Raw genomic sequence first — 101,610 nt, forward strand, 5'->3', positions numbered from 1 at the left:
GCTGAAGTCGGGCCTTACTTCTGACGTGAAAGAACACAGTAGAAAACTTGCGCCAAAGAGTTCAATAGTCAACCCAGCTCTCTCAGGAACTAGTTTGGTATATACCCATAATGGTACAAAGGAGGCATAATAAGTTCCTGATTGACGCCGAAGGCATAAAACTTGTCAGAAAAAATAAAATATTCTGAATATTTTTTTTTTTGGTAAAGTAAGAAAGTACAACGCTTTTTACTGTAAATTTGAGGGATGGGGTGGCAAATCATATATTGGCCTCTCTAGTATGAAAACTAAAATTACGTATGTGGCTACCAAGACATCTGAGTCACCGGTTGGGAAATGTGCAAACAATTTAAACCCAATGCAGTAAAAACTAATCAGTTGGTTGAATAAGCTGATGCCCATCTGGGATCAGATGGCTCATTGGGTTGGATAAAAGTAACTTGCCACAACGTAAGAACAGGCAATGCACATAAAAAAACCGAAAACAACTGAGAAATTAGCCTCGATATGTGACAAAGTGAGTAGTCCACAGTGTATTTGGTTTTACGTCATAACATTTAAGATTTCTAGTAAAGTTTTCCAGGCTAGCAGAATCACACCATTATCCACTCTCACGAAGGTCAAGATGCACTTTGTGTAGAATAAGAAATGAGGCCAAGCAATCTAGTCCTTTAATTCTTGCAACATGGATTTTCTAGTGCTAGCCTATTTATAATAGAAAGAAAGATTATGTTAAATGACAATGCCAGCAGCAAGAAAATCCAATGTGCAGATGCTGTCCAACACAAAAAATTGCTTCAAGTTGTGGTCTTGATGAATTACTAGTTATTAAATAGGAAGTTCACACTTCAGGTAGATAATGGATAGCTGAAATAGCTAACAAAATTTAAAAAATCCAGAAAGAATGATAACATGCTGGATAACAATGTTACAAGAATAGGACTTTGTCACTGTGCATTGCCTAGGCCTGTAATATAGAAATGTAGATGGCTTATCTCATCATAGAGTAAGATCCTGTCCATTCATGGAATGTCCTGATTCTGGACATCATAGTCCAGACCATAGTTATTTCCCACATAGCAAAATCTAACCGTGAAGTAGGTAATTCTGCTTGTGGATGGATGTCACAATTAATAGTTTGGAAACTCCAGGAAGAACAAACTAATCATGGGAATACTTTGCTGTACTGCAAAGTAAAGCCTAACCTGTACTCACAGATCAGCTTAGCATGTATTCACATAACCTAGGACATTTGTATGATCAAACAGAAGTATAGGTAAAGGTGCTGAACTATTGCTATAAACCATTGAGCCATGGTACTATATAGTACTACAGTTAGCGGTTCCTTGAGCTCTGTAGTAAGAAATTCTCCAGATTTTGCACGAAACAAAGCCTGGAAGTAACCAAGGTATTAACTTTGGATAATGGTTCTTATAGGTTAATTTGAGTCGAGATGTTTGACACTGGTGTGAATACTGGACAGTTAATGTAAATAAGAGAAAAACTCAGTTGAGACAGGGTGAACTTCAAAAGGAAATTGGTTGGTTTTTCCCTGCAAAGTATAGCCCTAGTTATCCCTCTTCCACTCCCATGAACAAGTAGAGATCATCAATATACATCCATTGTCATCAAATAATTAATAAAGCGGACCAAGACTCATCCATTGGTAGATATGATGGCACAGCCAGACAATGATTCGTTAGCAGGATACTAGCTAGTGTGATTCAGAGCACCGGAAGAAATTAACATTTATTAAGGATCCAATTTCAACACCATTTATTCTCCAATGTTTGTAAAGTGATAGTTGTGGCAAAGACATGTGTTTCACCTCATCATCCGCAGTCTGATACTTTAAAAGAATGGGTATAAACACTATTAAGCAGACGATTGTGAAGTTTACTGATACTGATCAAACCCTACTGTGATGATGAGATAAAGTACAACTAAGCCATGATCCACAGGTTGTTTGCTGAGCATGGTCATGTGCAGGAATAAAACACTACATTATTATGGAATGTACTGTATTCCTCAATAAGAAATAGTTCTACAATATTTACAGGAATATATGAAGTGTTTAGGAGTACAACGGATGATGCAAGTGGGTGTGTCCAACAAAAGTTAAGGTAATAAAGGCCTTACAAAGATAGATAAAATGCACGAAGATGGTAAAAGAATAGATGTTCTAGCGTGGAGTTTGGTCTAGTTGTGGTATGTGCTGGCATCATGTAAGCAACATGGATTCAGCAGGATTAGTCCATACTTCATATTCTGGGAGATTTGTTAATTGATGTATGAATTATAGAAGATGTAAGGTACATAAAACACATGGAATACATCAATAAGCTACATCTGTACTTCACAGAAGAAACTTTTGTAGATTGACTTGATCGAAAGTCTGAGGTTGAGATTAGCGACTCAGAGGAGTATAAGGATGCTATCGCAAGTCATATCAGTTCACCCAAAGAGGAAGAAAGCTCAAATCATTTATTTGGCTGTCCTTGATAAAGAATTGTTGGGTTAGAAATAAAGATAGCTTCTTTAGTTGGTCTGGCTGCGGATGTTGGTCGACTATTCCACTTCTATTAATAAGCTAGAATGGTCAGGTGATCAAAAGATTGCTGAGTGAAAAGTTGTTGCGACCATTACTTTCCGAGCTACGAATGGTAGCATGAATTACAGTGTATGCACTAAACTCTATTGTTTCTAGTAAAATATCTTCAGCTATGACAGTCATCATATCAGTGAACCAGTGATTGAAAAGAAGAGACAATAATTGCTTTCTAAGCGATTAAGCGATATTTTCAGCAGCATGTACATACTAAATTGTTAAAATCCTACTTGATATTCAAGAATCAAGAATAGCAACTGATGACTGAGAGGGTGTTATGACCCTTGTTTTCTGTGTTTTTGGTGGAATTGTAAGATAGAATATGTGTACTACATTATAGGGTTACCACTTAATACACACGAGTTAGGACAGTTGTTTGGTTAACAAAACAATGATAAAAAAGCCTTTTGAATTTCATTTTCTAACTTATTGTGTAGTTCTTGGTGACAGAATATGTGAATTACATTTTGTGACTACTACTCGATTGTCACCAGTTAAAACAGTTAATTGGTTGAGAAAGCAAAGGCAGAAAGAGCTTTGTCACTCTTACTTTCTGAGCTATCATATACTTTTGTGAGATAGAATGTATTATATACATTGTAGGTTTACTACTAGATTATCAAAGTTAAGACAGTTTGTTCATCGTAAAATTAACAGGACAAAAAGTGTTCAGCTGCTATTGTTTTCTGAGATATTTGACCAGAGTTTCACTAAATGAGATATTTGTATTGGATGATATCGAAAAAAATAAAAGTAACAAAAAGGATTATATTACATCTGAGTGAAAGTACAGCTTGGACCATTGGTTCCTTATAACACAGTTTTAGGTGGATTCCTCATAAAGAGTGGTGCAAAAGATATTTCGATTAGACCGATTTGAAATATTCATGAATAGGTGAAATTATCAATAGTAAGGCAAATTCACTGACAGGAGTTTAAATATCATAAGAGATACAAACTTAGTGTATCTTGTGTTTGTTTTATATTGTAATACAATATTTTCAGTCACGCCGATTGAAATATTTTTAATAAGTGTATACATTTCTTTATATATTTTTAACATTTTTTCAATTGAAGGTGCAGTATTAAAACATAAAAATACAGTCAGAAAGTAACATTTACTTACAGAAAATTTCACAGATCATGCCAAAAACTAGTACTAAACTTATAACTGAAGGAAAAATAATGGAAGTGTTGATGAAAACAATAGACTTAAGGTAATAATTGACATTGACTGATCTGAATCAACTTGAATGTGTAAGAGTCCATTGTAAACTTGAATATTATTTCTTTCTACTTGAACAGGTTGCTGTCTAGATGACAATAAAATGATAAGAAGAATGAAGCCAGGATGAAGAGTAAATTGTACATTGTGTCCAAATGGACAATACAGGGTGGCACAACTACTGGTAGTTGGTCAGCCTGCTGAAGCTTGGTAATTGATAGGTTCTTTAGATATATGTTGTACAGGAAATAGAGGGCATAAGAATATGCAAAGTCCATAATAATTTCACTTGACCAATGCCTGGCATCAAAGTTCATGGTTGTAGCCCCATGTTAAGGTCTTTTTTAATTTATGCACTTAGCTGAATTTGTGACCAATTAAATTTCATCCAACCTTGCATTAGAATTTAGATATCTAGCATTAAAGTTCCAATTAGAAGTCTCCATTGTTATTATGGCATCACCATTATTTAAGTCTCCAGAACTCCTCCATAATGAACAGGACATTTTAAATTGTATATACCTTTTGTTTCTTTTTAGTTTAGCTCAGGTAAGATTTTGCACTTTTTTGTATCATTCTATTTTCCCATATATATATATGTCTATATGTTTCTTCTATTAAAAAAATAAGTTAAACTTAATTTTGTTATTTTGTCACTTAAAAGGCATTTTCTTTACATGTTAAATTACAGTTAAATAGTTTTACTTTTCCTATGTCATTAGTTTTTAAGTGAAATATTTTGTTTTTCATAGATATAAAATTGCTGAGTTTCATTTAATTTTCAAGAAGTTTCTTAGCTTCTCGCATTACGAATTTTGCTATGTTTAAAGGTTTTATTTTTGTCTTTGTACACACAGGTGTTTTTAAAAGTTGTATTTTAAACACTTTCGAAACTTTACGAAGTAAACAAAACAATCATATAACACTATGCACGCCACACTCATTTTAAATAATATTGATGCTAGACATATGTATATAAATATTATTCGTGACAGATGCATGTATATGAGACAAGCAGCAATTTATCGCAGAGCACCTTTTTGCCATCTTGTTTTTGCTCGTGGTTGCTCAGGGTACGTTTTTACAGTAGTTATAACTAAAAAGAACAGTGGCTAAACTTTGTTTTATATGTGTTTTATATATCAGTTTTGACCGTTAATAACATACATCATGTTTCGTTAAATGGTTTTATTTTCACATGATAATTTTCCGTATTATGTTAGGCTATCCTCCTTCTAAACGAAGCAAGTGATCTTTGTTTAATGATATAAGAAATTCAAATGACTACCTACATCTTATTAACGAGAAAATGACTAAAGGCAATATATCTGCACGAAGTAGCTTTAAAAGTTTACCTAGATAAAATAATATTATTAATCCAGTTTTAAAAAGAGTGAAAAATTGTGTACTAGCGTATGCATAAATACTTTCATAGCTCATGACTTTTGTAAGAGTTCAAGGTTGTAATCCAACGCATACATTATACGTAGGGAACTTTATATTACTTTTATTAACAGAAAGCCTACATTAGTTTTTATGGTACCTTGAGTGTTGAAACTGGGGCGAATGACGTCATCCGTAGGAGTAACGAATTTCGGTATTCATTGTTTTCTTCAAGTTAATAAGTTGCTCTTTGATAACTTATGGAATTTGTTGTTCGTTTTCATGTCATCAATGGTGTGTGTGTTTTCTCACAGTAAAGCCGCATAGGGCTATCTGTTGTGTCCACAGTGGGGAATCAAACCTCAAATTTTAGCGTTGTAAATCTGAGGATTTACCGCTGTCTCAGCAGAGGACAGGAATACTATATCTTCCATTCATTACATTTACATTAATGTTTGAACCTTTTATTTATTACACGATTTTATTGTTTATTCATTTATTAACTTCACAACTATTAGTTTTTTGCTATGCTATTTGTATCATAGCACTACCGGACTCTACAAGTAACTTCGTGTGGTGTAAATTTATCTAAGATCTTAAAGCTACTCTAAAATTACCTGTTAGAGTAATTTAATTAATACATTTTAGGCCACTAGACGTTGTTAGGCAGGAATATAATAAGTTTTATATATATTAGTGTTACATTTTTTAAATTTCGAAATCAGTGACAATTCATTAAACAAGGGCCCGGCATGGCCAGGTGAATTAAGGCGTTCGACTCGTAATCTGAGAGTCGCGGGTTCGAATCCCAGTCGCACCAAACATGCTAACCCTTTCAGCCGTGGAGGCATTATAATGTGACGGTCAATCCCACTATTCGTTAGTAAAACAGTAGCCCAAGAGTTGGCGGTGGGTGGGGATGACTAGCTGCCTTCCCTCTAGTCTTACGCAGCAAAATTTAGGACGGCTAGCGCAGATAGCCCTCGAGTAGCTTTGCGCGAAATTCCAAAAAACAAACAAACAAAAAACAATCACTAAAGAAACTCTAGTTTTTGTGTAATTTTTAAGAGACATATTCTGATTTTTGTTTCGTTCACGTTACTTTAAATAAGAGTATTAGTTATTTTTTACACACTCCATTTTAAGGGCTTAGGATTAACCTAAATTTCCAAAGCTGGTTGAACCTAATGTGATATTATTAGGACCGACAATGTCACTAACAGCAAGATATCCAACTAATAAATCCATTTGTTTTGTGACATGGAATATTTTTTCAGACTTGCATATTAAATTACTTATATTAATATTTTTGGTTTTGATCTGTAAAGATAACTTGCTTATATCAGAAGCTTAATGATTACGTGAGTTTGTTTCAGCTTGCTCCAGTGTTATGAGTTACAGGAACTATGAATGGTTCATGTTGTAATAACATTTGACTACATTGGTAATTTTCTATTGGATAGAGCTGTAGTAATCAGTCATACTATTTGTTTGTTTTTTACTCCTGTTCCCTTATTAAATATTCATATTTTCACAATTACTTACATATGTGAGTGTACAGAATATTACAACAAGATATACCCCACTGATTTCTTACAGGAAGTATATAATACACAAACAAAATAACTTACATCACTGAAATAGAGGACTTTTTACCTGCGCAATGACAATTTTAAGATTTCACGTGTCTTCCAATAAATATGAAGTATGGTTAAACAAAAACTTTAGTATATTAAATTATTTCCATAAGAAATCAGTGGGGTTTCTCTTGCTGAATCATCCTGTATGTAAAACAATACGTTGGTAAAAGGAGTATCTAACTTTCTTACACTCCACCTACCAATATTCTGGATCATTTACCTGTGGTATCATGAGAGCCTTCTCAAGAAAAATGTTTTCTGTACAAATTTTCTGGGAAAATTAGTAGTGATATGATATGGCTGAAAAATAACGGGGGTCGATCCCGCAAACCAAGAGTTGAGCGCCATAACCACCATGTCTTGTGAAGGTAGAGAAACATGTCAATAGGACATTATCTTGCTAGTTAGGTAGAGTGGTTATTGCTTCGTTTAACTTGAGGAGTTCGATTCATTCTTACCACAAACAAATACGTAAATACTAAAAAGTCAATTTTTTTGAAATTAAAACACCCCGAAGATAAAACTTCGAAATATAAAATGTAATAAAGAAAATCAAATAAATAAATAACTGGTTATTTGAAACTGTTCTCATTCTGATCAAAAGAAAATATATTTGGTTAAAATAATTATTTATGCATGTTAATATTTAAAATGCAAGAATTATGTTCTATTTTTTATGCCTCCAAATAGAGACATTGTTGGCCCGGCATGGCCAAGCGTGTTAAGGCGTGCGACTCGTAATCTAAGGGTCGCGGGTTTGCATCCCCATCGCGCCAAACATGCTCGCCCTTTCAGTCGTGGGGGCGTTATAATGGTACGGTTAATCCCACTATTCGTTGGTAAAAGAGTAGTCCAAGAGTTGGCGGTGGGTGGTAATCACTAGCTGCCTTCCTTCTCGTCTTACACTGCTAAATTAGGGACGGCTAGCACAGATAGCCCTCGAGTAGCTTTGTGCGAAATTAAAAAACAAACAAACAGAGACATTGTTTATTTTTTTCTTCTTCCAAAGATTTTTCAATCAACAGCCATTTCTTCATTTATCAACAGATTGATTGAAAACTTGGTAGGGCCACACCTTGGCTTAATACACCCAAACACCCTTATTTATTAATTTAGGGTTTTTAAACTATTTTATGGGGTCAAAGGTGAAACAAGCCCAAACTATCATATTTAAAGAAATTAAAATGAAAATTCGCACACTAGGATTTATTTACGGTTATTCCGCTGTATTTCGGTTAATTTACATTGGATTTGGTAAAATAATGTTTATAGGTCCTATACGTACATACCTACAAAAATATGGAATATGTCCATTTATGAACATCATACGGATGCTTTAAAAATTAGATAAGCCTATCATCTTTGGTGTTGTGGTCAGTTTCTTAGCCTTGTTTGGACCAATTTGCATGGAATTTTGTACAAATATACTTTTCTGCACATTGACAAGTAAGGTTGCTGGACCTGCACATTTATTTGTGTTTTTCATGATTTCTCTGGTATCGAAAATTCGCAATATTGGGATTGTGCGGCGTAGACATGTTGCATTCGCCCTCAATGTGACGTCTTAAATTTTATATTTTTCCCACAAAATTTTACAAAAAAGTAATTTTACTAACAGCAGTAACTTTTCTATTTACATATTTGTATACTTAATGTTGTATATGCTATTTTTATCACTGCAATTAGGAATATATGTACTATTATTATTCATTGATGTAATTAAAAGTGTAAAATAACAAATACTGCAAAAAAGATAATAAATACAACTAGTTACTAGGAATATTTTAAATGTCAACATTTAATTGCATCGGCTGAAACACGTGGTGGTTATTTCATATAAACACAAGGTAAAATACCCGTCCCCAGTGACGACAAAAGTTTAAGTTAATCTATCAGTTTAAATTAGTTAGTGGACTTTAGAAAGCATATTTGTTGATGACAAGAAAACCACTTTCGTCCGTTAAGGCATGTGTCCGGCAACGGTCAGTTGCAAACTCTATCTTTGTCAACCTGAAGATGACCTAGGAAAGTCGAAACGTTGTTCTCTGCTTATCAGTAAGTGTTAATACCCATACCAGCCGTTCTGAGATACAAAGGTTAATTGTGTTACACTCTTGGATTCAATCAGAGCCAAAGTTCTGAGCTACTTATACCGCCTACTTCTAGAAGCCATTGGCCCGGCATGGCCAGGTGGGTTAAGGCGTTCGACTCGTAATCGGAGGGTCGCGGGTTCGAATCCCTGTCGCAACAAACATGCTCGCCCTTTCAGCCGTGGGGGCGTTATAATGTTACGGTCAATCTCACTGTTCGTTGGTAAAAGAGTAACCCAAGAGTTGGCAGTGGGTGGTGATGACTAGCTGCCTTCCCTCTAGTCTCACACTGCTAAATTAGGGATGGCTAGCTCATATATCCCTCGTGTAACTTTGTGCGAAATTCAAAACAAACAAATAAACACTCATAAATAAATGAAACACTTCAATATAATTTATTAACTACAATTTGAGTAATACACTCACACAAGTGATGGGTAGGTAATACACAAAATTTGTATTCTACCATCTATATTAATGATGACAAAATTGGCTTGTTTGTTCAAATCTGCACAAAGCTTTTCAAGGGTTATTTGCTCTAGTACTTCCTAACTTAGAAGTGATAGACTAGAGGGGTACAGTTAAACACCAACATTACAAACTTTTGGACTAACCTTTGCGAACAAAAAGTAGGGCTGTTTGTCATGTTATATGTTTAAATTCTATGGAAAAAAATTATGTTTTCTACCTGTATCTGAAATAAAAGTCAATACTAACTTAATTTCTTATAGAATGTTTAAAGAGAGTGGTTATTTAATTATATATTTGGAAAATTCTGCATTGCTAATCAGAATGTTTATGTAAAAAAGTTAATTTCATGCTTACAAGTACAATTAGAACAGTCTCTTATATCCTACATTATCCTATGTACTACCCTACTAAATACAAAAAATAAAACAATAACTCCACTAACAATATTCCTGTACTTACATTCTAAAATGTCAACAACCCCTATCAACTGTTGTCATTAGATGTATTTAAAATGTTTATTTTAAAAAAAGCTATACGATAGGTTATTTGTCAAGCACAGATAATCACCCTCCCCAAAGACACAGTTTTAGTGTTGGATGTTTATAAACTTACAGTTCACTCACTGGGGGAGCAACAGTCATTTTAAAAACATTTTATTTGAAAGCCAGAACTTTTGTCATTCCTTCCTTGGAATTCAACTATATTGACTTTCTTTTGTGTAGTTAAAAATAAAGTGACAAAATAATAAATTCCCCTTTTCTGCTGATATTTTTCTTGAAAATTATATGATGCAATATTTAACCTTTTATTAAATTAATTTCAAACAAAAATTAAAAAGAGAATGAAACTTGACACAGTATTCATTTTAGTAATTTATATGAAAATGCAACTCTTGAAATAGTATATGATACAGCTTGAACTTTATGAAATTTGCAAGATGATAGTTTTCCAACCATAAACCTCATCTTCTGATATATATAAAGGAAATTAATAGCAGGTTAAAAGCCTAAAACATTTATTTTTTTAAAAGACTTAAAAATTTTCAAATATGTTACATTTAAAATTTAATAAACAAAAGCAAATGTATTTGTTATTATTCAAGAAAATAACTTTCTTTAAAATTATATCATTAAGTTATTACAAGTTGTTGGTAGCATTTTGTTTTTCTTCAAGTGTTTCAGTGTCACTGTTGTATTGGGTACAGGATATGGCTAATATAGTGTGATTGGCATACTAAGAGAAAGTAAAGTGTATAATAAAAGTTCTTAATAATTAGAAACCTTATAGTTCTTAACTTAAAAATAACATATCACTTAGGGAAATTAATATTTTTATTTTATATTACAGCATGAATTATTAAAGGTTATTTAGTGATAAAGAATACTGTTTAATACATTTATCAAATTACACAGGTTATTAAAACTTTTTTTTTTAATGTTAAACAAGAATACCAAATGAAGAGACAGATTTATTGCAGTGTTCTTAATTAAAACTGCATATATGTGATTTTTGAATAATTTTCTCTTGTTCCATGGTTTGGGTTTTATTATGCTTTAACCTGGCTGAATAATGTATATTTTCAACACCAAGTAGTTAATTTGTACATTTTGAAACATTTACAGCAGAAAGTTATGAAAGTAATTACCATGTCTCCTATTTTTATTTTTTGGAATAGTCAGACAAATCTTGAGTTGCATATACATTTTTCAGATTACACCCTCTGCCTTAGATTACACTGCATGTTCAATTTTTTTATACTTTAAATTATTTTTACTGTGTCTTTGAATCTCTTATATGTTGTTTTTTTACTAAAAACTGCATATTGCATATAATTTTAATCTTCAACAATAATACTCTCTTAGGAAACTGTGTAAACAAAACTCTAGAAAAAAACAATAGTTTGAGGTTTGGTTTGTTTTGAATTTTGCACAAAGCTACACGAGGGCTATTTGTGCTAACTATCTCTGATTTAGCAGTGTAAGACTAGAGGGAAGGCAGCTAGTCATCACCACCCACCACCAACTCTTGGGCTACTCTTTTAACAATGAACAGTGGGATTGGTCGTCACATAATAACACCCCCATGGCTGAAATGGCGAGCATGTTTGATGTGACGGCAACTGGTTGTGAAAAAAATATTTTTCAATGCTATTTAGCCTCAACATTTCATCTATTTTCTATATGGTAATTTTATTAAAGCAGTAAAATTGTACATTTGAAAGCAAGTAGTAACAGCTTCTAAAGATCTAACATGATGAAATTTATTAAGAGTAATATAAAAAAATGGAAAACAAATAGGTATTTATTCAATGACTAGACAATTAAAAGTTGCCATACATTGAGTAAAATAGAGAGAACTATATAAAATTAGTACTTTCTTTTTGAAAAATTGAATTATTAGGAGGCATTATTAAATCAGGTGCTATGTATGCACCAACATACATATAAAATGCATTTGAATATATACTTTGTTCATATAATATCTTTATGCAACTTATACATTGGACTTACAGTTCAGTCTTAAAACACATCAAGTCTTATTGCAGATTTTTATTGAGTTTAATTTCTTGAACCTTTTGAACCTTTCAAAAGCATGAAGAATTACTAAAACTGAGAATATGTAAAACATTTTGTAAAGAAATATTTAAAATGTTTTGTCCTTTCTTGATAACTTTTAATATCAATATTAAAACTGTCTTATGCTTTCTATTCAGAAGAGCATTTCAGTTATGTTAAAATTAAACACATTATACAAATTATTTTAAAATAACTTAAAATTAAACTTTTGCAAAACAATGTACAGTTATACCTAGTATTTCTCTAAAGATAAAAAACAACAACAATAAGTTTGAAATATCAAATTAAAAGTTTTTCTACCTGCATTTGATACATGTCATCTTAAGATAATGTTTATTGAAGGCAACTTTTAAGACAACTTAAAAAAAATGAAAAAAATGTTTTGTAACTTTCAAGCAAAGCTACATGAAAGCTATCTGTGCTAGCCGTCCCTAATTTAGTACTGCAAGACTAGAGGGAAGGCAGCTAGTCATCACCATCCACCAGCAACTCTTGAGCCACTCTTTTACCAATAAATATGGTATTGACTGTCACTTTATAATACCCCCATGGTTGAAAGGGTGGGCATGTTTGGTGAGATGGGGATTCTAACCTGCAATCCTCATATTATGAGTTGAGCACCCTAACCACTTGGCCATGCTAGGCCCAAGAATATAAGTACGGAATAAGTTTATTAATATGACTGTCTGTCTTATTTTTATTATTTTCTATGAAATATTAAGATAAAGCTTAGTTAAGATATACAATAGCATAAATATTATAGAAGCACATGATGGAAAACTCAAAGGAGTTTTTCCAAATTCCAACTACTAGTAATGTAATTGAGCCTAAGAAAAAACTTAAGCTAATAAAAGTTTTGGAATTACTTATAAATTAACATCAAGGTTACAAGCCAAGTTGGACTTAAGCATGTGGTACAGTTTAAAAGAGAAATAATTTCTTTACAGCTGACATAATAAAGTATTAACCTATAAATATTGTGTTTCTACTTCAATAAAAGTCCTAATTAGTATTACATTGTTCATTCATAAAGGTTAGTGGATAAATATGGCAACTTGTTCTGGTTTAAAAGTCCTTTCTCAAAGAAAATCTGAAACTTAGTTTACTTAAATGAAAAATAAAAGTATCTCTTCCACGAACAACAACACATGATAATTGTTACTGTGAAAACGTTACAAATAAAACAAACATCTAAATGTTTCATGAGAAAAAAATGTGCTTTATTTTTCTCATTAACTGTTCATTTTCAATGTCAAAAAATTAATCAGTTTTAATTAAATGTTTTAAAAATTAACATTCAGCTTGTCAATGTCTACACTGCTTTCACTTCCTAATCTGGAAAATAAGGGGAAATCACCGATTTTTTTTTTTTTTGTTTGTCAATATTTTGAAAAATCTGCAACATTTCCTTTCTATGCAATAGTCTTGTATACTAACTTTTTTGTTGTCTAAAGTCTATAAATATGATTTAACTATGACTATGGCAACAGTACTCATATATTTAATATTTTTAAGCTGTCTATTCATTGGTTAAATGCTTGTAAGTAAGCCAACAATAATTTCTATAAAGTAGTAGCATTTAGTTTTTTTCTTCATTTTAGACACATTTTTCACTGTGACTGGCAGCTATTCCACTAGCACCATCTATTGTTAGTTTACGAAAGTATTTAATCAAATAGCAATATGCAATCACATGCATGAAATTACAGAAAAAAAAGCAAACATAAATTTCAAATTCCATATCTTACTAGAAGTTTTGTTCATGTCTGAACAAAATAACTACTGTGCACAGACACATATATGTAACTTGGTAATGTTATTATTATTATTATTATTATTATTATACGAGCTTAACATTGACAGCATATCCCTAAGCTCTTCAAAACAAATATATTCTTTCTAGAACGAAGCAAATTTAAGTGTAAAAATAATATACTACATGAACACTTTTTTTCCCTCCGAGGAGAGGTGTGCAACACTGACTGTGTATATTTTCTTATAGCAAAGCCACATCGGGCTAACACTGATTAACGAAATTACAATTTTAAGTTTAATATCAAAATGCACAACTTTAAAGTTTCATAAAGTTTTAGTTACATATTAGAAAAAGAATATGTTTATAAGAGGCTGTGGAAAGCCAAGTGTTTCCTGTCAAACTTAAAGCTTATCTTTTCATTGGTATTAATTATTTCTAAATCAGTAAAAAATAAATAAATAACAAAAAGAAAATATCTTGAAAATGTTAGTTATTTAACGTCATTGTTACTATCAAAACTTTGGCCTCTTGTTAATGCCAGACTTCTTCCTAAAAAAAAAAAAGACTCAATGCAACAACGTTAGCTTTGACACTTATATTGATAAAAACAACAAAACACACAATATTAAAAATAACGAAGTTACTCTGCCGTATTTACTACAAAAAGATACTTGGATATTAAAATAACAAAAGTAACCTTTTCCAATAGTAACAATAGCTAATACAAAGGTATACACTACAGTCTAACATATAACTATTAGATTGAACTTCGAAATCATAGGTCTAGTAGTTGTAGTTATGAAAGAAAAAAAATCAGTGCCAGACACTTGAGCTTTTCAAAACATTTAAATATTCGATAAAAGCTTTGCAATGATGAAACTTCTACAGTTATTGCTAAATATAAAACTAATTTAACACTAAGAAATTTAGTGGCAATTTATATGGTCAATATACACTTTTTATTAAAATTAAAACTTAAATTTTACTTTTCATAAAGAACGAGTCTGTACTATAGTTTGTAGAATTATTACCGTGAAACACAGCTGACTCACAACACTCGGAGCACAAGTTGGTAACAGAATCTAAACAGGTCTTATTATCGTAAAATCATATAACTTATTCCAATCTCTTACATTAACTTAGGAATGATTCCCACACTATTAGTTTTTGAAAGTTATATATCAACCATCCAATCACTCTCACAACTTCCGTCCATCTTGACAGTCGCAACGCATGATGGGATAACTGGAGATCAACAACAGCATTGCATTGGCTCGCATCGTGCATGATATTGTTAGCTCTTTTATTTATTCGTTCTAACTTTGCCTTGCGTGCAGTATTTATTCTGTGCAGATATTTTATGTAAGATAAACTTACATAATCAAATAGTGTTTATTACAAATAGCTATAAATTTGCTACAATAATCTTAACAGAATAAATTATGATAAAATTTAGGTTTATCAGTTGTTAGTTTAATATCTGTCATCCAGCTGTTTATTTATATTGAAACACTGAGAAATGACAGAATCGTCAGAGAAAAATAAAATTCTTCAGGTAAGTGTTTCAGTCTATGCACATTATATTCTGGCATTAGCATTTTTTCATAAATACATATATTTTTATTTAACATAGATTTAATATTAGAGAAATGGAACGATGTTAGGGGAAGGTGAGAGGGGGAAATATAGGGTAGGGGTCGGAAGCAATTTTCCTGCTGGTGTACTGTCGCAGCGGTTAGAATAGCATGTGCTTGCTTCTTAGCGAGCACGCGATATTCTCGGTGTGTGAAGAGTGATTTTAAAAATGTCATTTTCTCAGTTTGTAGGACCTCCTTGCGGCCAACATGGATTATACACTTTTTACAAAGCCTTTAAATGCGGGAGCCCAGAAAAACAAAAAATTTTGACACTCGGTGAATTTTTCTTTGTGCGAATTTCCCCGAAAGAAGATCCCTGTATCGGTGAATTGCAGTTACTATGGGAGGACAAGAACAGCGATCAAGCATTGTCAAGTATGAGGTTATATTTTCTTCCAGAACAAACACCTGAAGGACGGCAACATTATCATGGAGAGGTAAGCTAAATTTTTTACTTCATTTATTTTCCTCTTTTTTTTTTTTTTGCTAATTTTTTGTACGAATTAATTTTAAGTGTTTTATACCAGTTGTAATTTACATAAGTGACAACACTGATAGAAAGTGTTTCCTGAACAAGTATTGATTTTAACCTGGTTGCTCTTGGGGTTTAATTCTCTCGCTCGCTCATCACTACAACTATTCATTTCGCTCGTGTGGGCTGATTAATCCACGTATAGAGGAATGTTGACCTGATTTTTCGAATTAAACTATGAAATTTGAAGGCAATTTACCTCGAATGGTTGTATATGCGATTTTATTAGATTGCTATTCGAACTTTTATTTTTATAGCATAATGTTTCTTGTAGCAAATATTTCTTTTCAGTTAATACCCATTGCTTATTTCTGTAAGAGTTCTATAATACATGTTCCCTTGAAGTGATACGCTATCCAAGTTTACATTCATTATGTTTTGTACGGTTTATATTGTAGTCATTTTCATCAAAACTTGCAGCATTTAGATATTTATTGCCAAAAATACGAAAAATTATTACTTCTTTATTGAAAATGTCTCTATTATAATAGTTAATAGTTGTGATAAAACTTTACTTTTAAGTCATACTTTGATGTTTCTAAAGTTTTTGTAAGATTATCACTGTAGTGATTTGTAAATTACTATTTGTTTGTGTTTCCATTAATATATACATTCGTATTTCAATATTTATTTTTAAATAAGTAAAATGTAATATAATTAAAAGCTAAGACAATTTTTATGAGTTTTTTTTTCCTTTTTAGATATTTGATAGATTTATCGATCTCATTCGAGTTAAATTAATACAATTTACTAGCTTTATTTTCATATATATAAATGTGTTAATATTCATAATTAAAAGAGATAAGTATTGAAACGTTACCATATATTCTATATTTTAATTGGAATATACAAGAATATTTTGTCGCTTGGTGAAAAACGGTTTGGTAGAATTATAAATTATAGTGAAACGCAGCCTGGATACATATAGAGCAGGCTGGTCTTTTGTGTGTGACGTGTACGCTATATCAGGCTAGCCCCGCCTTCTTATATGTCTTCGTGCACGTGGGATACGTGGCTGTAGATCCGTGAGTGGAGCCTGGTTCCCGCTTTTGGATTGCTCAGTGTGCATTACCCATTGAAATAATAGTATGTGTTTTGCTAACGTTGCTTGCTTGAGCACGCACACACGCACAAACAGAAGACAAAAAGGGGAGGATAATAATAGATAGTTAAATATTGGTAATACTGGTAACCATGCTTAATATATTAAAATGATGTGAAAACATGAATAAGGTAGATTTTCCGTTTTTACGAATCCTCAGTTGCTGCACTAATATTTTGCTTACATGATTAATTCTAAATTTATTGCTTCCTGTAAGCAGAATCTTAAATTTTTCCAGCTGCAAGAAAGGTGAGGTAACTAAACAGTAGGTGAGAGGAAATAAATATATACATATTTCAAGCATGTTCTTTACACTGTATTCATAACTTGTGATAAAACTAAACCAAAGATTGTGTTTAAATCGTACATTAGAGCTTTATCCCAATTGTGTTGAAGGCTCGGCGTTGATTATTATCAATATATGAGACAAAGGGCTAGGATGTTTCTTTACTTTAATTTCTGCAAAACTCTAATAGCTTTTGTGTAATTAATGTAATTGTTTTCCAAGTAGTTAACTATTGCCAAGGTTTTTTCAATATGTAAACTGAATTATGTTTTCAATTTGTTCGTGTTTGTTTTTCAATAAAATGAACATATGTTTCAATATATTCGCAAGCAAATGACCTCAATATAGTAATAGTAATGTAGAAAACGCATATAAGGAGCTTATTATAATTTATTAAAAAATCAATAATTATAAATATGAAATTAAGCCTCAAATACATTAAACATTATATCATAAAATTTACATATTATATATAATAAAGAAAGACATTTCATTTTTTAATATAATTACTTCTCTAGTTTATAATTTTGACTATATATATATATATATATGTCAGCATTATCGTTTGTTTAGTCATCACTTAGTTTAATATATATATTACTCGTTATAGCCGTACATCACAGTTGATGTAAAAATCAATATCAGAGATGACGTGCGTCAGCAGTATGTTTTCATCATTATATCTTTAAAACTGCAATTGTCCTAAAAATAAATGATTTACGATCACATGCATACTGAAGTTGAGTACTTAACACAGCTTGTTAAACGTGTTTGTTCACACTTTTTGTGTGCGCTGTCTTTACGTATAATACATATTATCGATCAAGCTTGAAATAGATTAATAGTGAACGCGCTTCGAAGTTTGATTTCCGTAAACACTGCGATTGTACGTTTAAGTACAGAAATATTTTACTTTACTTTCCCGTTTATTTATATGATTAAATTGAGCGGGTAATCTCATCGGATCTAGTTAAATGTCTGTTGAAAGAAGGATTAGTTCTATGTTCCTTTGTAAAAATATCTACATTTTCACTGACTTGCTGGAGTTAAGAGAAAAAAAGAAATCAGTAGCAGAGTTATACTCGGGAGTCTGGAAGCATAAATAAACACTTGAAAAAAAAATTGTAATTTTCACTTAAAATTATTAATTTTATTTTTACACTTTATATGTTTTCTACAGATATAGTTTAGGGGGTACAGTAACAACTTCTGTAGAGCTTTTCCATACGCGCATGCGATTCAGGATACTTTGTAGATTAAAGTTTCACGCTTTGTTACCTCCGACGTCAGACGGATTATACGTGTGGTCGTTTATTTGTATTTAAAGTTTTAGAAATAGTTACCAGCATTTGTTTTAAATTATAGCACATTTCTGAGGACAATATTCTCCCAAAATATTTTGATTGTATCACAGTCACAAAGAACATTTATTAGAATTTATTACTTAATCTGTATCATGTTGAACGTGTGATTGAGGTCTCTGTTCGATAGATAAAATGTACATATATGTGTACAAATATATAACTTGCCATTTCTGTAAGTCTTAAGTTAGTGTTATAATACGTTTTTAAATATAACGTAGGTTAACGGTAAGGTTGCACTTTGCTGACTTCATCGGAAAGATTTTGAGTTTATTCTATTACCTTCAAGACTTTAAACTAATTTCCGATTCTAAATCTTCTTCCCACACGTACTATAATTACAATTACTAATTAACATTTGAAACATTCTCTGAAACTCAATAGTATGTTATACTTCTATTAATCTATTGTCGCTTATAACTGTCCCAGGTGAAGACTTACAAAAACAAAACAAACTTTAACAGCATGTTTGAAGAAGAAACTCCGGTTTATTTCTTCAGATTATTATGAATTTGTGACTAGTTCTTAATACTTTTCTCTTTAATGTTTTCATTTTTTTTTTCATAATACTTACCAACAACGGGCGTTAAACTTTACTGTCAGCCTTGAATGGATCAAAATCCTCTCTAAGGCCCTTTTAGAAGATAAGAACTATATTAGCAACGTTACAATCATCAAGAGCCATCAGGAGTTCCTACTTATGTTGCTTACAAGTCTTCTGACAGACTTTTAATGGCTATGGGGTTTATTTTCTTGAAGTTTTACAGGTTTCTAAATGACACTATTAAAAGTTAATAGGGTTAAAAAATATCCCCCCAACCAAAAAAAAAAAAAACAGCATCAAATTGCCCAAATAATGGAATATCCTATACTAATAAAACAACGTCGTAATCATAAAACATAATTTTACCATGCTTAGTATGGTAATAGGTTAATGTACCTGGTATTGAGAATGCTGTGTGTATAGACGAGAAGTATTGTGAAACATGTTTATGTACGAACATGACGAATCAACGCATTCTGATCTCTGTAAGTAAGAACGTGAGAAAAGTATATTTAGTTTTACTCAATATCACGTTGATTTTTTAGCTTTGTTCTAATCAGAGGTTAATGTTAATTAATGTTCTGATTTGACCACCCACTTGTAGTTGATAATTTTTATTTACAAGAATCTAATAAAGGCACATTTTGAGATATTGTTTTTGTACTGACAATCTTGCCTATTCATATAAAACAAAATACAAAACCTATTTTAAACCAGATCGTTTTGTTCCACTACACACAAACATTTATTTTTATACAAGTCTACAGTATTTTTTTACACTTCAGTAAATTAAAAACAAATCCGTATGAAGCTTCATAATGTCACACACACACACGCATATATATATATTCGTAACCATTCTGTATTAATTTTATTTTTATCAGTTAAAGCGAATTTGTATGCAAACATAATTGAGATTAATAATGCTATTGGTATATACTTGCTTTCTGCACATATTAAACAGAAGCTATTTAATTTTGACGGTGTTAATTTTTGTAATGCTTCAAGAAGCATCCTCTCTCTCTCTCTCTGTTATGTATTTATTGTGTGCCTTCCCTGTCGCCTACCCATTGGTGTTCCTTCAGTGGTATCTATTCACATGAAAAGGGTGTGTATGTAGTATTGCATATAAATCCCCTTTTCCTCTCCCTCGGTGCTAACCCTCATTTGTAGTTTGTATCAGAAGGTTGGTCTGGTACTATAGTTTCTACTTACTTCTCCAAAGTCTGTTGAAACCAGCGCCGTTACTAAGCAGGTCCTCCTGCATGGCTAGCTGTTTTTTGGTCGTTCTCTTGTATTTGCTTCTTTATTCACTAACGTTATTATAGTTTTATACGTCACTGACAGACAAAACGAAAAAAAGGTGAAGAAAAACGTGCCTGAAACTATATAGGTGAAAATTTGCGTTTAGAAATTTTGTGACATATATGTTCATATTAAGACAGGACTTTTTTTTTTTTTTTTTTTCAGTGTTAAGCTATACAACAAGCTATTTGTGCTGTGCCCACTACGGGTATCAAAACCTAGTATTTAGCATTATAAGCTTTTAGACTTACCATGGAGTCACTGAGGGACATAAGACGTGAAAAACACTATCATTTCGACAATAAATTTTGTAAATAATCATCTGCGTTTCTTGGCCAAGGAGTTACATAAGAGAAATTTAAACACATAAACTTGGGATGCATTGTGCCAACTTTGGTAGTATAATTTTATTTTTCAAGTAATTGCAAGAACTTCAAACAAATATTTGAATGTTTATATTTAAGATACAGTCCACATGTTACTGTAGAACACCAAAACTCACCAATTTTAACCGGACTTCAATTATGTTGTATTTTTCATGTCATAAAATTTTCAAATTCAGGTGTTTTACGTGTTTAGGTGTTATACAAAGTGTATAAAGGTCTCGATTGAGCGTGCATGTATATATGTATGTAAATCCATTCTTTTTAAGGGCGTGTAACGTTTCTCTAAACAGCCGCGGGTCATATATTTATACAGCAGATACGGTGTAGGACTACTTTCATTAGTTGCTGGCGCGTGACGTTCGAAGCAAAGGTTTTTGCCTTCATTTATGTATGTTGTGATTATATACGAACACTAGGTTGACGAATATAAAATCCATATCAAACAAATTTAAACCCAGCGTTATCGAGAACTTTTACTTCACAGTTTTATGAAACAGAATGAGTACCTTTATATATTCTACAAGATTTGTATATAGAGTGCAAACAGTTTTGTTTTTATTTTAACGCAGAACGACCCAAATGGGTTCGGTTCTCTGTGATGTGTTAAACTCGGGAAACATCTCCAACATGACATGCAAATGATCGCAAAAATCGTAAAATTTTCTACTTCGGGGAAGAATGTAAACACATTTTCAGATGTCGGAAGTAATGGAAAGTTAGGTGGTAATGATTCCGGGTTAAATCCATTACAAGTTCTCTTATGTTTTAATCAATTTAGGTTTACGGCCGAAAATATCGTTTATTCATTTAATAGTTTTATGATCAAATGTATTAAGGATTTTGATGTAATAAGATATTTGTATTTAATATAGCAATGCATATAATTACTTCATGAAAATTATATAAATGTAATTATTACTTTTTATCTAATATATTTTATGTTAGTCCAAAGACGACTTTCTAAGCTCCTTCCTTTGTATGTGTGTGTGGCGTGAACTGCATTAGAACGCAGAAAGAACGTTCTAAATACACGCTTGTTGAAGCTGGGAAGTAAGGTAGGTGGTTTGATATTCCACATCGATTTTTCCTTCTGTTGTGCTGAAATATTTTGGCGTATTTCTTGGTTCGCATCTCGTTTATTGGATGGTTGTTGGACTGAAATAAAACAGCAACAAATAAATGGCTACTCGGAACTAATATTACATACCATTGAAACAAATTTCTATCTTTATGTTGAAATTTCTGTACGTTTTAGCATCACTGTAAAAATACTGTATACGTTTTTAAGATATAGCACAAAGCCGCGCGTATTTGTATACATACATATATTATGCACGGTTGTGTACTAATTTTTGAAGAAAAAATATTTGTACAATGATATATGTGTGACAATAGATTCATGTGCGATTATGATTTAAAAATCTGTTTGTTATTGATTTTTTGCATTTTAAATATAACTTACAAGATGAAACCACAAGGAATATGTATGTAACAAATTACTATGTAAGTTATTACTATGTAATTTAAAATACATGGTTAAAAATTTAATTTTACCCAGGTCTATTGTTCTTTATAAGATCATATCACTACTGATTAAGTTTCAGATTTATTAATTTGAATGTGTTTCAAAACACGTTTTTCACGTAAAAAAATAAAATGTGACTTTATCATGGCAATTTAAGTCCTCGCCTTTAGTGAGAATTTGAACATCTTAAATAAGCCAACTACAAAATTGCTATTTAAACACGTAAATTTATATTATTGAGTCAGGAAATAATGAGATTTGCTCATGAAATTGTTCGTTGTTACTACACACGTGTAAATGCATGTGTGTACGTGTGTGCGCGCGCACATCTATACTTAACTGTATTATTAAAAATGTTCGCTCAAACAATATAAAAATCATTTGTTGCTTTTTTAGTGTTCATTACAAGACATAAACATTTGATAGCTGTTACAATACATTCGAGAATTTATATGCTTTAGGTAATTTTATAAAGGTAAGATAACTAATATTCATCGATAAATTGAAAAGATTGTTTTAATACACGTTATTAGATTCAGATATGAACAACTTTATTGATTTTTTAACGAGTAGAAAAGAAGAATTTCTACTTTGTGTAGCCTTTATTAGTATAAGTGTTCAGAAAAACTACCATCTATTTTAAACATTACATCACTTTGATTTTTGACATAATATTTATATATAATTAAAAAGTTGTGTAGACCTATTGTTAACTTCAGTGATGATTATACAGTTTAATTACATTTTTCCTTTTTGAAGAGCTTTTCACATTACCCGTATGGCAACATATTTCCTCTACTTAGTGTGTGTTCAAAACCATGACATACAGAGCCAGGAAAAAATGAACGTTTATTTAGTGGAACTACGAAGCGTATTACGATGAATAAAACCGGATTTGGTTGTGTGTTATACATGTGTTATATATCATACACAACAAAACTGAAATTGCTACTTAGCGCAATGAAAATATTTTAAGATAAAAAACTGGGAGCACGTTTTTTCTGTAGGATTTTTTTGGTTTACTTATTGTTTGTAAAGGAAATTATTTTCATGTGTATATAGAACAAGTTTTTATCGTTATGATGTTATCGTGATTTAAATTCGTGAGATTTTAACATAAAAACATCGTTCATTTCCATGGCACATGGGAAACACGCAGCTCTCTAATGAGTTTGTAATTTTTTGTGCAGTTTGAGTTTTTACAGAATACGTAATTTTCGCAAGAAATAATTTGATTATAACTTTTAGAAAAGACAGGTAATGTTTAAGTTTGTGTTCAATAAGCATGATGTATAGCAGTACGCTTTCTTTAAAATAACTAATAATGTGATATTACATTTCTAATTATCCGAGAATATGTTGGATGCATGTAGCATACCAGCGTGATTCAAAGTAGGCTCCGAAAATATTATAATGATAAATCAATTCAATGAAACTTATAAATATTTCAGCAATAAGAGTGAATACAAAAGAGAGAAAAAATAAACAGTTTTGACGTTTAATGGATAGATATTAAACTATAACTGATATAATGTAAATTGTATATTCTCTTTCTTTACGGATAGATGACTCTACGAACGTGCTGCGAGTTTTAATTTGACGTTCTACAAGAGTTTTTTCCTGCATTTTACTGACGTATATGGTACCAGCATTCATTCCATGACGTATATTACAAATTCAGAGTTTCTCTCTGGTCCTTCTAGTCTGTAGAAAGTGTACATATCCATTGTTATATTGATTTATCGACCGTTTCATTGGCTCTCGCTGCTGACGAAAAAGAAAACGGCACATTCAACCAATCTTTTCCTGCAACGTTTTCTGTAGGATTTCCGCCAAATAACTCATAGAGCAAGCTTCTTGAGTAGCTTGTAAGTCTATGTTATTTGCTCGTGAGTGTATTAAACGTTAACGATACTGTTAGTTTCATTCTAATTGGTAGTTCGAGGGCGTTTGGTTTACTTGCTAAACATGTCTGTGAGAAGATTAAAAATTCATTGAAATTTATTTCATTAAAAAAAATAAGATTGAGAATTGGATTGATATAAATAATTTTCACTTCACGGTAACGAAAAGAGTACATTTTCAGCGTATGTCTTAAAATTAATTCATATATACAGTTAATTTCAGTAAATCATATATTTTACACTGAAAGGTATGCATGTATTTTAGGTATATAAACACTACTCTTTGCAAAGTTTGTTAAGTTAAAATTAGTTATTCTCTTACTTGTTCGCGCGAAATGATCGTAATTCCTATGCAGAAAAGTTGTATTTCTTTATATGACATTTTAATGTTGACTCTTCTATGAAGGAATGTTATCAAAAGTCAGTACGTTTCAATGAGAACAAACTATGTAATAAATTATTTCTGACATTAAATATTTTGATTTGCTCTTCATAACATGAGAACATGTTTAGAATTTACAAATTTTAACAATAACAATAACAGCAGAATAGTAATAGATTACTTACAAATGCCTTTTATCGAAAGAAAGAAAATCAAATGGAAAATTATTTACTAAGCATCATATTCATTACTTTAATGAATGAATGAAAGCAAGTAGGTGACGAGATCTGTTTTAGTTTTCCCATGAGGAAAGTTTTTAGGCAACGAGTTTCATTACAAAAACAGAACGATATATTTGCTTTCTTTTTTATAGTTCGGTATCGTTTTTTTTATTCATTCGCTACAGTTAGATATGGTTTGTAGGCTTATCTTTTTCTTTGACTTTCACAGTCAGATTGCAGAGACGTTTTGAAGTAAAAATATAAAAGTGCATTCCATTTCCACTAAGATAAATAAATGCTAATGGAGAAATATTCGACTTTTTAAATTTTAGTTTGTACTGGTGTTATTTTAACATTGTAATACAGATGTCTATACTGTCATATACATTAAGAATGTGCTATCATGAATCATGACTGATTGCAGTCATTGTAACTACTATGGGTATTGCTGTTAGATCTCATAATATTCTATCCAGTTTCCAAACAAAACATCAGGAACAGATGAGCTGATTAAATTATGAAAATTCGAATTCGTTACGTTATTAAATAATAACGTTGTTTGTTTTCTTTAATTGTTTGATGTTAAATACGCTGATTTATAAGGCTTAGGCGGATAAAAATGCTTTTGCCATTGAACGTGTTTTTTCTTTGTCAAATCCTCCCCAGTGGCATAGCGACATATCTGCGAACTTACAATGCTAGAAACCGGATTTCGATAACTATGGTGGGCAAAACACAGATAGCCCATTGAGTAACTTTGTGCTTAACTTTAAACAAGTTACCAACGTATTTATTGGCTTGTATTGTGTGATTGACGGAGAATAGAGCTCTCACTGGGTGGATTGCTCCATATTTTTTATCCGATTTTTTTATTTATTTTACAGACAGAAGTATACTGTCTGTATAACGATACTCCCTATGAAAAGTCTTAGCAGACAAAGAGGACAGTTCTCATTGGTGTATTATTTAGATTTCTTTTTCCGCAGACAGAAAATCATAATTATTATGACACTCACTGTTTATTTATTGGTTGTTAAGTATATAGTATAGTTCTATTTGAGGTAATTATTTCAAAATTGTTTGTCCAAAAATAGTTAATAAAGTTACAATCAGTACATGTTTTGTTTTAAATTGTCAGAAAAATACGTAATCCTAATTACATGCTGGCCATGCATGATTTAACGTTTAACGTGTCGGGCTGCGGACAGAACGACACAAAGTTCTAAATGTGATACCGTTTAATACTCCCCGTACTTTTAGCTGTAAACGTGTTATAAAAGTGATAGTCAATTCCATTGTATGACCCAAAGATCCACACAAAGCCAATGTGTAGCGGTGCGTGCTGCTGGCTGTTTGCCCCTCTCAACTATGTGATTCAAAATTAGGGACTACGATACCTAATACCTAGCCTGATCCGTTTCGCTTAATTGTACATAAAATATAGTTCAAGTTTAAAATTCCAAATATTTATTGAATGTTTTGCCTTCATACAACTTAGAAACTTTCAGATTTACTTTATAAAATTGCTTTAATGAAGGGGGGAAAGTTTAATGTAAAAACGATATTTGAAGTTTTAAAGCCATTGAACGTAAAATGTAGAAGATAAAAACCTATATAATTTGATGTATGAGTTAATGTGGCGTAAATGACACGTGTTTCAAATATTTAATTTCAATAAAATAGATATTTATATATAGAGAAAAAAATGTGGATGGATAGATAGGTAGATAGTGTAAATTAAAGAATCTGGTGTGAACAGGAAGCTCGCACATTTTATACGTGAATGAATACGCGTTACGTGTAATCAAGGCTGTCTTTCTTAACTGTTAACAGTTTGTACCTAAAGTGAAACTACGTGTTCCAGCATTGCCACTCAGTTAATGAATTCTAACTTAAAAACCTACTCACCTTCAAAAGTAGTGAGCCAATAAATTTTCATCTCATAAACTTGTAAGTTAACGCTTAACATCATGAACCATTCCGATTTTTTGTAATCTCTTTCAAAAACACTCCTTCTGTTTTACTTTGTTACTAAGTAGACCGATTTTATAGATTGTGAAAGGAAAATAACAACAGAAAAAAATATACTATTAAGTTTGTCTTCAATTCAACAAGTAGGCTCGGAAGCATCGGAAACAGAAAACAAACAATACATAGTTGTGAATGTTGTAAAGCAAACTCGTTATTCCCTGATCAATGGTAAAACACTGCAATTACTTACATAATTTTCTTATAAAAATTTTATAAATCATGTCTTTCTGAAGTCAGACCGAGAAGAGAGGTATTTCAATATATGATTTGCTTGAAAAAATTGGAAATCAGAAAGAAAGAGAAAACATTTAATTTATTTGGAGATCAGAAGAAGAACAAGAACAATCCAAGAACTTTTGTGATTAACTGTTTGTTTGGTATTAGAATGTCCTTGATTAACTCCTTTAACAAGATCAAATACGTTTGTTTGTTTTTTTGAACTTCGCACAAAGCTACTCGAGGGCTATCTGCGCTAGCCGTCCCTAATTTAGCAGTGTAAGACTAGAGGGAAGGCAGCTAGTCATCATCACCCACCGACAACTCTTGGGATACTCTTTTACCAACGAATAGTGGGATTGACTGTAACATTATAACGCCTCCACGACTGAAAGGTCGAGCATGTTGGGCGCGAAGGGGATGCGAACCCGCGACCCTCAGATTAGGAGTCGCATGCCTTAACACCCTTGGCCATGCTGGGCCCGATCAAATACGTACACAGAAGAGAGAGATTTACGTACAATCTTCAGATGTTTTTAAGATTTCAAAGTTAAAACTTTTTTATAAATTTGTGCTTATATAATATCTGCCGTTCTGAATATAGTACCTTGAAATCATTGGAACGTAATACGTTTTTCAACGTTTACGTAACAATCTGTATAGTAAATCGATTTTCGGGATTGTCTACAAATTTCGATAAGTGAATAACAGATGTTTACTTTTCTTATCGATAAATTGTTCTTCTTCGAGTTAATTTTTCTTACTTTACAGAGAAAAATTCAAAGGATATAACATGCTTTGCTAGGAATATCAAACTTGTTTACGTCAAGAGTGTGTTCCTAGAATGCACTACAGTTTTTATCATTATACACACATTTTAGATTGTGTAAGCATTATTCATTTAATACATAGAATTTTTTGTGTGAAAAATCAATAATTCTTGAATTAATTGGTTTTCTCTCTAAAATTGAAAGTAAAGGAGAGAGAGCACCATTACTGTCATAAAGTAGGTGGAATTTTTAACCACGTTTTTCTGTCTAAACGAGAAAACTATCAGATAATGTATTCAGAAAGTAGACTCGAACCATTGGTGTATTAAGTTCATTGTTAATTAGGTAATAATAATTTGAAAATAACCATTTATATGATAAATGAAGAAACAAGTGAAATGCAAGTACCGTTTACTTTGGCGATAGATCCCTCGAAGTTCAAGGACATCAAGTTTACTCCATTGTTATTACTTAGTCGAATTGAGCGAACTTCGTATGAAAACTGTTCTTCCCAGAAAATTTCAAGGCATAGAATTTTTTGTTTTGTTTTGTTTAATGCTGCTTTAGCAACGAAAAGCCCTTGGTCGCCTGTTATAAACTTTTTCTTATGGTAAAATTTAGTTCATAGTACAAAAATATAAAGATATGCAATCGTTAGTGAAATGCTTACAAGCTTGTATGAATATTCGTGTACAGAAGATTATTATAATACGATAATAAATTGATAAACAATGGTTAACAAATATAATGAAAATTATTCTATGCAGGTAACGTATTACATATTGTGTTGAAACATCAGTATGTACTGTAGATAAACTAATTTTCCTTGTGTTTATAAGGCTCGGAATGGTCAGGTGGTTTAGGCACTCACCCGACTCGTAATCCGACGGTCGCGAGTTCGAATCTCGGTCGCACCAAACATGCTCGCCCTTTCAGCTGTGGTGGCATTATAATGTTACGGTCAATCCCACTATTCGTTGGTATAAGAGTAGCCCAGGAGTTGGCGGTGGGTGGTGATGACTAGCTGCCTTCCCTCTAGTCTTACACTGCTAAATTAGGAACGGCTAGCGCAGATAGCCCTTGTGTAGCTGTGCGCAAAATTCAAAACAAACTAAACCATCTGAGCCTCCAAACAAAAAAAAAATCGTTCCTGTTTTTTTTTCAAGCTTCTCTTTCTTCTGTTTAATTTTTCTTTCTTTACCATAACATTCTGTTGTATTTTTGTCAGTTTTATTAGATTTATAATTTTAGTTTCTTAAAACTATTTATGTACTATTATTTCCAGCTTGTTTACTTTCCTCTACACTATCTACTATGTTAGCGATAAATCTGAGGGCTTATAACGTTAAAAATCTGGCTTCAATATCTGCAGAGGGCAGACAGCTCTGGTGCAGCTTTGCGCGAAATTCAAAAGCAAATGTTATACTTATAAATTGTTCGTCAATTTACTAAACCTCGTATGGTTTGGTTTGGTTTGAATTTCGTGCAAAACTACACGAGGGCTATTTACACTAGCCGCCCTAATTTTGCAGTGTAAGACTGCTAACTCTTGGGTTACACTTTTACCAACTAATGGTGGGATTGACCGTCACATCATAACGCCCTCACGGCTGAAAGGGCGAATATGTTTGGTACGACGGAGATTCGAACCCACGACATTCAGATTACGAGTCGAGTGCCTTAACCACTTGGCCATGTCGGGCACCTGTACTTCGTATGGAATGACAAATACTGTAGCCGTTATTGATTATGAAACATTACCTATTCTGTATTTTGATAACCTACTGTGGTATACGTCCCTAAACATTGAATGATGCATTTACATTCATATGCAATGTTATAAAACGAGTGCTTTCCTTATTTAATTTCATTTTCGTTTGAATATTATAATAATGAATAATTCATAATTTTCATTACTTCGAGGAATATACACTGTATATTCTATTTATTTATTTTACACACGCCAAACAGACACATTCAAGGCACCAATTATTCACATAAAGGAACTCTTATTTAACCACCATCTAAACAAATGTATTGTAATATACAAGTAATTTAAAAACGGGCCGCCTACATTTTTTGTGTAATAGTGCTTTGGAATAGATAAGTTATGTATTACAATTTATTTAATTACGTATGTGAGTGGTTATAAAAATACAGCAGAATCGAAGGCTTTTTTTTTCCCTCACCTCTGTCAGTATTAACTCACAGATATATAGTGCAATTAACATAAATAAAACCTTTTCAATAATAATAACACGATTTCAGAATTTATCTTATTTCGAAAAGCATACCGCATTTAATTAAATGTTTTTTGTGTTCAGTTTTAGTTTTGTTGAAAAAGGCTTTTTTCTAATCATCTTATAATTTCATTATTACAAAATACAAATATTTTCACTTTGGTAACGCCTTTTGCGTACGTGTATGTTTATCGGTTTTGTCCAGCCAATTTATTCTTTCATAAAAGTATTTTTTTTCCTTTTTAGTTTTTATGACCACAAGTAGATTCGGTATTTATTTATCATGCTAATTGAACGTTAAACATTGTCTTCACTTTTTATAAGATAAAAACATCGACAATATAAATGTACAAATGTACACATGAATTCATTTCAAATCAGATTTTGAGAACAACGCATTATTTTTTCTAGTACTAGTTTCCTTTGATGATTGATTAGATTGTCAGTAATTATATTTTCTATTCGTTTGATAAGAAGTTACTAGTAGAATAAAATAGTATTTATATTATATCATTACTACTACGATAGCAAACAGAAAGAAGTGATCTTTCTTTTTGAACTGTGTGGTAATTTCCTTCAAATGCGGAAGTGTATTTTCGTCCTTATTTGGTTTTACCGCAGACTTTATTACTTAAAGTATAATTTTTTGATATCATAATTATAGCTACTTTACAGATTTTGTGGAAGTTGACATGCCCTTGTAAAACGCTTTTGTATGAAAATCAATACATGAGACTATACTTTACAAAAAATATATTTTGTGAAATGTGGAAGTAATGTGCTTATTAAAACTATGAAATATAAAATGATCATATTATAAAAACAAAAAAATTAAAAAAAAACCTTCGTTTTTTACTTCTCGGATTCGAATCACCGTCACACCAATCATGCTCGCTCTTTCAGCCGTAGGGACATTATAATGTAACGGTCAATCCCATTATTCGTTGGTAAAAGAGTAGCCCAAGAGTTGGCGGTGGGTGGTGATGACTAGTTGTCTTCCATTTGATGTTACATTGCTAAATTAGGGACGGCTAGCGCAAATAACCCTCGTATAGCTTTGCTCGAAATTCAAAACAAATCAAACAAACAAATCGTTTTGTACTCTGAAATAAAATATTCAGAGTTTAACACGAAATTACTGTCTTTTTATTTTTCTAATGAGAAATACTCTTTGAAATGAAATTTTAGTGGATTTCTATTTCGAGTTAAAAAGCTTAGTCGTAACCATGCAGCAGTGGACATCATAATGAACTAATGTTTGTGTGTAATTTTCTTTACATATTGGGGTTTTTTACTTATATTGAATATACATGTTCTTATTTTTCTGCATTTTTTTCGTTCACTTAGCCATTGAAACAACGTATTGTTTGCAAAGGTGCTAAGATATATTTCATGTTACTAAGTAATTGTGATTTCTCTCTATAAAAATAGGATGAATGGTTGGTGATACGTTTGACGTTAATCTAAAGAACGAATTTTATTTCTCGTTCTGTTAAATCTGCCGCATTAAAATCTCCGTGGTCTGTGGTCCTTCAACCCCTCATTTCCCTCCCTGCCATCACTGGGACAGGCGGAAACAGGGGTAGGCAGCCTTCCTAATTAGGGTGTTGTAAAACGTTTCTAGCGTGGGTTGCTGAGACTTGAAGTGGTTTAGTACAATATAGCACTCACCCAACTCGTTTTAAAATGTAGATTTGAATTCTTGTAACTATAAGAGGCCACGTTAACTTATCTTAATGAGAATAAACCTGTAAATTGGCCTTATATTCCTCTTAGTTGTGTTGAGTGCTTTCAAAAAACAGAAACAATAACAAACGAGGATACATGACATTATGAAGACATAATTATCACCAGGTGGAACTGTTTTAACAAGTTTTTAGTAAGTTATCTAATTATCGGTGGAAAATAGTTTGATGAATATTGCAAAATAAATGTATTTTTATAAGAATTTATATAAGCAAACTTATAAGTTATAATTTATTTTAGTGATGGAAAAGAAAACATAGCATCATGATTTTTTTTTGTTTTAAAAAAAAATTTAATCTTATTTGTGTTCTCATTCTTTCAGATAATATCATAAACGTACCCAGAAAGATACAGCACAATCTGAAAACAAAACGTTTTTATAAGTCTAGCTAACAACAAAAGCGAATATCTCTGTTGGGGTTTTTTATAAAAGTTTCAAAACTTCATTACAAGTCCTCAGTGCATTTGTTTGTCTCACTTGATCAAATCCGATAGATTTTGACGTCACTAAATAGCTTAAACTTCTGTAATTTGTGTTCTGTTATTCCCAGGACGCTCATCTACAGAACGTATTTGAAATTACAATTCCTCTAAGCTTTATAAAATGTTTTATTGTTTGTATGTTTTAATGCAACGCTACGCAATTGGGGCTTTATCTATAACGGGGAACTGAATCTAAAATTTTACCGTTGCAAGTCTGTAAACTGTTCCACTTGGAACGGGGAAGGTAAAAATATTAAGAAAAGAATAAATAAAAAAGTTTGCCAGCGTCTGTAGATATTTTCATAAATCCTGCATGGGGTTTTATACTCTTTAAATATTTGTATTTACATGTGTGTATGTGTCTATAGTAATGACCACGTAGTTTCGGCTAATACTTTGTCTGAGCTGTATTTTTCTTGTTTCGTTCCAAATTGATTTGCCTGGGTTACATAAAAATAAACAGCGGGTTCTTTTGAATCATGAATCGCTTTCCAATACACTAGTATTTGCAAAGTTTAAAATCTTCTTAAATCCACTCATCAATGGAAAGACTTGGAAAGGGCTAAGCGATTTGAATTTATCGTGGTATACTGGTATTATATGATTTATACCAATCAATCAGCTGAAAGAAGTTTTCAGGGGATGATGTCACGGGTGACGGAAGAAGCTTGAACAGACCTGATCCATTCGGGCTTATCTGGCAAAATACGCGTACAAGTCACGTTTTCTGTGACAGTAAGCGGTTTGCGCAGTGTTGAACACCGTATTCAGATGTAGTGCTACTAATCACGGTTCTCATACCGTTTCCCCTTACTTGTTAACATCAAATAGAATATGCACATATCTTCCGAAACGTGAAGGATTGCGTTGCTACGCTGCCATTGATACAACTATCTCGTTGTCGTTTTACTTTCAAGTTTGGTATTTCTTGTTTCTAAATATATGTGAAATTGAGACCTTAGTAATGTATGACTGTATCATGCGTTTGATATATTTTGAATATATTTCATTATCATACCCAGTATACTTACTTTGGACTATTTTTATTTTCTTAAAGTGATTTCAGTTTTATTATTTTACCATACTTTAACTTTTTTTGTGTTGGAACGTTGTCGTTTTTGTTAAACGTTTCTAACTTGTGTCTAGAAACGTGTAGAAAGATAATTAATATATAATAACTTTAAAATACCAAGTTTCTAACTCGACTTGTATTTGTAGTGTATATTATATTGTGTGGATGCATTCTTGCTTCGTGTTCGAATATGCTGATGGTTCTTTCTCCACCACATTCGAGTCAAAGTGGCTCGGCATGGCTTGGTGGTTAACGCACTCGACTCGTAATCCGAGGGTCGCGGGTTCGAATCCCGGTCACACCAAACACGCTCGCTCTTTCAGCCGTGGGGGCGTTATAATGTGGCTGTCAATCCCACTATTCGTTGGTAAAAGAGTACCCCAAGAGTTGACAGTGGGTGGTGATGACTAGTTGCCTTCTCTCTAGTCTTACGCTGCTAAATTAGAGACAGCTAGCGCAGATAGTCCTCAAGTAGCTTTCCGCGAAATTCAAACCAAACCAATCGAGTCATAGTCTAGTTTAAATTACCATTTACTGCTCTTATAGATTCTATGCAGGGCTGAGGTGTAGCCGTTGTGAGGCTAATATACCACTATCCAGAAATGTATCAATGACGTATTGGTTTAATAAACGCTGTAACCTGAAAGAATTTTCATATTTTTTTCGTTGTTCCTTTTTTTATATTCAGTTTAAAAAGTTCTTTGCGGTGGATCTTTCCCGTCTTTTATTTACACATCTTACGATTCGGTATTTAAATACTACAAAAACATTAATAAACGAAAATAAAAGCTTGAAATTCGAAATATTCAATTTTTTAAACATTGGAGATGTGTAATATGAACTTGTTTGCATCAATTATGATTGCTTGTATCTAAATAAGTAATATAGAAAATATAATATGTAACAGATATTCTAATGAGGTTACACGGTTAATCGATGTAATGAAGACATGATTTGTTTTCGTTTTACCATAACAGAATTTTCAAATATGTGTGTGGCCCTCCGGTGGCATCGTTGATAACCCTGAAAATACATATGGTAAAACCGGGTTCCGATAACCGTGGTGGGCAAAGCACAGGTATCCCTCTGTGTAGCCTTGCGCTTAACAACAAAGAAACAAGCAAACTAAACTGTGCGTCGCATGCGAAGACATATAATATTAATAATTTTCCTTTCTTGATAATAAATAAATATCCTCCTAAATCCCATCGATAGTTAACTAATGTTGGGTGTTTTAATATATACACGTTCAAATATCTGATGTTATAAATATAATGCAGGTTAGTGAACGAAGTATGAATACTAATAAAGAGAAGGGTCGTGTTAAGCAAAAGTTTGGAAAACCCTGCTCTTTGTCGTGGTTTATACCGTGTGTTTATAGGTTGTATTTTTTCAAGGTCGTTCCTTTAAAACGACTACTGCTACAGGGCTTAGCGTACAAGGCTAAATTGAGTTCACCAGTACAGAGACCGTCCTCCTCACGTTCATAATAATACACAATTGATTTCAATGTCAATACAAGGCATTAAAATTTTTAACGCTTTGTTTTAATCAAGATTAAGATGAAAAATATCAAATTTGACGATGAAGAAACGTACGAAAATATTGTTGTTGTTTGCATTACTGAAAATAAACAGATGTATTACATATTTATAAATATATTCTTAATATTACAAATTTATTAATAAGGAATGTTTGTAAGTAAAAAGGACAACTTTTCATTTTTTAAAAAATAATTTTAATTACATATTACCCGAATATTCTGCACCATATTTTTTAAAGCTTCTTTCTATAATAACGAAAACGTATGGACATCTGGAAACGATATATGTTTACACATGTATTCATATTGGTGCGTGTACGCAGTCACATGCAGGGGGCAAGAGAACACCTGTGCCTCGGCTTAGTCGCGTTCTTTGCGTGCATTTCATACACGTGAGCTTGAGAATAGAGCAAAATACAATAGCCTGAGGACACTTACCTTGGAAGTTAACGTAGGTTGTGAATTTATTTTGAAATAAACAGGTAATTGTTTAGTTTGGAAGGAGAATATAAGACAGTGGATTAGAAATAATTAAAACAATTTCATAGAATTCTTTATCCATTATTATATTAAAATTCATTTTGGAATTGCATATATTATATCGACATGAAATGTGAATTATCTTTATTTTTCCGAGAGAAAGATATAGAATTTTCAAAGACAGTTACACCGGTGCAAAGTTGTGTTGCGCGTGTTGTTTTTTAAATTTAGCTTAAAGCTACCCGAGAGCTATTTTCGCTAACCGTCCATAATTTAGCAGTGTAAGACTAGAGGAAAGTTAACTAGTCCCCACCGCCTACTCTTGGACTACTCCTTCACCAACGAATAGTGGGTTTGGCTGTACATTATAACGTCCCCATGGCTGAAAATACAAGCATGTTTGGTGTTGCGTGTGTTTACTATTTAAAAACAAATTTCATCGTTGTTGAAAAGCTTATAAGTTTTATAATATGAAACAATATAAAAACAAAACAAAAAATTAATGTAGAGATATATGTTAGTGATAGAGATGCTTGACATAATTAATTTAGAATCGAAAACCTCTCGCATTTCTATTTGATGTTTTTATTAGCTCAGTTTGTAAATTCTTCAGAACATGCTCAGAGGCTGTCTAGTAAAAATATATTCAGACTGGTGTAACAAAGCATTTATGATTTTAATTGTCTATATTCATTAGGAATTGTAGTTAGAAATAAGCAATACAAAAAGTTGCGTTATTATATCAAAAATTCAAGCTTAGATTTCTAGTCAAAATCATTTTATATTTAACAGAAGTAGATTTTTGGAAATCTATTCTGTAAAGAGCACTGTATAAATGCATTTATAAACGTACATTTGCTCATGTATAAAAATTAAATTTTCTGAGTTTCTTCTAAATATGTTTTGAAGATGGCGGAAACTTTTCCACCGAAACACATAAATGTTAATTGTATATTTTGCTTTTAATTTTGTAGACTAAATTATTGTGCGTTTTTAAACATTGAAGTTCTTACTTATTTTATAAAATATGTGAACGAAAATGATCGTAGAATATATATATATATATATATTTATGTGCCAAGATGTAAGAAATTCATGAGAGTAGAGATGCATTATATATTTACAGGTGTCAGGAATCGAAGCAAAACGTTTGCTCAAAGCAGTGTTGTATTTTTATTTCTTGAAAAATGAAGTAAGACGGGATTTAGCAAAAATATAGAATATATAATTTAAGAATTTTGAAATGAAACAGAAAATACAATGGACGTTCTATAATTCTAAAATGTTTGTATTTCAAGTGAAACGGAAGATACAGAAAAGTTTCGTACAATGCTATAATGTTAGGAATTGAAGTGAAACGGAAGATTCCTGTTATGTTATCCAGTTTACAGATTGACGAGTAACTAAAGCAAAAGTGTTGCTTGAAATATCTTTCAATATACAAACTGTATTAAAAATAATATTTTCATTTTCAATATTAGGAATATTTTAAAATATTTTGCGCGCACGCACACACAAACGCATATATATGTTTTATGTACAGGTTTTATTTCCTACTAGCTTTATTGTAATCGATTTCCTCTAAGCCCAAATCGTTTTTCCCTCTCTTTTTTTATAACTTCTCTCACTGTGCTCTATTTCTCCAGGTTTTTTTTTCTCTCTGCATCATAAAATACAGCTTTTATTTGTAGAGGTTTTTGCGTGAATACGTGAAACAACTAAAATAAGTCTAAATTTTATCGTATGGGCGTATTACTATCTATATAATATTAGGTTAGTCATTTAACTATTTTATACAGTTAACTGAATTTGTATATTTTTTGAAGTCAGAAATCTTTAGAACGAACACCATGCAGTTATTTGTGAGAAGAAACTGTGTAGATGCAGTCATTTGTACATAATAGTTTAAAAGGATTTTTTTTATTTTATTTTGAGTGATCACAGACATTTTTAAGTGGAGACTTTTCGACATATCCCTTGAAATTATAAACAAACAGTTCTGTTACTCTTTGATGAAGTAAGATTGTAATTGGTATAGTATAAACCGTATTTATCTTTACATACTTAAACAAGCCAATGCAATCTTAATTTTGTCATCCTGTTAGAAGTTTATACGTTAGACTCTAATACAAGCTTATAATTTTACAGTGGTATATAAGCTCTGTCATGACTGAGAAAGAACGTAAGCAATACTTAAAGTTGTTAACACTTCAAATTCGAAAACTCATTAAACACAGTTATCTGTCATTGATAGTAGCGAAGAAGAGAGTAAAATGTATCAAACAGTTTACTAAATTGAAACTGGGCCCGTTTCAAAACAATCGGTGTTTAAATGGGACCCGCAGTTATAAAATCATTACAAGCATTAAGGAGTACATTCCATACATACACGTGTTCACAGATTTTTCGCATACTTGGTAATACGTGTTTATATATATTTCTCTTTGCGTGTAATACGACTCTATAACCAGATATAATTAATATAATATAGGTGTGTATTAACACAGTAACTTAATTTAGAATGTTAACATTCTATTCTAATTAGCTAGAAAGGAGTAAGTGTTTTCGCAAAGGCTCAAGTGTTTTAATGTGTACACAGCGAGCAAACCATTTTTTCTTTATACTTTCATTATATTCTTGTCCTTAAAATTTTCCAGAGCACTTGCATGCACATTGCCTCATGTAGAAGATTAGAAAGTGCTCGGGTTTTCTGTTTACATAAGATTATCACACATAAACACAGGAACACAAATGTATGTTATTTGTACTTTGATCATGGTACCCTATTTGTAAGAACGAAAGTCCAGTTTGTTGGATGAATATATACATTATGACAGTGACAATTTTTCTAAGATACATACTGCAGATTAATAAAAAACAACATAATTTATATATCTTTTTATTGCTATTGTAATTATTTTAACTATGTAAACTAAACGTAACATTGGTATGCATTAGAATTCGCTACAGAAACATATATATATATTGGTCTTCATGAACAATTACAAGGACAGTTGTTGCTTTTAATTGAAATAATCTCAGTAACTTACAACGTGTAATCTCACACTAAGGTCCTCTGGTAATTATCGAAACTATATATGAAGGTTTTTTGTTAGAATCCTACACTTCTAGAACTGGTATATCACAAAGTGAACTACGTTGCGTAAATATAAAATAAAATATATGATTAACGGTCTAGAAATTCGTGTAAGAGTATCACAACAGTGAAGTGACAGCCTGAGTGGCGCAAAAGTAGAAGTAAGACTTCTTTATACGTTTAATACTGCCATTAAGCGTAATATTGGTGAACTTACTTTAAAATAAAATAAAGTTATATTTGTAGTGTTGAACAACTCGATCGAAAGAAAATATCTGTTTGTGGTCATTTAATAATTAGGCTGAACGTTCGTATCTTCCACGTGCAGCATTTAAAATGTTAATTACGTGACCCACGCTGTGCCTTATGGTGCCATACCTGTCAACCCTTGATTTATTGATTTCAACTGTCGATGTTTTTGTTTTAAACATATATTCAGAAATAAGGTTTCTTTAGTGCTTAATAAGAAAATATACATTTATTAGAAGATACATTACGTATGTTTACCGTGCTCATGTTCGTTCAAATAAGATGTCGAATGGATTATACTTTTATTGTTTCCCATTATATTCCATTTGTCTGTTTATAGAAAGTTAAGACAGAACTACATATGAAAGAATCAAATCAAACTATATTGTTTTGAGGCAGTATCTTAAAATTGTTGGCTTTCAGTTCAACGATTACAGTGGTACTCTGGAAGTTACAATCTTACCATTAAAACGGGGCTTCGCTTTCGTTTAGAAATCTGTTCCATTTGTTTTATTTATCTATATTATTGGAACATGAAATACTTATAAAGAAAACAATGAGCTTGGAAAGTTCTATATGTTTTAGATCACGATAAGCTTAGTTTTGTAAGTTTGTTCTTATTTTGCTATACTTATTTGGGATATAATATATATGATTGTATTTGTGCTGCACAAGCTGCCCCAATAGGCAAGAAACAGCCTTTCTGGATTTTTATTCATTCCCATTTTGAAAGCTTGCCAGAAACTTTTATTCAAAAATGCCTAAGAATTTATAAGCAGGAAAGAGAACATAAAAAAACAAAGCAGGGATTATAACCAATACAGACAGCAAAGTGAAGTATTTGTTTCACTAGTGTGTTAATAATATGGGAGTTTTCATAGCTGAGTCATCATCATTCTTGTAGGTGGCGCTTCAATGCAATGAATATAAACAGGAACAACGACATTAACGGAAATGTCTCCAATAATTCACTCAGGTTTCAAGGAAATTAAATGTATAAATCCATGTAATTCTTGAATCGTTTAGGTATTTTGAAATGATAATATAAAAAAAAAGCAGTGTAATACTTTCAAAAATATAATGATAATAGTTGAGCAATAAATAAATGAATACTTTAAAAAGCTGACTCATTGAAATAAGTTAATACTTAAACATCAAATTAAAATGTTAAACAACCTAAACAAATGTTTAAGTAATCCAAAGAGATTTTATCGAATTTGGAAGACAATAACGTTTTCATTTCTGTTTACTTTTTAAAAGTATACAGAGAAATTTAACAAAAAAAAGTATGTGTCAATAAGAGAAACAATGGCAGAACAAAAGTGTGATGTAGAACATTTTCTAACTTTGGAAAGAAACAAACAAAACATTTCAGAATAGCGTTTCCCTCGCATTTCACTGATTCACTTGAAATGTTATATTAACCAATACCGAAAGCAGATGACGGAAGAATGAGGAACGAAAAGTCATAAAAGAAGACTCTAGTAATTTGGTTTGTTTTGAATTTCGCGCAAAGCTACAGGAGGACTATTTGTGTTAACCATCCCTAATTTAGTAGTGTAAGGCGAGACTAGGGAAGGCAGCTGGCCATCACCACTCACCTCCAACTCTTAAGCTACTCTTTAACCAACGATTAGTGGGATTGACCGTCACATTATAACGCCCCCACGACTGAAAGGGCGAGTATGTTTGATATGACGGGAATTCGAATCCGCGACACTCGAATTACGAGTCGAGCGCCTCAACCACCTGGCCAGGCCTGGCCGCATGAATGAGTCGAGTAACATATTGTGTTACAAAAATGTTTTCTTTTATTACTTTATAATTGTTACAAAAAGTGATACGTTACGAGGGGGCGCAAGTAAGTTTACACGTGTTTCTCTGCGTGAGTGTTAAAAGAGTAAATTGAAACGTGTTATATACTAACGTATTACTTCTGCTCATACTGTCACGGGTTTTCATTTTGAATCTCATAGACACTAGACTCTGTAATGAGAAAGAAACGAAACGCCCAATCTGTTCTTGTATTTACTACGTGTTACTGAATCAGAATGGTTTAAAGAATTTATTTTATCACCAGTCACTGGACAAAAGGAAGGTAAAGAACGAGATACGTCACCTTGCAGGGAGCTAGCTGCGATCACGTGTGGTAGTTTTGGTTGTTCTTGACTCATCATGAATGACCTATATTTATATAGGTTGACATCAAATGACATCAACTGTATCACTTTACTCTTCCTATTTAGTGTTTAAACTGTTTGAAAGCGTGTTTTTTTTTCCTCCACATCACCAAAATTACGAACTATAACTAGATGGCAATAACCTTTTGTTGACCTGCCCTATCACTTATTTATACTTTTTGAAACAATGGGGCAATGGTAAGTTTATGAATACACTTCATTGCATTCGGTGGACACGATGTGACTGTTGTAAAACAAACTATGAAACTAACGATGACAGAATCATTTTGCCTTGAACAGAGGTCATTCTTTTCACACTTAAACACGTTGACTTTTTTTAGCAGAACTTTTATGTCTACTTATTTTTTCCTGATCAACGTATTTTATAGACAGAAAAAAACACTGAAAATTATCTTATAATTATTATATATATAATATTATATATAAAAGTACCCATCAGTTGCAAGCCACTTAATTAAATGTTTATCCTGGATAAGACGGATTAATTACACCAATTTAATGATAAAATATTAATGAAATAGTGTAATAAGAACAAAGATATAATGATTATGATGAACGATATCAGATTCACCTTTGAATCGAACATTATTGTCGCAAGAGGAAGCATCGTCTTCTGTGGAAACAGATATCTATCTGGGATTTCTAACTTATGCTATTATGAATATAATACTCTTTATGATTGGCGTTGCTTTTGTAATGTAATCACGTGCGTGTTTTGTGTACTTAATTTACCATCCATCTGTCACCAGGAAAATACATAAATATGAAATAAAACACACAGAAAAGCTAAAAACTTCATTTTTGTATCTTACTGGGTCTTGAGCTGCTGCTCTTTAAAGCAAATACCATGAACCAGTGGCTCTTACGTTTTTGGCGAGCTGCTTCAGTATCATTCTTATAATTAATCCTGATGTTTTGTGGGTAGGACTGGTACATTGTTCGCGGGATGTTTTGTCCGCCGTAGTAGTTCTATACGAAAACGTTTGAGAACTCCTTCCGTTTGTTTGTTTGAATTTAAGCACAAGGCCACACAATAGGCTATCTGCTCTGCCCACCACGAGTATCAAAATCTGTTTTCTAGCGTCATAAGTCCGCAGAGATACCTTTATGCCGCTGGGGGCACCACTGCCGTAAACAGTAAGAGACATGCATCAGGTTGCAATTAAATAAAAAATATTTCAAATGAAGGGCATTAACTCAAGGCTATAGCCAAATAAATAACAGTTCATTAAAATAGTTGAACAAAGAATGAGATGTTTATTACAGGTTACAGCTTATACAGTAATATTAGTTTTTAGAACGGATACAATGTTTCGATCACTGGTTTGTTGTTTACTGTAAAAACTTGTATAGTTGATAACGATCGCAACTGTTCTACAAAATATATCTTATTTACTATAAAAGTTGTAAATTGTAACATATTTCATAAGTTGGTAAATTCAAAACGAAACTATAAAGTAGAAGAATGAATAGCTGATAATGCTCTAAAGATGTAAAGAAAGTGCCCTTTGGTGTTCTTTACCTGCGTGAATCACGCATATAATTTTAAATAACTTGCACATGTTTTAATGATAGGCCGTAGCAGCTTCCGATAAAGTCGTCCTTCGACTGGACGACCTTGTTCAATGGACAACGGAAGACGTAGAATGGACACATGGGCTGTTAGCACCTATCAGTAAGAAGGTAAAACCTGAACAAGGCATGACGTCACTACCGATTGGGAAATGTTCATAGTTGTCTCTCTCATATAGGTTCACGTACACACATACTACATTAGCAGGTTCGAAAGAGTATGTATGTCACTAGTGGTTAGCGTGTTGGGCTACATATCCGAGAATAAAAATTTCGAGACGTTACGCCGTTGAATACGTCGCGTACTTTTTATAAAAAAAATACTTTCAATACTTCTATTCGATTCAAAGCGTCGGACAAAGGTCTTGAAGCATTGGATGCTGTTATCTGGCTCTCTCAGGTCAATAGTTCAAAAGTAAGAACAACCATACCCGAACCCTAGGGAGTCATTGATCTAGTTGAGCTCACGTACGTGATAAGATATTGTTCAAGTTGAAAATTTCAGTTCCGTTTCCTGTCTTCTTAAAACTTGTATGTGATTGTACATTAGGAGCTAAGATATTCACTGACGAGTTGTGCCTTTTTAAGTCTTATCATTTATTTTTCATTGGAGTACTAATCTGTTTCAGATTAATTAGAACAGTCTACACAGTGCTTTATAGCTACACAGAGTCGATTGAGAAGTCAGTGTGACAATGACAAAACATTTGAAACTATACAGATTACAGAGCTATTTGAGAAGACTTAACAATAAACAGGATAAATGCATGAATAAATAAACGCCTGTGTAATTTATATAGGCTTGTAGGTTATCACAATATTCGTATCATACATAGTACATTTTAGGTTGGAGGGAACTGTATCTATTAATATAAATATGCTAATTAACTTTTCATGATCTACGATGGAAAGCGAGCGGACGTGTACGTATAATGACTGATTTCTAGTTATGTATATAGAAATATCAGATAGATCGTATTTCTCCAAATGCCAAAAGAGGAATTACCGAAGACAACTTATAATATATTAACTCATACGTAATCTGTATGCACATAAATTATCAGAGAGAAAATGTTGTTGATGTGATGTATAACTTCACTTGAATTGGCAGTTAAAAGTAACGTATTTATGATATTTCTCTCTCTCTCTCTCTCTCTATATATATATATATATATATATATATATGTATGTGTACGTGAATATAATAAATATATATTAATATGTTGAAATATTATCAATGTATAATAATATTCTTTCAGAGTTGACTTCAAATATTTCATGAATATTTACTAAATATATTTTACTTTGTTTTATTTTTACATCGTTAATTGGCATTTTAATGTGCTTTGTAAATAATAACCGATTGCAGTTTTCTATGGTCAAGTTTCGTTAAATGTTATTGGTTTTAATAATGTTTAAGCATTTTTGTAATTATAATTATATTTATTTTGCATTGTTGGCTTAGTTTCTACGTTTAGGACTAATCTAAATTTTCTAAGCTTGTGATAAATTAATCGGTATTGTGACCAAAAGTGTCATTAACAGTGACAAACCCAAAGAATAATTTAATGATAATTATAAGATTTATTTTCTGACACATTGACTTATAACGTTAAATAATAAAAATTAGTTTATTTTATCGGATAACCTTCATTCATTTGTATTTTATTTTGAATTGTGTTAATTATGATTTATATTGTATTTTAATTATTTCTTAGTTATGGTCTATAGGATATTTTAATGAATTTAGTCATGGCTTATTTTTGGTTACAATTTATTAATAATGATTTTGTCGTTTAATTTCTTACGATAACTTTATATTTCTTAATGAAATTAATATGGGAAAAATTGTAATTAGCGCAAATCACGCAGATAATCCTTAATAAATTCCATAAATTCTTTATGACAGCACGAGGTCGTTGCAGCTTCCGACAAAGTAATCCTTCGACTGGACGACCTCGTCCAGTGGATAACGGAAGAAGTAGAATGGACACACGGTCTGTTAGCACCTATCAATAAGAAAGTAAAACCTGCAAAAGCCATGACATCACTTCCGATTGGGGGAACGGCGTCAAATGAATCAGATCTGGCTAAAGCTTTTATGGAATCCGTTCCTGCAGTCGATATGAAGGATATTATACACATTAAAGAACAAGCAGGTAAGATATGGGTATAACAGTTAATATCGGTATTGGTTAAACGCCTATGAATGATATTTGTTTTGTTTCCTAATACTTTAGTTGAGTACTCATAATCACAAATTATGTTTTGGCGTGTTTAAGAGAGACGACTCTACAAGCGACTAAAGCATAAATGGTCACACTTCGTACTTGTGCAAATTTTAGCCACACTTGAAAAACCCATGTGTTGTTACTTGAAAAACAACAAAACAATACTGTTAAAATATTCAGTCAAAATGATCTGATCGACATTTTTATTTTAATTTTACTAATAATTAAAAAATAAAAGAACTGAACGAGTTCTGTATGAATCATTCAAAGCACTAAACAGCGTTTCTGTGTGGATCATTAAAGGTGCTAAACAGTGTTTGCGTGTGAATCGTTAAAAATACTCAGCACTTGCGTGTTATCTCTTTAAAGTGCTTAAAGGTAGTTCTGCATGAATCATTCAAAGTGGTAAATAATGATTTCTTGTGAATTATTAAAAATACTAAACAGTATTTCTGTGTGAATGATTTAAAGTACTAATCGGTAGTTCTGTGTGAATTATTAAATGTACTAATAGGTAGTTTTGTGTGAATTATTAAATGTACTAACAGGTAGTTCTGTGTGAATTATTAAATGTACTAATAGGTAGTTCGGTGTGAATTATTTAAAGTACTAAACAGTAGTTCTGTGTGAATCATTAAATGTACTAATCGGTAGTTCTGTGTGAATTATTTAAAGTACTAAACGGTAGTTCTGTGTGAACCATTAAAAGTACCTGACAGCATTTCCTTGTGAATTAATAAAAGTACTAAATGGTTGTTTTGTGTGAATCATTCAAAGTACTAAACGGTAGTTTTGTTTGAATTATTAAACGTATTAAATCGATTTTATGTGTGAATCATTGTTTGTATTTGTATAATGATTTATGCCTCACTCATTTTAATTGTTATGCATTCAGTTTAAACATTCTCCCTTTCTGATATATATTGTTTTTAAACTCTGTTACCGCTTCACAAATGGTGTTGCAAGAACCTAGAAGCTGTTTATAAATTAACGTTTTTTCATGTCTTGATGTTGCAGTTCTCCTTTTAAAAGCAACTTAGAATTGGATAAAAAAATTAAACCCAGTATTATAATTACTTATTCTCTTTAATATTACATTATTTGTAACCTAACAAGATTGTGTGTCATTTTGTTTGCATTTTGTACTGTTTCCATACTTTATATATTATAATTTTTATTTTACATTTGAAATAAAATTGAAGAATAATTAAGAAATAAGGATTTCACGAGATAGTTAGATTTAATACCGTGAATGTCTTTAGTGCAACTTATATTTTAAGCAATTAAAACTACGAATCTTCTTCAACGAACACAAGTAAAAAACGTAACGATAATTTTATTTGTATAATTCAGACTGAATTTGACATGTGTATCCCAACGATTAAAACAGTGAATTAAAAAGAATGTTTGAAATTCCAATGAATAAAAATGGTTACCTGAAGGAAAAGTTACAAAAAGGCAACAACAAAACAACAGTTAATGAAACTGAAACAAAGCAACCACCAGACATTCAACGCAAACTATATCGTAACTGTTTTACTCGAAATGTCAGCGACAGTCTTCTTAGAATATAAAAACATCTCATCAAATAGCGCAATATTGATATTAACTCGTTAATCACATAAAAACCGGGTATTAAAATAAGATACGTTATTATACTTGTCATAAGGCATTAGTATCAGACCTGTTATATTTTTAACACTTTATCCTTTATTCAATCATCCAATCATCCATTGTTGAAAGAAATGATCCCAAACAAACGAAAGTAAAAAAAAAAAAAAATATATGAAATAAAATGTAACGTATTTGAACAATTTTATTTTGGTGAAACTGATAGAGAGTTGAACATAACAATCAAAGAACACTTTTAAAGGCCTATCCTATTTTTTGAACATTTAAGAAAATTGAACACAACATATCTAAAAATCATCATTAAAATTCTACGAAGTGAAACTGATATAAATAGAATAAAAACTACGAAAGGCCACACTGATAAAAACAGAAGAAAATTTCTTCGAAGAAATATTCCGGAACGCTTTTCTATCTTCACTTATCACAAACCACATGATTCCACACTATATCTTTTCCTTCTGTTTTTTTTTTTTTTATATAAATAATTATTTCCACGTATAGTTCAACATGTACCCTGTTTTGAATAACTGTTACACTTTACAAGATTTTCATTTATGGCTGTTCATGAGATTAAAATTAAGTTATCTTCTCCCTCTGGTGGATTAACGGTAAGTGTACCTACTTACAATGCCGAAATTTGCAAGGTTTGATTTCGCCTGATGGACACTTTAGGTTACCTTGTGCTAAAAAATAAGAAGAAAAAGAAATAACCTTTCTTTATTGATTGATAGTAAAAAGAAGGGTTATATCCAGATGGTTATTTCAAAAATTATGAAAATACTCTAAAGCCCAGTTTGTAAAATTATTAATAAAGTATTTTTAATCAATAGTTAGAGAAAATACAAGGAGTATTATTGTTATAATTAAAGTGTAATATTTAAACTAAATTAACAGTGGAAGTAACTAGTCGAGTCATCAAGTCTGAATTGGCATTGGGTAGACAATAGTAAATATAAGAATAAATTTAGCCTTGGTAACTATTATCTAAACACTTTTAGCGTACTAAGAATACAGTATATGGTTGTGATTATAGTAGGCTTAATGTTATCGAATAAAGATCCATGTTTTGTCAATTTTAGCTAAGTAAGCGAAAATATCCGTTCAACGTTGTCTCAGTAATAGTAGCTACTGCGCAAATAAAGCTATTTAGATGATGTTATAATGTATAACATCTTGTGCCTTTGAAGCGTGTTCACTAAACTAGTGTTACGTGTGACTGGCAGTCTGATGATAGTTTTTAACAAATGTTTCTTTACTAGATATATGCGAGTTTCCAGCAAGAATAACATAATGATATCTTGATCGTATAATTTATACTTGTATGAAATCCAAATTATTCATTATGGTTGCTGCAGGTTTATGAAGCCAGGTTTTTATTTATTTATTTTTCACCCGGAGATATATAGGTCGAGTCTTTTTTAAATACAAGTTAAATACTATACAACTTTTACATAGTAAAAAATGCTTACCCTAATTGGCGTTGTTTCACGTGATTTGCTAGATGAGGAATGTAGTCATAGTAAACATTATCATAGAAATATCACTTCTACGACAAAAAACAAAACACAAACATACCTTGGTTAGCGTAATTTCAACATTGTTAGCGATAAAAACAACCTAGTTTTATGAGTTGTTGTAACAAAGCATTGGCACATCATTCATAGCTAAGTATCTAGTCTTGGTAGTAATTGGCATTCCAATGTTATCATACGGTCAGTAGACTATATACGTATATATGACCAAGGTACTTTATAGGCATAATAAAAATATGCAGCCAAAAAAAAATAGAAACAACAATCGCAGAGAGTTTTACTTTAAAAGATGATTTGCCACTCACTTTAATTTGTTTCTTTACACAAGAAGCCCCAAATTAATACAAGAAACTAACGCTAATATACCAAATTAGAAAGTGACGAATCCACCAAATGTTTCATTTTTCGTCTCCTTGTTTCATTCAAGATAACTCTACTATTTTTAACTAACGTCAGTTTAAGCCTAAATTTGTGTTTCTGGGCAGTGAACGAATACTTTAGTCGTAATAACTATTACTAATAAAATAACAACAATATACTTTATAGTGTAAACGATGTTCTTATTACTTCTTGAAGTTAGTTTTTTACAGAAATCTGGTGTTCCTTCTAAAAGCTTAAGTACATCGTGAAACAGGATTACTAGCCAATAATAAATGAACGTTAGATGACTGTAACATTTTTGTACGCTATACAGTCGATGTTTTTAGAAAGCCACCCACTATACTGTGTATGAAGTGAAGGAGTAAAAAAAAGGCAATTCACTTACTATTAAATATTATTACACATACTGACAGAATACACTAATTTTTAATCAAGGGAAACAAGTAATAAAAACATTTTTGTAAATGTAAAATGATGAAGGGATGACAGTGTCAGACACAAGAACAATGGAATGATACAGTTATATGTATAGGCAATCCCTACATTACTTTTAATATTAAAATTTAATACTACATTGTAAAATGAACGAGTATAAAACGCTTACGAGGTCGGTAAAATTGATCGACCTGGTAGCGAGTTTCCGGTAAGACATGCTTAACTCAACTTAGTTTTCTTTGTAAGCAAATCCTAGGGGAATTAGCTACACTATATTGATGCTTACCCTGATATGATTATGATAAACTGCATATCAACAGTCAGGAATATATAACTTCCAACTGCAGTAATATTAAATTACAAGAGTGCATTTTTCAGTGTAATATTAAATTTTTATGTTGAAAGTCATCCAGTGATGATCTGTGTAGAGTTGTATCATCCCTATATTCTTGTTTGCATTCTTTTTGGTACTGACATCTCTACATCATTTCACATTTACATCATGTTTTCACAACCTGTATGGTTAGAAATGCTCAGTGCCATCTGTTTTTCTAACAGTGTTAATTAAGTAATCTACCTAAATTTGTCATAACAAACCTTAGTCAAAACTCTTGCACTGCGTAATGTTGTCTCAACATTTAGTTCTAGAAAATAACTTTCATAACAATGCTTATTACTTAAACAAAAATCTTGTTTGGTTTTCGTTGTCTGAAACATTGTTTGTTCACCGAGTAATGTGATTCTTTTGAGCTTTTTCAGCCCCAAATTAGTTAATTATATAAAACGTTCTAAAGAGATACACGTCTTCTTTGATTTAGTTATGTGAAGACCTATGAATCATAAGTTAACAGCTAGGGAAAAATTGAATTAACATTCAGCTATTTACAAACCACGTCTATCAAATATAAGACCAGCGTAAACACTCCACTTTTAAAATTCTAATTCGAGTTTTATGTACTGACAATAAAGTTAATGACGCTTCTTACTGCAAACTCTTTAGAGAATTTAAGACATATCCCAATATTTTAATGCGGATACTCACAAATTAATGGTGACACACACACACACACACGTAACCTATTCTTGTGGTTTTCCTGTCAAGTAGACGTTTCACCAAACTGTGTTTTTAGCAATGGTATATAATGTGACAGAGTTCTCCGCAGAAATACCGCTTTCCGAAAAGGAATGTGTTAGTGTGGTGTACGTGGAAAGCAGTCAGATTTTTGTGTTTTCTTAGCGCAAGGCTACACAATAGATTATTTTGCACTCTTTTCACTTCACGAAAGCGAACCGCAGAATTTAGTAATATATGTTCTTAAACATACGCTGAGTCCCCCAGCCAGTAGGACTCGTGTTTATGCAGTGAGAAAGTCCTCCATATAGTGGTCTCACCAAAAATTCTACATATTAACACTGAAACAACGTCTGTAGTCTGAGCTGCTGAAAACTATTTAATAAAACTACAATTCCTGCATATGACAAACAACGTATGTGCAGTGCTGCGGTTCGTCAAACCATAGGATTCTCCTAAACCCTCAGTATCCGTACTTCTCGTACCCTTGGATCTACATATCTAGCGATCTCACATGTCGATTGAAAAGTGCGTCAAGGGAAATCTTCCAAAATTCCTCTTATAAAAACAGTTATTATATGTCTATAGCATAGTAAAACTCTTGACTAAAATAGGTAAAAATTCCATAACCTTCACTGGAACCATTAAAGATTATAGTACTGAATGAACCTTTTTGTTGTGGAAACTCTATTAAACTGTGTGTGTGTGTGTGTGTGTGTGTGTTCAGAATTGAAAATTCTAAAGCCCAGCTTTTAAACATTTGTGTTGCTGTAGGCAGAATAAAGGAATAACTTCTACTACAGGGCAACGTTTTCATTTCCCTTGATAACTGTAGGAGAGCTAATGGGCTTTCTTATATATAAAAGTTACAGATAGTATTTTTGCACATGTCAAGAGCTAAAAAATTAAGTAGGACGGAATTCCTAACCTATCAAGATTACAGAATTTTCTTTAAAACTATACGGATCTTTTTCGTTTTGTTTAGAAATTGCTACAGAATGTTTAATAATGTGTTTATAAAAAGCTTTTTCAGTCTTCGCTTACATTACAAATCAGTTTCTTTGTATTATTACAGAATATTTAATAATACGTTTATGAAGGATTTTCATTTATTAATTTACGGTATAAATCAGTTTCTCTGTAATATTACAGAATGTTTAATAATGTGTTTATCAAAGATTTTTTAGCCTTCGTATAAATCAATTTCTCTGTATTGCATTTTCTGCAGAGATTTGACCACATTTCTATTATGGTTATCATTTTTTTTCTCATTAGCGGGTTCTAACAAATGAAATCAGTATTTTGTGGAACTTGACTTTCACTGATACATTTTTATTTCTAGTAACCTCTATTACCCCAAGCTTTCCGTGACGATTTCTTTATCGTAATTAGAAACATGATAGGAAAAAAAAAAGAAACATAAAGCGAAAAAATAAAATTAATCGTTGAACCCAAGATAATTTAATTATGTTATTAAATGTAACGTGAAAGAAACAATGTGTAAGATAAATATACGTACATATATATTACATATACATCAGAGTTTGAGTGATTACTGTTAAAAATAAAACATTTGCAATAATTACTGAAAATTTCCTATCAATTCATTTGTTTAGTTTTCAGTCGAAGGAGCCGAAACGTTACTACAGATTCAATTAAAAACTATATACGTCCAGATTAAACCTAGAAGTTGCTATACATTCCATCAAATTATTTTGTACACATTAAGATAAAAGCGTGATAAAAAACGTATTCTATATTGGTTTAAGTAGAACAGTTTTTATTTTAAAGCTTTATCCAAGTACTTTAAAACTTAAAGTTTGGAACAGTTTGCGTGAGAACTCCGGAAGAAAGCCCGGCATGGCCGGGTGGTTAAGGCGCTTGACTCGTAATCTGAGGGTCACGGGTTCGAAACCCCGTCCCACCAAACATGCTCGCCCTTTCAGTTGTCGGGGTGTTATAATGTTACTTTCAACTCACTATTCGTTCGTAAATAAATCATTAGTAATCACTCGCATTTCAAGGAATGTTTTGTGGCAGATACAAAATGGGGAAAGGTTTTGCTGATTTTTTCTTCCATTGTAGATTTAAATCGATATTGCATCTGTTTACTGTGTAGGAGTGGGATGTTTAAATATAGTTCCCTTTTTATACTTCAACACAGATTGAAACAGCTAAAATTAGCGTGAACCTACTTCAGTACGTCAACGACACACTAAAGTTCCGACACTGACGTTGTTAATTTCTTGTTGTAATTTTGATTTATTGTTCGATAATATCATTGCATATCTTTCCAGATCCCTTCATGCATCTTACAGAATTCAACTAAAATTTTGTTATTAGTTTATCCAAAACCTGGCTTGTTGTAACTAATTATAATCAGTGGTTTTATTAGTGTGCGCATAAGTTATTGTTGAATATTGGTAGCAATATGTTACATAATATATTTTACTGAAGTTTGTAGAGGACCTCAACTCGTAGTTATAGTATGTTTTCATTAAAGTGTTACAAGATTAACATGATCATACCGGTGTGAATTTAAGCGTTGACTAGTAAAGCAATTCTTGTATTGAAGAGTGGCAACCCAGAAAAAATATTCCGCACAATAATGACTTGATTGGAGACTAATGCTCTTTTAATGTATATTGTAACGTTGGACAGTAAAATACATAAATAAATAGACAGGTAAAAGTTTTCAGTTAATGAATTTACGAATTAATAGTCGTGAGAAAAATGCAGTGTCAAAAATGTTTACATTTCATAGAAAAAGAGAAATGATTTTCTAAATTTAATGTTATTTTACTACGTATATCAGTTAATTGTCTGTCTCATTTTTTAAGAGCAGTGCCACATTAGACTATCCACTCTGTCCACAGTCGGGAATGAAATCACAAATTTCAGAGTTACAAGCTCGTAGACTTGCCGCTGTTCCCTCGAGGGACAATTAGCTCATCCAATTGTTTCTCATAAAACTTGGGTGCTTGAGAGTGACCGTACCAGTGTTCGAAACGCTGTACCTGTTCTTAAAACAAGTCTTACCGTAAAAGCTGTGCATTGTAATAAAATTATTTCACTTTTGTACTTCTCGGTCTTAACTTTAACGAGTAATTTCTGAGAAATATGATTATTCGTGATTGTGAAGGTCATCCTACACCAGTCGTTATTCGGTGATTTTATCTTAAGGCAATTCTGTGTCTATAGATGGATGCGACCTCATTTGAGCGTTAATCATTTAGGCCACACTTAAGAGAGAGAGAGAGGGGGGGTGCTTTTGTGGTATCGAAAAACCTGTTTAATCTTAGATGATTATTTAGTAGATAACTAATTATAAAAAACTTGGACTTTGATCAAAAACTAGATATATGCATCTACATAATTTGTAAAAGAAAACTTTATGCAATCCCCGAGAAGGAAAATTATAATTTGTTTGCATTGTAACTATTTTAAATAGAACATTGTTTGTAGTGTTTTATTCTCGTAATTTTAATATTTTGAATCAAAATTACAAAAACATTTAGCCTTTATCACAAGCATACAAGCCAGTTATTATTTCAGTTTATCATTATCATAAAATTGGTTGAATATATGTATGTATGCATATTCACGTATTATGGTATTTATGGCCATCAAATATATTAACCCCTCCAAAAAACAAAAAACAAAACAAAACTAAGCCCATATAATTTAAAAATATATTAAAAAATAAAAAGATTAGTTTCATTATAATCGTGGGAATTTTGCGTAAGTTTAAGCACACAATAGACCTTTTCTTAAAAATTAATTTATTTGCCTTAGAAGTGATTTTATGCATACATGAGTGTGTGGTTTTGTGTGTATATGGGAAATATTTCACTTTAGAATCCTAAAATTTATATGTGAACCATTTTTCTATTACAGATTTAATGTGCTTTTTTCTTTTTTTCATTAAATCTATTTCTGAAGCAGTCGGTTAGTTGCATTATTACCTTTTATAGTTTAAACTACCATTATGAAAGCTGTGTCAATTTATCGAATGTCAATTTTGTAAAGAATAATTAATATTATGGACATTGTTTTGTTGTTTTTTACGTTCGCTGTGCAGTTCAAGAAAATGAACGACACTTTATATAGTCTTAAGCAGCAAAAAATAAAAGCATTTTCTCTGGTATTATTCCAATTAAAATAAAAAGTAAAATTGTTTGTTTGTTTGTTTTGAATTTAAGTACAAAGTAACACAGTGGGCTACTTGTACTCTGCTCACCACTGTTATCGAAATCCGGATTATAGTGTTGTAAGTCCGCAGACTTGTGCCACTGGGAGGCATACAATACTGACAATGAAATGTCTGTATTTGCATTTGCACCATATGTTGATATTCCTTTCATATTTTTTTCAAATGCATTACATTCATAAATAATGTAGATATGAAATTGTTGGTGTCTCGTTTTTAACTCTTGTTTTCGGCCCGGCATCGCCAGGTGATTCGAGTGCTCAATTCGTGATTTGAGGGTCACGAGTTCGAATTCCCGTCACACCAAACATGCTCGCCCTTTCAGCCGTGGGGGCGTTATAACGTTACAGCTAATCCCAATATTCGTTGGTAAATGAGTAGTCCAAGAATTGGCTGTAAGCGGTGATGGCTTGCTGCCTTCCCTCTATGAACGGCTAGTGCAAATAGCCCTCGTGTAGCTTTGTACGAAATTCAAAACCAAGCACTTTTGTTTTGAATGGCACACTTGTAGTACACCATGTTAACGCTTTGTTATATTATTTGTTACACTGAGTCTTTGTGTCTTTCTCTCTCAACGTTTCAGGTGTTGTTTTTGAACTGATTAGTTAATAATAATATTAATTGTTACTAGTGAACTATAGTTGTTGTGTTTTTATTGTTATATATATATCTTTGTATGTTAGAATATGTTCATTTTTGCTCTTATTTTAATCCACCCATCCAGCTGTCTATCCATTCGTATTTTATTTATTCATTCGCTAGGCCATCCGTTCGTCCACCAATCTTATTTATCGATTCATTAGTCTTATCCACCCGTCTTTCCAAACAGTAGAATTGTAAAAATACGTTATTCACTTTAAGATCGTTATTAGTTGTTACGGAAATGTATTGCGTTATGTTATATTCTACCCTTTAAATGCATTGGTAGTTACGCTCTAATTGTTCTTTATATGATAAATATGAGGAATTTAATTATTTGATTTGTGGATTCAGAGACACCTGGCGGCATGATGGAGTCGTCCAAACAGCTGTTGATCAAGCCGTGCAAGCGCCACACCCATTCTACTCTGTGTGTATAGGTGTACCTTATCCGGATGAACTGCCAAGCTTGTATTGTTATTATTATAAGTAAAATCGCATACTGTATACAATGACCAGTAATTAAAAGAACGTCGAATAACTGCCTTAACAAAAAAACTGTGTACTTCTTTTCTGGACTTTTTCTGAAATGTCGACAAAGCAATAAATCAAGTGTATGAAAAAAATCCAGGATTTTAATTGGTTGTTTAAAAATAGAATTGTGAAATCGATGTTATATTCCCGTTTTTTAGCAGTTATGTTTAACAGCAGACAGCGGTGAATATTGTAGAATGCACACAAGTTTATTTGCAGATAGAGAGTTAATTTTTTTTTATATTTAAGTTTAGTCAGTAAATATACAAAAACCAGTTCACTTTCTATTATTAACTTTATTTATTTCTTGTTTCTTTTAGAGGAAAGCCACATTCAGCTATCAGCTAATATCCACCTCGGGGAATCGGCCCTTAGATTTATTGTTGTAAATTATTAGACTTACACTGGTAGATATTAATTTGGAAATGATGGTGTGAAATGTACTTTGAATTGTAAAATTATGTCTGCGTGAAAAATTTTGTGTTACATAAGCTGATCGAAAAAGTTGAAAAATTTAATAATGGAATGTTTGTTTATTATGAATATACATGTAAATATATCTTTCTTTGAGGACAACTCTGGGAAACATTCAACAAAGAAAACATGTTTAGTATACGAAATATTGTTTTATTCGAAATGCTTCCAGATCTTTCACTGTATAGTTACATTTATTTTCTAGTTATAACAGACTTCGAAAAATTCAGTAAGAAAAGCGGTAACTTTTCATGACATTACCAGCGGTATTAAAATATACGTCATATGTTAACCCTTGTCCGTTTGCATAAAATATTTTTGCATATACAAAATATTCAAGGATAAGTTATGTAGGACTCAATCTAAACTCTCTAGTTTAAACTTAAGAAAAACTAAATAAAAAAGTAGTGTCCTGTACATGATTTGGAAGAAAGTTTGAGTACAAAATCGATTAACTTCACGCCATTCATTTTAGTGCAAGTATAAAGGTAAAAAATAAACCAATAACTTCAAGAATATGCATTACCACAATTTAAAAGAAGCGATGCAAAAGTTGGGTCAAAGTAAAATATCTAGAACGTTTCATTCGGTCTACAGAGAAAGTAATCAGTAGGGAAACTTCAACATGAGAAATACACCGAAGTAAAATCAATACACAGACTCATTTGTTATTGACTTACGAAGAAACATCTCGACACTCTGTACTTACGTAAATACAAACGGATATACTGCCATTTTCCCCATATCTAAAGACTACATGGAAAACATTTAAGTGCAGTGCAAACTGAAAATTGAAAAGAAAACGAATCTCTATAAAGAACTTTTAAAGATAATAAATCACAAAAATATCATATGAAACCAGTGATTATCGAGTGAAGCTGATATCTTTAACATACCATATTTCTACTGTTCATGTGGTTATTTCAAAATATTAAACCTGTTTTTAAATAAGTTTGGTAATGTATTATTCTAAGGTATTAAATTAGTTTCTAAATAACTTGTAATTTATTATTTTAAGATATTAAATGAGTTTCTTGGATAATTTATTATTTTAGGATATTAAAGCAGTTTTTAAATAACTCTACTAATTTACTGTTTTAAGATATTAAATGAATTTCTAAAGAAGTTGATTAATTCGTTATTTCAATAAAATAAATCTATTTTTAAATAAAATCACTAATATATTGTTTATGATCCTGTGATTAGGGTGCTCCTCTCGTAATTTGAAGGTTGGAGGTTCAAACCCCTATCACACCGAACATAATTGATAAAAGAACCCCAGAGTTAGTGGTGGGTGTTCTTGATTAGCTAGCCGCCTTATATCTAATTTATGACTGCTAAATTAGGCACAACTAGGGCAGCTAACCGTCGCACTGCTTTGCACAAAATTCAAACCAATATATTGTTTTAATATAATGAAACCTTTGTAAATGTGATGGGTCATTTATTATTTAGAATGACTTTCTAAATACATTGAGTAGTGTATTGTTTTAAGATATTATTTTCTCACGTTTACATATTCGATTGATACAGACTAATAAAGGGTTTGGTTAATAATCCAAAATGTCTGTCTGTTGGCCTTCATTTTTATGACAGGATTGTGTGTCTCCTTGTGCGATTTGATATCCTCCTTAGCATGTAAGGCCACACCTTACCGAAATTTCCAAATTTTTGTTTTAAAGCACCAGTTGTTTCATATCGTTATTTTGCCACAATCTGTTTGATCAAGTCCCACAGTGAATTATCTCACGAGCTTTATAAGTAAGGAAAGGTATCCAAACTCTTTTGCTTACCCTGTATTATTCTAGGACATTAAATAGTTACTAAATAAGTTGAGTACTTTATCGTTTTAAAACATTAACTTATTTCTAAATAAGTTTCAAACGTGTTTTAAACGTTTTCTTCTTATATATTATTTTGATCTTATTTTGGATAGAAGTCGTTTCTCAAATGTTCTTCTGTAGATGACACCTCGTTCACTATTGAGAAATTTTAACATTTGAGTTCTGAATCACTTATCCGCCCCTAGTGGTTCAGCTGTAGTTTAGTACGCTTATAAGGTTAAAAAACCGGGTTTTGATACTCGTGGTTCGCAAAGCACAGACAGCACATTGTATAGCTTTGCACTTAATAATAAACAAAATCGTTTATCCTGTTGACGCTCTCTGCATAAAGTGTTCACTAAACATTTTTTCCCCGAAAAATGTACTTCCAATGTTTAGAAAGGAGTTTTGGAAATTAAATGTGAAATCATAAAGTAAGCGGGATGTATGTGTAATATAGAGTACAGTTTCTATCTCACGTTTCTAAAGTAAGCGGGATGTATGTGTAATATAGAGTACAGTTTCTATCTCACGTTTCTAAAGTAAACGGGATGTATGTGTAATATAGAGTACAGTTTCTATCTCACGTTTCTAAAGTAAGCGGGATGTATGTGTAATATAGAGTACAGTTTCTATCTCACGTTTCTAAAGTAAGCGGGATGTGTGTGTAGTATAGAGTACAGTTTCTATCTCACGTTTCTAAAGTAAGCGGGATGTATGTGTAATATAGAGTACAGTTTCTATCTCACGTTTCCAAAGTAAGCGGGATGTATGTGTAATATAGAGTGCAGTTTCTATCTCACGTTTCTAAAGTAAGCGGGATGTATGTGTAGTATAGAGTACAGTTTCTATCTCACGTTTCCAAAGTAAGCGGGATGTATGTGTAATATAGAGTACAGTTTCTATCTCACGTTTCCAAAGTAAGCGGGATGTATGTGTAATATAGAGTACAGTTTCTATCTCACTTTTATAATCAAAATAAAACATTTACAAAGAACTTTATTTCATTAGGTGACGCACTATGAAACAAGACGATTTGATTGAACCATTAAAGTACAGATTTGCTAATGAGAAAATTCGCGTGTGGCTCGTAACTTATTCGAATATAATAGTAATCAAATATATAAATGAAGCAAACTTTTAACAGGAAAGTCACTTGACTTTGAGCTGCTTGAGTGAAGATCAACAATCGCCGTAGTTTATGTCAAACTTTAACTTCTATCTGACTGCTAGGAACAGGTGTGTCCATTTCTTCATGCCATGTGTATATTCCAATATAAGCATTTCTTCTTTGCTAAAATAGGTTTAGCCATGGCCTATAAATTAGTTTAACCGGACTTTGAACTCAAGGGATCTAATTCACAGGCCTTGCCATTAAATTATTTTTTTTTTGAATTTTAGGTTGTAGGTGCGCTGAGAGAGTGACCATCAAATTCTAATTTTCGATTCGAAAAGGTAACCTATAAGTTGGCGTTGGATGCTATTGACTAGTTGCTTAAAAGGATGGCTATGTGCAGGTGACTGTTGTGGTATTGTTTGCAAAAATTATAAAAGAAAGAATATAAACTGTCAAAGCGATATTGTCTTTTTCTGACGTGAAAGTAAAACTAATAGTGTGTGAATCAGAGCCGTATAGTTTTCCAATAAATTACAGACCTGATTCACAATCGCATTTCGTTTATTAAAATATCAGCATAATTAAATAGTCAAAATGTGCTATTATTTTGAAAGAATAAACTAGATTTTTACGTTCTTTAATGACTTTGAACACTTACCACGTACTTTAAGAAGAGATATGGAATTAGGAAATATGCCCGTATACTGTTATAATAAGATTTTCTGCGTGTGTATAAATGTTTACGAGACTGTTTTATTTTTCTGTGTAAAATTTTATATCCACCTATGTACATTTTAAAAAGGAATCTTTAAAAACATTTACAAAGGAAGAAATCCAATATCATTTAGTAAAATCTGTAGTAAACCATTAATTAGAAGCTTATACAATGACGAAACCCTTCGTTTTTATTTTGATATGGTATTTCAACGTGCTACACAGCGCTTTATTACCAACCTGTTTATCTTGGCATTTCTATTTTACTAAAGCAATTGCAACCGGTTGCGGGTAGTGAATAGTAGTTTTCGATGTGTAACGTGGTCTTGAACACATTTATCTATTCCTCATTCAAAATTCTAATTTCATTTCGCTTGCAAGTTCTGCAAAATCTCATGGACAGCGAGTCCCTACCGCTCCGGGAGAATTACTAGGTTATATATTACCGATCTTACTGTTTAGTTTGAACTCGTATATGTCACGCGTGAGATGTGTCATTAGAGACAAAATCCCACAGCCAAGTGTGTTCCTATCAGGGGCGTAGCCAGCACTGCAGTATTTGTGTGTGTGGATCTTTGTTCAAACAAACTTGGACCTCTTCTTCAAAAATAGTTCAAGTGATGTGCATGTAAGTCAAGTGTTTATTAAAAATAAACTAAATATTTTTGAACATTGGATTAATTGTTTGGTTCTACCCCCGCTACGACCCTGATTAATACTGCTCTGTGGGTTTTACTGCTCTGTGGGTTTTACTGCTCTGTGGGTTTTACAGCTCGTTTACCAGGAATTTCTTTTTCCTTTTCCCATAATGTAGTTTGTATTTGAAGTTTGTTTGTTCACACTCTATGTACAGAAAAATGTACGACATAATTTATAAAAATGCAAGCACACAGTTCATATTTGTCATATCCGTCGGGAACAAGGCCGTTAACTTCGTTTCTAGCATTAGCGTGTATTAAATAGGGATGGTTATTAAAGTATCTTAACATATTCTTTTATAATTACGCTACAGCACCATTTGTATGTATACACATTTGTTGTAATGTGTTGCGTCCTGTAACAAGTCGGCCCGGTATGGCCAAGTGATTAAATCACTCGACTCGTAATGTGAGGGTCGCGGGTTCGAATCCTCGTCACACCAAACATGCTCGCCCTTTCAGCCGTGGGGCGTTATAATGTGACGGTGAATGCACTATTCATTGGTAAAAGAGTAACCCAAGAGTTGGCGGTGGGTGGTGATCACTAGCTGCCTTCCCTCTAGTCTTACACTGCTAAATTAGGGACAGCTAGCGCAGAAAACCCTCGTGTAGCTTTGCGCGAAATTCAAAACAAACCAATTCTGTAAGAAGTGGGGAAATAGGCCGTTCACACTTCTGGCCTGGGATAACGTGTCTTGTAAGATAATGTATATTTCATTTTATGCTCTAATTAATCTATTTCACGTGATCTTGCAAAAAGATAAACTGCGAGCAGGGTTAGCGTTATTAGTTTTATTTAATAAACTGATTGTTGTACAGAAGTTGAGTGTATTGATGGCACTTTTGTAAGATGTTCATTTGTGTGTGTGTGAATGTATAATATTTGAAATAGAAAGTTCATATAAGTATTACTGGTTTTTGTTTTAACTTCTCATCTCAGAAAGAGCAATGAAACCGAATATTTTATGTACCAAATAATTTTTGTATTACTAATTATTACTTCAAATAAGGTAGAAATTTAATAAGTTATAACGATTTTCGCGATTCTGTCGGTGTAGACTCATCTAGAAAATATTAACATTTTTTTGTAATTTTTTTTTCGACTTGTGAAACTTTCGTTATGTATCGATATGATATTTGGTAATTATATTTCAAATATTATTCCAGATTAACTACAAGTAAACTTTTATCAAACACAACTCACCAACTTACCGTGTATGTATATTCCTGTAATCCAGGCATTTTCGTTTGCCACTTTTATCTGGAAACTTATTCATGAATGTATGTTTTTGTTTTGTTTTTTTTTCGTTTTGCGCCTGTGTACAGTCTCCTCCAGAAAGCTTTCACTTCCCTACGTTACCTAGACAACGATGGTGAGTGCAGCCTGAGCCGACAAATCCCTACTGGGAAGCTGATGTTCGTTATTACTTGATTACTACTTATATAGTTAAGTTGTTTACACTGATTATTGTATAAAGAAATTATTGGATCGTCATTGAATATACATGTATAACACAAAGACTGGAAATCAAAATATTCACTTGTATTTCAATATGAATGTATGAAAGACAAACAAAGGTAACGCAAAACAGAAAAAAAGTGCTTGTTAATATATTTATGTCTTACTCTCTGATAATACTCAAAATACATCTCACTGAAGTGCTAAAAGTTAGTTTCATAAGTATGTCTTACTCTCTGATAATACTCAAAATACATCTCACTGAAGTGCTAAAAGTTAGTTTCATAAGTATGTTTTACTCTCTGATAATGATCAAAATTCGTCTTCTAACGGAAGTGTTGAAAGTTAGTTTTATAAGTCATGTTTTACTCTCTGATAATGCTCAAAATACATTTAACTGAAGTACTAAAAGTTAGTTTCATAAGTATAAAATAGAATAAAAGAAATATATATATAATTTTGTTTCAAGAAACTAAATATAAACTCGACGTATTTTAGTAAATACAAACCTGACTTTTAAATTTACAGGGCTTAAGAACTTCATGCATTGCTGTAGGAAGCACTTTTTAGGTGGTTAGGCAAGTTTCACAGTTAAACAATGTAAGAAATGATGTGTGAAAAGCACACTAATGGCATATAAAGCACGCTATTTCTCGGGGCATTTATGAAAACTTATAGCTTTGGGATTGAATCTTGGGATATTTTATTACAAATACTGCACACGCACAATGTTATGTGTTGAATTGAAAGAAACAAATTTTAATACGTAACTCGTAGCTATAAATGCCAGAAAAAGTGGCCAGGGCTTGGCTTGACTGGCCTTACCGCTTCTTACGGCTTTCTTAGGTATATGAATATTATTATTTTGTTGTTGTTGTTGTTGTTGTTGTTTTTTCGCAGAACAATTGACAAACACTTTAGTCATGGGCAGCTTAGTTTTTTTTTTGTTCTCTCCATCCACAGATTTTTCTTAGTATTTAAAACAATGACTGATAAATTAGTCATTCCTGGTAATCTAAAGGGGATGTGTTCTTTTCACTCCCCTCTTTTTCTTACTTCGCTTACATGTGTGTGTATATATATAGTCGTTGATAGAAATCGATAATCAAATTTCGTTATATTTAAAGTGGAAGGAATGTCCGAAATGAAAGCACGTAACAAAATATTTTACGTGAATCATCAGGGCCTACGTGATATGTTGTTAATATGAAAACATTAACATACAGTGGCCCAGTGTATGAAAAGATGTCTTTACGAACATTACATTAAAACAAACAAGAAATTTTTTTGAAAAGAAAATGTTCGGATTAATATGAAAATGACTATGTTAAGGTATAACCGTATTATAACATTTCTTTTGAAGATGTAGACACATTGATGTTATTGTTTAGAAGATGAAACACTTCTATATCTTGTACTTAGATGATGTAATGGTGTTGTCTACAAAAAACAAAACTGTAACAGAGATAGGCATTTTGTTTGGAATGTTTGAAAAGGTTATTTTTCTGTTTGGAAAATATAGTATGGTTATGTTTATGTGTTCTGTCAAGAAGATATGACAGTTATGTCTTCTTAACAGAAAACATAAGTACCATGTTATCTGTTTGGAATATGTAAAAATACCATACAGTCGTTAAGAAGGTGTAATAGTGTTATTAGTTTTATTTGGAAGTTATATGTTCTTTTTTCTCTTAAAGTGATATATTTTTGCATCTTTTGTGGTTTAAATGTTGGGATGGTTCTCTTAGTTAAGAAACACTGGTGCATAAAGATTTGAATACAACTAAGTGCCTATTGTATTATAATGGAAAATTAAGTGGGTACTTCCTTTAATATGTTTTCCTTATTGGTTAAAACATATTTAAATAGTATTTGAATTACTTTGAAAATATTCAATAATATACACAACATAAAAGATAATACATTATTTTTCCCTGACTTCAATCAACAAGAAAAAACTTGAAAATGGTTAATATGTTGTATTATTAACTTTCATATATAATAACTTCCAAACTAATTTACCTTGGATATCTATTTATTTAAAATCTTATTCAATATTCAAACTTAAGCACAAAGAGTGCCTGCCTATATTTTTTCTCTCCCTGAAATACACTTTTGTTAAATACAGTATTTCTTTTATTTTAATAAATTAGATTTCAACCAGTTTGAAACATAATGTTGTTTTTATTGAACTAGAATTTTGTAACTAATGTGTATAAGATTACATTATAAAAAAATATATCACTAAAGTAAAAAGAAGCCAAAAGCCGCTTGGCGAGTTTTCTTGGCATCAAGCCAATTTTTAGATTGCTTGCTTTACCTAGTTTTATAAGCTAAAGACCGAATACAGCAAGAAAGTACATTAGAGTATTTTCAGTAATAAAAGATTATGTATGAAACATATAGTGCGCATTGAAATTTTTGATCATATCTCACAAAATCTTAACTTTTATAGAGTTAATAATGAGTGTAAGAGTTAAGTGTTGTTAATCTACAAACCCAATATTTGGAGGTAATAGCACAAACCAATGAAGTAGAAGAAACGATTTGTATATATAATACTTCATCAAATATAGAATATATATTTATGTATAATATCTGTATGATTGTGTGCCAGACGTTAGCCGATATGAACGTATAGAGGATTTGTAAGCTGTATCGATTAGATGCATGTATAGGGCTTGGAATTATTGCAACTTCTGAAGAAATATCGATTGAACAAGAAAACCAGCTATAATAATTATAGCTCATATATTGTACCGTTTCTTACAGATGGTTTATTCGTTGGGAGAACATTCAAATATATACAAGAGAATTTAATATAAACGGAACGCCAGAGTTTTAACAAACTACTTAAATGAGTAGAAACATTATACAAAACGTTTCACAAGAAGCCATTGAAATGCACTTCACAATAGATGAATAAGCTAGTGATTGAAGCCTGGTATAAGCATTATTTTAATTTTATTAAAAGGAATGGATGCTGTGCAGCTTTTATACATGCATACATACATACTAAACATATGTTTAGTGAAAGTACTGAATATGCTTTATTACATGCATCTCGCAATTTTTGTAGTCATGTGCTCGTGATTCACGTGCATCTGGATGTACGCTCATTGGCTACAAATATCAACGCTGAGTATGAGGGCGCATAGAGTAATAAAATTAGATGCCGAATTGTGTACACTGCATGGTGCAGTGCACAAACACAGCTGCAACCGGTTTTTTTCCCGTCTGTACGTTTCTATCGCATATTACATACGTTTTTTTTTGTTTTGCACTTATTCGATAGAGCAATATTATATTTAGGCCCTTTAATGATTTTATACAAGTCTTTAATATATTATAAAAATGGAAATATAAATTTTAATTTTTTAAGCTAAGAATTTTTATTTACACAGATTTAGTTTAGTATTTTGTTTACTGCTTTTTTCTCTGCATTAAGATTTTATATAAACATAGAAATATTATATGCATATATATGTATACATTTATAAACTCTTATAAACTGCGCTGTAAAAATGTGCGCCACTTCATGTTTAAACAACGTATTTCACCCTTTTCTTTAAAATGATTTTCCTAAGGTTTATTAACATTATAGATAATGTATATAATTTCCCTTACCTTACGTTCTGAAACAATAACGCCCATTTACTTATTTGTTTTAACATTTTATAAAGTACAAATTAAGATAATGAGATATTATATTTTGTACATTTTAATTTTTTTTCTTGATAATCAAAACATTAAAATGATGAAAAATCTGGACTAACATTGATGGAAATATATTTACTGTTTTATGTTATTTAATAAAGAAATGATTCATCGGATATTTGAAACAGCTGCTCTATTGATGCAGGGTTTATTAGAACATTGATCCTGTTTTATTACTTTGTATAAGTTTGATGATCATGCCGCCATCTAGGGAAAAATCATGAACTTTAATTTTTTAAAACTTTTTTTGTTGACGTAAATCAATGGAAAAGTCCTTATGTTTTAATTCTATAACTTTATAATTATACATTCTGTAGTTATATCAGAAAAATATCTTAAATCAAATATGTCGTAGAAACATTCTATTAATAAAAATTGTAAACCTTTATTAACAAAACTATTATGCGAATGTTAATACATAGCTATTTATACCGTTTGGAGGGTTATTAAACATTATTTTATTAATATTTTTTTGTTCGAAACAAATTTGCGTACATAAAAAACTTAATATAAAGTTTTGATATACAATTCTGTAGCGTATGTATTTACTCTAATTTAATATAGAATTAACCTCTTTTGAATATAGTCAAAATATTTTGTTTTTACACCTTATGTCACAGCTGAATTATTAATTGGTTTTCGTGTTTATAAAACTTTCTACTTTACTAAGAATCAAGCGTTCAAACATAGCTTAAAATGGATTGCTTATAAACCTTATATTTAATGCAGTTATGTTCTTACTTACCTCAGCTTTCTGTTATTAAAGTACAAGTTCCAAATGCCACTATGTTGGAAATTAATTATTCGCATTGTTTTAATGATCGTAGATTAAACACCTAGCTTATTTAAGCACAGAGAGCAGTTAATGTAATTTTAGTTTTATAAGAGTTAAGTGTATAATAAAAAAATATTGTTACGAAATGTAATTTTAAACAAGGACAAAGTTTCATTCAAAAACAACGGTAATTTTTTTCAGCTTAGTGACTTTAATTTGCTCAAAGTAAAGAAAGTCTATTTTTATGGCTCATACGAACACATCTTAACGATTGTATTTAATTTTATGAAACTATTGCAACATAGGGTTCCATCACTCCAGTTCGATTGCCGCTATTTCAGTCATGGCGGGTTTGTTTTTTTTTTTTTTTCCTCTCTTTCTCTAGTAACTGGATTATTAGACGGAGAAATCTACTGTAACAATATGAAAAGGCTATATTATATAGACAATATCAATTCATCCGGAAGTTGTACAGAATTAACGAGATGTTACAGCAGGTTTGGGGAAAACATTTTAATCTGTCTAATAAAATTTTCTTATTTAATATCGTACCTTCTTTTAACCGAGCCTGATTTGTGTATTTCATGGATCTTTTTCTCGGGTTCTTATTTTGTACGTAGTTAGTTTTCTCTTGCAATGTCTTTGACAATTTCAAACAATGTTATTATTTTTTTTAGTGTATTTTATATTTTGAATTTTCTCAATTTGCGGATTAGTATTTTCATTCCCCATGTTTTCTCGTAATTGAGTTATAATTACAAAAACCGCGCAGACAGCCAATCGTGTAGCTTCGCGCAAAGATTTTTATTAAAACAAAATTGGTTCGCCATGACCAGGTGGTCAGGGCGCTTGACTCGTAATCTGAGTGTCGCGGGTTTGAATCCCCTCCCACCAAACATGCTCGCCCTTTCAGCTGTGGGGGCGTTATAATGGTACGGTCAATCCCACTATTCGTTGGTAAGAAAAGTAGCCCAAGAGTTGGCGGTGGGTGGTGATGACTAGCTGCCTTCCCTCTAGTCTTACACTGCTAAATTAGGGACGGCTAGCGCAGACAGCCCTCGAGTAGCTTTGCGCGAAATTTAAAAAACAAACAAACATAAGATCTATACCTCCCCTGGTGTCTATAAATTCAAAATTAGGGACGACTAGCGCAAATAGGTATTAGTAGCTTTGGGTGTATTATATGCATTATCACAAAAGTAAGTACGGTATTTTATTTATCTTTTCGGATGTAACCAAATACACTGATAGTTGACCGGTAATCTCAGCAATATTTCTGATGTTTTAAGGCAAAAAAAATCTTTAAATATATGCACAAGATGGATAAAAAGAAACTGCGAGTGTTAATATCATCGGCTACAAATGTATAAATATCCTTAGGCATCATTCAACAATAATGTACAAATAAATATCCTTAGGGATCATTCAACAATAAAGTCGTTGCTTTTACTAGAACAAAAATATGCCGTTTTGTAACCGGTGGAAACTCACGTGGAATTTTTTCTTTTAATTTCAATTGAAATTCAAAATTACCAAAACGACTGCTCCTTGCATATTAACGTTTCTAAACAACCACATACACACAAATCAACAGTTTTGATACAGCCATCTAAAGAATAGATGCTCACTACCAAGAAAGGGTATATATTATAACTTCTTTTCTTATAAGATTTGTGCCTACCAGGGGGAGCGTCACCTCTCACTCTTTCTTTTACCTTCTTTCTGTGTTTATTCTTGCTTATTTAATTCGTGTTTATTTAATTTTGAGAAATGTTAAAGTTGTTTTACTGTGTATTTTTAACACAATTACTTTTTCTTTCTCTTTTTTGATAAATAAAAGTTTCAGATTTGAAATCTGGCAAATTATCCCTTTGCAGTTTCTGACACTACGTATATACATACTTATTGAGAGAGAGAGAATGTTTCCTGTATTATCGCATTTGTTCATAATTGTTAAGGTATTTTATCAACCGTTATTCTTGTTTTAGACAGTGTAATTAACCAGACCACAATATGTGCCTTCGACATTGTGTTATTGAAATTTACGCTTGTTTTACGGAATTCTGTTTTTTTCTTTAGAATACCTGTTAAGTTTCCAAATACAGATTGTGATAAATTACCTACTTTTGCCTTAAGTTTTTCCAGTACTGAACCGGTTTGATTATTGTTTTTGACCTCGATTATAAGAGCTGTTAGAAAGAGGGGCGTATAAAACTACACGAGTAGATGGTTTAACTGTATTGTCAAACTGAGTGAAAAATGTGATCATCTTTTAAAAATACTCTGCTATTACTTCAACCAACTTAAATACGACACCCATATTTCTATGGATAAGAATGTCTTATCCGCAATTTACTTTGGGTTTTGTTTTATTCTTAAGAAAACTTTTTAAGTACTATAAATAAAAATACACGTATCAAATCTGTTCGTGAAACGTTAATCGGTTTTATACGTCTTCGGCAGGTTTCCTAATAAACATGGTTTGATTTCGGCTTTACAACTGGCTTATACAGAAGCAATTAGCATTTACCGCAATAAAAATCGCTAATAAGGTTTCTGTATGAAAGATAATATTGTACGCCTTGAAGCCTCAAGCAACACCACTGTCCTGTGACCAACCGGTAAATCAAATGGCCTAAAAGTTGTCAAAGTATTAATGAAAAAAACAAACAAACTTGATGTTTTGTTCTTTACGTTGTACGCCTTTTACTTAATATTCAGCCATACTGTATGCATAGTTATAGGGACTAACACAATCAGGAGCGGTGCCAGTACGGTGCCTTCACGGTGAGATGTACTCGATAAGTATTTGAGGGTTGCTGCTCTCTATATATTGTGGGCACACGTATTCTTGTAATTTGGAAGTGAACTAGCTTTAACAGTAAGAACTTTTCTTTGGCTGAGAGGGTTACGGAGGAAGAACCACATCTTTTAATAGCCTCACCCCCTGCAAGCCGCTCCCTGAGTGCGTTTTATCGTCCTTTTTGGAGTTGATAGTTCTAATAATAAGCTTAATAGTAGTGAAAATCGGCGTTTTGGTAACTTTTTGTGACATTGCGTTTCTTCCTAAAGAACTTGTATCTTACACGTATTAGATGTTACGATATTTTAAAATTAGCAAAACTGTTTATTGGGTGAAATTGTATGCGTTCAAATAATCCAGAATGTTAGCACTCAGTTGAAAACCTGTTTATATTCGATACTTTAAAATCGAAGTCGTACTCAATGGTTAAAGTATAAATTAGAAACAAAATTATACATTTGGGCTTTGATTAATTAACAGTAATAATTATATTCTTATTTCCAGTTAATTTCATTCGGTTGATATTTTCGACAAGTGATTACTACAGCAATTTTTGCCATATCGTTATCCATTAACAGTATGTTTTAGTTTCCATCTTCACGTGAAAGATGGACTAGGGTCACATGACTGCAATACAGTTAAGATCGATTAGGTTGGTTGCCAAGCAATGGCTTTATACCAGTTTTGATAATTTTTTATCGATTCAGTGTATAACCATGGTCGCTCGGTATTGGCTGCTAGATGCTAGTTATAATTCAATAGAGTGACATATTTACATATTCATATTTATATATGTAAATATGTCACTCTCTCGCTATATATTGATATGTATGTGTGTGCGTTTATAAAATACATAACCGCTGTTCACTCAAGTGATGATGATCATAGAAGATTTAAAAATAAAATCGCCAGGATTAAGAAACAAACGTATTTAAATCATGTGTTTGTATACCTGCATTTTATTGTGAACTTATTTTTTTCGTTTCCCCTGTTTGAACGACCTGTATTAAATTAAAAAATAGTCATATTGTGAACTCTTATGAAGTATCTATCTACCTATCTATGCATCCAGATTTTGACTAAAATGTTCACTTAGTTTGTTACTATTTCCTTGAAGGAAAGGCATATTCCACAATAACATTAATGGTGTCATTTTCTATGTAACTTTAATGAGAATTTGATTGCGTGGGTTTCAACAGTCAAGTTTAAAAAAAAAACGCATCAGTGATAAAAGTTGTTCTGCATTATTCTAATTAATGAGATAAATAGCAAGAAAACTAGAAGGTAAAAATATATGTTTATTTATAGCTATACAACGTAATGTTTTTCTACACGAAGTCTAACTATAAATTAAAACAACCCATGACAAGAAACTTCACATTTACAAATATCTACTTACGTATATACTCTAGGTGACAAAGTCATTCGTACAGCGCCCTCTGTGATGATACTCTCGTACGCTCGCTACTGTCGCTACCGTGCTATTTTGAAACGTATAGACGGAGGGAATGACCAGTGGACAGAAAATCTGCTGGTTGCAGCTTTGGGTGGCTTTTCTCTTCCTGCAAAGAATACGTACGTAGTTTTCTGCAGAGACACCTTTGACCATGATGCTCTTGCGCAGAATGAAGTAATCTGTGATCACTTAGGTAGGCTTGTATTGAAAAGTATTTGAATGAATGTAAAGAGTGTATAATAATATTTTAACCATACATCTCGACTGCATGCAGTGCCGAAGAGGCCTTTTGTTCAATTCCAAGCCTTCCCATACTAGTTGAGATACGACACACGAAGTAGTGGTTAAGACGTTATTTATATTAGTGTGACAACAACAGTTTGTTTTGTGAATTGGATTAATTTGGCGAAGTGTTAATTCTTTTATTAAATTTATTTATTTATAAGTCATTACTTATCAGAAACAGGGAAAACATTTTTAACGCTGTATTATTAATCATTATTTCATGAAATTAAAGCCGCTGAAAATGAGAAGAACCAGAAAACCGACAGATTAGTTTTTTTTATCCCAGAGTGGGTCGAATGACCACTGCGTAACTGTTTTGGTTCTTTTTTTTTTTCCAAAAAAGTAACGTTATTTCAAGGAGTAGCAGTAGAATTGGTGATTTTACAGTAAATATCAGAATACAAATTTAAATACGTGTTATTCTTGTCGAATTTCATGCTTTTCATGTAATTGTTTTAATGTATTAAAGATCCTTTTAAGTATAATTCTATCTACCAAGTGCTTTGCTAACGTATAAAAATATCCACATTAGTCCCCTAATGCGAAAAATTTCTTTTTTTATTACGTTACCTGGTTGGATTGATTCACACTAAAATGTCTTTAGATGTTGTTTTTTTTCTGCTGTTTGTAGAAATATATTAATTACAAACTAAACTGGTACTTTTCAGTGCTTAGAACGTGTCTTTATTTTATATATAGAACTGGCTAATATGCACATTAAAAATTTACATAAAGCACAAAACAAGTAACAAAGTTTTGACCTGCTTAGGTCATCATTAGGTTAAAAACGACTCTGAAAAATTACAGCTGTTGATCACGTGTCGTGGGGACAGCAATATACAGCACTCTTGTGCCTGCCATTATTATCGTCTCCTCTCAACGTGATTAACAGCAGTCACTTTTTCAAAGTCATTCATAAACTTACGATGACTTAAGCAGGTCGAAACCTCGTCACTTGTCTTGTATGTCAAATGAAACTTGTTAATGCCCATTTCAACCAGATCCATTATGTAAAATAATATCACATTCCAAACGTTGGAAAGTATTTATTCTTGTTGAAATGTGACTAATATCCCTTTCATTCTGTAGTTTCTTATACGTATTAATATTTAAAACGCAGTATTAAAAGTTACCACCACTACTACAATAACACTGCACAACAAAGTTTTTGCTTCTTAAACACTGTTGAGTGTTCCTTATAGAATTTTGGCTGCTGATCACGAAAATCACATCTAAATTAGTCCAGCACGTATTGTTTCATCAAAATCTTCAGTTTCACCAGGACATTGCTACAATGGAAAAACGATATCAGGGCAACTGGAATCCGTTAATGCTTGGTGACTACTGTTGGACACTGCAACGTGATGCACCGTACATTGAATACAAACGAAAATCAGGAGCAAAACACTTTTAATTATGTTGAACTTAATAGCGTATTAGAAACATAAACGCAATTAAATACGTTATTGCCGGTAACCAGTTAACTGTTTATTTCTCAGAGTTCCCATGTGATGAAGCAAAACCAAAACTATATGTGTGCATACCCACCAGGTACCTGTCACAATCAGCAAAAACTTTTCAGGAAGTAAAACTTAAAAAAAAAAAATTGTTGCGCAGTGTTACCAGCGTAACGCTTCTCACTCAGCAACGTTTCAATTATGATTATTATTGAGCAGGTTAAGTATTTTGTTACCGAATTCTTTATAAACAAAACTTTCTTCTGTGTACCGTTAGCTCCAAATTTGAAAGGTCGTCCGAGAAAGAAGAAACTTTTGGGAAAAAGATCTGGTTCCCCAAGCAGCGATTCCAATGGGTCAGACGGTGGAAAATACTATAATACTAAAGTAAGGCAGACACTTTTGTATTTGTAATAATAGTAATAAAAGTAACAACCTAGAACGTGGAAAATTTGCATTTATGGAAATTCGTGAATTACGACAATATTTGTATGAAAGATAAAAAGTAAAATCTAGTTTATTTAATTAATATTCAAACTTATGTTTTATTTACATTTTAGGAAAACTACAGTACTAAGATAATTGGCCCGGCATGGTCAGGTGGTTAAAACGTTCGGCTCCCAATCTGAGGGTCACGGGTTCTAATCCCCGTCGCACTTTCAGACGTGGGACCGTTATAATGTTAGGTCAATCCTACTATATTCGTTGATAAAATAGTAGCCCAAGAGTAGGCGGTGGGTGGTGATGACTAGCTGCATTCCCTCTAGTCTTACACTGCTAAAGTATGGACGCAGATAGCCATCGTGTAGCTTTGCACGAAATTAAAAACAAACCACAATTATGAAAATTAATAAATTAAAATGGTCTTTGAATAATAACTGATTAATATTATAAAATAAAAATGAATTATTAGAAACCTGTTTCTGTCCTTCAACGCACACTATTAAAGATTCAAGCATGTATTTTTTACGCTTTTTTTTTTGTTGGGCATCATATGTTTTTACCATACGCTTTAAATTAAATATATATTTTAGCTGCTTTTGTAATGTCTTGAACATATTATCCTGGCACTTAACGCTCCAAGTTTTATTTTGATAAAGGTAGTTGATGAATATTTCATCAACTCGTTTCTAACTAGTAATTCTTAAGTACGTACATTGAAAGACATCAAAGAGTTGGCCGAAGCCCGAAGAAAACATGAAGCTCAAATGTATAATTACGTTACCTTTCAATCAATAACGATATACAGATTTGTGTGTGGAATATTTCAGTGGCTTTCTTCGAAACAAATAAAGATCGATCTGTGTTATTAAAATTTAGATACGGACAATCTTTTTTAATTATTAGTTTAAACATTATTACGTTAACATTCCCCACAGGTTAAGAAAGGAGAACTGTGGACGAAAGAAAGGGAATTTCTGGAGAAATTGTTCCAGTTTATGAAGAACAGGAAAACACCCATTAAACGTGTACCAAGCCTAGGTTTCAAACAGAGTAAGACAGTTCATCTTTCGAAATATTTCTAGAATAAACAAAACTAAAAAACATGGGGTATGTATAATAATTTCAAAAAGTTGAATGATAAAATTTTATTTTTAGTTTTAATATATTTCTCTAGATGGCAAGTTATTGGCATAGTTTCAGGTTTTGTAAGTTGTTTGGCGTATAGATACGTTACAGGTAAATACATGTATTTAGTCATGTATGCATACGAATAAAACATAGACATAACGCATCGTTAATTTCGTCACGTTTTTCTACATCCATTAATCATACATATAACGCACAGATTATGGGATAAATGCTGTTTTGTCTTACTGAACTAGCTTAGGCTTTATATAATAAGATTAAAGAATTTATATTCAGTCAAATCGGTCAAACTAGGCTTATTTAGGTAAAATTTAACTGCTAACCACATAATTTTGTTTTTCTATAATTATATACACAAAGTTTAGAACAAAGGAATAAATAAGGCAATCTGTAATTAAATATTTGATCATCCTAATTAATAAGACAAAAAATGAATTGAAAAAAACGTCAATTGAACTCTCTTTATGCCCTTGAGGTTGATGTAATGATTATCCATTAAAGAAGCATTGCCTATAATTTTTGTTTCCAGTAACTCACCTGAATCTTTTATTGTTATTTTCTATTATTACATTATTTCTATCTAATTATTATTATTATTATATGAGTAAGGTTGACAGGTTTTCAATGAAAAGTGTCTACTAATATTTTATTATTTTTCTCGTTGCAGTTAATTTGTATTACTTTTACAAATTTGCCAAGAAACTTGGAGGATATGAAACGGTAAAAAAAGTCATTACCTGTATATGCTTTTTTTAACATTAAATACATTTACTTGTAGACATTGCTTTATACAGTGAGGACCAAAGCATAATTAACAATCAAATAAATGTGGTAACAAGTAACACTAGTGTAGCTTTTACATGGGTAAACATTTTAAAACTTTAAAACAATCTAAAGTTTCGAAGAAAAGTATATATTATTAGCTTTATGAAAAAGTTTTTGTTAGAAGAATATATTGGTGAATATTTTATTTTGTTTTGTGTAGGTTTCAGAATAATAATGTAACATTAAGATTTTTACATTTGAAAATAGTATGTTAGTACATTGCTGAAACAAATTGTACTTTTTTGATTTTGAATCATAAATGTAAACATGTCTTTTTTTTGTATGTGTGTCCCTCGATGAGATAGCAGTAAGTCTATGGACTTGCAGAGCTACAATCCGGGGTTCAATCTTAACAAATATGTTTTGTTGGTTTTGTATAATTTAAACATTTTTTAATAAATGTTATTATTGGTTTTATATAATGTAAACATTTTCTTCCTGAAAATTGTGTGGAATTGGACAATATTTTATCATGGAACACACATACATAAATACATAGTATCAACTATATTTATCTTGTCTACCAGTTTCTAAATACCAGTTTATTAATTTTCTTGTTATTTCTAAGAATGTATAGTTTTTAATGCATTTTATCTTCTATTTCTGTATATATACGTTTATTAAGTCATACGTGTGTTAACGTTGATCTGACGGTATCTCTTTACCTGAGAGATTTCATAATCCTTCTTTAATTACATTTTGTATGTGATGTTATTTTCTGTCTCTTATAAACCACTCACTAAATCTTTGTGTGTACACGACATGTTTCCATATTTTGTTTTTTGCACAATGTTATATCTTTTCATGTCAATTGCATCTTTTTTATGTCAAATTTTTACTCGGTGTTATAACTTTGTATTATAGTGTTTGCTCACTGTTGCTTGTTTGCACTAGATCACAGACAAAAAACTTTGGAAACGTATTTATGATGACCTGGGTGGTAATCCAGGGAGCACAAGTGCTGCCACCTGCACACGAAGACATTATGAAAGGTAACTAATCTCCATAAGGTTCTGAGAAAATCATGAATATCACATTTAAAATGTGATAAAATAACACATTGTTTTAACCTGTTCAAGATATCGAGAAAAGGTGCGACAGCTTGGTTTTTGCCTTTCAATTATTTAAGTGTTCTCTGTCAATTTATTTTCTATTAGTTATTTGTGGTTTTATCTGTGATGCTCATATATTTTATAAAAAGAAACTATCAAACTAATTTCTTAAAGATGTGAAAAAGTATATTACTATAGTACTTAATTGCTTCACTTAATGCAAGTAATCTCTTGAGTGTGAATGATAAAAATAAACATTGAATACTAATAAAAGATTTACTTGGGGAATAGTATTTTAAACTTAACTTTAAAAGTATCTTATTGTTAATAATGACATAATCATGTGGTAATAACGGATTGGCAATCAAGTCTGCTATAATTCTGATATTGAATATTTAAATTATTGATTGTCATTTGTGTTATACAGTGATTTCTGTGTCTCTCTTCTTTTAAAGCAACAAACCTGCCCTTCATTGTGTTGTATATTAATTATTAATATGAAATAAAGTTTTAAATATATATTTTCCAAATATTTTCATAGAAGATACATCATCATGTTAGCACTATATATATTAATTTTTATTATGTATATATACAAACTTATATTTACAGATATATACTATATTTTATATTACTGTTGATTAACTGAAGAAATAGTTTCATTTCTTTTACCTACGAAAGAAATATTAATTTTTTGTTTAAGTAAAATCTGATAATTTTAAAAAGGCTTACAAATACTGTATTTTTCAGAAGAATCTGCTTGCATTTCATAGTAATAGATGGCAATACAAACTTAATTAAGCTTTCACTTTACTTGTAACTTTTTGCTTTTTAATTTAAATTTTAGGCACCAATTTATTCTAGGTGAGGGTGGTAATTTTCTATAATAAATTACTTTTAAAGTTTTATTACCATACATTTTTATATGTTCCTCAAGATAGAACATCATTCTAAATTAAAATATATTTTTTAAGAAAAGTTCATTCAACATGTTTGAGTTGGAACATATTTGAATGGATTATCATTAACACTGATGCTACAAAATCCACTTCTTATATAATGCTAACAAAAATATATGCATTTCTTAGTAGCCCTCCAAACAATTTTATAGTTTGAATTATTATACAAAAGTAATAAACGTATGTAATAGTTTTTGAGATATTTTACAGTAATGGATAAAACTGGTACAGGAGATTTAGATTAAAAAAGAAAGGACTTTATTGTTGCAAATAAAGAAGTATATCAAGGACTCTGGCATAACAGTTTTATTCAAAATGTTTTCTTTCACATACTACTAATGTGTGTGCATGTGTTTTACTTATGGCAAAGCCACATTGGGCTATCTGCTGAGTCCACTGAGGGGATACGAACCCCTGATTTTAGCGTTGTAAATCCATAGATTTATTGCTGTACCAGCGAGGAACCATATAACCAATAAAAATAAAATATTTGTGAAAATTAGATTTAAACTGTTCATTGAGAGCTATTATTTATCATATTTTTATGACTCAGTAGAAATGGGCATTAATAATTCTGATTGTAAAAAAAAAAAAAAAAAGTCCATACTCTCAAGATCTTGAATGGTATTGAGCAGATTGGTGCTCTATAAAGGTCACAGTCATTTTCTTAGGTGGGTGATAGAGTGTTTTGTTTGTTTGTTTGTTTTTAAATTTTGCACAAAGCTACATGAGGGTTATTTGCATTAGCTATCCCACTTATTTAGCAGTGTAAGTCTAGAGGGAAGGCAGCTAGTCATCACCACCAACCGCCAACTCTTGGGCTACTCTTTTACCAACAAATAGTGGGATTAACTGTCACATTATAATGCTCCCACGGCTGAAAGGGTGAGCATGTTTTGTGTGACGGGGATTCGAACCCTCAACCCTCATATTATGAGTTAAGCTGTTTAACCACCTGGCCATGCCAGGGCCTATTAGTGTTTCTGACTGGTTGCCTTTCCTCTAGTGAGTAAGTAAAGATTATTCCAGACAGCCGTACTAGCTTTGTTATAAATAAATAAAAATGCAAACATATAAACAGAAATGAAACTACAAGGGCATTTTTTAAAACTTTTACAAATTTTTTAGAAAGATGTGTAAAATACATACCTTTTCATGCATATCACAAGTTGAAAATTAATGTGTAATACACTTTTTATTAAAACTCTGATACTGGAAAATAGATAACAGATTCTTTTAGATCTACTGGCATAAAGTTTCAGAAAATATCCTAACTGAACACATGATAAGTGGGTGACAAGAGTATGGCAAGATATGTTATTACTACGAAGTTATTTTTCCTTTTACTTGTAAATATTTTCCAAAATATTATGGAACACACTTAATTTTTATAATGACCAAGACTGTATAAAGGTAAGAACATACAGGTATGTCCAAGGTGATATTGTAGTTTGATTCAAAACTTTTGCCACTATACAGAAGTTCATCAATTAATTCTGAAATTTAGTTTCATGTGGGTTGCAAATTTGGCTGACGTTATGAGTTTGTTTCTAAGTCTCATTAATTAATCAAAATAAGAAAAAACATGTTATAATGAAATAAAATAAATTCCAGAATATAGGTTGTCAACAGAACGAAGAAATGATAAAATAAAAACAGTTTAACACTAGTGTACTTGAATGTCTAAATATTCTCTTTCTAATTAAACTGAAAAATGAAATATTGTAGAAAATGAACATTTTATTATAATAACTATTTATTTATTACATATTTCTACTGTATTTTATATTCTGTTTGTTCTATATACTTTATGGAAGTTATGAACACTTCTGAAATTACACCACACTGATATAAAATAAATAGTATTTAAGAGTTTTTATTTTTTGCATCTTTTAGATTACTTCTTCCATTCGAACAGTACATGAGAAACGCCGAAAAAAATTCTCATTTTGTTCCCCAGCGAGGCCGCCCTCGGGTGAAGAAAATCTATGGAGAGCACAGGGACAAAAACAAAGACGGAATCACACAACTCTGCTCTCAGAGGAATGAGACGCCATTAGCAAAAACATCCAGATGTGAGATGGCACAGAACATTCCCGAACATGTTGTGACAGCGACTGACAACAAGAAATTTGCCAATGGCCCCCCACGATCTACATTAGAAACTAACGTCATACCTTGTGAGGTACAAAAGGAAAACTTAGTAAATGGTTTTTACAAGAACTCGGAAGAATATGAGAAACGATGGAAACATAGTTGGATGGTCGTAACAAATGAAAAGCAGGTACGTCTGTGATAAACATATGTTAAAAAAGTCAAACGTGGGTACATCTATGTTGCATAGAGATATTATTTGTTTTGTCATTCCTTGTAGTTGGATTTGGACTTATGTTGTTACCAAAACCTGATCATCATATGCCTGTTTTCTAATTCACTATAAACCTTTTTTGCTGTTGTTTCATATGTGGTCTAGTGTTGTGATATTTTATTATGTTGTTTTGCTGTTAACCTTCAACAGTAATTGCTTATATTGTTATTGAGATTTTTTCGTATTCTTTGGTGGTTTATCAACGTTTATCTAAATTTGTTTGAAAATAAAACCAGTTAGGAAAGAGAAGCTAAAAATTTTAAGAAGAAAGGAAATTTAGGATATTCTGGCCTCTGAACTTCTGGTGGGTCAGCGATAAATTTACAGACTTACAATGCTAAAATATGGCGTTTGATTCTCAGCAACGGACAGAGCATATGTAGCCAATTTTGTAGCTTGACATTGAAACTAAAAAACTAACACATTGACTTTTGTCTTTATTAAAAGATAATCTTATAGTAATGATTAATAACATAGAAAACCAATGAGTTAATTAGATCGAGCAGATAAGCACAAATGTAGAGCCGTCTTTTGGGAACTGTTGAACTTTGTCAAAATTTCTAATCTTGTTGATTTTTGTGTAAATTATATTATTTAGTTTTGGTTTTTTGATTTGTAATTAAGCATTAACTTCTTAATATTAAATACATGTAAATAAGCTTTCTTTACTACATGCATTTCGTACTTGGTTACGTCAACTCTGTAGATTCATCTTAAATAGTAGCTACAGTATGAGGAGATTTTTGAAGTAATAAATGTTTTGTTCTAGTACAACTTTCTGTTTGTTTGTAATTGAAATAAGCCCCTAAATGAGTAAATGTAAATAGCTTATTAGGTGAAAATGCTAAAATATTTTTTATTCTAAAGGAAAAGCTATTGAATGTTATTGATAAAGTAATGAAAAGTCATAATTCATTTTAAAGGATTATGCTGTGAATAATATGAAAATAAAAAATAAACCAGTTTTGAAAACATACAGTGAAGTTTGCAGAATGAAATAACTTAATATATTAATTCATTGTATGCAATTAAATAATTATGTAACTATTTTACATTTTTCTGATCTCTGTATTTTATTTTATGATAAATTTGCACTTTTGTGTGTAATACAAACAACTATTTATCCACTCTTAAGTTGTGTTGCAAAAACCTCGTAATTGAAGGTTTTGTTTTCATATATCATTACGAAAATTCTAATATTATTTTTTCTCTAGGGTTCAAGAGCACACTTATCTCGAAATGTACCAACACCATCTTCTCACAATACTATGTTTCGAGAAAACTTGGATGCTTCATTCACAACTAGCGGACATGCCTCTGGAAGCCATGCAACACAGAAAGAATCAAAAACGAATAATCCATTATTGTTTTCAAATCTAATCCACCCAGAGAGTTTACCATATTCTAAGAATAAAACGATAAATTATGCACCTTCCTCTACCTCGTGTAGCAGTCCACTCTCAAACAATTCTCATTTTAATGGTTTGCCAGTGTCTCAACCAAGGAATACAACCACCTTGTGTCTGCCCACTGGGCATAGATATATTGGACATCCTTATGATAAAGAAGATGGACGTAAGAATTTCTCAGGAATACAACAGCATGGTGTTAAAGAAGTTACTGATTCTAAACTTCTTAATATTCCAAATATTATTTCATCATCAGCCTTTCGAAAAACTTTGGCACCTCAGTCTTTGTCAACAAGCCTTGCACAAGAGAGTAATGATAAGTGTCTTGTGGAATCTCGAAAGGCCCTAATTAGAAATGGATATCATGTGGATCCAGGACACCATCATCCACAGAGTTCATTAGTAGGAAGTCGAGAAGAATTAAATGAGTCTAGTCTACGCTTTTCTGTCATTCATTATCCTGTACCAGAAGCATCAGCATTTGAAAACTCTGTTATCTCTCAGCCAATTTACGAAAGAATATCTCCAGTTTCAGATCCTGAGTCATTAGAAGAGACTCCACAAGGACACGAGAGAATTGAAAACACCACTACAAGTTGGCATTCTTCATTAATGTCAAAATATGGACGTGGATCCAAAGAGAATGGTATTTCTTCAACCATGGCAAACTGTTTGCCAGAGTACAATACAGGAGAAGGACAACGAAAAACTGACACCAGGGGACCATCTCCTGTCTGTGGAAGAATAGCAGACCCTATTCCAAGTCGTCTACCAGAAGCTGTAGCAGGAACAGTGCGAGATTTATCATTTAAACTTAGTAAGCAAACTTATTTGTCTAATCTAGGGGGTATACAATATTATTCTAACCCACACTTGACACCTAGGACCTCTAACAGCACATTCACTCCAGCTAGGTCTTTCTATGCTCAGTTAAAAAGAACAAGAAATGATTATCGCCCATTATCTCCTGTGATTGCTCCAGTCTCTCCAGTTACTCCAACATCTTCACCACCACTTGACCAGAACTATCACAATATCTATGCTTCACCAGGTGACAGCACAGAAGATTGTGAAGTCCTTGATTTAAGCCTCAAGAAAAAGTCATATAGTAGTAATGCTAGCCAAAGTTATGCACAAAACATTGAAAATTTTAGTCACGATGTAGTTCAAGAGGAATGTTTGGATTTATCAATAAAAAAAGAGAAACAAGAGCCAGTTGATTTTACTAGCAATATGAAGTACAAAGGGCATGCTTTGCAATCCAGTTCTGTCAGTCATCAAGCAGCTTCATCATCATCATTAACTAGTATGTCACGATCATCATCACCATTTTTCAGTAGTTCATCATTTTATGCCAAAGTTTCCTCAAATGAGATTAATCGACATGTAGTAATGAATAAATACACAGGAATGGAAAACCCAACATCTTTTCCATGTATTCCACTTCTAGAACAAGAACACACTAAAACATTGGGCCAAGATACACATAACATTACATTTTCATCCAGGAATTTATTAGAAACTTCTCAAACAATTCTGTCATCTACGAGAACTACTACAATTAAATCTACTCCTCAAAGTCATGCAACTGCATCAAAGTTGTCTCCAAGCCACCCTCTTTGTAACCGTTCTCTAGAATCGTCCTTTCCAAAAGGTGCACGAGCAGGTCTGATGACACACAGGGAGATACTGAATTGTAGCAACCTTCGAGGAGATCTTCTCCACTCTGTTCCACCTCATTTGTGTTCCATGCTATTGCAAGACACTGAATTTAAAACTGATCTTATTAAGTGACTACAAAAACGGATAGGATGAAAAATAAACATTTTAAATTGGCATACCTATAGAAATATTACTAAAAGTTATGAAGAAAATGACAATATATATATATACAAGTAGTTGTCTAACATTCTTTCTTTATATTTTTTCTGTTGTTTCTTTTTAAGTTTATAAAGGTGCACTTTACTCTGTTTTATTATTATTATTATGGTATATGCAACTGAAAGTAAACAGATCAAACTATACGTACCTACATAATAAAAGTTTTGATTGTAATAATGCATACCTATAGATCAATATAAGGGACCACAGGCATTGAGATGTTACATATGAATAAGCAGTAGGTATAACAGATGACAAGTGTTGCATGTATAGGTAGGTTAGGTAGAGAGATAAGGTAGACTGTTGTATTTCGTGCAATGACATTTTTCTTATAAAATGTTACATAATATGGTAGTGTGCATTGTTTTATATACTTGTGGATGTTACACGTGTCTGTTTGATGGGGAAGTGAAAATTGTAGCTGTTTACAATGTTTCTATTGCCATAAAATAGCAAGGGTTGCCTTTCTTTAGAGGTGGCTTAGATATAATTTTGGCCTTACCTTTTAAATCGTACAGGACAAATACATCAGTTTCCAACTTATGTCTAGCAGTTGTTTATTTACAATTATGTGATGATATGGTAGAATTAAAACCATGTTAAGGCACAGTTTTGGGTTAAATATATCATTTGAAGAGAGGTATGCTCATGTCGTTTTTTAGCAAATAGTCTAAAATGCAAATATAATTTTGCCTTTTTTTTGTAAATTGAACTTTATTTCTTTACCTCTCAATGGTGCAGTGGTATGTCTGCAGACTTACCCCACTAGAAATCAAGTTTCAATAACCTTAGTGGGCACATCACAGACAGTCCATTGTGTAGTTCTGCACTTAATTCTAAACAAACAAACAAAAAATAGTTTGTTTCTCTGGATGCGTAATTATTGTGACATAGAATAAAATAAAATGATGTTTGTGAAGCTGGGTTATTTGCTATAATTCAAAAATCAAGTAGCTTTTCACTAATTCCAGAAAGTAAGCAAAATGTTATAATTCTTTCATTATAATTTGACTAGATGTATGGATGTAAACAGTTAATCTCAAACACTTTAGACATGTTAGAATGTAATGCTTTGATAAAATTTAAATTTACTTACAATAGTTAAAGCTCATGATATAATTAGCTTGTGTGGTAATCAAGTACTTTGAGCATTAATGAAAGTGCCTTACTAGCACTAGTTATGAGATTTAACCCTTTAGCTCAGATGTAAGAGTACTTTAGATTAGGTTCAAGAACAGGCCTTATTTGTGAAGAGAGACAAATGTCATACCCAGGTAAACTGAGTGTCAAGAATCATCTTACTGCATTAGGTATGGGGGTTAACTCTTTAGCTCAGTAAAAAGAACCATCATTTGGTAGTTCAATCCTGCGACCTGTAAGAAACAAATGGGATTACCACACTTGCTACCACATTAACTTCTATTTTACTTTTGAAATGTACATTATTAGTCTATCCTGTAGACTATATGGATAAACTGTGTTTATGTATATGAGCCAAAATCTTTCCAAACGTGCCATCTTGAAGTTACCATCATTTGAATGAAAGAGTTATGACAGAATTTAATGTTTTCTTTACTTAGAAAGCCAAAGGTGGCATGTAGAAGATTGATCCATTTAAATTATTTTTGAGCAAAAACAGTTTTCATTTTAATATTTATTTCTGTACGTAATAAATTAATAATTAAATGAATCAGGATTTAATACTCGTTTCACATACTTTTTATATTGTTTTAAAACTTTTTAATTTACACATATTTTTGAAGATCAAATTGTTACTTCCAAAAGTCTGAAAACGACTTTCCCGTGATTTAGATATAACATCTTAATATTTTATAACAAAACTGCCATGAACTCTGAAGAGTAAACTTTTTTATCGAGCGTCATTTGTATTTTTTTATATAAAAGTATTAAGGTATTGAGGTTGTTTTTAAACTGCACCCCAATAACGAGAGCAAAGATTTGGCTCTTGGCAATGTACGATGTTATGTAAAAAGAAACTGAAGTTATTTATGAATAATTAAAGTAAATTGTCAGGATCTTTTTTGAAGTGACAAAGACTCTGGATATGTTTCCCACTTTATATTTGATTTTGTTGTTATTTTAGTAAAACGTATATATCATACCATCTTTCATATCATATGTGTACATGCACGATTCATTCTAACATCGTGGACGATAGCACGAAAGGGCTTTCTACTTTTATTTGTTTATGTGATGTAGTAGCCCTAATTAAGGATGTAATATATTGAACTTCATAATATTTTGTAATGTGTGGTTGACATTGTATAATAACTTGCAGTGTTTAGTAAACCGTGTTGTACCTGTTATTTGCTTTCATTTGAGGTTTATTTCTACCACAACCTTTTCAACTAAGCATAAAATTGCAGAGTGAAGTGCGGGTGGAAAAAAAGTACTCATTGTTATGGTTATGTGTTTTAAAGTGCTTCGTAGAATATTTTAAAAATATAAATATTCGTGTAAAATTACGTTTCTATAAGAATACTTAAGTATGTCATTCGTATAATAGAAAATTTCAATCAATTTAAATTAAGTTAAACAAATTATTATCAAACGAGGTTTCAACAACCAACGAACTATTATTTTTGGAATTATCTAAATTAACATAGGGACTAAAGTAAGGTTAAGGCTCCAATGGCTTAGCAGTAAGTCTTATAACGCTAAAAACCAGCATTCGGTATATGAGTGATGGGCACAGTTTGGATAGCCCATTGTGTTGTTTTTCAACTGAAAACAAAACAAGGAAACGAACAAATACGACTAGGTTTAATTTGCGTGCTAGTTTCCCGAATAAATCAAAACTTAAAACTCACTATTAGTGAGTTCTTTAAAAAAGAATTAAACGAAATAACTTAAGTTGAAAACAATGTTTGTCTTGTTGAATCACAGCCCAAAGTTTACTTCATGGAATCATTTTAGCTTCAAGAACTACGCCCTCGTAGTTCGTCTTTGGCTTGCAATGTTAATACAAAATCCAAAACAAACCACGAACATAGTTCTTACAGTTTAACATGGGGTTCTCAATGTGAATAATAACAAAAAATAAGAGGAATTGTAGTCGGAAGCACCATATCGACTTCATTTTTTTCCAGTTCAACTCGAGCTTCAGAATATTAGTAATAATAACAATTCACAACTGGTGAGTGAAACTTTTTACAGATTTAGTAATTGGAGTTAACATTGACATCCTGGTGTGAATTTATAAGAGGCTGCCGGTCTAAACTGCCTAACGGACCTTTGTGGTTAAACCTGACCCTCTCAATTTAAGTAATAATAGTAATAAAACAATTCAAAACGAACTAACGCCCAGAGCGCCTTACGAACCTTTGGAATTCAATATGGGCTTTTCAGTGTCAATAATAATAAAATATTAGAATGATCTTATGCCTGAAGAACTTTACGATCTTTAGTTTTTGCAGTTCAACCTGGGTTTTCCAATGTTAATAATAATGAGGAATAACAACATTGTTCAGAACGAATTGGTGTCAAAAGTATCTTACAACCATTTGGAGTTCAACCTGAATTTTCGAATGTGAATAGTAATAATAATAATAAAATACAGAGAGAATTTATCTCTGAAGAACCGTATGAACCTTTGCAGCTAAACATGGGTTTCCCACAGTGTGGTGCCAGGCATGGCCAAGTTGGTTAGAGCGATCGACTCGCAATCTGAGGGTTTGAATCCCCATCACACGAAACATGTTCACACTTTCAGCCTCATAGGTGTTATAATGTTACGGTCAATGCCACTGTTCTTTGGTAAAAGAGTAGCTCAAGAATTGGCGGTGAGTGGTAATGACTAGCTGCCTTTCTTCTAGTTTTAAACTATTAAATTAAGGACAACTCTCAAGCAGATAGCTCTCATGTAGCTTTGCGGGAAATTAAAAAACAAACAAACCCAAAGTATGTAAGAGCAAACTATGTAATAGTATGTGTTTCTTCAAAATGGTTCCGATTCTCAATAAATTAAGAAAATGCAAGTCTTCAAAGAAGAAGGACGAATGAGACTGCTTACTTGAAAGTCTGGTAAAGAAAAGAAATGATAGTGATTAACAATTTCCCTATTCATTGCCGTCAGAAAGTTACTTAAATGTTTTACGTAAAGTTTTACAATCGTTTTTAAAGTAATGGAAGAAGATTTCCCAAGAAATGTCTTAATATAAGCCATTAGGTCAAATTACAAAAGACCATTTTCTCATACCTAAGACGCGTAAATAAATTAAAAAGGGAAACTGTAAAAGATTATCATTATTTTGTCATAACCTCAGATGTTGGCTTCGCTTTATAACCATTGTGATGAAATTTATGCAGTGATAATTAATTTTTAAATAATTCATTTTGAGTATAGTTTTTTTTAAATATAAGATTTAGTGGTCTAAAAAATTGATTCTCTGGCGCGAGTGTGCAAAATGACGTATAATTGTGGTTAATTTGAAGAGGAAAATTTATGCCACTATATATTAGTACTAGTATATGGAATGAAAAATAGATGGCAGGAGGTCTTTTCATCTGATGTTTTACAAATATTAAACTTATCTGATCCACGCCACAAAGGATTACAAAGACTACATGACTTTAGTAATTGAACATGTGGTCATAAGTACAGACAGCCTTATATAAAGTAATTTACATCAAAGATTCATGTATTTTATATTTGAGTTTTGAAGCAAGAATTAAATAAAAAAACTATTAAATTTCACTTATAGATCACTTTAGAGGAAACTAGGTAGCGCAAACCACTAGATTATATAACCAAGATTCGTTTAAGCGTGTAATAAATAATAAAAAGTTATGGTGTACCTATTATTACAATGGTAATAACTAGTTAAAAACCTTAATTTTTATGAAACGTTTTTATTATTAACTTTTTACTTTGAAAAAAGGTTGAGATGTTTTATTCTAGTAATAGCAACATCATTGGAAGACGATTTTAGGAATAGTGTTATTGAAAGCTGACAATTCATGTTTGGATTATACTGTTGTTGTAAAATCTTATTTTAAATCTTTTGATAACACCTGCATACAAAGTCTTGCTGACTTTAAAAATCTGTAAGGTTCATTGTGTATTAGTGTTGTCATTTTGGTTTTGTTTTTTTTAAATAGAAATAAAAAGCCATGTGCCGATACTTTAGTGATAAAACAACACGTGGAGAGTATTAATAGCTTAAACTGGGATGTCTTTACTCATGTGTAAAATACTTGGAAACAAAATTCAGTTTTGATAAGAGAGCACACGTCTAGTGTATTGCTTTAGTTATGTATTCTAAAGACGGCTGGTGTGGCTATTACCCTCAGATTACGAATCAAACGCCTTAACCCAACTGCCATGCCAGGCCTTGTGTTTAGGTACTTATGATTTTCTCATGTTTTTTTGTGTTCCTTTTAACATTTATTTGAAATGAGTGGAAGGCAGTATATCAGACATAGATTAGATACTGATTTTAAGAAACCCTTTTTCTGTTAGGTCTTCCTGTAATCTTCCCAGCACTAACAGAGTTTTCAGTTTTAAACATGGGGAGGTATGTATTAATCTATTTGTCTATCTGTTTATTCGTGTACTTAATTCGGATCTTGTGTCAGATCCAAATCAAAGCTTAGTCTGCTTACGTTTAGGGACACCATTGAGATAGGGGTCCCTTAAAATATGTGTGCTTCAACAGTCAAAATATGAAAGATAAAAAAAGAAGAAAAACAATTGTATTAAAACTTCTCTTAAAACTTTATAGTTAATAACAGTGAGCAATCTAAAGAGAAAATTGTTCTATATACAAAAACAGTAAGGAAACTAAAAATAAATTATATTCAAATATATAGAAAATAAAACTGTTATTTCTCTCCCCCCCTTTTAATTCTACTTTGATTGTGTTTTCAAGTGAAGCCTGAGTGTTGTTGTATAGCTTTTAAAATTACAATATATAACAAAAAAATCTGGGATGACATTAATAAGTTACGTCATGGGTAAAAAATAAACTATGATATTTTGTTTCTGTTGTTATTTGGTATACAGTTTTATGAAGAATCTTGAAAGTTTTAGACCGTTCGTAGTTTTCACAAATATATACTCTATTATTTACATAACATCACCTTTATGTGCATATTCTATATTCTTTACGTGACTGTTTGTTTGTCTGTTGTTACGAGAAAAGGTACACAATGGGCTATCTATATTCTGCCTATCATGGATATTGAAACCTGGTTTTTAGCTTTATAAACCCCATTCTTAATACCATTTTACTGGAAGGGTGATATTTTATGTGGGCTTGAGTGTTGTAAGTCCGTTAACTTACCACTGTCTTACCGAGAGACTTTTCATTAAAAAAAAATTAGGGTGATCATCTTCTATTATTTACAAAAAATCTTCTCTACTTGCTATTCTTGTTATTTTCATTACGGCATTTTTTGGATTATTTAGCTTGTATTATTTACATGACAACCCCTTTAGGAGGCTATCTTCTATTATTTTCATGAAGGTCCTTTCATGGTATTTATTTTAAGTTTTTTGCATAACAGCCTTTTTATGATACTTATTTTAATTTATTTACATAATGAGCTTTCAGAATATTTATTTCCAATTATTTACATAAATACCTTTTTGCGATGAAAATTTCAGTTATTTACACGAAGGTCCTTTTAGGGTGTTTATCTCAATTTATATACATGAAAGTATTTTATGAAGCTTGTCGTTTATAATTTGTATGAAGTTCCTTTTTGGGTCCTTCTGTTATTTACATGATATATATATATATATATTTAGCTGTTATTTGCTGATCGACTGATTGTCATTTCATTTCCATCTAATAAATTAGTTTTGTCTGGTGCAGTAATTTCAGTTTTAAGGATTTCGGGTTAATCGAAATTCAAAATAATCTTATTACCTAAAAAAACCATGATTTCGCGAAATGATGTTTCTAATGCTGTTGTCGGATTATAGATGGAAGCACTGTAAGTTTCCGCTCGATTTACCTAAGCTGAATTTAATAACGATGCTATTCCTGCTTAAAAATTAGAGCGGTATTTAAAACTATATTTTCAGTTGAGTAAAAGGTATAGTTAAATCACTTATACGGTTTAATTAAAATTAATACATTTTATTATTTGTCATTAATTATTTTTACACTTATCAAGGAATTTCACGTACTATTAAAATATTTAACTTACAATTCTCTTAAGCTATCACCCGAATCCTAACCTCGTTAACCTTTCTATTTAATCCATATTGTTAAATAGAATAAACATATTGTTTATTTTCGATAAGTATTATACATTGAAACAATAAATAAAACCATAAACCCTCACATCCATTGTTTATTAAAGGTTTGTTTTTTAATTTCGCGCAGAGCTATACGAGGGCTACCTGCGCTAGCCGTCCCTAATTTAGCAATGTAAGACTAGAGAGAAGGAAGCTAGTCATCACCACCCATCGCCAACTCTTGGGCTACTCTTTTACCAACGAATAGTGGGATTGACCGTCACATTATAACGCCCCTACGCTTGAAGGGCGAGCATGTTTGGTGTGACCAGGGATTCGAATCCGCGACATTCCGATTACGAGTCGAGTGCCTTAACCACCTGGACACACCGGGCGGTTTATTAAAGGAAAAACAATTTCACTGAATGTATTTAATTAAATACAATACAAATATGAAGGATAATTTATTGGTCCAGATTTCTGAAACATCTAAGAAACAAATTTTTATTCTTCTTTGTCTTGAGCTTGATGAATCCAGTGAAAATTAGATTAGAAAAACGTGAACGCTACATGCTCACCTTGTCATAGAGCATAGTAGTTGCGAAATGGATTTTATGACGTCAAACGAGTACAAAAAAGTCAGCGACGTTAGTTGAAACAAACATTTTGCTACTTAGTTCGATTTATGGCTATCACCAGTTATTAGTGTCGACCCCAAAATAAATCTTGTACAACTTGTATCATTCGAAATATTTGACTCAAAATAGTTACTTTTTGTTAGCTTATAAAGCAAAGTTCTGTTTATTAGAACATGCCTAAGGGTATTATCTGACATCGTTTAGTCCCATGTAAAGTCAAAAATTAATAAAATGCTCAGCAGGCTATAAACTATCTATAATTTTACAGATGACTGGGTTTTAATGGATATTTATTTATATTCATCCACAGCATATTGTACAGAATGATAAATCAAGCTTTAACTACACTGTTAATTATATTGTTTTTCTTAACCTACGTAAATTATTAGCTGTTTTCTGCATTTGTTTGTATTTGATAGAATAATAGCTTTATATGACAATATAAAGTGTTATTTTTGTTTTTTTATCATATTTTCATATAAATCTGTTATTTAAATTCAAAGTTTTAAGTTTTAATGTTAACCGTTATGGCGACATTTATGCGCGAATATGTTTTAGATTGAGATTGAATCTTATTTGAACAAAGAAGGACGGTTCTTTTCAGAAGTCACAATGTCGAACAAAGCTAATTATAAACTTCTATTTTGACCTGTACTGCTCGACAGAAAAGATGTTTGTACAGGAGGTTTCTTTTTTATATAAAAATTACATCTACCTTGGTAATATGAGTGAAAAACGCTAGATTCCAACGGAGTTTTAAAAAAACACAATCCAGTTTTTAGACAGTTATTGTCTATAAGCATTTTCAATCTGTGTTTACATAAAAATTAATGTTAAACTATATAATAAGAATAAAAACTGTTTTTATTTATCTAGCTCTTGTCATAATTTTCAATACACACATCTATAAAGACTGTTATTCTTTGCGTTTGTAGATGTGTGTGGAAAGACTATTTCAATAGCTTGTGCTTATCCGCCATAACGCTTTAAAAACTGTTTTATTGATTTCAGTACTGTTCACGTGCTTCATAGCGCGATATTGACGTAAAATGACGTCGGAAACTATATAGACTCTGTGATAGGTTCCAATCTGAAGATTGTATAATTAGTATAAATGAGGGGAAACCTCTTCACCAAATAAGATGGTGCACTTAAAAACAAACAGGAAAACAAATGGCATTAAATTTCAAATAAAGTATACGTCATTGAAAATGTGCAATGTTTGTTTAGGTACTAAACGAAATAAGGAGCAAATTACCAGAATAAAATTTACTTCTTATAAGTGAATTAAATGTTAATAAAAGTTGCTACGACAGAAACTTAGTTCGTTTACCAGTAATAAAACAGTCACCTTACACTTTAATTCTTAATACAAGCACACTAACAGGTTTAAATTAAACTAAGTTGTATCAGGGTCTATTAAATTTCTGAAAATGAAAAATATACCGAGTAAAATAGTAATTATGAAAACCTTTAATGAAAATATATAATATTCAGAGATACTCACAAAGCAAGTGTATCAGACTAGTTAAATTATATTTGAAATTTAAAACTCTGACAAAATATTTGGGGGATGAAATAAAACATGCGAATATCGACAAACAAAAAGAGAAATAGACGAATGTCAAATATACAGATGAACGAATGAACAGATACAATACTCTGATGACAGTATAGACAGAAAGATAGATTGATAGACAGACAGAGAGACAGATATACTATGAACTCTACTAAACTTTTCCCTTCTAGCAATGTAAACAAGCTCATATATATGACTCGTAAGATCCTCATCTTCAGGTGCTCGCGCAACGAAAACACAAGAACTGACAAATCACCTCCATCTTGTTTATCGTCCTCTAGGGCGATCAGCCCACGTTCGTCCAAGTTTTCCTTTAATACTATATCAATGTGGCTATTTTTAGGACCGTAAGTGAGCATTAATATGTTGTTCAGGGAAGTCAGAAAGCTCTGCAAAAGTATTCCTGTGTGTGCGTGTTTTTTGTTTTTACTTTTCTTATTGTTTAATGGTTGACGCATCACATACAAGTAGCAGAAATAGCGCCACCTGCTCTTTTAGAATTTAATTGGCAAGAAGTATGTTTCTCGATATTACAAGTGAAGAGATTAAGGTAATAAACGTTTTAAATTCGTCATCTATCTGTCTTCCTATCCTCATGTTTCTTCGTCTATTCTTTATATATCACTTTGCTGGTAATTGTATTTTAATGTATATATTATTCTGTTTTTACTGTTTATCTGTGAAGGTCCTTGAGTATTTTTAAATATTATTTTGTTTATTCATCCATGTCTGTCTGTCAATTATTTGTCAATATTTTCGTTCGTCAAGCCATTTTTTTTATTTATTTACTTTTCCATTTCTCTGTACTAAACAACTGATAATCTAACATGTCAAACTAATATGAAGTTAATATAGTTGTCTTTGTATGAAACTAACGATGGAATAGTTCGTATAAGGATGTCCTTTGTTATACTGACCAAATTCTAAACTAGTTGTTAAAGTAAAACCATATGAAAGTACAAATACACAACGTTTCATATCAAACCAACTTTACTTTGTTTTATCTATATGAAATAAGAATACGTTACTTAAATCATGTAATTAATAACAGAGATGCCAAACATTACGATTTGAGTGTAATCATTACGATTTTGGTGTATACATTACGACTATACGTTCAAGAAAAAATTCTTGAAATTTTTCAAAAGAAAAGAAAATTTCTAGTTAGATACAAATAAATTCTGATAATAAGTAAAAGACATAGACCAAATGGCTACTTGCGATAATCATGTTTGTGCTTGAAATAATAAAAAATATTTGTATATCTGACGTCCACCAATAGTTTGAGTGCGGTGCTTCTCTATACTGGGTATGTGGGAGAATCCATAGTTACGTCATCAGTACTTGTCAGCCAATAAGCGCTCGCGTAGATGGGTATTTCTCGTTTTCTAAGCGGCATAGAAACACCAATGCGATCGTTCACAAGATGGAATAAAAGAGACCTCGTTCACCAGATTGTCTTGTTTCTGGCAAACCTAAAAAACTAAAACTGTGAATCAAAAATTTAGGAAAGAGTATAGTGCAAAATATCCGGTCATTGCATCGAAAGTCAGTTATAGTTATGCGTTTTGTATAGTTTGTCACATCGATTTTTCTGTGGCGCATGGCGGGATAAACGATTGTTCCAGACATACAAAATCGGCATCTCACCAACAAAAGGCTGAGGCGAAGACAAAAACGATGCAGATAACGACATTTATGAGTAAGAATTCAGAATATGAAATCATAAATGTAGAAGTGATGTTCACACAATTCGTCATTGCTCATAATTTACCCCTAGCTGTAGCCGATCATGCAGGACATCTATTCAGAAAAATGTTCCTAGACTCTGATATAGCGAAAAACTATGGCTGTGCTAGAACCAAAACTACAGCCATTGTACAAATGTTGGGTTACGAAGATGACAAAATGATTTCAAGCATACTTACTAACAGTGTTTACAGTTTAGCCACAGATGGACCCACAAACATGGATGACTCAAAACTGTATCTAGTGGTTGTACGATATCTGTACGCTCATTACGCTCAGTCATTTGAAATAGTTGGCATCTCTGTAATAATAGGAAAATATTTATTCTACATAAACATATAGTGTTTTAATTTCTAGTGATTCTGGTATGTATTGAGATGTATCATAGAGATGAAAACATGAGTATTTGAACATCTAATAATATACATATACATAGACATTACATACACAATAAGAATAGTTCACTTCAAACTATATAAAAAAATTCTTGTTCAGGTATTTATTTTGTTTTCCTTGTTTCGCTAAAACACTTAGTAGAAAGTAAACGAGAACATAGTTGTAGCTCCAACAGCTGACTACAACTACCTTCCTACAAGATATAATATAAATAAATAGTCAGAAAACAGACGGAAAGACAAAAAAGTAAATTAATGATAAAACGAAAGCATGGACATGTAACATAGCATTTAAAATCATTTTAAAGTATGTGTTTAGTTTGTTTTGAATTTCGCGCAAAGCTACACGAGGGCAATCTGCGCTAGCCGTCCCTAATTTAGCACTGTAAGACTAGAGGGAAGGCAGCTAGTCAACACCACCCACCGCCAACTCTTAGACTACTCTTTTACCAATGAATAGTGGGATTGACCGTACCATTATAATGCCTCCACGGCTGGAAGGGCGGGCGTGTTTGGTGCAACCCGCGACCCTCGGATTACGAGTCGAACGCCTTAATCACCAGACTATGCCGGGCCTTAAAGCATGTATTTTCACCACGTAGGTCAATACAAGTTATTTTTATATTTGTTATTCGATAATACTCTTATTTGTTGTTTTTTTAATAACTATCTGTTTGTGTTGCAGCTGCCAATCTATACGTCTCACTAAATAATTTTATCTGTTGAGAGTTATGCTTATTTATTCACCAATGTCCTCTTGTTTTGAAGTGTAAGTGATCCTTCAAAGCATTATTTTTTACCATAAGTATCATCACTAATAACTTAAATTATTTATTATGAATATTTATTGATCATAATTGTCAAATAGTGAGATTATACACGTATTCAGGCGCATACGATTTTCAGAAAAGTTATAACTGACAAAGTTCAAAGAAACAAATAAAAATAATTATTCAAGGCTTATAAGTTGCGATATCAAACAGTGGTTCCATAATATTTCAGGAACATATCTCACTATTTATGAGTTTCTTATTCAATGATTTGTGTTTTCGTTTACTTCATTGTATTTCTGATAAAAAAAATCACATCTTCGTCGCATGAAACATGTTAAACAGTTAAAGTAGGTTCAAATTATATATATCTATAAAACTGATGTATTCTAATAACTAAAAAAAAAAGAACAAATGCGTAGATTTGGGGGTCAGGATTTTTTCGGTTTGAGGTATGAAGTCGTTTCTGAAATTAAGAACACATATAGACCTTAGTTAGCTGTGGGTCAGCAGCATTACATTACATGACCCATAGGTTTATATAACATTGAACAAATACATTTATAAACGAAAGAAATTATAGATATAAAACTATAACGGTACTTTTTAATCATCATTTTTAATTTTCCGTAACCACCAGCTTCTCAGTGTCACAGTGATACGTCTGCGGACCTCTACTGGCAGAAATCAATTTAGATACCTGTGGTTGACAGAGATAGGCTTTTGTGTATCTTTGTGCTCAATAATAAACAACAATCGTAACCACTACAATTCTGTTTACGTTCAAAAGAACTGCTCCGAATACACACCTCCTTGTCAGTGAAGTCCGTGATATTAAAAATGTTGTTCATAATTATTAACATCCATCGTACTAACAATACTATTTATAATTATGATTAATTTTTCTTTCAGTTAGCCATGGAACTGAATAAACCTAAAAGTTCCAAAAATATGCACGAAATATGTTAATAAACTGTTTCCTAAAACAACGAGCGACAACGTGATTTTAAATGTTTTTGCCTAGAAATCATAATAATCGGTTTTATTTTTGAGATTCTAGAAAATTCTTCTTAAAACTAAAGCGGGTTATTTCAATATGCTACTCTTATCGTTATATTTCACTCTCTAAAGACAAATATGGCGCTATATTCCGCGTGTATTTGTAATATAGGAACAGCGCAAGCACTCTTCGCCTTAGCAACAGGCAGAATCGTGCGCGGATTATTTGTTGTTACGGGTTGGGTGATGGAAATGGTGATGACATTAGGCTTTTTATATACCGAGTTTGTTTGTTTTTTTCAAACACTAAAAATGTTTGCATTTGCACGAGATTTTAAGTGTCAAAAACAAACAAGAACTAAAAATAGCAACATGTTCTAACATACGTCAGTCGATAAAAACTGTTCGTGAAATGAAATTTAGAGGATTAATTTCGCTGAACTGACTCGAGTTTTCTATTTTTTGTTGAGAAGCAACGAAACTATATGAGGAAATAAAACCAGTATTAACATCATAAAGCAATGAAGCTTGTTTCTAAATACGACCTTTCTCACAAACGTATCCTAACTCCATAGCTTGTACAAGACAAAATGTTCAGACTTGAGGATTTTTTTCTTCTTTACAATAAAATAAAACAAACAACTAACTTAAGGAAAATTCTTAAATATAACACAATTAGAACTTTGTTGAAGATACGTGTGTTGATGAGAACATTTAGAAAGAGTTATGCTGCTTAACTTTATCTTCATTAGTTTCTTTTGAATTTCGCACAAAGCTACTCGAGGGCTATCTGTGCTAGCCGTCCCTAATTTAGTAGTGTAAGACTAGAGGGAAGGCAGCTAGTCATCACCACCCACCGCCAACCCTTGGGCTACTCTTTTACCAACGAATAGTGGGGTTGACCGACACATTATAACGCCCCCACGGCTGAAAGGGCGAGCAGGTTTGGCGCGACGGGGATGCGAACTCGCGACCCTCAGATTACGAGTCGCTCGCCTTAACACGCTTGGCCATGCCAGGCCATTTTCATTAGAATTTTATTTTGCATTTAAAGTTAAGCACAAAGGAACAAATCTATGTTTTGCCTACAACGATTCCAGCGTTGCAAGTCCGCAAATATGATCCTGTGCTACTGGAAAGGAGCGCTTAACTAGAACGAAACGTGGTAGTTTTGTGCTTTTCATCTTCCTAAATTTTAAAATAATCGTATTTCATGATGAAAGTCTTGGTAAAGTATAGTTTAAAATAATCTTTTTTTATTTTAGTTTTGCGATTCATTTCGAAATTTTCTGCATTCCAAAATTAATTAATTAAAAAATGTTGGAGCAATACAATACTTTGAGAATTCACATTGAATTGTTTAATATTTAGAAATTAACTGTTGCGTTTCTACATAAATCAAATTTAAAGGTAGATCACTTTTCTTTTCCATTCTAAATTTGTTATAATTTTCCAGAGCTTTGGCATTTTATGTTTTACTAAACGTCAAAAAGTGTATTACAATGTAAAATAATTTGCTTTATAGTGCACGTGTTTATTCTCGCTAAACCTTGTTACGTATTACGATTTCAAATAGCTAAAAACCTTAATTTTAATTTGAAGCTAATTGAACTTCGACATGTATCAAATTTATGATATTTGCCAGCAAGATTAATAAACACAATTTTCTATCTTAATACAAATATATGCCCCCCCAGTGGCTCAGCGGTATGTCTGCGGATATACAACGCTAAAAACCGGGTCTCGATACCCGTGGTGGGCAGAGCACAGATAGCCCATTGTGTAGCTTTGTGCTTAATTCAAAACAACAACAACACAAATATATTTTAATATACAAACAACAATACAATTTACAATAAAGGTTATCAAAATTGTTATTACAAATACTGGTTTATATACAAGAGTCTTACAAATTTACAAACTGTACTGAGTCTTTTAACTGGTCTAGAACAGAATATTTTATCGATTGTTCAGGTCTACGACGAACAAATTAATTCTGAATTAATATTGTTACACCTCACTTAAGCTATCTAGCTGTCTTTTCTTGGTTGGCCTCACACCGTTTTCAAGATGACTTTTTACAGATGAAAATATTTAATGTCGTCGTGGAAATACTAACGTCCGAAGTTAATTCACTGAAGTTAAATGGCTTATGATGTTTCAAATCTATAAGCGTTCCCAGATATATTCTGTAGATTTCCAATTAATAAGCGTTAATCACAGTTATAGCTCTCAAGATTTGTAGATAATTGATCTATATGACCAACTATATTCTATATGTTTCTTGGCATGTCGATTTATATACTCATTAGGCGAGATTCTCGAAGGTTCAACAATGTTCGAGGACACACTATTATTTTCGCAAAACATATATTGTTGATTCTTATGCTCGAGAATCATCTACATATTTATAGAACTCGCGGAACTTGCGCAATACACATAAAATCAATATACGTCATATGAATCAAACTGAAACAAACAAGTATTAAAATAATAAATGCATAACAGTAAATCTGTTACAACATGGAGACATAAAAACAAAAGAAATTAGAGCAATGTCGGCATTCAAATCATGTTTAGATTTTACGATAATCGTAGTGAATGCGAAGAAACAAATAACAACTCATGACTAATACATTACAATTTAGAAAGGAATTACTGAAGCTAATTTAATTTAACTACATAAAGAAAAGTTAATTTTTAAACTATAATTTTCATGTAGAATAAAATGTTGTACCCTCCCTTCAAGCTGAAACCTTCAACAACAAAATAATATTTGAACTATGGACTTCCTGCAGACATTCTTTTCGAATAACGTACTTACATGAAAATTAAAACATGTGTTTCACCTCTAATGTTCATCGTTGTTTTGTATCTATAGATTTGTTGAAAATCATTTATGAAACCACTTTTCTCATCTTGTATGGAGGAATACTTCGGGAAAATGCATTTTAAGTTGATTGTATAAAAATTAAAAAAAAGAAGTTAGTATATATAAAAAATTTTGATTAATATAAAATAAAATTAAACAACGACTTAAAAACAAGCTTATGAGGGCTGTTTATCGTACAAACAGAAAATGAAGTTAGTATAATTTACTTTAACAGAACAGTTCTAAAGCGGTACACTGTTATTTGAGTGTTTAAAATATATCTTAATAGTAGTAATCAAATGAACAGTACTTTGCTCGTTTGGTTAAAAAGTCTTTGAAGCCTTATTCATAAGATTGGCGCAAAACAAGCACTCAAAGAGTGATGTCGAGAAAACCCACTTGAGTGGCTGAGAAAATTTTTTACATAGAAGAGCGTACAACGTTTCGACCTTCTTCGGTCATCGTCAGGTTCACAACGAAAGAAAGAGGTAACTGACCAGAAGCTGACCACTTGTTTGAAAGGGGTTGTGTAACTGAGTGTCGGAATGTAGAGGGCGTGCTTAGATGTTAATACTAAATTTATTCAAAAACCAGGCACAAAATTGAGGTCTATACTATGCAAAAACTACACTGACAAACACCACACCAACATTATTTATAAAATACAATGTGATAACTGCCACGCCTTCTATGTTGGAGAAACAAGTAGAAAAATGGAAACCAGTTTCAAAGAACATAAAAAGTCACCTTCACACGCTTTCGAACACTGCAAGTCAAATAAACACAACATAACCATAGAAACACTCAAATACTAAATAAAGAAACAAATATAAACAAACGCAAAATTAAAGAAGCCTTACTTATGCAACAACTTAAACCAATATAAAGGAACGCCTTTACACCTATATTAAATATAATAAAATACAATTATATATTCAAACATCTAACACTGCCCTCTACATTCCGACACTCAGTTACACAACCCCTTTCAAACAAGTGGTCAGCTTCTGGTCAGTTACCTCTTTTTTTCGTTGTGAACCTGACGATGACCGAAGAAGGTCGAAACGTTGTACGCTCTTCTATGTAAAAAATTTTCTCAACCCAAACGAACCGTTTTAACATATATATTTTTCTCTACAGGTGGGTTTTCTCGACATCACTCTTTGAGTGCTTGTTTTGCGCCAATCTTATGAATAAGGCTTCGTATTTCAGCGTTTCTTAGTAGCGACATCTATAGGATAATACTATAACTGCAAAAACTAGTTCAGGCCGAGATCACTTTTATTGAAAAGTCAAAAACCAAAATTGTGCTAAAATTCTACTTAAAATGAAACATATTACAAAAAATAGTTACCTTGATAATTATAATCTTTCATTGTCGGTTTATAAAAAATACTCACTGGATGGGGCTCTTAAAAATGTCTGCTTTTATCATTTGGCCATTGAATATCACCTAACTTTTATCTTCTCATTCATTGCTTAGAAAGTAATGATTATAAAACATAACAATCTAGTTTTAACAAATAAAAAAGCAAACCAATTTCTTTTCACAAAAATGTTTCTTCTCAGAGGCTCTAAACAAAAGAAGAAAAAACTTACTTTAAAAAAGAATAAAACAACATTGAGATGGAAGACATGCCAAACAAGCAACAGTAAACAAGCGACATGGCGAATGTTTGAAACCACTTCAAATTAAGGATAAATAAATAAATAGGGAAATAATAATAATAAAATATACCAAATATGGAGCAGGCATAATGATATTGCGAAAAAGAGAATTACTGACGATACAATAATCTGTTGTATCAGACGAATAGATTAATTTACTTTTGAATAGTAGTGGAAAGAATGTACTTAACACTGATAGGTATACAGTATATGTGTTCCAGATAAAAAAACAGCAACAGATAATACAAAGTATTGTTTTTCCATCAGTGACGAGATCAAGAGAATAATTTAAAATAACCGAAAAAATGTATGAAGATTTTTCTCAGCGTAGAAAATCCCTTTTCTAACATATTGTTTACCTCGCATGTTATTGATGGTTAACAGTAGTATTTCTCTTAGTTTTCTCTGAAGACCAAAAGGGGATTTGAAAACACCAGCAATGAGTCACAATAATTAAATTTATCTTAAAGTGTGATCAGTAAGTATTTCATCATATATAAAGTAGATATGGATTTATTAATTTAAATTATTTAAAACCAAGTAGCAACGTTTTATTTCTCTCTTCATTGTCAGTTAGGTTGTTGGAAGACGTTACTGTTAAGATTATTGTATTATATTTTATGTCTGTTCAGTTCAACTTTTATACACATACACACAGTAATTAATTTTCATTTTTTATTGAAAATAAGACCCGATTTATGAGTATGTTAAATGATATGGCTTAAACACTTTATATTTCAATGAAATAACAACAACAACTTGAGTTTAGTTTCCTTCAAATGGTATACGTTTTTCTGAAAATAGAAGTACATGTTTCGTTTGAAATGTGTAGTTTCTTAGAAGAGATATGAATCATTTATGTCTACTAGATGTCTACTCAATAATTTTGTTTCAAAGGGTGCACTGGTTATATTTTTATTTCTCCAACTAATCTGTGGTAATTTTTAAGGCTATGTAAGTTTTAAAGTTCTTCACAGTACTCAACGTCATCTATCTATATTAAATATAAACTTATATTTCCAGCCATGAACAAAAATTAGTAGCTAAATAATGTGTAGCATATTGAAACTTTTTGGTAGTATTTTCTGTATTTCATTTTAATATTTCACCATGAAGTTTGTGGACTTTTCAAAAGAGAGCAAAATTCAGTCATTTTAATTTTTATAATGAAATGTTCATGTCTTCTAGTAACTAGTTTTTTGCAGAGATTAAACATCTGCAATGCAGTAGCAGTGTTTATTCCCTGTGCCGAACATTTTTTTAGAAATGTGTTATAACATTGTAGTTAATAATACATAGTTTCAAAGCAATTAAATCAGACTCCTTATGATTTCATGGTAAAATCATTTGTTTTGTAATGTCACATTTATTCATCTTGCAGTAGCATTCAAAAAATTTCTAGTGCAACATTTTTAAGACTACTGCTTTCAGTTATGTAAGTTATTTATGCACACTTTACAGGCAGCCAATATTCAAAAACGTGTTTTGGATAAATCTTGGGACGTCTCCAGCAATCACTGCTTTAATATTCCTGGGATGATGGGGTAGGGAACCTTTTATTCAAGTGCTGG

At 31.8% G+C, this 101,610-nt stretch overlaps 1 protein-coding gene and 1 long non-coding RNA gene across 8 annotated transcripts; one reads left to right on the plus strand and one right to left on the minus strand.

Moving 5' to 3' along the window:
- Positions 1–11,589: 11,589 nt before the first annotated feature.
- LOC143255686 (uncharacterized) lies at positions 11,590–14,988 on the minus strand. Its single transcript, XR_013030789.1, has 2 exons — positions 14,781–14,988; positions 11,590–14,298 (listed from the first exon to the last, which is right to left on the minus strand). It is a non-coding gene; the product is annotated as an uncharacterized LOC143255686 (long non-coding RNA).
- A 96-nt stretch (positions 14,989–15,084) lies between these two features.
- Positions 15,085–84,499, plus strand: LOC143255684 (uncharacterized). 7 transcript variants are annotated; one of them, XM_076511736.1, is made up of 10 exons: positions 15,085–15,304; positions 15,569–15,823; positions 44,544–44,793; positions 70,293–70,529; positions 72,356–72,465; positions 73,458–73,572; positions 74,336–74,388; positions 75,388–75,485; positions 78,401–78,788; positions 80,087–84,499. In XM_076511736.1, exons 1-10 carry the CDS (start codon positions 15,269–15,271, stop codon positions 82,073–82,075), a joined length of 3,531 nt encoding a protein of 1,176 aa, XP_076367851.1. In that variant the 5' UTR covers positions 15,085–15,268; the 3' UTR covers positions 82,076–84,499. The 7 variants fall into 7 exon arrangements, with proteins under 7 accessions (XP_076367851.1, XP_076367852.1, XP_076367854.1 ...); XM_076511737.1 differs by lacking the exon at positions 15,085–15,304 and adding an exon at positions 23,993–24,295 and having other exon boundaries at positions 15,684–15,823; XM_076511739.1 differs by lacking the exons at positions 15,085–15,304; positions 15,569–15,823 and adding exons at positions 21,888–21,957; positions 23,993–24,295.
- The last annotated feature ends 17,111 nt before the right edge of the window (positions 84,500–101,610 follow it).

This window comes from Tachypleus tridentatus, chromosome 7 (assembly GCF_004210375.1).
Source record: "Tachypleus tridentatus isolate NWPU-2018 chromosome 7, ASM421037v1, whole genome shotgun sequence".
Lineage (NCBI taxonomy): Eukaryota > Metazoa > Arthropoda > Merostomata > Xiphosura > Limulidae > Tachypleus > Tachypleus tridentatus.

Excerpts from the sequence above, each read along its gene's own strand:
- LOC143255684 (XM_076511736.1), top strand. The coding sequence starts at position 15,269 with ATGACAGAATCGTCAGAGAAAAATAAAATTCTTCAG. Across the intron at positions 44,794-70,292 it reads ACACATTAAAGAACAAGCAG|GTGACAAAGTCATTCGTACA; the intron begins GTAAGATATGGG and ends TATATACTCTAG. Across the intron at positions 78,789-80,086 it reads TCGTAACAAATGAAAAGCAG|GGTTCAAGAGCACACTTATC; the intron begins GTACGTCTGTGA and ends TTTTTTCTCTAG.